Source organism: Myxocyprinus asiaticus, chromosome 6 (assembly GCF_019703515.2).
Source record: "Myxocyprinus asiaticus isolate MX2 ecotype Aquarium Trade chromosome 6, UBuf_Myxa_2, whole genome shotgun sequence".
NCBI lineage: Eukaryota > Metazoa > Chordata > Actinopteri > Cypriniformes > Catostomidae > Myxocyprinus > Myxocyprinus asiaticus.
In genome coordinates, this window is record NC_059349.1 from 44363460 (window position 1) to 44479916 (window position 116457).

The 116457-nt window shown below is 38.2% G+C and overlaps 2 protein-coding genes, 1 long non-coding RNA gene and 1 pseudogene across 4 annotated transcripts; 3 read left to right on the forward strand and 1 right to left on the reverse strand.

Moving 5' to 3' along the window:
* The first annotated feature begins 2122 nt into the window (after positions 1–2122).
* Positions 2123–42858, forward strand: LOC127443127 (integrin beta-1-like). Its single transcript, XM_051701655.1, has 16 exons — positions 2123–2443; positions 17173–17239; positions 18608–18693; positions 21346–21565; positions 21986–22156; positions 22572–22810; positions 24055–24210; positions 24313–24408; positions 25264–25353; positions 25493–25633; positions 28284–28486; positions 28580–28818; positions 29916–30138; positions 38628–38860; positions 38951–39117; positions 41306–42858. The coding sequence occupies exons 2-16, from the start codon at positions 17173–17175 to the stop codon at positions 41369–41371; spliced, it is 2397 nt and encodes a 798-aa protein (XP_051557615.1). The 5' UTR covers positions 2123–2443; the 3' UTR covers positions 41372–42858.
* Positions 41680–47357, forward strand: LOC127442741 (integrin beta-1-like; annotated as a pseudogene).
* A 1376-nt stretch (positions 47358–48733) lies between these two features.
* Positions 48734–105117, forward strand: LOC127442642 (enhancer of polycomb homolog 1-like). Of its 2 annotated transcripts, XM_051700819.1 has the most exons (15): positions 48734–48989; positions 49863–49960; positions 84269–84428; positions 87456–87601; positions 95157–95363; positions 95473–95621; positions 96518–96662; positions 98140–98295; positions 98538–98627; positions 98740–98888; positions 99221–99570; positions 100724–100845; positions 102370–102502; positions 102643–102967; positions 103789–105117. In XM_051700819.1, exons 2-15 carry the CDS (start codon positions 49892–49894, stop codon positions 103859–103861), a joined length of 2274 nt encoding a protein of 757 aa, XP_051556779.1. In that variant the 5' UTR covers positions 48734–48989; positions 49863–49891; the 3' UTR covers positions 103862–105117. The 2 variants fall into 2 exon arrangements, with proteins under 2 accessions (XP_051556779.1, XP_051556778.1); XM_051700818.1 differs by lacking the exons at positions 48734–48989; positions 49863–49960 and adding an exon at positions 67556–67979.
* Positions 105118–108097: 2980 nt separating this feature from the next.
* Positions 108098–110648, reverse strand: LOC127442417 (uncharacterized). Its single transcript, XR_007897481.1, has 4 exons — positions 110327–110648; positions 110059–110167; positions 109315–109660; positions 108098–108222 (listed from the first exon to the last, which is right to left on the reverse strand). It is a non-coding gene; the product is annotated as an uncharacterized LOC127442417 (long non-coding RNA).
* Positions 110649–116457: the final 5809 nt, after the last annotated feature.

Sequence of the window (116457 nt, forward strand, 5' to 3'; positions counted from 1 at the left end):
GGACATTGTCTGTTACAGTCGTGACTATAATAAGATACAGATTAAACAGAAAAATATAAATGTAACTTGTGAGTTTTAATTTTATTGAGAGAGAAATGTAGTGTTTTGCGATTGTTTGCATCTATGTACTATGATACATACTTTATTTTCTTTTGTAATTGTATTTTTTATTTTTTTTTGTGCTTGATGTATTTTTATGTATGTATGTTTGTTTGCAACGTTTGAGGATCTCTTATCACATAGTAGCCTATAAATACTGGCTCGCTCGTTAGGGAACAGGTAAAAATTGAGATTTTTCTGCAAGGCAAAAAAGAAAAATCAGTTAATCTGGTCTGAAACAAAGTAAGCCCAAGCTGACTGGGTTATGATAACACAGAACTGTACACCACATGACACTTATGGTTTAAAAAGAGAGGTGATGCGTCTGTGCTGTTTTTCAACTGTTTTTCTTTTAAACAGTCACTAGTCATATGGATTTGAAATTTCCCTTTTTTTCAGCCTCTCTTGCAGAAATGCTATGTTTTTAAAACACAGTGTGAAAAAATCTTAAGAAACCATTTGTTGTGCCACATCTTGCTGTTTTTCAGCCTCCTGCACGGGAACACTGCATTTTTAAGATGCTGTCATGTAAAGAAAAGTTCAGTTTTAAAAAAAATGTGTCTCTAGAAACCAGCGTTCTTTGCCATTTGTTGTGCTACGTCTAGCCTTTTTAACGGAATAGTTCGACCAAAAATGAAGATTCTCTCATCATTTACTCATTCTCATACCATCAGGGATGTGTATTACTTTGTATTACTAAGAATATCTCAGTTCTGTAGGTTCATGCAATGCAGGTCCATAGGGTCCAAAACTTTGAAGCTCAAAAAGCACGTAAAGGCAGCATAAAAGTAATCCATACGACTCTAGTGGTTTTACCCTTTCGCATGTATGGTCAAACTGGTGAAATTAGGATCCTAGGCTGGGCCCAGAGGCATACAATCCAGCTGGTGCGATCTGCATTTGTGCTGCTGTTTACCAGCAAAGAGGGACTAAAGCAATTTTCATAATGAATCAGCTGCTCAAATAGTCTTTTCAACATCACAGTATCTTTCTTTTTTATGTTAAAAACATTCAGTCACTAAATAAAAGTTAGATAAAAATCACTGTCAGAGCTGACAGTTTTGATGCAATGATGCAGCACTATTTTCTGATGTCAAACAAAGAATGTATAAACTAGTTAGTCCACACGAGCCTTCTCCCAGTTCTCACGTCACTCGTTCTCACCACTTTCAGTGCAACAAAATGGAAGGGCTAGTTTTTTTTTTAGAACCATCTGTGCTTCCATTTTGCATTTGCAATGGAAACAATATGGCGGCAGGCATATCCTGCCATCGCGTTAGCGATCGCCTCTTATCTATCATAATCAATCATTATAAACATCTAAAAATCACATTAAATGTTTGATAATATATAATCTGTCCTCCAGTGCATCTGTTAAGGTGACATTTTTTTTTATTTATTACAGAGCGCATTAAATAACTCGCACTGGAGTATAAGTCAGTACAGGAAAAACTCGCATGTGAAAGGGTTAATCCATGTCTTCAGAATGATATGATAGGTGTGGGTGAGAAACAGATCAACATTTAAGTCCTTTTTTTTATACATTTTCCTTACTGCCCAGTAGCTATGTATGCACAAAGAATGTGAATCACCCAAAACAAAAGAAGAGCATTTAGGAGGGCTGTTTGAAAGGAAAGATTCGTAATAAAAAATAAAATAAAAAAAAGGACTTAAAAATGTATCTGTTTCTCACCCACTCCTATCATATCGCTTCTGAAGATATGGATTTAACAACTGAGTCGTATGGATTACTTTTATGATGCTTTTATATGCTTTATAAGTTTTGGAGATATTCTTCTAAAAATCTTAGTTTGTGTTCAGCAGAAGAAAGAAAGTCATACACATCTGGGATGGCATGAGGGTGAGTAAATAATGAGAGAATTTTCATTTTTGTGTGAACTATTCCGCAAGAACGCGTTTGGTGTGAACAGCCCCTGTTAGTCGCGTCGCACAATTGCAGTTTGGATGGGGTGTAAACATTACTTCCTGTGGGCGGAGGAAGGGAGAGGCTGGCACTGCAATCTCATCTCAAAGTACATTTAACACACATTTCCCAATCCGGACCGAGGATACACTTCGAAGGGCGAGCTGGACTCTGCCGTTATTTCGTTTCGTCATTCATCTGCATTTATAACCTAAGATCTGTTTGATGTAGACGGGGAGCTCCGTGTACACTGCAACCAGCTGTTGATTCAAAATAGCCCACGGCGCTGTTAAGGAGACGGGCAACAAAGACTCCACATACACGGGGGACCAGCTGGACTTCTGGACCAAGCGCTGTCGAAGATTTATTTTCGCAGCAAATGTGGTTTTAAAAGAGCCTCTGATAGTTACACATGTTAAGGTAGGTTAAAGATTATTTAAATAGTCTCTTAAACAAACTTCCATTTTTTTTAAATGGGTGAATCTCAAACTGTCTTCAAGGTAATCCCAAAATCAGTTGGTAAGAAATAATCGGTTCGCGTTTGATTAGGAAAATTCTTTGGTTGAGAACTTTGGGTGGGGGTGTCCCATCCATCGCTTTTCAAAGGAGAGACGGGGTAAATCGTCCGTAATCTATGACTGTTATCTAAAGTCTTTCTGTAACGTTTATGTGTCCCGAACATCTGCTGTAAGTCCTCTACCCACGGCCTTTGAAAGTCTCGGAGGGGGGACGTGGGGGCGAAGTGGCCCCTGAACAATGCTTTATTTGGTAGTTCCTTTTGTAAAGGTGTCTGTGTCTCAAAATTAAACAGCCGTTTATCCCTGTTTATGGTACACTGAACATGTTAGACTACCTAAAATCTGACGTAAATGAACACATTAGGCGCCATTTTCAATAGTGTTCAATGTCAACACGCGCTGGATGGACGTATTTAACGGTTGCGCCGCGTTTTTTATACGCCGTGTCAAGTTAAACTTCAACTGTTAAAATCGCGTATCGGGACACATGCGTTCCGTTTCTTTTGTTGCTATTTTGCGCAAGTACGCGTTCGATTTGAACGGCCCCCCAGCGCATCAGCTGGGAGAAGTTTTGCTTCCTTCAGACTTGAAGTTAGATTTGACCTCATTTTAAGTGTGAAAGCGTTTAAAGGAATAGTTCACCCAAAAATGAAAATTTGCTGATAATTTACTCAGGAAGCATTGTTTACATTGTTTTTGTAAAATTATTATTATTATTATTATTTGGAAATTATTTTTTTACGTTTTTAAATTGTTTTGGTTTGTGAACGGCACAAGTTTCTCATGTAAAAATGACGCACTTCCTGACTCCTCCTCCACGTGACGCGTGACCTTACAACGAGTTTATGTCACCCTCGCATGAGGGCAGGTCACAGAGATGTACCTAAGTGAACATTTGTAGTTAAGTATATAAGTATTCTTTTGTTTCTAAAAATAATCAACCGTTTGGGTTCAGAAGACCTTTATTTGTCGACTGGAGTCGTGTGGATTATTTTGATGCACCCTAAATATGCATTTTGGACGGTCAAAAAATGGAGGACATTCACTTGCATTGTTTAGAGGAGGAGGCCTGAAATGAAATCCTAAAAGTCTTAAATTCTGTTTTGATGAAGAAAGAAACTCGGATACATTTTGGATGGTCTGAGGGTGAGTAAATTATCAGCAAATTTTCATTTTTGGATGAACTATTCCTTTAATGGGTGCAGGAGGGCTCTGTAGCGCCCCCTTGAAAATGAGCATGTAAGGGGGGCTCTCAAGCACCCCCATTTTCACCTACAGTCACCAAAATTGGTACAATATATAGTTCTCATCAAGCCGAACAACTTTCATTCTCACAGTCATTAGCTCTGCCCAACAGGAAGTCGAACACTTTGGATTTTCTGAAAATCGCAGGCTCTGAACTTTTAAATACTCCTCCTAGGGGATTCATGAGACTGTCATTACATTATGCCAAGACATTGAAGATGCTAAATTGTGAACAGATTTTGATTTGGTGTTGCCATGGCAAGGCATTAAAATAATGGCAAAAAATGGGAAACAGGAAGTGTCTTATATCTTCTGTGTGCAGTGTGTGATTTAGATCAAAATTGAGATGTATGTTTAGTCTTCGGGGCTAATCACATGGATGTGACTATTTTGGGTCACGGTCATAGCGCCATCACCTGGCAGCAGGAAGTGTGGCTCTTACAACAGACTTTAAAATAGTCCTCTTATATTTACCCAAATTGCTTCTGAATTGTTTAGAATAATGTCAATTGTCAAATGCATGTGTCCACCTTGCATTGTTTTCCGAAAAGGTGGAAATGGACCCATGGAACTTGGGCCTGTCATCACTGCTTGCAGTTATATTTAGGTTTGTTGTTTGTCTGTTGTATTAAAATGTGTCAAAGGGCACTGAGAGTTCAACACTCTTAAAAGGATAGTTCACCCAAAAATGAAAATTTTCTCATTTATTCACCCTCATGCCATCCCAGATGTGTATGACTTTCTTTTGCAGAACACAAACATTTTTTTTTAGATGAATATCTCAGCTCTGTAGGTCTATACAATGCATTTGAATGGGGTCCAACACTTTCAAGCACCAAAAAGCAGATAAAGGCAGCATAAAACTAATCCATAAAACTACAGTGGTTTAATCCAAGTCTTCTGAAGTGATCCAGATGGTTTTAGGTGAGAACAGACCAAAATGTAACTCATTTTTTACTGTACAACTTGCCATTGCAGTCTCTAGGCACGATCATGATTTCAAGCTTGATTACACTTCCTAGTGCTTGTCGCATGCGCAGAGCAGTAGGTAGCACTAGGAAATGTAAGTGAGCTTGAAAAATTTAGTTACAATTTGGTCTGTTTTCATCCAAAACCAATTGGATTGTTTCAGAAGACATGGATTAAACCATGGAGTTGGATTACTTTTATGCTTCCTTTATGTGCTTTTTAGAGCATTAAAGTTTTGGACCCCATTCACTTGCATTGTATGGATGTACAGTGCTGGAATGCCAGAATGGTCTGAAATGGTACTGCTCCTCTCCCATGTGTTTGTTCATGCTCATGTGCATGTGTGCACACGTTTGTGTCTTTCAAATGGTCTAGTATTAACAGTGAACCTTTAAGTCTGTAATAAGCACTCTCATCCATGAGCTTGGTAAGACAGGAGTTGGATCTGAACATATTAGGGCAACAGGATAAATGGCCTGTGTTTCAAATAAGATAACTTCAGTGTCTCCGATTCCGAAGAATAGTATGTGATGCAGACTGAAATAGATTCGTTAAAATTATATCAGTTGAAATAAGATGTTGAAAGTGACATGTTCCATTATTATGATTATTATAAATTATAATTTCAATGTTGTTCTTGCCATCGGTCTTGTGAAGACTGCAGAGAATGTCTCATGTAACCTGTTAATGTGGGTGTTCTGGGTCAACTGTTATGCTGGGCGTCTATACAAGCAGGGTGGTATTTAACCTGCTTTTGTGGATTTGAGAAAGACATAGGGAAGCATGGGTCGTAAAGGTGCATCTGGGGTTGTGGAGACCGATTGAGTCAGAATGTGTCTGTTTCATTCTGATATGGATTTTGTTCTCCAGACTGGCCCTCTGAATCACTTCCTGTCATCCACTCTGTTATGACACATTCACATTGAGAAAGGATGTGGCGGTGCTGCTGCAAGGCATTGAAAACAGTCTGGTCATCATAATTTGGTGGACCCAGAGCTAAAAAAAAAAAAAAAAAAGATTTCTGAAAGTTTGATGCTTATTAAAGGTTGCCACAAGTTTACAATTATTCAGGCAACTCAAACTATGAATGGTGTGTCTTTGCATAGGAACAGGATAGTAGAGAGTATTTAAGCATAAATGACACACTTTATCTTTAATGTATGAGGAAGGCCTTCACGGCAGTGTGTACCTGTGTCTCGTGGGGGTGGAGTTTTCCCGGTCTCTGTCAGCCTGGTAAATAATTGGCGATCACTCAGCAGTGTGTGTGTGTGAAGAGAGGGGGGTGGGCAGGGAGAGGCAGTTTCATTAAGGAAATGGCTGCCCTGCTGTGGAAGGGTTAATGGCCACTCTGTGCATGTTTGTCCTATGACAGTGCCTTAAATCAGCAGGTAACGGATAACTGTGAACATCAGTTTAAAAAGCCCTCATGTGCCCTAAAGCCACGAGACAAAGTTCACGATTAGACTGAGAGAGATAACATGTACAGCTTTTTGACTTCTGTATTTGTTTTTATATACTGTACCAGTTAAAAGTTTGGACATGCCTACTCGTTTCTATATTGCTGTCTTCCACATTTTAGAACAATGAAGCGCAAATGTGCCTGTATTTTTCCCATTAATTGTTTCCACCGTTATTTCATGAAGTACTTCATAAAAGAGTTCTAAGCCATGAACCAAACCAGCCAGCTCCTAGGTGAATTATATCATTATAAAATTTGATTTGAAGCAAAAAAGTATTTGAAAATCAGACTAACAGACAAAGGCACATGACTGTGTACTTATCGTCTTTAGTGATGGAATGAACTACAATCCCATGAAGCAATACAAACGGGGTCAGAAACAAATTTTTTAGCCTACCAGCTACTAGCGCCACCAAACTGAATTGCAAAAATAAAGTTTGTTTTCAAACAAGTTTCTGAATTCAACCTTCCATTGAATGGAGCCACTGCTGTTTCAGCGCTTAAATGCTGATTTCCATTTTGATTCGCGGTGCATGCAGAAAAATGTCCTTACGCACTAGAAAAGTATAAAGGGGGATCACTTTGGTGGTGGCGCGGGAAGCGAATATCCCAAAAGTTGCTTTGCAAGTTGCTACTGTATCAGTATGAGTGTTTTTTACACTCGAGTCCTCTTTAAATCTGTGCATGCATGCAACTTCTGTTCCAGCTGAGCAGGCTTTTTCAGGTGCTGGAATTAATTGCCTCAGGTGAGTCATGTCCTGTCTTTTATCGGACCACATTCGTTTCGCTCAACAAAAATGTATGCAGATGGATATTGTAAGTCATGTACAGTATGCCTATTTTTTTTCCCAAATTTTGTTTTACTCTATTCTTCAAGTAGGCTACTTTTCAAAGAAGTGCAGATTGTTAAATTGGTTAAATCTCTTTTATTCTGTGAGTGGATGCCATATTTTAGGATAATATATTAGGGTTACATTTCTCATAGGCCTGTTTTTCTATCCTATATTTTTTTTTTTTTTTTTTTTTACTTCGTAACTGTTCTAAATTTCTTAACCGAACAGCTGTCATTTTTTGTAGTAGATCATAAGGTGCGTCTCAAAATAACGCAACTTTTCAGCGCATTATTTAGACTTCGCTTATCTGTAATTATTTTCAACAATGTGATGACTTATAATATGTTGGGTAACTTGGTGAATTTCGTTCACCAAACTATTAGGTTTTCTCTTCTTAGTCAAGCATTGCTATTTATTCAGCTGTTTTCAACAATTATGCCTATATCGGCTAACGTTGATTTCATGAACGCCTCTCGTTGCTGTCGCTGTCTTTGCTCTGTACTGTTCCTGCTTTTTGGTCATTTGCTGATCACATGCCTGACAGTTGTCGCGTTTGTCTCACGCTGTAGATTCAGTAGCAGTGTTGCAGCGCTGAAAAACACTGTTCATTTTTGTCCGGTTTTCTGTCTGCATTGCCATAAGGATACACATTTAAGAACCGTTAATGGAACCGAACGTTATGAAAAACACTCTGTTCTGGTAATTTAATGCTATTATTACCAGAGAATTTGTGTGTGTGGTGGTGGGCAATTAAAATTTACTTGCACATCTATTCAAAATCCAAGAGTGGTCTTCCCTTTACAATGGCATGAACGGTTCTGAACTTTGCCTTCATCTTGCTTCTAGATAGCCTCAGTTAGCAGTCTATCGATGAGCAACGAAACTATCTAAGGCCCATTCTGTCTAAACGCCTGCGGGCTTGCTTACTGTAGGCCAACAGAGCCCCCTTGAGGGCAAAACTTGAACGTTACTTTTAGAAGCTGAGACAGACATTAATAGAAAGGATAAAGCACCCGCCAGAGTGGCAGAAGACACTGCAAAATTCACCAGCCAAATAGAACATTTACCCGCATTTGGCGCTTGCCAGTTGTTAATTTTGGACCCTGATTACAAACGATGTAACTACGTCATGAAAGCAATTCTCTGATTAGTGGATTTTTTCCCCCTCATTGTCATGGTAGTGTAGTTCTTCATCAAGAATTCTGCTACTAAACACAGTATTATTAAGGTTGAAATAATGCGGACTGATGTAAACTTGTAGTTTTAGCCGATCAATAGGTCACTGTCAAAAGACTATGCTGCCCGAAGACAGAGAACTGGAAAAGCTGTGATCTGATTGGTTTTGTGTTCACTGTGGGCGTGGCTTAGAAATATTAAACAAAGACGCTCCAGGCAGCTTGATTTGAAAGAGTGCTCACATACACACACTAGAATTTACATGTCGGAACACACCCAGACCTCAGGGCTGCATTTTCAAGGCCTTAACACACAGCAGCCTTAGGGAAGGCAGACAAGGCTGAAGTGAAAAGCCCTCTGTCTCTCTCCCACACACACACACACACACATACACACACACACACTGTCTGAAGACTGTTACACAAAGTCCAGTTTAGAATGAAACGCTTTGCTGAAGAAGCAACTGTCACACACACACACACACACAGACTCTTAATCAGTCTCAGTAGCAGTGAGCAGTATAGCTGTGTGAACGTGATTTTGACCTCTGCTTTTAAGAGCTGTGAAGTAAATGACCAGTGAGGACACCTGGTATCTGTGTGCACATTGAGAAGCTTAATTTTTTTAATTTAGTCTTGCATAGAACACTAAGACTTTAACTCTGACTGCGTTTGACTCTAGTTGAGAGAAGCTGAAGCACACTGACTGAATCTGTTATTTAGATGGAAGCACCCAGAAAACATGCACTGACACACCAGTGATGTGTTCATATAGGAAACTCCCATGTATGAGTCAGCAGCCTAGACTAAAATATTTTCTATGTGCATGTGGAAGCTTTAAAGTTATACACATTGGTATACATTATTTCCCTATTTCTGTCTCTCTCTCTCTCTCCCTGTCTCTCAATTTTAATTTAGCGTGCTTTATAGGAATGACTAAAACGTGACATTTGTATTGCCAAATCAATGGAAAATGGGCAGCACAGAGAAGCGTTTGCTTCAGGTATAGGTTCAAGATCCGGTGGCCACTGTAGCCTATAGGCTTTCTCCAGCGGCTCGGTGCACACTCAAGGTGGGCCGCGCTCGGCATTTAACAGCAGCAATGACGAGACCATTAAATTTTGATACGTTTCTTGTCTGCTTCTTTTGCGTGAGTTTCATAGAGCACAAACGGCTCGTACTTCTATAAATAACTGTGCAATAACAGGCCGTCTTACATCTCCTTCGAGTGGGAGAGGGGGTGTGTCTTAAAACTGAGTTGAAAGTTAATTGGTTGCTCCCACGTGTCAACTGTCCAATGATATTTTTAAACTCGATTGTCAAATGGATAAAGAAAAGCAATTGGCAAATGATGAAAGAAAAGCCAAAGTAAAATGAAAAAAAGCCATTGGCAGATGAATGAAGCAATTGCCAAATGCTTTTTTAAAAAACGTAATATAAAAGGGACTTAATGTGCTGTTTTATTGGTACATTTAATTGCATTTTAAACATGCTTTAAATACATGACTGATTCATGCAAAATTTTATTGTTAAATATAATTACATTTTAAAACTTGAATTAAACACAAATATATTTATTTGTCCGTTTATAAATCGGTTTATTAATTCATGTTTTTATTTTCAAATTAATAGATCAATCATTTAGTTCTTCATTCTTTTTTAAACGACAATCAGTGGCTTCCATACCAGCCAACTCACAAAACGATATGTATTGTGGATACGTATTGCGGTACACATGTCACAATATGATATATCGAGAAACATCACGATACATGTCACGATTCGATATTTCATATTCGATATCGATTCAGAAGCTTCCAATTCCAATTCATTTGAGTATATTTCACTTATGTCCACTTTGCTTACATACAATATGAAAGAAATTCTCTATCAGCTAGGTATGGGCATGAGTACTTGAGTAATTTTAATAACATTAAGCTCTTCATTATGCTTAATAACGTTCTTTTTAAAATGACAGTGCTCTGTGCTAAGGGTGGGTGATATACCAGTTGCAGTGTTGCCAGATCTCGCAAGAGAAATAAGTGACCTGGTCTGAAAAAACAAGCTAATAAGTTACTCGCCTCACCCAAAATAAGCGAAAATGTAAGCAATTTTGTTCCCCCCCATGTGGGGGAATTAACAGCAAAGAAATCATAGCAAGCATAGTATACAGTAGCCTGTATAAAATAATGTCTTTTCAATAAATGTATTCTTAATATTAAATATATCCCTGGTCATCTAAAATCACTTAATAGCCTAAATCAATCTCTCTCTCTCCTGCATGCATGCACACACTGCATCGGCATCTTTGGACTAAACATCATCGTATGCAAATTATTATTTTTTTAATTACAGATCTGCTTCTCTGTCAAAAGCCGGCAGCATCAAATCTGTATTAATGTATCATACGTAACAATAGTTCAGTGAAGACTTGGAAACAACTGAGAAATTTACTTTTTACCTCAATATTTTGCCATGCACAATAATTAATCATGCATGTACATGTAGTAATTATATGTAGTTGTCTAAAAGGTCTTTTGCATGTCACAGTTCAGGATCAAAGCACATGCTTATGTTCTACTAAAAAGAAAGAACAGTTGCATTTTTTGGGCAACAGTAAGTGGTGTAATTCCACAAGTTACTGTGATAAACCCTTTGGTCTTTAGTTTCATGAGAAAAATTGGAACAAAATTAACTGGTTACCAGCATTTAAAAATAAAGTTTTCACTCCGGAAAAACTGAAAGAGACTTTGTTCCAGTTTTCAGTTATGTTCTGCAAAAATTTTTGCTTGTTTCCGGTTTTCATTCCTTGAACCATTTTTACTCCCTGGTTCTCCATTTAACAATGATTATCTTCAAGTATTTGGCTCTTGCTCACAATATTTGCAGCACTAATTTTTCCCTCAATAAATGGGAGGATATAAAAGAGAAAAGAGGAATAGTCATTCTCTCTCTCTCTCTCTTTTTCTTCAAAAAGAAAATTATATTAATATATAATAATCTAATTTATATTAGATGACCATTATTTTCTTATGTGGGTTGAAATTGTCTTAAACATATGGGCTGTTAAAATGATCATTTTGCTTTTATTTTCAAAGTAAAGTTCAAAACCTATTTGTCATTTGCGGGTGTGAGGTCTTGTTTGTTCTTCAGCTAGATCTTTAGAAGAAACTTATTTACCTTAATTATTTTTAAATGAATTTACCCCATTACTATTTTAATGTAAATAATTGCTTATTTAGATTTAGTTGTAAATATACTGTGGTCCATTGTAGCAGACAAATAGATTTTTTTTTTGCAATTTTAGCAGGTTGGCAAACCTGGCATAAAACGAGATTGGAGGTGTGGGTTAGAGGTACTTTGACTTATAAAAAGTACTCAAACATTTTGAGTTTGCTATTCACAAGAAGCTAGGGATGTGCAGAACGACTAATTTCACTGACGTTTAAATGAAAATTTTGAAGTCAACTAGACTTCAGGAAACATAAAAAAATAAAATAAAATGTGTTTATGCGAACCATTTAAAATACTTGATCTATTCCAAATCCGACGCTAAATTCCACTGAAAAGGGGCATTTATCTGCGACGTGCTCGCCTTACATTATGATAATTAAATATAGAACAATGACACGCATTCACTGAATCAACGTTAGTGAATATTTAACGGGCATATTTATTGAAAACATATAGTATAGATAACATATAGAAATGAATAGTGCAGGACCAATACAGCAACCCAGCCTGTTCTAAACAGAAATCACCAAGTAAAAGTTATTTAACATATTAAAACAGTCAGGATATTGTTGAAAATAATTAACAGGTAGACTAAGCCAAATCTACTAGAGAGACAAAATGCACTGAAAAGTTGCACGTATTTCACGCCGTGCATTAGCCATTGATCTAATATGACAGCTGTTCGGTAAAGAACGTTAACCAATAACAGTTACGGTGTAAAAAAAAAAAAAAGTAGCTATAGGATAGAAAAAATAGGCCTGTGATGTAGCCTACAATAAACCTAATGTATTCTTAACATGACGTGCACACAGAATAAAAGATAGTTTAACCTGTTAAGCAGTCGGCACTTCATTGAAAATAGCCTTCTTAATCAGCAGATTAAAAAAATGGCATACCTAGCCATTTTCTAGGCTACTTACTCAAAAGCATAAATTTTTTGATGAGCAAAATTAATGTCGACATGGTCCGGCGAAAGACGGGACTTGACTCACTTGAGGCGGCTATCCTGCACTTGAAAAAGCCTGCACAGCAGAAAAATAACATATAAGCATGCACAGATTTAAAGAAGACTCAAATGTAAAAACATCCATAGGGACTTTCAAACGTTTGGAAATCCGATTCCCGCACCACCACCGAAGTGATATAACTACTTTGCTGAGTTTGCTTGTCTAGCGAGAGGACATTTTCCTGCGCGTGCCGCGAGTGAGAGGGGGAAGAAGCACGCGCAACCTGAGATGAAATGAAACTTTGTATCTGCTCCAGATATCCTTTTTTTTTATTTTTTTTTATATTTGTATTATTAATTCTATTTTAAAAAAATTACATTAATATGACAGTAATTTAAGTGCAGCCTCTGTAAAAAATATAAAGCCAAACTTAAATGTGTAAAAATGTTGATCAGTTTAATGGGGGGAAATATTAACCTACTAGTAATTCCAGTGTCGACTAGCAGCATCAGAACCATTTAGTTGACTAGTCTCGCACATCCCTAAAAGAAGCATCTGCTGACGTGAACCATGCCTCGTAAAAAAGAGATCTCTGAAGACCTACGATCAAGAATTATTGCTTTGCATAAAGCAGGAAAGGGTTACAAAAAGCTTAGATATTCACAGGCATGATGTCCATGGCAGGACACCACGAAGGAAGCCACTGCTTTCCAACCAAAATTTAGCTGCTGCCTGAAGTTTGCCAAAGACCACCTTGACACTCCACAATGCTACTGGGAAAATGTTTTGTGGGCTGGTGAAACTAAGGTTGAATTGTTTGGAAAGAACACGTAGCACTACATATGGCATAAAAAGGGCACCGCATACCAACATGAAAACATCATCTCAGTGGTGAAGTACGATAGAGGGAGCATCATGATTTGGGGCTGCTTTGCTTCTTCGGGGCCTTGACCTCTTGCCATCATCGAGGGAAAAATTAATTTCCAAGTTTATCAAGATATCCTACATTATAATGTCATGGTGGCTGTGCACCAGCTGAAGCTCTGTAGAAGTTGGGTGATGCAGCAGGACAATGACCTTAAACATCGAAGTAAATCCACTACAGAATGGATTCAAAAAAAGTAAATTCACCTTTTGAAGTGGCCCAGTCAGAGCCCAGACCTTAACACAATAGAGATGCTGTGGAATGACCTCAAGACAGCCGTTCACACCAGACATCCAGAGAATATGGCTGAGCTGAAGCAGTTCTGTAAGGAAGAATGGTCCAAAATTCCTTCTCAACATTGTGCAGGACTAATCCGCAGTAATGCCAAAGGAGGATCAACCAGTTATTAAATCCAAGGGTTCACTTACTTTTTCCACAGCACTGTGAATGTTTAGGGATGTGCTCAATAAAGACATATATTTGTTTGTGTTGTTGGCTAAAGTACATTGTGTTTGTCTATACTTGTGACTCTGATGAGGATGAGATCACATTTTATGACCAATTAATGCAGAAAACCAAAGGGTTCACATACTTTTTCTTGCCACTGTATGTACATGCGTGTAAAGATGGAGACATGGAACAAGGCAAATTACTCAATGTCCCTCATGTTGGGTGTGTTGGTGTATATCCCTCACTTATATACACACACACTTGTCTTTCAAAATTAACATCCACAGTGTATTGAAAGAAGCTCTGTTCACTTATCTTCAAACGTTCACAGGTCAATGTTTGTGTGTTTATGCAGATAGAGTAACGGTTGAGTCTACTGCAGTTGACGCACACTCCAGTCCTGCCGTGACGGTAGTAATGCTTATGGTTTAAACAAAGATTTCTCTCTCCAATAGAAATAGTCTGTGTGTGTTTGTATGATTCCCGTCACATGGAGTTTCTGCTAAAGTTTTGCTCTATTTGCCCCTGCTGTGTGTATGTATTTCTCATTTCTGTCAAAATGATCTCACATGCGTCTGAAGTGTTTTTGTTTAGAAAACTTTGTGTTTTTGTACAGGTTTGTGCTCACTGTCATGCCTAAAAAGGTCAAATCAGCACTCTTTGGCACTGGAGACCAAACACTCGATAGATTACTGAAGCAATAGAACCTCCTCTTCTTTGTGTTCCAGCAGTGATGTGTTTCATGGGAAGGGCAAATCCATCGTCTTACCAAATATGGGGGTAGATCCCTCTCTCTCTCGCTCTCGCTCACTCTCTCTGTGTGTAGACGTTGTGCGTACTTGTCTAGATCATACAAACTGGAATGTTGGCCAGTGTATGTCTCATTGCTGGCTGAAGTAACAGAAGTGTCATTTACATCAAGATTCTAACTAGCCTAATGTGTGTGATTGTGGGATTTGGGCCTTCACAAGCTCTCAGACCAAAGGGATAATTCACCCAAAAATGTGTTCCACAGAATAAAAAAAAGTAATGTGTGTTTTAACAACAAGAGTGTGGGTGAATGAGGACAAAATGTTCTTTTTAAGTGAACTAACCCTTAAATCTGTAACTTTTGAGTAAATTTACAAATAAAATAAACTATTATATCAAAGCAAAGCCTCTTAAAATTATTAAAATAGGCTTCTGTTTTAAGCAATTTCATTTCCTTTTTTGAGGGGAAATATGGCCCAGGCATGAACATTTTTGTAAGATTTACCCCTTTAGATAAGTGTATGTGGTTAAAAGAATATTTGAAAGGCAACACTGTTTACTGGGCCTTTACTGTGCAAAGCGTGTGTGTGTGCACTAAGCTATATTTTGGGTACAAATTTATACCCAAAAGTGAGCAAAATCAGACAAAACCTCCCTATTAAGTCTGTCCTGTGTACATCTATAACTGTCTGGTATGGTTCATCTACCAATTAGACTAAAGGAAACTACAATGGACAGTCAGGACTGCTGAGAGGATTATTGGTGCCCCCCGCCCACCCTCCAATACCTGTAGGTCTCCAGAGTGAGGAAACGTGCATGTAGAATCATTTTGGACCTCACACACCCTGCCCACTCACTCTTTGATCTGTTGCCCTCTGGCCGGCGCTACAGAGCACTGGGCACCAGGACATCCAGGCACAAGAACACTTTCTACTCTCAGGCCATTTACCACATGAACAATTAAACTGCCTTCAGGACTCCCCCATAGTGCAATAATGTAAATAAATATCTCATGTACAGGGCCGTTTCAGACCATACTGGTGCCCTAGGCGAGATCCCTATTGGCGCCCCTGTTCTGGGGGGGTGAGGGGGTGTTTAGGGAGCATAGCAGTGGCCCTCCTAGGTGACCGCCTAGTTCACCTATGCCTAGAAATGGCCCTGCTCATGTACATATGTAAATGAACTACTATTTAATTCAATAACTGTACATACCCTTACCTTGCACATATATTACCATTTGCACATGTACATACGCCATTCTGTGGTCAGGGTTCCCGCGGATACTTAAAGTCTTAAAATGTCTTAAATTTAGTTTTCCAAAATTTAAGGTCACAAGTCTTAAATATCTTAAATGATACAACAAAAGTCGTAATTTTTAAAGAGGTCTTAAATTTGTGGGCGGATGACAGGAATCGTGATATGACCTAATGTGATTATCAAACTTCAAAACAATACGATTTAATTAAATAAATGCATGCACTGCATCCTTCAAAGTGAGAACACAACACTGTTGTATTTTCTCCAAGCATGCGGGGGCTTGTGGGCGTTTTCAGCTGTTGCAGAGCAGGTCACAATCATTAAGCCATATCGGAAATGTATGACAAGCGATCATTAAAGATCAGCTGTTGATGATGATGATATAGTGTTGATGAAATATGACAATGTTTACTTTTAATTGCTCATATTGTAATATGTTGTAGATTATTGAAGGAGTGCATATTTGATATCCCTTATTTGTTTGAGCAGCTGGAAGTAGTGAAGTGCAAACATTTTAAAATAAGAGTCCCCGGTGTATTTCAAAGTGCCTTTAAAGTGAAAAGTTCCACACTATGAATCAAATCCCCCCATAAAGTGCATCTGGAATTTAATTCAATTTATACTCTTGTGGCCTCTGTCTGGCCCTCCCCATCACAGGAAGGAAATACTAAGAACATGTATACTAAGAACATTATCAACACATTATCGAATCAGCACAATCCAGTATTGGTCGACCTCTAATTTGTATTTATTTTTGTAATGGTACATAAACCAATGTGATATAAATGTGGAAAACATGTCTTGAGGATTTTAAACTTGCATATAGTCTACCGTGTTTTATTGATAAACAATGTTAAGGCCATGTTGAATGTGTACCACTGTCTGTCTAAGTGTCTGTGATACATTATTCATTTTGAGATTGTGTTTGTTTGTTTTGGTATGGGGTTACGGTATTCATTTTATTTGTTTAGGTCTTGAAAAAGGTCTTAAATTTAATTTTTAAAACTCAGCAGCAATCCTGATATTATATGTCCTATTTTTTTTTTTTGTATGTCTATTTATAGTCTTACCTTGTTTTATATGTGTGCACTTGTTTCTGCTATCACCATAAAAAAAATAAAAAAAAGAAATCCTGCATTTCTTTGAAAACACTGAACACACCCTTACAAAAAACTTAAAGGAAAACCGTGGAGTTACCATGTTACATTTCCATAAAACTGTGGTAATACCATAATACTTTTTTGCTCTTTAAACTATTACTCTAAATAATAATGTAAAAAAAGAATAACTTAAAATATAGATTGCTAGTAAGAAAAATTCAATATTCTTTTTTTTGTCAAGGGTAGTTTCTAGATGATTTTTGACTCCTGTTTTGTGCTGTTTTTAGATGGACCTGAGGTTGCTCCTGATCTTAGTTCTGCTTGGACTGTTCTCACACAGCAGGGCACAACTAGGTAAGAACTTCAGCTTGTACACTCATTAGTCATATACAGTGGGGTTAGAGATCACTTGTGAAAATGCTTCTAAATTGCATTTAGCAAATACATCAATTCTAATAAAACAATTATAATCAGCACAACAATTTGGGTTTACATTTAAGGCATTTAGCAGATGCTTTTATATCCAGAGCGACTTACAAACGTGATTTAGCATCCAGTAGGAGGACTTTGATTCATGTCATCATAACTTTGTTTTAAATTATTCAAATTCCTAAAACTTTGTATATTTCCAGGTTTAAATAGGGGAAAAAATAATAGACATTTGGACCCCGCTATTTGCATTTGTATATATAATACATATACAAATTGTATACTGTATATAAAACAAGTCTAATCCTCTAAATAGTAATGAGAATTCATTATTATATTATAATAATAAACTTGACTGGGTCCCACAGTAATATTATATTATATAATAAGTAGTTTTTGCACACCTTGTTCATTCACACACACAAACAAATTATGATAAGGTAAATAATGCTTTATCAAGCTGCTATGCATCATTGTATATAAAATATAAATATAAAAGAAAATGATTAAACCTCATTCTCCCTTGTGTTCATTTAGTGAAAAACTGTTGGGAAACGTTACTTCATTATTTTTAAATAGATTTTTGTTCAGTGCCTTTAAAATATTTCTGTTTAAAATGGCTGTTTGGATAAAATGATGCTTCCTTTGAGAGAGAGAGAGATATATAAATAATATAAACTTTTAAACAATTTCAAAGCTAATACATCATTATCTAGATATACTGTATATCAAATTTCATCAGTAGGCTGAAAAATATTGAGATATAATTTTTGTAGCCACATGTGTGTGTGTTGGTGCAGCTTGGAGGAGTCTGATAAAATCCTTAAGATACTTTCCAGATCATCTGTTAGACATTCACAATGATTCTTATTCCAAAAATACCTAAGTGATATACTGCACCGCATAATCCAAGAAACTCTTTCATGGACTGATTGCCCAGAATAGTTGTTAGAAAGCAGAATGGTCTTAACGTCTTTATCTAGCAATCTGCTACAGTTCTGCACAGTCTATTCTAGGTGCATTAACCTCACGGATCACATTATGTCTTTAGGGAAATCTTTAAGAATGCCATCATTAAAAACAATTCACATGACCATATGCATATGGCTGCTCTAGAACATTCTGGAGAAGCGACTATTTTAGAATGAAAGTCCCATGAGAGAGAATCATATTGCACATGGCTGCCCACAGTGTTAGATATTAAATGTACTTTGCTTTAGATTTCCTGTGTCATTAGTGGGAGGGCATTTGGAATGATGATGATGATGATGGATGTTTTTGTTGTGTGTACAGATGGAAATGAATGCACCAAAGCCTCGGCCCAGTCCTGTGGAGAATGTATTCAGGCCGGAGAGAATTGTGGCTGGTGTACAGATGTGGTAAGTGCAGACAAAACCATTAAAGAAGGAAATTGCTGCTTTTGCAATAATTTGCATTTAGGGAAAAATGTTATAGAGGAGGGAACCATTTCCGGTGGCCTGGTCATTTGTTTATACAAGTCTGTAACAATTGCAGAGGACATCCTGTGATTCTCAAGGTAATTATGGTTAGCAAAAACTAGAGGTGAAGAAATATTTTCATTAAAGTGATAGTTCACCCTAAAATCATTTACTCATCCAAACACATTTAACTTCTTATGCTTCCGTGGAACATAAAAAGGAGATGTTATGCAGAATGTTAGGGACTGACAGTCTCTGTCACCATTTATACCATTTAGCTTCAACATTCTTTAATGTCTCCTGCTGTATTGGAACGACATGAGGGTGAGTAAATGATGACAGAATGAACCCTAAATGGTAGTTTGCGAAACAACGAACACTAAGCTAAAACTATAAATGTGCACTAATTCATTAAAAATAAATTAACTTTAGTTTTTGTATTGAATTAATCTCCCAAGCCTGACTATCGGTGTATTCTTAATTAGACAAGAAGTGGCCGTCTGATTGACATCATGATTCAGTTGTTGCATTTTTTGATAGTGTACGATACATAATAACAAAATAAAAGCTATTTATGAACAACTAACACTAGGGATGTGTAAAAATATAGACATTTCATATAGACACACATTTCCAATTCATTGTGATCTTCATTTGAACGATCTTGATATTGATTCTTAAATCCCAAGAACGATCTTTTACTCTATGCGCAACCTTTTACTACACTGAGAGGAAATCGCTCGCATTAGCAACCAAATTTCGTGCTATGCGACTAAAATTTATATTTTTGACAACTGGCTGGTAAATGTTTACATTTCACTCACCAGTAATTGTGTTGTATAACGGTGGATTATTCAGCAGTGAGATCCTTTCACTGCGTGTTGAGAGTAAAAAATTGGTTTGACTCGTTCTGTGTGTCCAAAGACGAGATCCACGTGACCCATTTGTCGCTGAATAATGTCTTTTTTTTTTTTTCTTTTTTTTTTAATACCCTTTCTGTTGTTTAAAGTCAGTAGTTGATCAAAAACAACAAAAAAGAAACATTTAATTCTAATTACACATAGGACAGATGAGATAAATCCATTCGAATCTCTCTTTAACATGCGCTCATTTACAGATGCTCTTTACAGAAATGACGGCTTTCTTAAAGAGATGGTACCGGTTTTTAAAACATGTTCAACAAATCAATGTAAGTACCTTTAAATATTACAAATTATGTTATTAAACAATAAACATGTAACAAAAACTAAAATATACAATATATTATCAAATTTATTGATTGAATACATGGATTTGTTCATTTTTTAAGAGCTCAAATGTTTTCATAATGTACCAAATTAGAAGGTCTCCTGAGTAATTTACAGCATTAGCTGGAAGAGAATTTCTTTCATATCTAAGCAAAAGGGATATTATAACTTTAATAATATACCCATATGAATCAATATAGAATTGGAATCAAACCGAGAACTTGTGAATTGGAATCGAATCAGAAATCTGTATTAATACCCAGCTCTTACTAAAACTAAACTGAAATTTAAATTCAAAGTACAAAACAAAATATAAATTAGTGAAATTTTTAAAATTATAATGATGCTGATTGTTCTACAAACAACTCTGTGGTGAATTCAGAATTTGTTTTTGAGATAACAGCCCATCCTAAGGAACTGGGTGCCTGTAATTTCTTAAGTGACATCACCTCCCAGCCCATCTTTATTCGGCCTTAGCTGATTATCACCCAAGTAATTTGAGTCATTCCAGTGGAAGAATATGAGAAAATATTCCTCCTGTGTTAGTGAGTCAGTGTCCTGAATGTCTGTTCCTGCCATGTGGCTCAGATTAATGCAGGACAGGAAGGACCAATCATTTCTTTTACACAGACCACATTAAAGAAACCAGGAAGTGTAAGATCACTAAACTGAAATTAAAGGGATAGTTCACCCAGAAATTTTTATTCTCTCAACACTTTGCTCACCCTCATGCCATCCCAGATGTGTATGATTTTCTTTTTCTGCTTAACACAAAGATTTTTAGAAGAATATCTCAGCTCTGTAGGTCCATACAATGCAAGTTAATGGTGACCAGACCTTTCAAGCTCCAAAAATCACATAAAGGCAGCATAAAAGTAATCCACATGACTCCAGTAGTTTAATCCATATCTTCAGAAGTGATATAATAGGTGTGAGTGAGAAACAGATCGATATTTAAGTCCTTTTTACGATAGATCATTTTCACTTTCTTTCACATTCTGAAAGTGGAGATTTATAGTATAAAAGGATTGAAATTTTGATCTGTTTCTCACCCAAAGTGATTGCATCGCTTCAGAAGACATATATTAAACCACTGGAGTTGTATGGATTACTTTTATGCTGCCTTTATGTGATTTTTGGAGCTTCAAAGTTCTGGCCTCCATTCACTTTCATTGAAAGAAATTTTAAACTTTCTCATCTAGAAAGTTCCTAAGGGGAAAATACCAATACTGAATCTGAGAAAGGGGCTAATGTCTCTATCCCTCTTTCTCTTTCTCCCTTGTCACCTGTTTTTCTTTTGTCTTTTTTTTTTTTTCTATTTTCCTCCCCCCCCCCCCATTTGCAGAACTTTCTGAAACAGGGAGAGCAGAAATCCACTCGTTGTGATGAGTTTGAGTCTCTGATCAAGAAAGGCTGTTCTCTGACCAACATAGAAAATCCCCGTGGAAATGTTACCATCAACAAGAACCGACCTGTAACTAACCGCAAAAAAGAAGGTGAAAAACTAAATGCAGACCAGATCACCCAGATTCAGCCACAGAAACTCACCCTAGACCTGCGATCAGGTACTGTCTTCCCCCACCTCAACTCTTTTAACAATACCTAGTATTGCACAGCTCTCTGGAATACTTGATTTTGATAGGTCAAACTTTGGCTCAGCTATACTCGTATTCGAAGAAAACGGGAGTGAGAAAATTACAGATTGCAGCAAATAAAAAATCCAAACTTTAACCAAGGTCATTTTTCTCAGTTTCATTGTTGGTGTAGTAACTGTGTTTTGCCTTTGTTGGGCAGTATACATTATCCTTTACTTATTTTTTGCATGGTGTCATCATCTAAAAAATACTGATGTCATGTGGAGCCTGTCTTGAGAACTTCGGTTCACTCCCCTTTAGAGCTCCAGAGAAAAAGATTACACTGCCAGTTAAAAATGTATACTGGTTCTAAATGCAGTCTAATCCCAAACTCTTATCATTCCAATCCAGGGGAAGCTCAGAAGTTTACTCTGAATTTCAAGAGGGCTGAAGATTATCCCATAGATCTATACTACCTGATGGACCTCAGCTACTCTATGAAGGATGATTTAGAAAATGTTAAAAACCTTGGGACTGACCTGATGAAGGAAATGCAAGAAATCACATCTGACTTCAGGATTGGTAAGGAACCTCGAAACATTTTTTGTCGTAATTTAAGAACATTGGAATTATTCTTAATTGGACTACTGGCCTTCAAAATACTGTGACAATACAGATGGTTGTACCATTGTACTGAATGCTTACCATATTCGTGTAGCATGAAATGTGCATGGCACTTCAGTGGTACTTCAAAGAATATCATGGTACTACTATTGGACATGTCCCAAAAAATAAAAAAGCAAAAAAACCTGGTATTACCATGACACCATGTCCAAAACCTTGGTACCACCATAGTTCCTTTTTTGTCAGTAGGACAGCACTATTGGTGTTAACTCGTAGGCAGACTTGCTGCTAGATTTCACTTTAGATTTATTATTAAATGTTTAGTTTTAGGTATTAAATGTTAATTGTCTTTTTCTGTAATGTCCGTTTCTAGGCTTTGGCTCCTTTGTTGAGAAAACCGTTATGCCGTACATCAGCACTACACCGGCCAAGCTTTTAAACCCCTGCACATCAGACCAGAACTGCACCAGCCCATTCAGCTATAAAAACGTGCTGAGTCTTACCTCTGAGGGATACAAGTTTAATAACCTCGTTAGCATGCAGCAGATTTCCGGAAACCTGGACTCTCCAGAGGGAGGGTTCGACGCCATCATGCAAGTTGCTGTCTGTGGGGTTAGTTTTTGTTTTTTAACACACTAGGCCTAAATATTCATATTGTACCAGAAGTGTCAGCTGTTCAAACTGTTTTCAAATTAGCTTGTCAAGCTATGAGATACTCATCATACTAATAAAGTAGTTCAGCTACAGTCAAATAAAATGTGCATGGCACTTTGCTATTTTGGCAAAGTAGTTAACTACACTACTAACTACTAACAAAAAGTAACTTAATACATTGAAGCTACTTAAGAGGGCAATATATTTTAAATGTAAAACTATCTGATTATATAATTAATCATTTCTGTCACAAATACAATTAGTTTTTTTTAATGGATGGACTATTTCAGTTAGAGGGACAGCATTAAACTTGAATCGAAAAAACAAAACAAAATGACAAAACACCCTTACACCCAATTTTATAGTTTTTTTATAGTCAAGACTCATTACTGAGACGGGGGCCTGGGTAGTTTAGTGGTAAAGACGCTGGCTACCACCCCTGGAGTCGCTAGTTCGAATCCCAGGGCATGCTGAGTGACTCCAGCCAGGTTTCCTAAGCAACCAAATTGGCCCGGTTGCTAGGGAGGTTAGAGTCACATGGGTAACCTCCTCGTGGTCATAATATGGTTCGTTCTCAGTGAGGCGCATGGGAAGTTGAGTGTGGTTGCCGCGGAGGATGGTGTAAAACTTCCACACATGCTATGTGTCCGTGGCAACACGCTTAACAAGCAACGTGATAAGATGCATGGGTTGACAGTCTCAGACGCGGAGGTAACTGGGATTCATCCTCCACCACCCGGACTGAGGCGAATCACTACCTGACCACAAGGACTTAAAAAGCACATTGGGAATTGGGCATTCCAAACTGGGAGAAAAAGGCTCATTACTGAATCAAGAACAGAGTAATGAACTGCAGCATTTAACTAAATATTTTTCAGTAAAAAGCAGACCTAAAAATGCAGCGCAGAGATTCATATCTGACTTTTTTTTCTTCTTCTTGAATCTGTTCATTTAAATGAACCGGTTCACTAGAATGAATCAGACTGAACTACTGTGATGCTACTGAAAAATAGTTACGTTTGTGGCATCGCTACTTTAAATTAGTTACTCCCCAACACTGCCAGTTAGTCACAGGATATGAGGCATAATACATATCTTGGTATGTGTCCAAGGAAGAGCTTCAGACATGCTGAAGTGAAGTGAGCTTGTTCTAACCCTGCTGAATTGGCAAGTTCACTAAAGAATATGTTTTCTTATATCAGAATCAGATCGGCTGGAGGAATGTAACGCGCCTGCTTGTATTTTCCACGGATGCTGGATTCCACTTTGCTGGAGATGGAAAACTGGGTGGCATCGTACTTCCTAATGATGGGAAATGCCATCTGGAGAATAACATGTACACTATGAGCCACTACTATGTAAGTGTGTAATACTTAGTGAGTTTTCTCTTATTTCTGTATAAGACTTCTGAATTACTGTCCATGAATCTGTGACATCTCATTTCTTTCCCTTCTTTCTAGGACTATCCATCCATCGCTCATCTGGTTCAGAAACTAAGTGAAAATAACATTCAGACTATTTTTGCAGTAACTGAAGAGTTCCAGCCTGTTTACCAGGTAATAAAACACAAAGATTCTGAGTCCGATTCTGTAACACCATGTCCTAACCAGACGCAATGCGATAAAGCGACGAGCGACAGGGCATTTTTTTGGATCGCTTGCTTTCTCTCTTTGTGGCGTCGCACTAGGTAGCCTCGCCCACAGTGAAATCTCATTGGTCCAAAATCCTGCTCGACATAACTGTATACCAAACATAAAAATGTATTGTGCTGTCAGTGTTGGGTGGATTACTTCTGAAATGTAATCTGGTACTGATTTACAAATTCAATGTAATAATTTTAGTTTAGTTAATAATTTTAAATTTAGTAATCAGTAAAATAATGTTTTAGATGACATTTTTAGGTTATGTAATTTGATTACTTTTGGATTACTTATTGCGTGTTTTGTAAAATCTAATTTTAACCAATAATTTTATTTTACCTATTTACACTCCTTTCATAAACATTATTAGGCAACAATTTGCTTTTTGTCAGTCCCTCAGCCTAACCCCTTCGGCACCTCAAGACTGATAATGTAATCTATATGTAATCATGCATCAAATAAAAAGTAACTGTAATCTGATTACACACATTTACAAATTTTATGTAATATAAATACAAGTACTTTTTAGCCATTTAAGTAAATCCGAGTCATTCTGTAATTATGATTACGTAATCCAGATTACATGTAGTCTATTACTGTCCAACACTGTGTGCCACATCACAAAGCTTTTTCGCTTTCTGTGTGGACAAAAAAATGACTTGTCCCTGGAAACTTACTGCATCGCGTCTGGTTTTGACACGGTGTTCTGCTTTTGAAAATAAAATATTAAATGAAAAAAAGATGGACACAAACTATTTTTTTAATCTGCAGGAACTAAAAAACCTAATTCCAAAATCTGCTGTGGGAACACTATCCTCAAACTCCAGCAATGTGATAAGACTCATTATTGATGCATATAATGTGAGTAGTTCTCAAGATCTGAGAAATTAGAAAAACAGAGTGCTTGACTTGCTTGAAATACTTTATTCATTTCTCCACAGTGTTTTTATACAGGCTACCCTGTATATATTTCGGTTTATAACTTAAATCTTTCTCGCAGTCTCTGTCCTCTGAGGTCATTCTGGAGAATAGTAGGTTGCCTGAGGGTGTGTCCATCTACTACATCTCACACTGCAAGAATGGGGTGAGCGAAAAAGGAGAAAATGGGAGAAAGTGCTCCAACATCTCCATTGGGGATGAGGTGAGAATGATTTTGGCCTTTTGAAATCTTGACGATCCTTTATGCAGTTGTGTTTTTGACGGTTTAGCTTCAATGTATTCAGTTGAGTACATTTACTATCCATTGGGTACAATTTCCTAAATAGAATTATCTACCATCTGGAGTGGTGTGGCATGAATAAAGCTCAGGTTGTTAACTGGAAGGTACGATTCCCACTAAAGTTGAGCCTTGACCTATCAGTATTGTGCCCTTGAGCAAGGCTGTTAGAAGAATAGTTTTTCAGCCAAAAATGAAAACTTTGTCATTTACTCACTCATGTCGGTCAAAATACATATGACATTTTGTTCTGTGGAACACAGAGTTTAGAGTGATCTTTTTCATAATGAACACGTTTACGTGCACTTGAGAAAACCGTTTATTCCAGGGTTTTTGCAGAAAGCGCCGTTCTGAAACATCATGTATATGAGAATGTGGATTTCCTTACGCCATTTAAAGGGGACCTATTATGCAAAATTCACTTTTACATGGTGTTTGAACATAAATGTGAGTCAGCAGTGTGTGTACACAACCACCCTACAATGTTAAAAGTCCACCCACTCCTCTTTCTTATATTTCTATTAATCAAAAACTGTGTCTCAAAATTATCGGTTTTCATTTCTGCTCTAAAGTGACGTCACTTTAGAGCAGGCCTCGCCCACGACTGGTGATGGACTCCACCCTATTATCATAGATCCTCCCCCAAGTGTTCTACGCACAATCCGCCGTTTTTTTTCCACGCTGGAGCAGCTACGGTGGGAAGAATAATGTCTCAGCTTCATAAGCATCATAACTGTTCTGTGGTTGGCTGTAAAAGTGAACATAAGAGTCTTCATGTACTCCCAGCATCAGAGCCACTGAAGACACAGTGGATAAGTTTTGTTTTTGAAGCAAATGTGCCCCAAAACATACAAAAATTTGTTTGTTTGTTTAAATCATTTTACGCCGGACTGCTTTGTGAATGAGGATTGAGATTGTGAAGGTTGCACGGGAAAGGACGAGTCGGGAAGCTCAGACACCGTCAAAGGCTTTTATTTTCTGCCCTCTGCACAGCCTGTACACACTCTCAGATAGCTTCACCAATAACAAAAACTCTCCATAAACTTCTTAAAAGACATGCAGCTTTTTGACATTCAGGACACACGCCAACACTGGACTGACGTGTCGTTCTCTCTCTACTTCTGATGGTGTCATGGCTGTTTATATGCCGCTCTACCCAGCTCACTGGAATTAGAGACAGGTGTTAGACACAATTTAGCTCCGATGTAAGCGCCCTTACCGCTTTCTCTCTCTCCGGACGGGCGCTCGACCACTCCCCCTCTGCCACAAACATAAAGCAGGATTTTGTAAATATTTGATTCTCAAGCATGGATCAGTACCAACTGTTCGTGTTCCAGCTTTAGTACTTTATATTTTGTTTATGTTTGCAAATCGCCTTTCCGAATGTGCTTGTTAGCTGATTCCACGGCTAATGTAGCTAAAGTTACCATTGTCTCTGATTGTATTCACGGAGACCAGAGCTATGTTGTTATTTTTACGCTTACTGTCTGTATAATAATAGGGTGCGGGGAGCAGCAGCTCATTTGCATTTAAAGAGACACACACGAAAACAGCATGTTTTTAATTCCACCTAAAAAGAGGCATTTACAACATGGTATAATAAATGATCCGTGGGGTATTTTGAGCTGAAACTTCACAGACACATTCTGGGGACACCTGAGACTTATATTACATCTTGTAAAAAGGGCAAAATCTCCTTTAAGGGATTAAGAGAAAGTGGTTTAAAACACCTGGGTTTCTCCCGGAGAACGTAGCTAATGTGGTCATGTAAATGCATAAGCAGCATTCTTACAGGTTTTTAAAGAGTGTGCATGTGCGTGAACAGACTGGATAACAAACATCAAAGAATGAAGCTCAACAAAAAGTCATCAAAGTGGAAAGAATTCAACATTTCTGAGAGTACAGTGGGAAAAGCACATACACTATAAACTATATCCATTTATACACACCATTGTAAAAGCTCATACACTGAGGGAAAACCAGAGTTTTACGTAAGAGGGAAACCCCACTATTGCAGCACAACTCTGCTGCAGGTTGTGATAGAAAGTTAAGGAAACGAACATAGCAACAATTTTGTAAATAAAGCAAAGCAACAGAGAATTAAATACCAAAGACTTCCTCGGATGCCATGTTTGTTATTTACACAAGCGTTGTGGAAAATTACGTTGCTTTGGAGAAAGTCGCTTACTGACCGAGCTTCATGTGTTCGGGAATAAAGAGAAAGCCGCGAACACAGTGCATTTAAATAGGAATGCCACTTTCTTGCAATAAGCCGCTTTCTGGTGTCCATGTAAATGTAGTCAATGTCGATAAGCTTATGAAGCCATACAATAGCTTTATGTGAGAAACAGACTGAAATTTGAAATTTAAATTTTTCACTGATAATTTTGCCCTCCACCATAGCCTTTAAGTCTTATTTTCTCTTGGGTTTAATTTCAGTATGGTATGGCAAGACATGTCATGGCAGTTTTGACATCAATGATGTCAAACATCATTGATTCTCGCATGCCTCATCACTGATATCAAACCATTTGCTGTTTGCCTACTTGTAGTTTTTTTTATTTTTGTGTCATAGGTGACATTTGAGGTAGCGATCACCGCTAAAGGTTGCCCATCCAATGGTAAATCAGAGACTATAAAGATCAAACCACTGGGCTTCACCGAGGAGGTAGAGATCGTCCTCAACTTCATTTGTGAATGTGAATGTCACAAAGAGGGAATCCCGAACAGTCCAGCATGTCACTTCGGCAATGGAACCCTGGAGTGTGGAGCATGCAGGTGAGATGTTTTCTCAAACTGATAGTATCTCCATACATGCTTGCATACATTCCATATACCAATCTAGACTTATGTTTATGTGCTTGTATACAGGTGCAATGAGGGACGAATTGGTGGGATTTGTGAATGTAGCAAAGACGAAGTGAGAACAGAAGATCTGGACGCAAACTGCCGTATGGATAACGGTACAGACATCTGCAGCAATAATGGAGACTGTGTCTGTGGAACATGCGAGTGTAAGAAAAGAGACAACCCCGAGGAGAGGTACAGCGGCAAGTTCTGTGAGTGTGACAACTTCAACTGCGACCGCTCCAACAACAAGCTCTGTGGAGGTACAACTGTATTTTTTACATTTTGTCTTCAGCCTGTATTCTGTACAACCTTTGCTGTCCTGTACGTTTGTTGTTAGGTTTTATGATTATAGTTCCAATGAGATCTTGGGAAAAGCCCACAGACTGTGCAACATCAGTTGTCTGTGTGACCGATATACATTTTCGATAAAGGCGTCACGTTCTGATATCTTAATTGACCCTTTGCCAAGCCCCTCCTTAAAAGCGTTTTTATCCAATCCTATCTAAGCAACTGTTCCCATGGTTTTTTTTCGTACTTAAAAAAAAATCTTTAAATAAATCTTGAGAACTGTGTTAGCCCTCATTACCAAATGAACTTGTATAACATCAGCAAGGATACCTACATTTGCTCCAAAGTAAATTAAAGCTTATAACTTTTTATTCATTTATGTATTGATTCATCAGTAGTAATTAAAGAGTTCACAACATCATAATGAGTGTTATGAGACTTTATAAGCAGTTCTGTTAACTTACATTAAAGTTATCAGGAGCTTAGCAAAGGGACACTGGACACTCATAATTGAAATTTTGGCAACATTGTATCTGAAAAGTTCGAAAAAACAACCTGGAGTGGCCAAGCAAAAGAGGATGTCATAGTAACAGCAACTTCTCTGATTGGTGGATATCCCTTCAGAATTGTGGGTAGTGTAGTTCAGCATTTTTGTTTGATAGTGGCTGGCATGTTGATAACATCTTCAGTCACTGTGCTTATTAGCACCATATTAGTTCCTTCATTAGATCATTATAGGAGCAGTCATACTGCAGGAAGATGGCCTGTTATTTCAGACACTAAAAGAACCGGCAGAAGTTAAGATTGATCACAAAGGCAAACGGTCGTCAAAACAGAGGCCAGTTTATGTGGTCAAAACCTGAAGACTTTGCCTTAAACACAAAAAAAAAATACAGTGTACGATCATCTGCAAATTTTGAAACGGATGAAAAAATCTCCATACTTCAAAATCCTGTGCTTTGGAACCGAACTTCTGAAAATCTGATTTTCAGATATTTAGGGTATTGGCATATACTTTAAAAGAGAAGTTAACTTTAAGTGCTTTTTGTATCCGTTTCTGTCTTTTCAGGTCACGGTCAATGTGAGTGCAGAAAGTGTATCTGTGATGCCAACTACACAGGCAGTGCGTGTGACTGCTCACTGGACACCTCAACCTGTCTGGCTAGTAACAAACAAATCTGTAATGGTCGAGGCACCTGTGAGTGTGGCATGTGTAAATGTACTGACTCAAAGTTCCAGGGCCCGACATGTGAAATCTGCCCAACCTGCCCCGGAGTTTGTACTGAACACAAGTGAGTATTAGCTGAACACCCACTAAAAAATCTAAGCCAATAAAGCTAACCAGGTGTGAAATTGTGTGAGGCAATTATGCCACTAAATAATTTTACTTCTCATTTCATTGGTGTTCTTAAACAGTGTTTACGAACTAATTTATTAACCTGGGCTCTGTTCCAAACCTTAGTTAGTGGTCTGCCTAGACAGCATTATAAGGCCCTTTCCCACTGGTAATACTAAGGCCCGTTTTAGGTACTTCCCCCAGGACTAGTACTTTTCGTCGCTTTCGCACCTAAGGAACTATAGTTCCTCTGAGCCATTTTTTGGGGGATTTTTAGCTCCTACTCTGGAATTGGTACTTCGGGGGCGTATAGGTACTGTTGGAGACTGTGGGAGGTACTGCAGCCTGTGACTGGTCAAAAACCTATGACACACAAAGCATTGAGAAAGGAGTCCACAGCCTCCATTGTAAACAACTAGCTGCTAGCATGCTACTCGGAGGATTGCGCTAATTTTACAATTCCCTTAACAGAAATAAAAAAGCGTTAGTTTACATATCTGTAGAAAGATCTACCGCTTTTTTTGATGAACATCCCCCTACTTCATTCCCTTACTCCAACCGCCATTTATGTTCGATGCATTGCATAATTTTAAAGTTTAAAGTCAAATTCAGCAGGCTTGCACATCATGAATGTGAGACCAAACCTTGCGTTTCTTAAATTTAAGCAGATGGAGGGATATATCTGGGGCTTATTAAATGAAAATGCGAAGACCGAAACTAATAATAAAAGTGATATTGTTAATATATTTTATGTTGCCTTTTTGAACATTTTAATTTATTAATTATTTATACTTACAGTTTTAACAGTGATATTTGTAACAAGACTATAGTAAACACATGGACACATGGATCTTCTTCACTACCATGGTTAGATGAAACATGATTTCTATAAAACAAACTATGACATTTTTGTAATTATAAACAGTAGACCTGCTCTAAACGTATGTAAAAACAATAAATACAAAATATAAATATTTATAAGTTGTAAAAAAAATTAATTATATTCCCTCACTCCCCTAATGTAACCTATGACAAATTTAATAGAGCTGAAGTAGTGATGATAATATTTATTATCAAACTATTTCTGCCTAGAGTACAGATGTTACTATAGTAAATTCAAGGGTGGTGATGTAGAAATCTGTGCAGAATTAAAATGGTTTCCGCTTCTTGCACCTTGCTTCTCACTGATTCTCGCAAAGCTGCAAGTTTAAGAGCTCAAGCTTTAAGAGCTTTGCACTCGCGCTGCTCTTTCCATTGAGCCATATCCATCAACAGATCCATACAGGTGCATTAGCTGAGGTTGTGCCTCCGCCTGTGTATTTGATGCTGCTAAACCAGATACTTCAGATGCATCGCTAGACTTCAAAATCAGATGAACTGCGGTACAAATGCGTACCAAACTGTATAATTGAGAACCAACTGGTATAGTCCAAGTCTAGATAAATATTTTAATGCAAAGAGGAACTTGACAATAGATTTGATTATTATGACTGATAAATGCCCCCCATTTGTAACCTAACACCCCCCTCTCCACTAATTTGCTCTCGGCTCCCCCTGGCATCCTTTGAACGCCCAGCCCCCTAGCATCCTTTGAGCACCCCCTGGGGGGGCGGGTCCACCCCCGTTGAGAACCCCTGACCTATGGGAAGGGACGTTCATTCTGACCTCTGCAGAGGCATCCAATTGTACAAAGTCTGGCTTGACAGACAGGAGCGTGCATCCAATACTGCTGAAAGTCCCCACCCTTACCTGAAGGCATAAAGGACCCATGCGCGCTACATTTCTTCAGTGAATATATTCACTTCCCAGGTAGCAAGTGGGGCAAGCTTGGTGGATCTCTCCACTCGATGTTTCAGAGAACCGGGGTTACAGATACGTAACCTAAAGTTCTCTATCATCTCGTGTTCGAGATCCACCAATATGAGGTCCACCTATGTGAGGTATGGACAACTCCCCGATTGAAAAAGATGCTGAAAGCCAGAAAGGATGGTCTCTTTAAAAAGGCGATGCATGACACATCCTATATAATGAATTTAGGCCTGACAGCCCGGGCACACGGCCATAGAGCATGTGAAATATCAACAAGTGCAATAACTTAATACAATATGAGGGCCCAGAAGGAAAAAAAAGGGGAATTGTGGCAGTATTAGCAGCCCGAGTGTGCTACCGGGGTCCTGGTGACGTCAAGCCAGTAGTACCTGACAAACGTGTGGAAAGAAGACCAACTTTCAGCTGAACAGATGTCCTGCAGTGAGACTCCCCGAAACAGGGCCCACGAAGCAGCCAAACCTCTTGTGGAATGGGCTCTGATTCCTGAGGGAGGCTGCAACACTTTAAGGCTATAAGCCAGGCTGTTTGCTTCAACCAGTCAGTGAGAGAGGCATTGTTTCTAAATGGGTTTGCCTGTATGAGGTGGGGCCCAAGAAACAAAGAGTTCATCACTCTGCCTGATAGCTGAAGTCTTGTTAATGTACATGTGTACTGCACGCACTGGACACAAAGCATTCAGCATCTGCTCCTCCGCAGAGGAGAATGGAGGTGGATGAAAAGCAGTGAGCTCTAACACTTCACATATAAAAGCTGTGAAGTACTTAGGCATAAAAGCAGGACTGGGCTTAAGAGAGACCCTATCCATGCTGGGGGTAAATTTGATGCACGAGGGATGCACAGAAAGTGCATTCAAATCACTGACACATTTAGTTGAAGCCAGTGCTAGGAGCATTGCTGTCTCATAAAACAAAAGTTTTAAAGAAATACTCTCCAAGGGCACAAAAGGCTGTTGAGGCAGGACTTCCAGCACCATGGAGAATAAGCTTTCTGGTGACTGGCAGTAAGCGGCGTGCGCCCTTCATAAATCTGAGAATGAGAGGGTGCTGCCCTACAGCTGCACTGTCAAATCCAACGTGGCAAGCAGAAATGGCTGCCACATAGACCTTAATAGTGGAAAAAGATTTTCCCTTATCCATACGGTCCTGCAGAAAGCATAATATATCAGAGACTGTATACAGATATGACTATAGCTGATGCCTGTCACACCATCTCTCAAAAACCTGCCACTTACAATCATACAGTGCCCTAGTGGATGAGGCCCTGGCATTCTGAATAGTGGCAACCACTCTGGGGGGCAACCCTAGAGCGTTCAGGTTCAACCTCTCACGGGCCAAGCCCAGAGCGCAACCCTGTCCAGGTGAGGATGGTATATTTCTCAGTTCGCCTGAGACAGAAGGTCCGTGCGTAACGGGAGGGGCCACGGCTGGGCATGGGGAGGGGAATTATCTCTACCAGCTATGCCACCAGCCATCTGGGTGCTATTAGAACCAGTGTCAGGCCCTGATCCCTCACTCTGGCCAGAGTTGGGGAGATAAGGCAGAGTGGGGTAAAAGCATAGAGCAGCACGTTGGGCCACGGTTGAGCTAGTGCATCTATGCCCAAGGGAGTGTCCTTGTCCTTTAGCGAGAAGAACATAGGACACTGGGCCTTTTCATGTGAGGCAAAGAGATGTACAGTTGCCTAACCGAATCTCACCCATAACATGCACATGATTTGAGGATGAAGACACCATTCTCTATAGAGAGGGTTCCCCCTTGAAAGGAGGGAGAAATCAGCTGTAGTCCTAGAAACTTAACTTTTTGGGATGGAGTGAAATTGCTCTTGTTCAGATTTATTCTGAAGCCGAGAGATGCAAGATGTGAGAGCACTAGCTGTGTGTCTCGCACTGCTTTCTCCCTGGAATTGGCTATGATTAGCCAATTGTCTATATACGTAAGGATTTTGATACCGGTTAGCTGTAACGGGATTTGACCTATTTCCACACACAGACAGAACACCCATTGGCTGAGTGAAAGGCTGAAGATTGGCAAAACAAATACATTTTCTGTGTGGGAGAAAAATGCCTAAATGGAAAAAGGCATCCATCAGATCGATTGATGTGAACCAGTCGATCTGATGAATTAACCGAGATGAAACTTGAAATTGTATTTTCTTTCTTTCTTTATTTCTTAACACTCTGAGATCCAAAATACAGAGCAGAGAACTAGGAAATAACAGGAATAAAACCCCTGTTGACATTGGTCTGGGGAAACCACTTGAATTGCCCCTTTCTCTAAAAGAGAGGAAATTTCCTTCTCCAAAAAATGAACAGAGATTTCCTCTGTTTGGGAGTAAATTATTCCGCTGAAATGTGGGGATTTCAGGGCAAACTGGAGCTTGTAACCATTGGCTATTGTGCGAATTACCCATTTTGGAGCCAACAGGCTTTGCCAAGCTCGTAAATGAGATGAGAGCATCCCCGTCTGAGCTGGGGTATTGCATTGGGTTGCAATAGAGGGCAGTGTGCTCATTTGTGGTACAATGGTACCCTCCAGTGGACAATTTGGGGGCGACATGTGGGGCTGCTGAGAATCATTGGCTCTCTGCAGTGGATTTTTTTTATTTATTATTATTTTGTATTTTTGAAACACATATGGGCCACAGCCTTTATTGGAAGTGTGTGTGGTGTTTTGTGCAAACTGTGAGATGACAGTGTTTGTGCTACTTTCAACATTGCATCTCCTACCAACTTTGGAACTGGGTGCTGGGAGGGGAGATTTTTTTTCTGAATAGCATTGAACTGGTGGTGCTGTTCCAGCGAGGTGGGCACCCATGAGTGAGTGGGGTGGGGGGCTGACACCACCTGTTGAGAGCTTTCTCTTCTAGGATAAGGGGGGAGAACAACTCAAACATATGTCCAATGGGCTGGCAGCCCAATAACCTGGACTGAAACCCCCCTGAGACCATACATCATGTAGGTCTATTTCTTTTGCCGTCAGAGGATGTAGGGTTTTTTGGCCGCAGCAGCAGCAAAAGATATCTTTCCCCAGGGCTTGGGGGGGCTGGTAGGCTGCTGGCTATGTGGCCTGCTGCAGGCCTTGGGTCTACCAATAATCTGATATGGCTGCCCCATGACGGGGGCTTGTGGGGGCTTGGTGTAGTGTGACCTTCCTAGGCAGGCAATTTAAAAGCCTCGTCCTCCTTTTTGTCATCACATCACTGTTGCTTGAGGGCGACAGCAGGGCCGAAAAGTGCCTGACCTAGTTCCACTGGGGCTCCCGCTATGTGTCTCTTCTCACTGTCAGGTAGACCAGAGAGGTTGAGCCACAAAGCAAGTTCACCCATGACAGACAAAGCCACTGGCTCACAAACCTTGAGAAGGATTGCTTGTGGTAAAACAGCCGAGACACTGACTGGGGGAGCTTGGGCAGTCAGGATGGCCTCCTCGTCATCCGAGCCCTCGAGTATAGCGGGGTCATCATCCTCGTCATCAAACAAGGAAACACCGGGAAGGATATCCTCGAGTGAACCCATGTCAGGCTGGTCAGCCCAACTAAGAGAAGGCATTTTCTGGGAGGTCCCCAGAGGTGTAGCGCTTCCACCGAGTCCTCCATCCGAGTCATACTGCTCGAGATCGGTGCTCTGAGTAGAAGCAGTCAACGTAGAAACTTCTTGGGGAGTGCAAGGCAATGGCTGCAGTATTCTGGGAGGGAAAGAGCCTCCTCTGCATGCTTCAAACCCATGCACACCACACAGAAGGAATGGGAATCCCTTGCAGCGATGAGAGAACCGCAGGCAGCAGGACATGCACGCGACTGCGGGTCCCCGACATTAGCAGGTGTCGTGAGTGTAGACTGAGCCATAGCTCTGAGAACACAGGAAAAATGGTGAAAAGCATTGAAAACAGGTAGGCAGCCCGAGTAAAGTTTTGGCTAGCGAGCGTGGGTGGCTTGTAGGCCAAAGAAACAGCAAACTGACCGTAATTTCCTGAGAGTCACGGCTTGCGGAGGCTGATCGAAAAGATATTTATTCCTGTAGACAGCTTAGTGAAGCCAGGCAAAAAACAGCAGACCTGCGAAACAATGTATGAGGTCACGAGAAGCGAATATCAAACTGAAGAAAGGTAGCACGCACGGGTCCTTTATGCTTTCAGGTAAGGGTGGGGCCTTACTGTGGTATTGGACACACTTCTGTCTATCAAGCCAGACTTGGTGAAATTGGATGCTTCTGCAGAGGTCGGAACAAATGTCCCTTCCCATAGGTGGATCTCGAACACGAGATGATGATAGAGAACCAACAAAGTATACAAAGAAGATCACCCGTTTCACGTGTGTGTGTAACTTCATCGGGAGACCTGCTTTGAGTTGATCATACTGTTTGTACTGTGTGACTATACAGAAAATAAAGTGATTTCTGGATTACTACATCAAATATTTCCTGGGATGACAGATATAAATAATCAGATGTTTGTCAAGAGAGGGTAATTGAACTCTATTATACACAAAACCGTCATGAAATCTAGTTTACATGAGGGAAGTATTGCGAGCCTGTTACTGTGTGGTAACTTGCATCAAGATGTATTTTTTAAGTCAAAGAGTGAGTATTTTAGTACAGTAATTTATGTTGAGTCGTAAAAGCTTTTATTGTAAAAGATTGTGTTGATAAATAGGTTTATAGTGCTTTCAACATGTTGTCCACTAAATTCAGCTCGTGCTACGTGGTAGTCTGACCGCTCAACTCATCTCTCACTCTGGCTGCAGCAGCACGGAGCTCTGCACACACGGCTCTCATGCCCAGTCTAAAACCATAACATGAAGACACAGACTGCATCCGAAAATGGGAAAATGCTGCCTTCAGGGGCTGAGGTAGGATGAAATTAGGTGCTTTTTAAACTGTTCAGAGACCAGTTTCCTTTAGCGTTCCATTCATCCAAAAACACTGTCGTTTAAACCATTAACTGATTAGGCAGCTGCCTACCTTTTCGGATGCAACCAAAGCTCATGTAAAACAGCCCTAACAAAAGTGTAACTCCGATCCTGGCGTCCTCCTTCGGTGTTGTTGATTTCGGTGTTGTTTATATTGAATTGCACATTCTAACCTTGGCAGAAGAAAAATGGTCAATACTAGATTGTCACTACGGCGGTAACTTTTGGCAATGCGAATGCAATGGGGAAAAGTGTCGTCTGGTGTTCCATTCCTCGTAAGAGTTCTCATCTAGAAAATTACTAAAGGAAAAGTACAGGATTGTAGGTGGGAAAGGGCCTATAGGCACACTTCTGATGTGAAAGCTGTTCCAAATGGTAGGCAGCAAAATTATGCTGCTGTATAAACCACGTTGCCTGTGCCATAGTCTAGCACATGTCACTCATGGAAAAGGTAATCCAAGAATGCATTTCGATGAGTTCACTGAACATGTTCATTCAAGATAGTCAAGGGAAATGTCTATTATAAATATATTTTATTCAGTGTTGATAAAAGTATTGACAGTAAATAGTTCCATGTAATTAAAAATGGAATTTACCAATATTTCTGTGCTATGTATATTGTTGTACATATTACAGTATTGCGTGTTAGCTTAGCAACATGCTAATATCAGACTATTAGAATCAAATGTCAGGGTTAGGCCACTTTCACAATCTCCAATGCATTGAATTCTGTTGAGGTACAGCATTCCCAAAGACTTTCTAGCAAGTCAGTCCACTCGGCGGCCATCTTTGTAACACTCTCACCCTTACAAAAAATCTAAATTAGCCGCAGACTTGCCACAAATTTGTCGCTTGTTATTTTCACATGCAAATTAGTTTTTGATTTGCCGCAAATATTTGTCAGAAGTTTGCTGCTCTTTTCCCGTAGTGGTGGATCTCCGGCAAACCTTTGGCAACAATGGACAAGTTTGCAGCAAATTTGCCATGAACTCTTGATTTTCGTGAGGGCAGGCAGCTATTTTTCTATGTAAAAAAATGGCATACAAGAGCAGCTCCTATCTACTTGAATGGGGAAAGACTGAAATCTTCAAAACAGTTGGTCAAGATTATGATCGAAGATCATATTTCAAATCAACAGTAAAATCTGACAACAATGGAATCATAAACTGTGCTTCTTTACCTCCAATTTCTTCCATTTATTTTAAAAGAAGTGGCCTGTCTCTGCTAAATAGTCTCTGGTGTTACCCTCAATGCCACATTGTGCACAGGAGCATTGTAATATAATTTTTTTATTTTTTTATTCTTTGCTGCTGACCTTTCAAAGCATAGTCATTGACTGGACAATTAGTATGCCGTACCATGTGTACACGCCAGTACAAAAATGAAAACAAGATGCAAGAGAGACTGTTCCTGTTGCAGATCTAGATACTTTACCTTTTCATGATATGCAACGATATTCATGTGAAGGTCAAAACGGCACATGACGCTTGTATTGTGAGGTACCTTGAAGCCCTGACGCAAGTTGCTGCCCATGAAGAGAGCCTTAAATCAGCCACTTATGAAGCTACATTTCTGTTAGGATGCTGGATTTAAAGGTGTCTGTCTATATAAATAATTGATGGCTAGGCAACTTACTAAGGTGTAGAGCAGAGCCCTAATCTTATAACGCATGACTAAATAGCCAGCTTTCCCCTGTATTTTTCCCTTGCAGGGAGTGTGTTCAGTGCCGAGCATTTAATACGGGTGAAAAGAAAGATACATGTAAGAAAGACTGTGGCTACTTTACTCTAAAGAATGTGAAGAAGAAGGAAGATCTTCCTCAGCCAAATGACCAGCCCTATATCAACCACTGCAAAGAGCGTGACGCTAACGACTGCTGGTTCTTCTTCACATATGCTACCAAAAACGACAGCACTGTTGAGGTCCATGTGGCAGAGGAACTTGGTAAGTGAGGGATGGAATATGTTTACTAGTTTTATTTGTTAGTTTGATCTAATTATTAAAAATGCTTTCCTAACTCCTTTTTGTTCATAGAGTGTCCTTCAGGCCCTGACATCATCCCAATTGTAGCAGGTGTGGTTGCAGGAATTGTTCTAATTGGTTTAGCTCTGCTGCTCATCTGGAAGCTGCTCATGATTATTCACGACCGTAGAGAGTTCGCCAAATTCGAGAAGGAGAAGATGAATGCCAAGTGGGACACGGTATGTATCTGTTTGAAGATAAAGTTATAACCAATCAAATGCTATGAACTCATATCAGTCATATCAAGGGCCTAGTAAAAAATTTATTCATTTTACATAAAGGTGGTCCCCTCTCATGGTGGCTGCCATGTAGATATAGCCGGAAAACTATATCTTAATATATTCGAGCATTACTCAAATATATTATCTCAATATATATGCACTTCCTCTAAAATGTCTTAAAGTGATGATGCAAACAAATTGTTGAATCAGAGGTTTGAATCGATTCATTGAAATGGAGTTTGAACTAATTCATGGAAATTAATCAAAACTTATCTAGTGCTTGTAGTGTTTCAGGAGGGGGGTAGTCCACAATCGACTGCAAACTCGCATTCAGGTCGAGCTCTATTCTGGTAACGAAACGGCCAATTAAGGCCATGTCCACATTAAAATGTTTTAGGTCGAAAATGTTTTGATTTTGCTACATTTACGCTTCTTATTCACTCTGGAAATGCATTTGCCTCCACTGAAACCTTTTGAAAATGCTCTCTAGCACTGCAAAATGATGACGTAAGGAAACGTTTTATACTGAATGTATAAGTGTGGACGTGGCCTCAATGGGTTGCGAAATTACTTTGTTGTTGTTGTTGTTTTTTTTTTGGCCTTTAAAGGTGCAGTGAGGGCATAAATTTAAAAAAAAAAATATCGCTAATGCAGTGTACTGGAAGGACTCCAGCAATGTATATGTTCATGTCAAGGGAGTTTAATCTCTACATTACCATGAGAGCAGCTAGTTGTTTTAAGATCTCTTACCTCATTCTGTGGGGTGTGGCCTCTTTTGCATCAGAGGAGGTCACTACTGTAATCTGCTGGTAACTGGTAGTATTGCAGTTCTTTAATGCTAAAGGATGTTGAGTTTCAGTTTTAGGGTGTTACAAAGTTCTTGTGTTGTCATTCATGTCACACTACAGTTACAAGCGGTCAGGTTTTTACACTGATCTGGCTGAAGAATTGTGCTTGTTCTCTCTATACCCGCTTTTGTTTCATCTTTGCTTTACTTCTGTTCTATTTTTCTTTTTCATTTGTCTTTGTTTTCTTTTTCTTTTAATTTCTCTTTGCTTCTTTTCCTATGTAGCAAGAGAACCCCATATACAAGAGCCCCATTAATGAATTCCACAATCCAAGTTATGGACATAAAGATGTCACACTCTGAGAAAGAGTTTGTACTTTACTGAATGCATGTGTTTTCTCTCTCTCTTTCTCTCTATATGTCTTTCTCTTTTCCTCTGTCACTTTAACGACACATCAGACCTGTGTATAAAATGGATAGCTTATGAATGATAATTTACTCACATTTCACTAATTATAGCTTATGACTTTCCCACAATTATAAGTGAATGTTTAAAGGAACAGTTACCCAAAAATGAAAATTCCATCATCATTTACTCACCTTAATGTCATTCCAAACCTGTATGATATTCTTTCTTCCACGGGACACAAAAGTGAAAACTTAGTAGAATGTTGATGATGCCCTTTTCCATATGAGAGCATACCCTATCATATCACTTCTGATGACATGGATTTAACAACTGAAATCGTGTGGATTACTTTTATGCTGCATTTATGTGATTTTTGGACCTTCAAAGTTCTAGCTACCATTCACTTGCATTGTATGGACAGAGCTGAGATATTATTTTAAAAGTCTTCATTTTGTTCAGCAGAAGAAAGTAAGTCATACACATTTGGGATGGCATGCGGGTGAGAATATGATGAGAGAAATATTTGGGTGAACTGTCACTTCAAGTCGTTATTGGCTGAAAATTTTGCCACTACTGTAGCTCTCAATTGTCAACATTCTGTTCATCGTTTCCTTTTGTGTTCCATGGAGGAAAGAATGTCAAACAGGTTTGAGAGAATTTTAAGTTGTTGGAGAACTATCTCAGAGTGGAACCAGAATGGTCAACATATTTGTGATTTTCTAATACTAAAGGAACTTAACAAGAATGTATACAAGATAACAGCAAGAAAGTTTGACCTATAGTGCATTATTTGTGTGATTTATAAGCCTTTTTGATGCTTGCTGGTTAATTTATGCACACGTTTTTTTATGTTCAAGGTCTACCATATTTGCTGTGCAGTGATCTAACATGATGACTCCATAGTTATATGAAGTTTATTCTAATTATGCTCTTTTCATGTTGATCTCCAGGGTGAGAATCCCATTTACAAGAGTGCTGTGACCACAGTGGTGAACCCCAAATATGAGGGCAAGTAATGGGCGAATCTGTCCATCTCCAACCAACACTGTATGCAAAACAATTCAAGAGGAAAAGAAGAGTTTGAAGTTCACTTTTTGTATTTTCTTTTTTGTTTTTAAATCACCTTTTGGCTGTGCATTTGCCACTGTTCAGTATAATCTATTAACCTGTGTTTCTATGCATCATTTTGGAACTGTACAGTATGTATAAACTTTTTTTTTTTTTTTTACGCAATTTTAGACAATGATTTCAATGTTCAATTTAATTTTGGGTGTATTAGCCATAGGTCTGTTGTGCCTTGTTTTTCTGAATGTTAAAACCGAACATGGTGGGCAAAATGTGGTCAGGTAGAGATTAAGAATGCCATCCACAAAGAAAAGAAACAATCTCATGTTATAATCCGGAATTATTGGACACACCTGCTTCATTATACACATGACATTTGACAGTAGTCACTCGATCAATCAAGTCGAATGAATCACTTTTTTGTCTCCTTGATGGAACAGGAAGCTTTTAAACCTGTGGATGGAGTGTCCTGTTACTGGTATAGTACGTAACTATAGCTGACCACTGCTGTTTGAAAACATGGCGCTCTTCATATAGGCACACAGATGATCCTCTGTGCCATCTGCATAACTCTGGGTAATTTGACTCCAGTCTATGATGTTTAGATCTTTGTGACTATGGATCTGTGTGCTGAGATGCACTCGCATTGCCTTTCTTGGGTCTTCAAGTAGGATGGTTTCATGACCTATCTATAGTGTTATCACGCACATTGATCATTTTAATGAATCTGAAATGGTCAGACCAGTTTTAGGTTTTTTTTATATTGTTAATTACATCATGCAAAAAAGTCTTTATCACAAGCTTTTTTATTCACAACCAGTCAGTAGCGTTTGGTGTAGTGTTATCAAATCAAGTGTTTGATTTTAAATATCTTTGACTTGGCATGTGACCATTGGAAAGATTTTGAAAGACATAAGAGGGACATTTTCAGCATTGTGAATGGAACAATCAACTGTTGCTTTTTTATTATTAAAGACATAAGTGTACAGGCATATGAAAAGAATTTCAGGTTTTAGATTCGTTTTAAGAACGAAAGCTCAGGTCCCTAATTTCTCTCGATCACTGATGCCAAATATTTACCATACTGTGCAAGAACTATATTTTCATATGATACGTCTGTTACTCTCTGTAACTGGACTTGCTTCATATTTTATTTGTTTTTTTCCTTTGTCCAAAAGAGACAGAGTGGTGACTAAATGTTCAGATTATTGTTGGTGAAGATCAGTGTTATGAGAAGGATTATTTGTGTTTTGTCTTTTTTTTTTTTTGTTTGTTTGTTTTTTGTTTTTTTATATAAAGCTTTTAAAGGCTTAATCACATTACAAACACGTTGCAATTTTTTTAATGTGCCTTTTTTTCATTTGTGTATCATGCCCACTGTCGCAACCCTTTTATTTCTAGGAGTTATTTATTAAAATAAAGAAGCAAAAACACTGGATTGCATTGCTATCTGTGTGCGTTTGTGGGTCGATATTGTTTAGAAAAGAAATATTTGAGGTCAATTCTTTATATTTTTGAATTTAGAGATTTAATATGTTACACAATTGATTACTCGGGTTGAGAAGAAACTGCAGATATCACTGTTCTGTGATTTTGAACACTAAAACCCTTATTTGTGCCCTATGGATTCCTTTGAATATTTCATCAAGTTGGGGTGTTGAGTAACTTTAAAGAAATCATGTTTCCCACCACACTAAATACTAATAGTTATCTGAAATTGTAAAAAAAGATACTATAAAAAAAAATAAAAAATAGTTTAATCAACTTAAGTTTTTACAATTCTTGCTAGTTTTAATTACGTCACTGTTACTCTCTAAATTCTAAAGTTGTCATTAATAAAAACATTTAAGTGGTCCTAATCAAACAGTATATTTATAATGTCACATTTTGAAATCACAACTCAAATATATACGTTCTTTGAACATTGGCTTCGAGTACTACTAACTCAAAATTATCAAGTACACAATTGCGGCTGTGTGGAATAACCACAAGCCCTTACGCTTGAATAAATTATGTATGTTTGGTCAAAACAAGGGAACTTATGTAGAAAAATATTAATTGTTATTGTATTGTATGGATATAGTTTTAATTCTTATGACTATTGTTATTTTGTTGTAGCTGGGTGATAGTTGTGATTTGTGTGAAGTCACCATGAGGGTGATGATTAGTGTTGCCTCTGGTGAACTTGGGGCCATTCTTCTTTACTCAATTGTACTTTACAAAAGTACATATTTATGTGCACTAAGAAGTACTGAAGAGAATCCAATATGCCATATTGCTAACCGAGATTCCAGTCATAATTTCCCTTATACTGTATAAGACATGCTATATCTCAATTTAAATAATTGAATTAAAACAATTATATTTTAATTACAGATGAGTTAAAGGGATAGTTCACCCTAAAATGAAAATCATCTCATAATTTACTCACCCTCATGCTATCCCAGATGTGTATGACTTACTTTCTTCTGCTGAATACAAATTAAGATTTTTAGAAGAATATTCCAGCTTTTTTGGTCCTTGCAGTGCAAGTGAATGGTGACCAGACCTTTCAAGCTCCAAAAATCACATAAAGGCAGAATAAAAGTAATCCATAAGACATGTTTGCAATTAGTCCACAGTAAGAGTGAATGATGAATGAATTTGAGTGTGAAAAATTGCGGGCACCAAACCAAAAATGCTTCAGAGTTTGAGGGGTGTAAGGGAGAAAAAAAAAAACTACTTTGATATTGAAAGCAAGATTTTGAATTTCAATAAATTTAGGTAAAGTTTGATTTTACAAAATCTGTTTAACCCATTAAAATGTAATGGTGATGAATGAGGACTCGCAAATGGGCTAAAATTTATATTCAGATCGAAAACAAACATTTAAGATAAAATTAATGTTTTATTTTAAAAGCTATTTTGTATCACACACTAATCAGAGCTATATCAATCAAATACTCTGCCTAAGTTTTATGTTAACCATTTATCCTGTAGTCAGTATTACATCATGGGGGCACACATACCTATCATAATGCTTCTGAAGATATAGATTTAACCACTGGAGTCTTATGGATTGCCTTTATGCTGCATTTATGTGCTTTTTGCAGCTTCAAAGTTCTGGTCACCATTCACTTGCATTGTGAGGACATACAGAGCTGAGATATTCTTCTAAAAATCTTTATTTGTGTTCAAATGTATCTGTTTCAAATTGATCTGTTTCTCACCCAAACCTATTATATTGCTTCTGAAGATATAGATTTAACCACTGGAGTCTTATGGGTTACTTTTATCTGCTTCAGATTTCTGGCCACCACTAGACCTACAGAGCTGAGATATTCTTCTAAAAATCTTTATTTGTGTTCAATTGTATCTGTTTCAAATTGATCTGTTTCTCACCCAAACCTATTATATTGCTTCTGAAGATATGGATTTAACCAACAGAAGAAAGTCATACACATCTGGGATGGCATGAGGGTGAGTAAATGAGAGAATTTTCAAACTCTTGCTTCCAGGGTTTGGCTCATTCCTGGAGAAATGTGTTATGCCGTTCATTCTGATGACACCGTAGTATCTGCAGAACCCATGTTATCCAGGTGATTGCTCGGCGCCTTTCAGCTACAAAAACGTCTTGAGCCTGACCAGCAATGGTGAAGAGTTCACCCGAAAGGTCTGCCAGCAGAAGAACTCTGGAAACCTGGACTCTCCGGAGGCAGGATTTAATGCAATCATGCAAGCTACCGTCTGCACGGTGGGTCGTACAAGCTGAGCATTCCTTAAATGCCAGAGCACTTTGGGCAAAGTCTCCACTACTTGCACATGCAGTGCTGTATGTGCTGAGTAAGATATGGAAGAAAGTTGTTCCAATAAAACAGTTTACACATGACAAATGCTTCAAATTTAGAAATACAGAAGCTGAACACAAATTCTCTAATAATGTTTTTAGGAAATAACCTTATCACCACCTTTGTTTGGTAACTTAATTCTGCTTAGCAAATTTACAGAAGATTTTACCCTTTCAGTTTCTAAAACAAATTTCATGTTCAAACAGCACCCTGTTGAAAAGACCAGCATCGGTGCTCACCAGCATATGTTGTGTATGTCGACATAGGATACTGCTGTGCTTCCATTAGGATTTGTAAACAAATAGTTCACCCAAAAATGATAATTCTCTCATCATGTACGCACTTTTATGGCGTCTCAAACTCGTATAACTTTCCTTTTTCTGCTAAACACAAATGGAGATATTTTGTCTTCCTCATGCTTGACGCTGGTGCGTATACTCGAGCATGCCTCAAGTGCAAGGAAGTGTAATCGAGCTTCCAATCATGATCACTTCAAAGTGACTGCAGATATCAAGATTTATAGTGAAAAATAAGATTCTCACTCAAAACAGATTTCTTCAGAAGACATGGATTAAACCACTCGTGTCATATGGATTACATTTATGATGCCTTTATTTCCTTTTTGGACCTCAGAAGTTTTGGACCCCATTGACTTGTATTGCATGGACAAACAAACATCATGTATCCATCAAAAAATATTTGTTTGTGTTCTGCACAAAAAAGAAAGTCATATGAGTTTGAGACGGCAAAAGGGTGAGTAAATTATGAGAGAATGGTCATTTTTGGGGTAACTATTCCTTTAACTAGCTTAACCAGCAAGAGTTCCTTGGTCAACCAGCTTCACCAGAAATACCATGCTGGTTCACCAGCTAGTACTAACAGTACTAACTAGCATGTACTAACTAACATGCTGGTTCACCAGCTAGTACAACAGTACTAACTAGCATAAACCAGCCATAACCTGTACTGAAGTTCAAGCTGGACTAAGCTGGTCTTTTCAGCAGGGTAACCACATAGTCTTATTGTGCTTCACTGATTCCCTTGAGCCCTCATAAAACCAGAAAGACTCTCATTATCTTACTCAGGATACAGTTCCTAAGAAGCAGCATTTCATACTAAACAAGTCTGGACATAACCTGACAATATAAAGTGTTCCTGTGTTTTGATTGTATCTTAGGAAGAGATTAGCTGGAGGAATGTGACTTGTTTCCTTGTGTTTTCCACTGATGCTGGATTCCACTTTGCTGGAGATGGAAAACTGGGTGGCATCATTCATCCTAATGATGGGAAATGCCATCTGGTGAATAATACATACACCATGAGCCACTACTTCGTAAGTGTGTGTTCAAGACCCAGATCTATCTATCGATCTATCTATCCATCCATCCATCCATCTATAAGCACATGCTTATCATGTTCTACTTAAAAGGTTGAAGCACAATTTTTTGGGAAACAGGAAATGAGTAATTCCGAAATTTAAGTGATAAACCCTTTGGTCTTTGGTTTCATGAAACAAAAGGATCGGAACCCAATTAACGGGTTATTATTAATCAGTTACCAGCATTTAAAAATAACGTTTTAACTCAGAAACAACTGAAAGGTTCTTTGATCCCATTTTTGGTTACGTTGGATGTTCATTTTTGGTTTTCAATTTCGTTCCTTGAACCGTTTTTAGTCTCTGGTAATGATAATGTAAAAATGGATGGACGGATGGATGGATGTCTCAGTGTGTCTCTCATTTCTGCTGTTTTTTTTTTTATAGGACAACTACCCTACAATCTCTCAGCTGGCAGACACCCTCAGAGATAATAACATTCAGACCATCTTTGCTGTGACAGAGCCTTTCCGGGCTGTTTACGAGGTGTGTGCCTGCATGTGTTACATTCTCTTCGCATTGCAACAACATCATGTTATATTGTGTCACAATTTAAGCATCAGGTTTGTAGTCTGTGTTAACTCATTGTGTGTTCACAATAGGAACTCTCTGCTCTAATCCCTAAATCAGCAGTGGAGACTCTGTCTAAAAAATGCCAATGTCATCCAGCACATCACTGATTCTTATAATGTGAGTTACAGTTATGCATCTCTTAAGTGTTTCTGTGTGAAGTAATGGTTTGGTTGTGGTCAGCTGTAGTTCCGTTTACAGTTTTTACAATAATTTTCATATTTATAAATACAGAGAACACACGTTCAAAACTCTTCATACAGTTAGCACAACATCAGTGTCTGTGGACTGAACTGTGAATCATTCAATCAGTTTAAATCTAATTCCATATTGAAATATTCAAGCTAAAAAATAACAAATAAACAGTTAGACCTTCCAAAGCTGATTGCTTTACTGTATTCGTTTTTTTTTTTAACATCTGTTTACAAGAGGCCATCTTTGTATTGTTATATAATGTGAACATGGCTTACAGAGATGGATTCTTGACAGAAATGGATGTCAAGTGGTTCTTCTCCAGGTTTATCACCTGTAAGTTTGCAGAAAAGTATGTTGCATGGATATGTGTAGACACTTTTTGGCATTTGTTTTACAATACTAGTGTTATTGAGGTATGAATGTACAGAACGTGTGTGTGTGTGTGTGTGTGTATGTATACAGTATATACATATATATATATTTCAGTTTACATAGTTTTGTTCATGGTTTTCAAGGATGAGGGCAACCTGCCCCTGTCTAGCTTCTGCCAAGTGATAGATGTTATTGTTCCAAATATTATAGGGTTTGATTGGATGCACAGCCTTTGACGTTAACGACAAAAGATATAGAAAGCATTTGATAATTTGTATTAGCATTGTTTTACCCTCTTGAAATTTTTGGGTCACAACCTGTGGCGTAACTTGGATCTTATGGGCCCCAATGCAAAGAACCTGTCGGGCCCCCTCCTTGGGGGGCCTCAGTCGTTTTTCATCGCTCGTCGGGCCCGTGTCCGATTTTATGGTTCCTTTTGGTCGACCCCCTCTTACCCCGGGCCCCAGAGTGGCTGCCCTCCCTGTAGTTACGCCCCTGGTCACATCCCACCAGTTGATAACTCCGTCACTGAGCTGGCTTTCTATTGTTTTTAGGTTTTATGTTATATTTTTCTATTTGTAAATGCTTTAAATGCATCTATGTGTAAATATTAAACCCCTCTATTTTCCTGTGCTCTAACCCTGAAACACCATAACATCAGAGATGTCATAAAATCCATTAAAAATTTTTTTTTATTTTTCAATGCTTTCTATCCAGCCAAAATAAACATCAGTGTTGTGTTTTCTAAATGTATTCATTACTGTCTCCTTGTGTGGTTAAGTGTGTTTTGCAGTAATTAGTTCTGCCACAGCATCTCTTCATGCTGCCATTTAGATCATATGTCTGAAGCTTCCCCCAGGTGATTGGTGCCACTCACTGACCAATGAGGCGGCGTCTCGCTGCCATTGCAAAGTTATTAACCCCTGTGGCAGTGTTGGACTCTCCCCGGGGTCTGCTTAGTGCTTAGAGCCTTAATCTGCTGCAAATAACGCTTTCATTTCCCTGCCGGATCTTTTAACTGGGTTGCGTTGTCTTCATTTAGCGGAAGAGATCCCTAATCGCCGTGAGAGAGAGAGAGAGAGAGAGAGAGAGAGAGAGACAGCATGCCTGACGACTGTGCCGTTTGTTTGCCAAACACCACCTTGATGCGTTGCACAGTTACGCCGCCGTCTGTTTTCGGGCAAAACATCGAAATGTCGCAAAGTCAGTACAGCCTCGTGGAGATATCTGGTAAGTCTCGACTATATGTCTGCCTCCCTAATGTAGATTGATCGATTAATGTAATTTTACAACAAAAAAAGGGGGTTGCTGAATGAGCGAGTCCAACAGTGAACTTGGCAGACGAGCGTCAGCATATTCCCAGCATCATGATGTCACATCAGCCTGGAAAATACCTGAGAAAATAGCTTCAAAAATTAGGTCTGGCTTAGGATAAAATTACACACTTGGATAAAATGTCGATTTTTATTTATTTATTTATTTATTTGATCAGACAAAGCTGAGGGTGTACTTTAGCGCGCAGGTTAAATATCTGCGGGTTTGACTGCGGATGGCCGCTTGAACTGAGCTAATATGAACGCGGGACTACGTGTCATCCGCTAAAAAAAAATGCCACGACTCCGGTTTTGTCTTCAGTTTCATTTTTTGTATTTACTTATTGCTGGGTTTGCCATGAAAGTAGCTGGATATTGACTTTTATATTCCCTCGCGCTGTGCGAGGTTTATAGCGCGCAGTTTAAAGCGCCCGTTATTCGTTTTCGAAGAATCCGGATTCTAGTTACGTCATTGTGAACAGACAAATAGGTTTGCGCCAACACTTATTTCCCGCGCTTGAGAAGCTACCAAAAATGCGTTCTTGTTCAGTAGTTAAGCATGGTGGCGCTATACGCGCCCTCCCCCTTCTATAATCCAATGTGACAAAGCCATGGCAGAACAACAGACTGCAATATGCTACTTTATTGTGGGTACAAGAAAGGTTTGTGTATTATATCATAATTTGGCTTTTGCCATAGTATGGGTGGAGAGGTGGTGCCCATAGATATGGCAACATCTTCACCCTTGATACTTGAGGTCAAGAGTTAATGTTGTTTACCTGTGTTAAAGGGGATTAACAGACAGCTGGACAATGCCGAATGGATTGTTACCCCTCTGGAGGGACAAGGTGGTGCCCAGTGGGCGGTGTGTGTCTCCTGGGAGTGGAGGTAAGATATCTGTTGTTACACACAGACCACACTTGCTTGGTTTTTGATAAGATTTGCAATATGCAAAAAACTGAATGGTCTTTAACTACAGGTTTTTGGTTGCTTAATCTTAGATATTGATGTCTCTGCTAAATCTGAACTCAAAATTAATCTCTACATAAGCAGATGTGGTTATAAAATATATTCCTGATACATGGCAATGTCTTTTAATAATTACATACAATTTCACTGCTACATAGTTATAATTGTTAGCTAATTAGTTCTAGTCATATAATTATTTAAGTTCATTAATATAGGAAGGACAAAGAAAATACAGCTGCATAAGCAGGCAGCATTTTTGCAGTGAAACATGATCTTGTGGGAGTCTTCTTTCCGATGAGAGGCGGTTCTATCTTTGCTTTCTATGGGAATAGCATTTGAGGTTGTGCTGCAACATCACTAGAATGAAACTGTAAAGAAATCTGATAAAGCTAGGGAGAAATCTCCTTTTCAAGAGAATTCCAGTATCTTCTCTTGAATCGCATTTACAAAAAATGGGGATTAACATGTCTGTATTTCAGATGGATAAAGAATAGAAGTCAAGGAATAAATTATGCTGTTATTTTTATTCAAGAAGACTTAATATAGCCTAACTCTTAAATCACCACTTGAACAGGCTCTTCTGCTAAGGGTGTTTTCACACCTACTGTAGTTCGTTTAAGGACTACAAATGGTCTCTCAGAGCAATATTGCATGTATTATGTGACCAGCCCAAATTATATTTTTGTAGTTCGTTTGATTCACTCAAAAAAAATAAAAAAACGTTCAAAGAAATTAATAAAATTATTTTTACAACAAAACCGAATTATTTGAATTAATTTGATCAAGTCTTGTTGTTCAAACTTTTTTTTTTTTGTAATTAACATTTTTATATTGATTCAAAGAGAAAACACAGAGAAAAACGCAACCATATACACACTGAATCAACATTTAACTTTTAACACTCATTAACATCCCTCCCCAAACACCAACCCTACCCTACCCCAAAGAACACCCCTGTGGTCACATAAAATAATACATGCACACAAACAATAAAATAAAAAAAAAATAAATAAAAAATAAAATATATAATAAACATACATAAACTAAACATCTCCCTCCTCATCCCTTCCCCTAGAGTCCTCCAAAACTGCCAAATACCTACCCCAATTCCTGACAAAATAAGTCCCCCAGCCTTCCATCTATCATCTTCTCATAAGCCGCCACCCTCCCCATCTCCGCACACCACTCCGGAAATGGTGGCGCTCCGTCTGACTTCCATCCCCTTAAAATAATTTGTCTACCGATCATCACACCAGTCAGAACCCAATTTTTTATATATTTGTCGCCCAAATTTATAACTTCCCCATCGCCCAAAATGCAAAGTCTGGGGCAAAGTAAAATTTGAGTGCCCAGAATGTCATGCAAATAATTCTGAATCTTTAACCAAAAATCGCATCCCCAAAAAACATGGGCTGTGTCTCCAACTTCTGATTGGCATCGCCAGCAGGTGGGTGTGTCTTTAAGACCAAGCCTATATAATCTAGAGGGGGTCCAATAAAATATTTGTAAAATCTTAAATTGCATAAGGCGAACCCTTGCACCTCTAGATGCAGACTTGACATTTTTCAGAATCTTAGTCCACACTCCATCCTCCAATACCAAATTAAAATCTTTCTCCCATAATTTCTTAATAGAAGTTAAAGCTCCATCCCCCATACTCTGAATTTACAGGGAATAGTACACTGATGCCTCATGACCTTTTCCAAAAGCCACAATCACCTCTCCCAAAGCATCTGCCTCCTTAGGGGGGTGTGTGCTACTCCCAAAAATAGTACAAAGCAGGTGGCGCAATTGTAAATACCTATAAAGCTGAGGTCTGGGGATCCCAAAATGTTGGACCAAGTTTTCAAACGATCTCAACACTCCACTTTCATATACGTCACCGAGTGTAGCAACCCCCCTCACAATCCACTCTGGCCAGCAGAAAGGGGACTTACCAATACATAATCTTGGGTTCTGCCATATGCTTTAGTTCATACCAAGTGTAAATGCGAAATAACAGGGTGTAACTTAACTTTTCCAATTACTTTGATAGAGATGCTTTGTAATGGCGAAATAGGGGCAAGAACTGCCTGTTCAATAAACCGGGGAGGGGCGCTCTCAGGTGGAAGTGACCAATGAGCCAAATGTCTGAAACTGAACGCATAGTAATAAAACAAAATCTTGGGTAGGCCTACCCCACCTTTGTCAATCGGCCTTTGTAACTTATTAAAATGCAATCTGGGACGTTTACCATTCCAAATGAAGGACTTCGCTATGCTATCGAATTGCTTGAAATAAGAGAGGGGGACATCTACAGGTAGGGACTGTAGCAGGTAGTTAAATTTTGGAATACAATTCATTTTAATAACATTAACCTTTCCAATCATCGATAAATGTAATGAAGCCCACCTGCCCACATCGCTCAAATCTTTTTATTAAAGGGTCAAAATTGACATTAACTAAATCAGACAAATTTGCTAGGAATAAAATCCCCAAATACTTAATGCCCTGTTTGGGCAATTGGAAGGCACCCGGCTGAAAAGCCGTTACTGGACAGTACGCTGTCAGAGCCAAAGCTTCGGATTTAGACCAATTAACTTTGTAACCTGAGAACTTGGAAAAGGAATTAGTAATTCTGTGGAGGCAAGGCATAGATCTAGTAGGTTCAGAGACAAATAATAAAATATCAACTGCGAAAAGCAGAAGCTTATGCGCCACACCTCCCGCCACCACCCCTGGAAAATTATCTTCCTTTCTTATCGCGGCTGCTAATGGTTCCAGGGCAAGACAGAACAATAAAGGGGAAAGAGGGCAACCCTGCCGAGTGCCCCTATCCAGAGTAAAATAATCTGAAATTAATCCATTTGTTTGTACCGCTGCTACAGGGTGTCTATAAAGTAACTTAATCCAACCAATAAATGTACTCCCGAACCCATACATATCCAAAACCTTAAAAAGATAATCCCATTCTACCATATCAAACGCCTTTTCGGCGTCATGTGAGATGGCAGCAACCGGAGTCTGATCATTCACCACTGACCACATAATGTTGATGAGATGCCTGATGTTATCAGAAGAGCTGCGGCCCCAAATAAACCCCACCTGATCTATATGTATAAGAGATGTCATAACCTTACTTAATCGGTTAGCCAAAATTTTTGACAACATTTTTACATCTAGTTGGATCAGGGAGATTGGACGGTAACTTTTACACTTGCTTGGATCTTTGTCCTTTTTAAGAATCAGACTGATCTGGGCTTGTGCCATGGTTGGAGGAAGATTTCTATTCTTTAATGATTCAGTATAAACTTCTAACAAAAGTGGAGCCAGTTCTGTAGCATAGGATCTAAAACATTCAGCGGCAAAACCATCTGGCCCCGGAGCCTTGACAGTAGGTAGGGAATTAATTACCTCGTCAAGCTACTCCAAGGTTATCTCAGAATCAAGAGTTTTTTTGCTCAATCGTCAGTTTAGTTCTAATGGTTTCACAAAATTTCTACTATCTTCATCAGTAGATGAAGAGGTGGAACTATAAAGATCAATATAGAACTCTTTAAAGGCATTATTAATATCAATGGCTGAGGTAAAGATTTCACCACCAGCAGATTTCACTGAGGGAATGATAGAAAGAGACTCTCTCTGCTTTATATATCTAGCCAAAAGCTTCCCTGCTTTGTCACCTGACTCAAAGTATGACTGTCTTGCCCTGAATAACCAAAACAGTACAAAATAGTGTTATATCTATATTTCAATCGGGTCAATTCTCTGAGGCCATCAGCTGACATACAGTGCTTCAGCTCTGCCTCTGCACTTTTAATATTTCCTTCCAACTCCACAAGTTCTTGTGCTTTGGATTTTTTGGTGAATGAGGCATACTGTATGATCCGACCCCTAAGAACCGCCTTAAGTGCCTCCCAAGCCACGCCCACAGAGGATATTGAGGACCAGTTGGTCTCTATATAAACATTGATTTCAGTCTTTAACATTTGTTGGAAATCAGGATTTTGCAAAAGGGACACATTAAGGCACCAACTATGATTTCTTTTTCTCTGTATATGGCAACACCTCTAAACTCACCAGGGCATGATCCGAGACTAAGATATTTCCAATTGAGCAATCAACAACGGATGAAATGAGGGATTTGGATATAAAAAAAAAAAAATCTATTCTAGAATAAATCTTATGGACTGATGAAAAAAAATTTATAGTCCCTACCAGATGGGTTCAAAAGTATCCAAATATCCATAAGACCAAGATTTTTACACATCCTGTGAAGCGTCAATGTTGCTCTAGGGGGTTTACACACTTTTGCTTCACTGTGATCAAGGACAGAGTACATCAAAAGATTAAAGTCTCCTCCCAATATAATATCATGAGGGGTGCCAGTGGTTTGTAACATCCCTTCAAGATCTATAAAAAAGCCCTGATCATCAGCATTAGGTGTGTAAATATTAGCCAAAATCAACCTTTGCCCTTGAATTTCAGCTAACACAATAATGACTCTTCCTAATTTATCTTTAGTCTGTTCGAGACATTTGAATTGTAGATGTTTATTAATCAATATAATGACTCCCTTGCTCTTACTTGAGCCAGCACTAAAAAAAAACATATCCACCCCATATCTTCCCAAATTTTTCAGCTTCCTGCGGGGAAAGATGCGTTTCTTGAAGAAACACTATATCATATTACTTTTCTTAAACGTAAGAAATAACCTTCCTTCTTTTTATGGGGTGCCCCAACCCATTTACATTCCATGTGGAGAGAGATAGTACACTCATATTAACATTTGACATTTTGATATAGTAGAAATAGTATGTGTCAAAAACAAAATTATAAAGACCACATTCCCCATTAGTGAAACAATCAAACCCGAACTTCCCCCCCGAACAAAACAAACAGAAAAAAGAAAAACGTGCGCATTAACCCCGCGCACGAAAGCGCCAACCGGCTCAAAGACTCAAAAGGTCTATGAAGGCACACGAGCCCCCATGACAACTTTGCCATCGGATTGCTCAATTTTGCCTCACAAATTTACATATACCATCGATGAACAACCTTGTCTTTATAGTTTTGTAAGTTATCATTGACAATCAATTCGTCTATGGGATAAATTAATGGGATTTTTATTTCCGGAACTAGACTGTTGCACTCTAGCAATAGAGGATGACATCTTTTCAGTGAGTTTTAACTCAAGCTTTCCAACCAGGCATGGCATGGCAGGGTCCTTAACATACACAATTTCGGTGACACTAAACAATCATAGTTTTGGAAATAGATGCACTCACATGACACAAAACCCAAAGGGACAACAAGCACAACACCACCAGTGCAAATACTGCAAAAAGAAAAGAAGCAAATATTAAGAGATTATGCTGCCTTCACGTGCTATTGGAATTATTGTAAATATGAGTTTCCCACTTGGAAGTTGCACGTGAAGTTGTAATTATGACTGGGAAACTCTGAGATAATTTTGATACCTGAGTTTCGGAGATGGGAGGAGTTGTAAACTTCCAACATGGCGGAGGAGAGTACGGTTTCTGTAGTGAATGACAGGTGTTAATTTTTCTAAATACAGCTAATTGTTAGTGCTTGCCATTTTGGTCATAATTATGCATATTGGCAACCATTTGATGCATGTTCTACCTTTTTACACTGTAAAAATAGCTTGTATTTGATCCAAATTCCATTACATCAGCAAGCTAACTGACTATGTATTATGGTGTCAAAATAAAAGTTCCTTAAGAAATATGAATGAACCTGGCGTCGTCCATGTTTCCTGTTCTATCCAACGACAAAGCACTTGAACGTGACATACTCGTAATTACCACTTCACAAGTGGGAAGTTGGATAATTCCGATTGCACAAAGGCTTCATTAATCCACAATTTTTACTAATGCTGCGGTGCGTTCTGGGAATCTGACATCACATGTAGGTACATCTGGTTATGGCCAATAAAAATTATGTTTAACGCAAATGGATTAAGTGACCTTCCATTTTACAAATTTAAATGGATTTAACACAAATTAAGTTGTGACAAAAAAAATAAAATCCAATAATTGTGTTACATAAGCTAATTTTAAGTAGCTAAATTCAACAAGGAAAGTGTTGTGAAAGTGTTTTTGAGTGTTGGTGCAATTTGTAGGCGAAGAGGTACCAGTCCGCTTTGCATTTCATTATGACCGTACCTTGAGGCTTGAGGCTTGCCATACATGGCTTCATTACATAATTGCCTGGGCCCATATTTACAAAAAATCTTAAGGCTAAAAGAGCGTGCTCATAAAATGTAATGTCAACCATAGCAACGAAGTCAACTCTGCCTTACTCTTACATTATAATTTCCTTTGTAAAAGTTGTTCTTAGCAGTTTTGTGAATAGGTTTTAAGCAAAAACTGTTAACTAGGAGCTCTTTGGAGAATTCCTTTTGGTAAAATAAAAATCTTTGTGAATATGGTCCCAGATCGAGATTATTTTATCTAACGCAGTTGTTGTGTACTTCAAATTCCAGTCACATTTTACTGTCCAAATAAGGGAAGTTTAACTAATATAGAAATAACATGATTACCAAGACTGTGTCTCATTTTCCGGTCCTGTCATATTATCTGAGCACTCCAAATTAACTGCATACCGCACTCAGAGCAGCTTCTGAACAGCGCATGATGCGCGAGATGTATGCGGGGGTTCGCGGCAACTCCCACGAAAATAAAAATTATGATTTTTAGTGAACACAATGCGCTCCGTTGCACTTTAATTTAACGATCGTGTAATGGCAAATGTTCTTGGTCGTTTCTGGTTCATACATGCTGTGTTAATGATACGCAGGAGGAGACGCTAGAACGAGTTGAGATGATAGAATGAAGAAACATATTTTCAAATACACATAGAATCTCAAATGTCTTCATGTGGAATAAAGCGGTTGTGGGTTTAATCGGAGAGCCTTAACATAATGTGAAAGTGAAGAATTTAGGACAGAAACATATTACTATTGCATAATATTGCATAATATAATAGAATATGGCTGGGTTGTCTGGGTTTCAAAAGGGTGTAAATATATATATATATATATATATATATTGGCATTTGGAAATATTTTAATATGGGGCTGTCAGGATAATGAAATTTGGCTGATGATTAATTGTCAAACAAATAATAGCGATTATGATGATTAATTGTCTCTTAGGACTAATTGTCATATTTCTTAAGGTGCCAAGTGTGCTTCATACACCTTGTCTTTTTTACATTTTGAACTTCAAATATGTAAATCAAATAATAAAATAGGGATATATGATTTCCTTTTAAGGCTTTAAAACTATATGAATGACATGAAGCATTTTAAATATCAAAATATTTCGAAATACTTAAAATATGTCTCTCTTTTTGGTCAACTTTGGTCAGTTTTACATTTACACTTGTTTTTGGAACTCACTAAAAAAGTTATATTTTGATATTTATATTATATTATGCAGAACTAAAATATTTCTGTCCTAATTTCTTCACTTCACATGTTATTTTAATGCTCTGATTAAACCCCCAAGCCCTTATTTCTCATGAAGAAAAACCTTTTGAGATTTGTTTCATCATTTTATCACTCCACAGAAATCGAGTAAGTGTGTTTACTCCCCTGTGCCACTCTGTGTCATTAACACTATATGAACCCGTTATGACCAGGAAAAGTGAAGCTGGAGCACTTTGCGTTCACTATCAAAGTTTATATTTGTTCTTTTATATTTTCGTGTGAGTTTGGCGTGAGCCTCTGCTGACAGCACATGCATCAAAGCAATTGAGAAGTGCTTCACACACACTTCTGGACAGTAGCTGATCTGGTTTATGTTCACGGTGTGGCTCAGGTCAATTGAATGACCCAACGTGCTGTTAATGGCATTTATATATTCGCTTAAAATTCCCCTTTTTGGGCATTAAAATATAATTGGAATTTGAAGTGCACAATAGGGCTGAAACGATTAGTCGATGTTATCGACAACGTCGACAAAAAATTGACAAATTTCTGTTGTCGAATAGTCATTTGATCTCATTTAACGCACCATGAGATCATTTGAAACGCTAACGACCTCATCAGAGCAGCACTTCAGCTCGGGCTTGATTGAGGAGAGGAAAAAAGAACAGCTCACAGCCCAGACGCACTCTAGACTTTCCAGACAGATTAAGGTGATGTAGATTGCAAAGCATGAGGGAATTATAATACAAAAATACAAAGTAAATATAGAAGCAGTGCCGTCTTGACGTAATATAAAGCGGAGCCGGAGTGTACCTTGCGTTCCGCTTGAGCAAAATTCACCTGCCAGAGCATCTAAAAAGGAAACACCCTTTATTAAAGTTCAAGTAATAAGGAAGCGGGTTGTATAAATAAGCACACACTCTGAAACTGGCATTACTCTGTGCGGTCAGAGCTGCTTATGAGTTGCGTGAAAAACAGAGTTTCAAACTTTTTGTTGATACCCTGTCTCACGCAGAGACGCTCATGCCAGACGGGCTGTTTTGAGTATTTCTGTAACTGCTGATCTCCGGGATTTTCACACACAACAGTCTCTCTTCACTTTTTTCATCCAATTTGGAATGCCCAATTCCCAGTGCGCTTTTAAGTCCTCGTGGTCGCGTAGTGATTCGCCTCAATCCGGGTGGTGGAGGATGAATCCCAGTTGCCTCCGCATCTGAGACCATCAACCCGCGCATCTTATCACGTGGCTTGTTGAGCGCGTTGCCATGGAGACATAGCGCGTGTGGAGGCTTCACGCCATCCACCGCAGCATCTGCGCTCAACTCGCCACGCGCCCCACCGAGAACGAACCACATTATAGCGACCACGAGGAGGTTACCCCATGTGACTCTACCCTCCCTAGCAACCGGGCCAATTTGGTTGCTTAGGAGACCTGGCTGGAGACACAACAGTCTCTTGAATTTAGTCCGAATGGTGCCAAAAACAAAAAAACATCCAGTGAGCGGCAGTTCTGTGGACGGAAATGCCTTGTTGATGAGAGAGGTCAACAGAGCTCGACAATAAGGACTTCCCGATGGCCCGGGGCCAGTGTGAGAGAGATTTGGGCCAGTTGCTAGAACTGTCACTTGCCCGATCGGGCCAGTGCTGCATTTATAACATTAGTGCAAGCAAACAACAAGCGAGAGAGCACAAAAATTACACAGAGCGAACAAAATATTCTAACCGAGGAGCGAGCGTGAGTATATTTATCTCGCAAAGATGCGCGAGCGCATAATATACTGGACGCGCCAAGGCACAGTCCTGTGCACGCACAAGATCGTGCAGACACCGAGCGCACTCTCCTAGCACTGTCCTCGCTCTTTTCCAAGTGTCTTAGCAGCAGCTATTACCAATGTGTAGAAAATAGAAGGAAAAAAAAACCCACTTCATGAATTTCATAGTGGGATTTAACGTCTTATGCAACATTTTAAGTATCCCTGCACATTCCACAGTCACAGTGTGTGAAATCCCCACATTTTTCGTTTTTACATGTTGGTGAAAAGCAGTAATCCACACACTGGAACACAAAAAAATCAACAGTTTCATTCTATAGGACTGGAAATCCATGTCTCTCCGTGCATATGTCTCATCATCATCTCTCTCCGTGCAGCGTAGACTGTTTAACATGCATGCGCTCTCGTAAAGGGACAGAGCGCTAATTTTATTCCCACTGTAAAAAAAAAAAAAAAAAAGAGCACATTTTCTCTCATTAATTTGCCTTTAGAGATGAAGCGCCGAATGAGACGTAATAACCTTTGATAAACCCCAGTTATACACGTGTCTGGAAATCACGATCTGCTCAATATCCAAAATTTAAGTATAGATTGTATTAGGTTAGTTTCAAAATGTAATCATTAATTCGACGTTATAATGGCGTTTGATATGAAAAGAAACAATCACTATGGGTATTATTATCAGAGCTGTTCAGCTGCAGGGTGAAGATGAATATTTGAAACAGTCTACTTTATATCATCCTCATAAAACACCTGTTACATGTCTCATATCTGGACCGTACAGGTATTTTTGTTTTTGTGCTTTGTGCATCAGTAAGTGTTGGTCTTTAGGTTGTCTGATTTCATGTTATATACACATTCTTAATTCACAGATTAGGCCTAATATCTCCCTAATGTATATTACATGTCACAACTGATTTGGTAGCAGGTCTCTTCTCAGGGATTCATATGTTTATTACATTCAGCCAATAATCACATCTTTAACTCAGTGATTAAATCTTTGATCCTGTGTGTGAATACACTACATATGGCCAAAAGTTGCATGACAGCATGACTAAACGGGTGACTGAAAACACATCATCTCCTCCACAGAACTCTTCACTTAACTCATGTGTAAATGGCAGTATGGCTGAGGTTAATATGATGTATTTATGAATTTATATCTGTAAAGTGCTTATATGGGATTACATAAGGCATAAATCATATCTTGCAAATTATAAATGTGATTCAGTTTGGGGGGACATTGTCTTAAAAACATAATATATGTAAAAAATTATCTTTGGACACATTTTTAAAACCATGATGGTAAAAACAGCTATTTATCATTTTTGTGTTGGGGCCAGTAGAAAAAAAATCCCTAGCGTTGAGCCCTGGAATGGCCAGAATGTTTTGAACTGGCAAAGTCTACGGTAACTCAGATAACTGCTCTGTACAATTATGTTGAGAAGAATATTATCTCAGAATGCTATTCTGAGATGCGGGTTGGTGCTGTTTTGGCAGCATGAGAGGGACCTACACAATATTAGGCTGGTGGTTTTAATGGTGTGTGTGTGTGTGTGTGTGTGTGTGTGTATATATATATATATATATATATATATATATATATATATATATATATATATATAAAATCAATTTAATATATGCACTCCCATTTATATAATATATATATGGAATAAGTTTGGAATAATGTACAGATTTTGCTGTTTCGGAAGGAAATTGGTACTTTAATTCACCAAAGTGGCATTCAACTGATCACAAAGTATAGTCAGGACATTACCGATGTAAAAAAACAGCACCATCACTATTTGAAAAGTCATTTTTGATCAAATCTAGACAGGCCCCATTTCCAGCAGCCATCACTCCAACACCTTATCCTTGAGTAATCATGCTAAATTGCTCATTTGGTACTAGAAAATCACTTGCCATTATATCAAACACTGCTGAAGCTAGGAATGAACGCTATACAATGCTTGAAATTGGCCAAAACTTCATACAAAGTTTGTATTTCATACAAAGGTGTACACTACAGTCTTCAAAGACAAAGGACAACTGGCTCTAATAAGGAACAGAAAGAGATGTGGAAGACCAGATGTACAACTAAACAAGAGGATAAGTACATCAGAGTCTCTAGTTTGAGAAATAGATGCCTCACATGTCCTCAGCTGACAGCTTCATTAAATTCTACCCACTAAACACCAGTTTCATGTACAACAGTAAAGAGAAGACTCAGGGGTGTAAGCCTTAAGGGAAGAATTGCAAAGAAAAAGCCACTTTTGAAACAGAACAACAAAAAGAAAATGTTAGAGTGGGCAAAGAAACACAGACATTGGACAACAGATAATTGGAAAAGAGTGTTATGGATCTTAACCCCATTGAGCTTTTGTGGGATCAGCTAGACTGTTAGGTGTGTGAGAAGTGCCCAAGACAGCCACATCTATGGCAAGTGCTACAGGAAGCGTGGGATGAAATGTCACCTGAGTATCTGGACAAACTGACAGCTAGAATGCCAAGGATCTGCAAAGCTGTCATTGCTGCATTTGGAGGATTTTTTGATGAGAACACTTTGAAGTAGTTAAAGAAATTCTGAAATTTTTTTTTTTTTTTTTCAAATTGTATAGTAATTTTTCATGTTTTTAATGTCCTGACTATACATTGTGATCAGTTGAATGTCACTTTGGTGAATAAAAGTACCAACTTTTTTCCATAAGAGCAAAATCTGTACATTATTCTAAACTTGTGTGTGTGTGTGTGTGTGTGTGTGTGTGTGTGTGTGTAACGACTAATTTGACCTTCAGAAAACCCATTTAAAATACTTCATCTATTCCAAATCCGACGCTAAATTCCACTGAAAAGGGGCATTTATCTGCAACGTGCTCGCCTTACATTATGATCATTGTACATTAAATATAGAACATGATACGCATTCACTAAATCAACGTTTGTGAATATTTAACAGGCATATTTATTGAAAACAATTGAATGAATAGTGCAGGATTAATGGAACAACCCTAAAAGCCTGTTCTAAATGGAAATCACCAAGTAAAAGTTACTTAACCTATTAAAACAGTCAGGACATTGTTGAAAATAATTAACAGGTAGACTAAGCCAAATCTATGAGAGAGGAAAAAAATGCACTGAAAAGTTGCGTGTATTTCACGCCGTGCAGTCGAGCATTAACCATTGATCTAATATGACAGCTGTTCGGTAAAGAACGTTAACCAATAACAGTTATGATGTAAAAAAAAAAAAAAAAGTAGCTATAGGATAGAAAAAATAGGCCTGTGATGTAACCTGCAATAAACCTAATGTATTCTTAACATGACGTGCACACAGAATAAAAGATAGTTTAACCCGTTAAGCAGTCGGCACCTTGTTGAAAATAGCCTTCTTAATCAGCAGATTAAAAAATTGCTAAAACAGTTATTTTCCAGGCTACTTACTCAAAAGCATACATTTTTTGATGAGTAAAATTAACCCGTCGACATGGTCTGGTGAAAGATGTGACTTGACTCACCTGAGGCGTCTATCCTGCGCTTGGAAAAAGCCCGCTCAGCGGACAAATAACATACAAGCATGCACAGATGTAAAGAAGACTCAAATGTGAAAACATCCTTAAGGACTTTAAACCATTTGGAAAGCCGATTCCCGCACCACCGAAGTGATTTCATAACTACTTTGCTGAGTTTGCTTGTGTAGCGAGAGGACATTCTCCTGCGTGCTCCGCCAGTGAGAGAGGGAAGAAGCACACGCAGCCTGAGGTGAAATTAAACTCTGTATCTGCTCCAGATATCATCTTTTTTTAAATAATATTTGTATTATTCTATTTCAAATATGAAACATTAATATGACCGTAATTTAAGTGCAGCCTCTGTAAAAAAATATTAAGCCAAACGTAAATTATTATCAATTTAATGGGGGGAAATATTAACCGACCAGTAATTCCAGTGTCGACTAGCAGCATCAGAACCATTTAGTAGACTAGTCTCGCACATCCCTAGTTGAAACACTGGTATCATTACATCTTTTTTAATTTTAGTACGACTTGGTACCGAAGTACCGGTACTTTTGACAACACTAATATGTAGCAATATAATTAGAGATGGTCCGATACCACGCTCATGTAATTGTACTCGTAAAAATGCTCCGATACCAAAGACCGATACCATCTGACGTACAAATGTCATTATGTAAACATTCAGCATACATATAAAAATCACGTCATGTCACAGTGAGATTATTAAACAGCAAAAGCTGCAATTTAATGTGATTTAAATATATCGTTTGTAATAAATGTGCAGCGCTTCAAATGTGAGTCCTTGTGAATGTGTGGAGCTGGTGTTGTGCTGACATAAAGACACAAAGTGCTCATACTATTTAGAGCTCATTGGCTCATACAGAAAAACACCATCATGTGCATCGCACACTGTTTATAGCAGATGACAGCAGGCAGATTGCTAATTCACTTTTTAGCACGAGTCATATACAGACTACATGTTTATTTAATTAAATAGCAGCTTTTTGCAGTTTAATAACCACTTTTGAGTCACGTAATGACTGGCTTTTCTGGAATGGGAAGCTGCTGTCATTACGTCAGCGCTCCTTGGTCAAAACAACACAGAAACACTTCAAAATAAAAGCTCAGCCAAAATAAAACCTCAATTTTAAGGCAAAGGTACTAGAGCCCGACCAATACTGATTTTTAGAGAGGGAAAATTCACAGATTACCGATATGGTAATTAAGTATAGTTAATTTTTGGGCTGGAATGAAAACAGACCTTTTCTATGTGGATTTTTCACTGATTTTGCACTAATATGACTATGCAAAGGTACTCAGAAGGCTGCTTTCTTAAATATTTTTATCAAAGAATATTTGACATTATTATTATTATACATTGCCAACAAATTCTAGGAATGAACACTGAGAAAATAAATAAAAATACAATAAATAGCTAAATAAACATCAGTATTATTGTTTAGTATCAGTCAAATGCTGACTATATTAATACTGCTGAGTCAAGATAAACAGCGGCAGTGAAAGGGGATTCAAACTGTGAATCCTAAACAAAACAGTTTGGTGAATACATGTTTACACATTAGCTTCCACTCAGCTGACAACAATGAAAGTAGCTATGTGATTAGCTAGTTAGCTATAAGCTCATTGTCATGGAGAGTAAAAGATGGATGTTGTTTATTTTACTTTCCAGCATTGTGTCTCACCAACTACAGTAGGTAACAACATAGCGTGAAATCAACAGACACAATCCACCACCGCACCGTTGTCTGCTGAGCTGCAAATAGATGCTCTGTTTACCTTTTCAATCTGCTACATTACTGACTGCACTGACAAACTTTAGCTGGCTAACACAGCAAACAGATGTGATAAACATGAGTGACATGGTTGTCAAGGACAGGGTTAACGTTATATTAGTTATACTGAAAAGGGAAAATGATGGGGTCATTGTTTACTAACTTTCCAGCATGTATTTCACAAACTAGTTAACTTACTGAGAAGACACCGCTTAACTCTGCACCGCTTAACTCTGCCCTGTCTGCAGAGCCACCGTCAGTTCAGAGACAGCTCTGTAAACAATGGCGTCAGAGCGCACTCTGCTGGACAAACTACGTAATGACACCAATTCTAAAGCATTGTGTGATAATATCGGCCGACTGATATATCGGTCGGGCACTAAAAGGTACTACAGAAATAGATCACTACTGTATAGTTATGCAATAATCATTGTAATACTACTATTACTACTACTACTACTACTAATAATAATAAATCAGTAGTAATTGTATTATATTCAAGCAATATCTCACATCTGTGCTGTTATGCAGCACTTTATTTGACAAAAATATCTGTTGCATTTAGGATTGAGCTGTGAGGTTCTGTATAAAAGCACTTCATTTGATCAAAAATTATACAATATCATGTTGAAAATTAATTGTTATACTTTAGTTTGATTTAAAGTTTTAATTTATTTATTTATTTAAACACCATTTTGATGATCAAATTTAAATAAACTGTTAAAAAAAAAAAAAACAGGTATCAGACTGTATTGGCAAGTAATGTAGTGTCACTCACACAAACACTAAACACCATCAGGGTAACACATGTGAAATTAAAATAATCCAATAAACATTAACTAAACTACATCACATATAACATGGAACTGCCCAATGTAGATAAGTGATATTCAAAATAAGAAGAAACATAACTATTTCCATAAAATGAAATGTAATGGGTTACGCAGGGAGTTCTGGGAACGCCTGATTATTTTTATTTTTTTATTTTATTTTTTTTTTCTTAATATTAACAATTTACAGTAAAAAAAAAAAGTTTATGTACTCTTGTTAAACATAATATAAATTTTTACCTATAAATGGTAAAATCATACTTTTTACTTCTGAAAAAGGTCATTTTTACAACAATGAATTGTATTGTCTTTTTAAATATATTATGTTTTTTACAGTATATTTTAAGGTAACTACCCATTAAACAGTCTTTTACCGTTAAAATTACTCTGATATTTTTTTACAGTGCACATAGGTTTCATGTTAATTGCAATGGGCATTAAATCTCTTAAACCACAATATTAATCACCCGGAAGACTGTGGCTATTTGCTTTGTTACAGCAATCTTGAAGTTGCGTTCTTGATTCGCGTCAGAGCGTTAACGCCAGGGTCGAGCGCCGCTTTGAACTCGCCTTGAAAAGTGCTTGCGTCTCTTTCTGCGTTTTGGTGATAGTTAGGATTTGACGTGCTTCAGTGGTTATTAAAATGTGCCTTACATTGGCTGAAAAATATTTGATTTCTGTTACAAGTCCCAACTGGGCTTGTTTTGTACATCAAATAGCACTAAGAACTCCTTTCTCCATTTTATCACTGACAGGGAAGCTCTGTCAGAGATACTTTTATTTAGTGAGATAACAACCTCTACATCTCTATCATAGGAGAGAGCGTAATGGTCAACTAGTGTGTTACGACAGTACCGCCCATAGAATATATATATATATATATATATATATATATATATATATATATATATATATATATATATATGGGGCTGTCACCTTATGCTATTTTATGCTAAGCTCTAATTGGTAGAAGGGTTCTGGCGCTCTTGTGTGTCTGTTTGTGGCGTGTGCGTCAATGTAATGACTCCAGGCGGACATATTACAAAGGTTCCACCCTTCACACCAGTGTTTATGCTATATTAACGGTAAATGCATTAATCGTGATTAAGAAAAATTAACACGTTAAACTTTAATTAATCGCATGCATTAACGCGTTAATTTTGACATCCCTAATTATTTCCCATTTAGTCCTTTTTATTCCACTGTCGTAAAACTTTAAAACGAGTACTTAAATCATCCTTTTGAGGTGGGATTATTTGTTTTTAATTGTGAATAATCCTCTACTTCAACAACTTAAATGCAAATATAATTTTTTTTTACTGAAGAATGCATGTACATGCTTTAACAAAAATACTGGCTTTACATTTCCGCTTTTAAACCCTCCAGTCAACATGGCCCATAGGCTTCCATTGTAAGTGCATTACTTGACACGCTTTACCTGTTGTTGTTTTTATTGTTGTTTTTTACATATTTAGTCAAATATCTTATTTCAGCATGCCACAGATGCTGTCGATAGAGCTTAAGTTGCATTTAACGCAGAATATTTTGAAAGCAGTCATTCGAACAATTTTAATAGGAAGATATAAAACTATACTGACTATTAAACATATTTTATTGGATTGCTCCATTTTTAATACTATTAGACAAAGGTTTTATTCAGAAACAAGCTTAACATTTTTTAAAACGTATCACCTAAAAATATTTGAGTTTCTGTCTAATATAAATCTAAAATTCCTTATTTAATTTTTTTATATATATATATTTAATCTGTTCTCGCCATGTGGATAGCCTTGTTGCTGACATGGCGCTCTAAATAAATAAATAAATACATAATATGAAGATATAAAGAGCTATTTAGGTGCGAATAGAAACATTCTTCACCAACGGCCACTAACCGCTTAGGAACCACTGTCTACAAGTTTATATATGCCACATGGTTACATGATTAGTTAGTCTGTTGTCCTATGAATTTGCTCTTTAGCAAAATGTTAAATGCTTGCTTGTGCACACCGGCGAGAACGAGCTCTGTTTTGGTGTTTTTGAAGAGAGGCGCGCTGGATGGGCGTGGTTTTCACGCCCTCCCCTCTCTCTCTCCGCTACGAGCGCATGCGCTGTAACCCCATGTGGGAATGGCTGATCTGGGATCGGGGGGTTGGGCCGCTGAGCACGAGCGGACCGTCAAAGAGTGTTTTTAATGTCCGCCATGTTGGCCATGGCGCACTGAGCCTGGAATCTGGGACCGGAGCGCGCTGGAAGCATACACCGAGAGAGAGCGACCGCCACCCGGCCTCGCGCCTCTGCTCGCACCGCCACCTCCACCGACCGACCCGTGCACTGCTGGACACCGAACCGGCATTATCCATGAGAACTTTAATCGGACCAGTTGGGAACATTAGGGGATCGGATAGATTTATGCTGCATCTCGAATTATAAAGAATAAAATGAGTAAACTGTCGTTTAGGGCGCGGGCGCTGGACGCTTCCAAGCCTCTACCCGTCTTCCGCTGCGAGGACCTGCCCGACCTGCACGAATATGCGTCTATTAACCGGGCAGTGCCACAGATGCCCACGGGGATGGAGAAGGAGGAGGAATCGGTACGTTTTATTCCTCAGAACCATGTATATTTACCATGTTTTTGGTTTTATTGTGAGAGGCGCGTCCTTTGCTTCTCTGCGCCAGTGAACACAAAATGGCCGCCATTTCTTATAAGGAAAAGCGTCAAATGTGCCGCTACCACCCTAGACAGTCGAGGTTTAGTGTCTTGTAGCCAAACTCTATAGTTTTTATACTGCAAGTGTAGTCTCGGAGGTGATTCTTATGCCGTATTTTCCCCAATAGACTGCTTACTGAGTACAAAGGAGTCACGTGACCACGGGCGAACCCGCCATTTTGTTGATATGGCTTCAGTGCAGGTGTAGTACCGCAAACTGACACAGAGGGCGCCGGTCTATGCTCACTTACTGCAACCAATAGCTAATTAACACCCAGCAAAACAATCAAGGGCCTCCAACACACCATGGTGGTGCAGTATTCCCTAATGCCTGAACAATCAAGTGTCCATGCAAGAAATGGCTTTTCTTTTGGACGAAGGAGGCATCAGCTCTAGGTCAGAATAGTTGTCATGTCAAAACCCATTAGCTGATTTCTTTTTTTAAATTGCATATGTTGATAAAGATACTTATTGAGATATATTTACATTGTGAATGCATTGGTGAATTGCCTAAGGTATGTTTAGTGTATGCAGTGATACATTTGACAAGTGGTGCACATGAGGCCTTGTTTTTACCATCACCAGCAGCTGAAGCTCTCAGCTGTTATACTCCATCTGTACATCAGCCCCATCCTCAGCATCGTAAGCAAACATAGGCTACATTATGCACATCTCTCATTAAAATTAATTTCTCTGAGCAAGCTCCTCTTAATGCTGAAGCATTTAGATCAGACCCATGAAAGTTGCTAGTTTAAGCCATTAGTCAACTAGTTGTCGCACGTTTATGGTGTTAATTTAATTATTTAGATAAATATTTTGGGGGGCATCAGAAAACGTTTTTAGTTCCAGGGCTGTATATATAAGTAACATTGCTAACACTGTTCTACATTACAGAGAAATATTAAACTGTAATAATGAGCCTTTAAAATATACATTTTACAAGCGCACGCACGAAGCGAGCCGCAGTGACGTCGGCAAAAGCGGTAATGATTCTGAATGTGTTGGAAAAACCAGAAAAGGAGTCTGTCTGAACATTTTGTTGATTTATAGAGAGAAATGCACATTAAGTTAAACAGGCAGTAACTTGGATAAGCCTAATAGCACGTATTTATTAGTGCCCGACCGATATATTGGCCGGCCGATATTAGCCTTTCACCAATATATCGGTATCGGCGTATATGTTTACCGATATGTGCCGCTATGAAAATTTTTCAGAACATATAATGCAGAAAACAATGTGTAGAATTGGTGTCATTGCGTAGTTTGTCCAGCAGAGTGTGCTCTGTCTCTATTGTTTACAGAGCTGACTCGGAGTTAAGCGGTGTCTTGGTAAGTTAACTAGTTTGTGAAATACATACTGGAAAGTTAATAAATAATGACCCCATCATTTTCCCTTTTCAATATAACTAATATAATGTTAACCCTGTCCCTGACAACCATGTCACTCATGTCTGTTTGCTGTTAGCCAGCTATAGTTTGTCAGTGCAGTCAGTAATGTAGCAGATTGAAAGGTAAACATCAGAGCATTTTTTTGCAGCAATTATATTAAATTATTGTTTAGCTTTTGAAAAATACCGGCAAAATTACCTGTATTAAATTAATTACCAAACGAAAAACGCATTAAATAAAAAAAAATAACTATTATTTTTATATTTTTAGACCTATATATGCCTTTTCTTTACACAAACTTAAATTAGCCGTACCCTGTTCTGTAGATGAATAAAGTCGGCTGAATGACATATTCTACACTTAGACTATAAACTATCAGAACTATTTGTCCAATGCGGAGTTCACTTTCAGAAAACCAGCTTTTGAACATTTTAAAACTTTTAAATATTTTAAATCTAACCCTCTTTACCTCAGATCGCATTTGAGCTACTTCAGAAAATGTAAATTGCATTATGATGCTAAAATTAATATTTAGATGATAATCAAGTTCAGTTGGTCGTTAAAAGTTGTTGGACAAATATACGGGACATAATGCAGTTGAGATGGCAATGCTTTAGATTTAGATGATTGTTCAAAAGAGCCTATTGAATATCAGGAATGTATCGTATTACAACGCATCAGTTTTTCTTCAATAGCTGTGCACACAGCATATACACATCAATGGATGGTCCTTAGACTGAAAGTTTCCTCCACTACTTGGTGCAGGTTGCCAGCTTGAACAGGGCCATGACGATTTGCTCTCGGGTCGGAACCGGTGGCAACCTGCTATAGGCGCAACATCAGGACCAATATTACAGTCCTATCAGAAGCGCAACTGCTCCCTTTTGATTGCAATTCCTCATCTTCTGATTGCATTTATTTGTGAAATTAAAATGACAGTAAGCTGGCTAATTTAAATGAATTGTCTCAATACTCTCCCCATTTTACCAAAACTTCGGAGGAAAACAATTAGGGACACCTGGCAGGCAAACTAGCGATAAACACATTTCTGTATGGAAACGGCGTCAGGGCAGATTTCTTTTGCGATAAATCAAAACGTATGCAACAAAGTTTTTTTTTTTTTTTTTTTTAAGGCATGACGTCATCACGCACACCATTTTTATCGATAAAAGGCCATTTGAATGGAAACAGGCAGAAGACGGCAAATTTAGCAATTTTTTTTTTTTTACACATTTTCACTTTGATACTGATGTTTATTTAGCTATTTATCTTATTTTTATTTATTCTTTATTTTAATGGTCAGTATTTGACTGATACTAAACAGTACTGATGTTTTTAAAGCTATTTATTGTATATTTATTTCTTTATTTTCTCAGTGTTCATTTCTAGAATTTGTTGACAATGTATAATAATGTCAAATATTCTTTGATAAAAAATATTTAAGAAATCAGCCTTCTGAGTACCTTTTGCATACATATCGGTGAAAAATCCACACAGAAAAGGTCTGTTTTCATTCCAGCTCAAAAATTAAATATATCGGCCACCATATCGGTAATCTGTGAATTTTCCTTCTCTAAAATCGGTATCTGTCTCAAAAAGCCCGTATCGGTCGGGCTCTAGTATTTATATATTTTATGTAACATTAGAGCGAGCGGCCATGCTAAGTGGCTAACGTTAGGCTACTTGCATGTTTCAAATGATAAGCCATGCTTGAGGTTGATGAATGATAGGTGAACGCTTGCCTGCAAAGTTTGCATGTCACCTTATTGGGATCATCCTTTACCCTCTTGAAATAATCCCACATTTTGTATTTCCTGCCCAACATAAATAATTACCGCATGGACCAGCCGTGTAAACGATCATGTCTGTCCGTCACTGACTGCGTGACTTCGCCACTTCCTGTGGAGTTGTTTTTTTTTGTTTTTTTTTTCTGCGACCAACCGACCAGTCAACTTGGTCAACCAAGACTCTTCTTTTCGACTAACGTTTGGTCAACTGTTAGGGGGCAGCCCTATTTTTCACTGACTGGTTGGAATAATTTAAAGAAGAAAGTCCAAGTAATGATGCACAGTATTTATTAAAAAAAAAAAGCATCAAATACAAAAATGCAAGTCTGTATAGATGTCGGTGTTTTCCATGACCTAGGCAGTAAGCAAACATTTTCATCATAGATTTGGTGACATGCTGTGTGACAAGGGGGAGCTAAAGCATGTATAATGTGCCTTATAGCCTTACAAGATCAGATCACCAAAAAGGAAAATTTCATCATTTACTTACCCTTGTGACGTTCCAAACCAGTATGACTTCTGTGAACACCAAAGTGGCAGACCTGGGTAGCTCAGTGGTAAAAGACGCTGGCTACCACCCCTGGAGTTCGCTGGTTCGAATCCCAGGGCGTGTTTGAATCCAGTCAGGTGTCCTAAGCAACCAAATTGGCCCGGTTGCTAGGGAGGGTAGAGTCACATGGGGTAACCTCCTCGTTGTCGCTATAATGTGGTTCGCTCTCGGTGGGGCGTGTGGTGAGTTGAGCATGGATGCCGCGATGGATGGCGTGAAGCCTCCACACGCGCTATGTCTCCGTGGCAACGTGCTCAACAAGCCACGTAATAAGATGCGCGGGTTGACTGTCTTAGACGCAGAGTCAGCTGGGATTCGTCCTCCGCCACCCGGATTGAGACTAATCACTATTTGACCACGAAAAAACGCATTGGGAATTGGGCATTCCAAATTGGGTGAAAAAGGGGAAAAATCCAAAAAGAAAAGAAAAAGGGGGCTGCTTGGCAATTCGTTTTTTGCTGGTTTCACACACGCTCAACATCCACCCTTGCTGCCTTCGTTTGTGGAATTTCGCTGTATAGTTTACCCAAAAATGAAAATGATCTCATTTAGCTACTCGTCCTCGTGCCATCCCAGATGACTCTCTTTCTGCAGAACACAAATGAAGATTTTTAGAAGAATATTTCAGCTCTGTAGGTCTAGTGGTGGCCAGAAATCTGAAGCAGATAAAAGTAACCCATAAGACTCCAGTGGTTAAATCCATATCTTCAGAAGCGATATGATGGGTGTGGGTGAGAAACAGATCAATATTGGCAGGTGCATGCATTATTTTTTTTTTTTCCTCATAAGTTTAACTCCTAAAGACATGAATTGTATTCATGTATTGACAAGGCTGTCAGACACATCAGCGTTATCAACTGATGCCTATAATCCCAAAATGGCCAAATATCAGCTTAGCACTAGTCAATGCGTGTGTGTGTGTCTCATTTCATTGAGAGAGCCTGCACTCCTACATGAAAAATAAGGTTGAGTGAAAGGCCAGTTGTTTGTGGTCTGCATTGTTGTTTTTAGAGCATGTGTGGTGGTTTGTGCTGGCACGCTAATGTTTTGGTTTGGTTCATGTCTGACAGATCCAGTGCTGCTGTATCAGGTTTGCTTACATGGTGGGAATATTTCCCAGCTACACCTGCATGTTTTTGTGTGCGGTAGATTTGAATGGTGAAACTGTAAATTTAAAATGTTGATCAGTGTCAAACAGTAGTAATGTTACTGTCGCAGTTATTTCTTTAGGTAAGTTTGAAGGCAGGTAAAAGTATAGAAGAAAGCTTATGCTGTAATGGTCATGGATTGTCTCTGTTGTTGAAAAGTGGATGCTTATATGAATGATTATTTAACATTTATACAGTAGAGCAAAGTTCTATAAAATCCCCAGTACCTTGTGAATTAAAATTTTTGGCTGATTTGATGCTTTCAGCTACAATTTAAGTGTGTAATAAATCTGTGTAACCTGGACCTCTCAGCCTAAAGCACACTGTACAATTTTGGCCACGATTCTGCCGTCTGAGGCACAGGGCAGATTCGGCAATCTTACAATGTTCAGTGTGACATGTTCACAAACGGCCGATTTGCAATGATCTTCAGCTCCTCTCTTGCACCCCAATTCACTTGGAAAGAAACCTGCTCCGCGTTTGCACCACCATAGCAATATTTGTACCCAGTTATCCATCTACTCAACCGCTTTGTGTTTTTTCTACTTTTCATTTTGTATAAAAAGTTTTAATAAATAAGCAGAAAATACTTGGAGAAAAGTGTAACACTTCAGCAATATGAAAGCATTATTCTCTGAAATAAATAGAGCATAGGCTACAAAACGAAATAAAATTGCATTTTCTGAACACGTTTTTCTTTACATTTATCATGCATTTTCTTTACAATGTTTTTTTAATTACTATTTTACTTATAATAAATTTACTTTAAACATCTGTAAACTTCTTTAGTTAAGATTCACACCACTCCAGTTTTATTTAAAAATAAATAAAATAAAAGGGAAAGATTGAACAATTTATACTGGTAATTATTTATGGGATGTTTTAATCCAAATCAGCAAATACAGTTGGATAAAATGATAGAAATTGATGTCATGTTTGTACATCATCCATAGGGAATTTGCAAGCGTGATATATTATCAGCCTTTATGATTTTTCGAATCATAGGTTACTTTAGGTTACTAATCTAAAAGAGGCGATAGACGTACTATAACCCACTTTTTTTGTTTTCTCCAATGTGAATGGAGAAGTTTGTAATTTTTCGGGCCACAAGTCTTTCTATTTCCACAATGAATATTTTCATATTCATTTTGTGGTAGCTCATTACTGTAGGCTACCTCCCGCACTCCCGTTCATTCTCAGCATCTATAATTTTCTGTATTTGTGATCAGGCTGTCTTATTATAGGCCTATTTGACAAAATCCATCTTTCATGTAAATGTTAGCCTATGCTCGTGATGGAGTGGTATTGGAGCAATGGAAATGCTGATGTCCTGCCTTTCAGAGAGAGAAAAAAATGCTCCTCCGTGGTGAGCAAATTTCGCCGTTTCACTTCTATTCCGCAACACTCCTGTAATGTGAGTCATGTTCACTGATCGGGACGATTGGGACCACAGTCGGCTATATTGTGCAGTCTGACAATGTCACACAGTGTGCCATGGTGATATCAGTGCGTTTATATCATACAGTCTGACAAGCAACAATTGTAAAGGACTATTATAAATCATACAGTGTGCACCCACCTTAAGTTTCTGCTGGTCCAGGTGTGTCATCAAAATATCAGGTCAGACTGCTATGAAGTCCGAGTTTGGTGTGGAATGGCATACTACCATACCATTCATACTATTTTTGTGGCATACTGTCAACAGTCTGCAAATTTTCTGAATGCATGCAGGGCTCGACATTAAGCATTGTGATGTGCTTGTCCTTTGGACAAGTAAATTGGTTATTCACTTGTCCAAGTAAAAAAGTTGCTTTTCTGGAAAGAAATGGCTTCCTTTTTTTTTTTTTTGTATTTTCTAAAATTAGCAGTAAAAATGTTAATGTTTAATGTTAACAAAATGCATTACATTCTAATGAATCTTGAAAAAGTACCAATATGGGTTGTTGACAAGTAACATACATAACATAGGAAAATTAATCAACAACCCAATACCTTTACACTTAACATGTCCTCTCTAGAAACTAGGGATGTGTGGAATGACTAATTTCACTGACGTTTAAACGAAAATGAAGTCAACTAGTCTAAAAAGAAACCAACCTTCAGAAAACAGTAAAAAAAAAAAAGTGTTTATGCAACCCATGTAAAATACTTGATCTATTCCAAATCCGACGCTAAATTCCACCGGAAAGGGGCATTTATCTGCAACGTGCTCGCCTTACATTATGATCATTGTACATTAAATATAGAACATGACACGCATTCACTGAATCAACGTTAGTGAATAATTAACAGGCATATTTATTGAAAACAATTGAATGAATAGTGCAGCACCAACAGAGCAACCCAGCCTGTTCTAAACGGAAATCACCATGTAAAATATATTTAACATACTAAAACAGTCAGAACATTGTTGAAAATAATTAACAGGTAGGTTAAGCCAACCTGAAAAGTTGCACGTATTTCAAGATGTTGTCTTCTTGAGCATCAGTGTATGTTTGCGCCTTGTGTAATAGTTGTCCCTCAGTTGTCCTAAGTGTCAAAAGCTTGATTTATTTTATTTTATATATATATATATATATATATATATATATATATATATATATATATATATATATATATATATATATATATATATATATATAAATCCTTAAATAAGACAGTTTTTTTGCATGATCAGTCATATTTTCAAAATCAATGCCAAAATTTCACAATTTCTGCAAGGGTATGCAAACTTCTGAGCACAACTAATATATATATATATATATATATATATATTTTTGCATACCCTTGCAGAAATTGTGAAATTTTGGCATTGATTTTGAAAATATGACTGATCATGCAAAAAAACTGTCTTATTTAAGGATAGTGATCATATGAAGCCATTTATCACATAGTTGTTTGTCTCCTTTTTAAATCATAATGATAACAGAAATCACCCAAATGGCCCTGATCAAAAGTTTACATACCCTTGAATGTTTGGCTTTGTTACAGACACACAAGGTGACACACACAGGTTTAAATGGCAATTAAAGGTTAATTTCCCACACCTGTGACTTTTTAAATTGCAATTAGTGTCTGTGTATAAATAGTCAATGAGTTTGTTAGCTCTCACGTGGATGCACTGTGCAGGCTAGATACTGAGCCATGGGGAGCAGAAAAGAACTGTCAAAAGACCTGCGTAACAAGGTAATGGGACTATATAAAGATGGAAAAATGGATTGAAGGGAGTGAAGCTGAAAGTGCTCATGATCGCTCAAACAGTCTCTATCACTCAATACAACGTCTAATTGTCACGACTCGCATTACATCACGTATACTCTGATTTGTATATGCATGTTAATTTGTTGTTTAATTTGTTTTTATACCCATTTGCAGTTTCTCTATCCTCTCCGTGCTCACAGTCCAGTGAGTCAGAATTACTACCGTAATGACTCTAGAGAATGGGCAACTTGATATTCAGACACGTGTAGTTCTTACACATTTTTAAAAACAAACCTGCAGATTCCTCTGAATAACAGCATGTCTGAAAGTTTAAATTTGTGAATGCTTAGGCTTGCCAACAATTCACCCTCCAGAGGCCCCACTGTCATGCTTCAAGGGCTGAAAAAGCACTCATTCATTACAGTAGCAGTGTATTTGTGATTCCATGCATGCTTCAAAAAAGATCAGCCCTGATTCTAGGCGCGATCGGACTATCGCCAATAACAGACTGAAGGCGAAGATCGTCCGATTTAGATCGGTGGCCAATCGGTCAATGCATCCCTACAATTAAGCCCACCCAAATCTGAGTTTTAATTGTTTTCTTATAGAAATATTAACAGCCTTCGAATAAAGTGAGTATTAAATCAAAGATTAATCTCTCATCTAAACACTCATGTTATGTTTTTTCATAAACTGACAAAATTATGTTACTTTATTTTACTGCAAACATGAAAAGTCTGGAGTGGGCTTATAAGGAACATGTGTACCATTTAAGCCCACATGTGTTCTTAATAAGCCCACTATGATTTTAAAAATGTAAATAAGTCGCGTTTCACTAAAACACCTCGATTTTGATTTAGATATTTAGATTTAGACCTCACACATCATAACCAGTAAATTTAAATATTTAATTTCTGAATATGAAAGTCCTTATAATAATTTTCTTTGCCTATTCATTTTCTCCCTGCAATGAAAATAGATTCAGTATGTAGAGTTGACAAGGAATTCAGTTTAATATGAGGTTCAGTGGGTTATTTGCTTATTGGGCTTATTAGGAACAATAGGGGTCAGTGGAAAATAACCATAAATAATTTAGAATAGAGTCAAGGTATATAATGTTCCATGAATAAAAAAACACTGTGTAGAGCATGTTTGTAACTGACATTTAAACATAAAATAATTATTCTGCTTTTAAGCTATGAGCAAACAGGCTTTTCTAAGGCACTGTTCCTTATAAGCCCACATGAAAACAAAGTTATATTTCTGGATTATAATTACAAACAGGGCACTAAATCTTGTTTGAGCTCAAGAAGCTTCTTAAATAATTTCATTTAGTGTGGTTATCAGCTGTTTTTGTTCATTTTCTTTTACTACATCTATCTTTGTCCTGCACTAGCTCCATATCCTCATGAAATCCATCTTTTCAAATACAAATAAAGAATTGCTGTTAAATACAAAGAAAATACATATCAAGTTGCATTTGATTTATTAATCTCAATTCAAAATTTATCATTTCTCACCCGATTTGTGAATCTGACTCCAGATAAATGGCTTTTTTTGAGGACATCAAAAACAGTTACGTTTTGGATAGAGGTCGACCGATAGTGGATTTTACAGATACCGATAACTAAGCTGGGCAGTACCTGCTGATAACGGATTAATCAACCGATAGTTTTTAAAATTGATACTGAATGAAAAAATACCTTTTTAATGTGCTACATTACTGACTGCACTTACAAGATATAGCTGGCTAACACAGCAAACAGATGTGATAAATATGAGTGACATAATTGTCAGGGACAGGGTTAACATTATATTAGTTATATTGAAAAGGGGAAATGATGGGGTCATTGTATATTAACTTTCCAGTATGTATTTCGCTTATCGGTCTGGCACTAGTGCTGAAATTTATTACAAAAAAAAAAAAAAACAGTACTGACTGAACCATGAAAATGTATTGAACTTTTTTAAATGAAATAAATATTAATATATATGAACTAATTTTTGAATTTTAAAGTCAGCTGATCTTTAAATTGACGTTGTTTCCTTAGTCCAGAAAAGGGCGCAATAAATACAAACTATACAGCACCGTTATATTATTGCATAGAACATTCTTATCCTGGTTGTTAAAAAAAAAGAGCATTTTGGTTTTCAACTAATGTGCATAAAATAAATCAATAAGTTTAGTCTGTCCATATTTTCAAATGTTAAATCAAAAGTAAAACGAGGGGGGGAAAGTGCTTCAATAGGCAGTTCACGTGGTGTTACACTTGCACCGATTCCACAGTATACTACCCCAGACTCAAGCTATAATAACAGCACATTGTTTTTTATTCATTACAGTTGTATGTAGGGTTGCAGTATTCACAGATAGCAGTGGTATTCGGCTGAACACGGTGGTGAAGTGGCTCAGATTATGAGCCCAGGGTAGGGTCTGTTCAGACAGACAGAACACAACAGACTGGAACCGAATGCGAGGATCTCGAGACACACATTTCCCAGTTGAACATCTTTCCTGACAAAGCATTTAAACAACTCATTGATTAATCTGAGAAACGCTTATAAGAGAGCAAGACGCAATGGCCAAAGACCTCCACCAACTGTAAGGGGCTGTTCACACCAAACGCTTTTGCAACCATCCATTTGTTTTTCTATGTAAACGCTCGCTAGAAGAACGTCTTTGTTTCGCTTTGTTTTTGTTTATTCAGCGTCTCTTGCAGGAGCGCTGTTTTTAGATGATGTGTCTTATTAAAAAGAACTTTAAAAAGCATCTTGAGACACCTGCTTTCTGTTAAACTGTATTTGTTGCGCTGTCTAGCCTTTTTTTAGTGCAAGAATGTGATCGATCTGAAATCATATTACAGTGAGGATGAAATTGATTTGAAATCAGATGTGTTTCTGATTTATTTATATGTTTCTCTTGGCTGCATGAAGATATTAATTTGCTTTCTCACATCACTAGTTTTAAATATGCAGCTGACTAACGAATGCATAAACATGACCAGCTGGATATAAACTAATGCTAATAGATGGTAACAATCATGACATTTAAACATTTGGGTAGGACTTGCATGTATTTTTGTCACATTGTTCTAACCGCTTGAGGTTAGCTTTAATGGTAGCGTCTTCTCAGCGTTGTCAGCAAACATACTGCTGTTCTCTACTAATGCAGCATCTAGACAATAAATTAATTACTTTGATATGACAAAGTGTACTGTTTACATACCGTTTCGTTGTCTCACGTGTCAAAACAAACACCACAAGGCATTAGTGAAGTGATAATTTTGATTTCCTCTAGAGGCCGCTCTCATACTGTAATGACAGCGGACCCTTCCCAGATGCTCCAGCACTGGGCGCAACAGGGAAAAACTATCGGTGTGGATTTTTGCCGATAACCAATAGTTCCAATAATCTGTTATCGGTGCCTATTAATCGGCAAAACTGATATATTGGTTGACCTCTAGTTTTGGAGCAACTTCCAAAATGGTCGCCGAACAGTGGTAGCACATGTTCCAAAATAACTCTAATGAAACATTTGTTTGGCTCCAAATATAAAGTAAACCGATACCAACAAATATGTGCATTTCATCTGCAACAAAAAAAAAATGGTCTTTTATATTTCAAAATAAAACTGTAAGTGGGTTTATTTGGTATGTGGGCTTAATAGGGTCACTTCCCCTACATATGATTTGATATTGGGTGACTGTTTTAAATCAACCTTACCATAATGTTGATTTCACATTATGCCAATTTTCAGCCTATGTTGTCGACATGTATTATTTGAGAAGATTTTGAGTTTCTTCAGAAGAATTTATAATAAAAAAAAAAAATTAAAAAAAAACACTTGCAGAAAATATCAAATTATGTAAAGCCCTCTTGCAGAAAATTAAATGTAAAATAAATGTAAACACTTGCAAAAAATATTTGACTAATACGGATACACGTGTGTGTGTGTATATTAGGGGTGTAATGATTCAAATTTTTCACGGTTTGGTTTGTATCACGGTTTTAGGTTCATGGTTTCGGTACAGATCGGCATTTGCAGTGTACAGAAAAAAAAATATTACTGCCAAATCCAAAGTAAGAATACTCTATTTTGTAACAAGCACTTCAACAGGCTTGCCCTGAATAAAAATCATAGTTTTACAGTAACCATAGTTCAACTGTGGTATTTGTATCTATATGGAACCTACAGTATTACTGTTGTAAAACCATTGTTAATTGTATCAAAACCATGATTTCTTCAAAGAAAACCATGGTGACAGCAGTCATGGTTACAATATTACTATAGTAAAACATGGTTCATTTTAGCTGGGTCTTTAACTAAAACGTTTTCTCTAATAAATCAACATTTTAACTTAATACCTGCACTATTACGCTACATCGACATAAAATGCATTTCAACCTCTACTGCACATATTAAATATTCAGAAGCTGTACATCATTGTAGAAGGAACTTTGCTATTAAAATGGATACGAGGGATGTTGTGACACGGCTCGAGTGTTTTAATCATACGTGGAAATCCCACATCTTCACCAACAGAGTAGGGAAACGTATAGTTGGCAGTGAACACCCCAATCGCTTAAGTTATTGTTTTATGCCTATCCGAATCGGTATGGAGTGTTTGCTTAAAAACGAAAGGGAGTGTGTGCCGTTTCAGCTCATCTTTCCCCGGTGGTTTGGGCGTAATTTATCATATGTCGATGTATTACCAGTATACAGCACTCGCGTCGAGCGATGTCTGCAAACAGTGCCTGTTTTGTGAACTTTTTTGACCATCGCTGTTGTAGTAGAAAATGTTTCCAGACAGGAGACCTGAATAATGCAGGGTGCTTCTCTATCAGTGGCTTGTTTTCTCCACTTGCCATTTTCAAAATACACACCACACTTGCAGAACAGTGATGTCATCAAGTTGACCCACGTGAAACACAGGCTGAGCGTATACATCTACAGATCCATTCAGGTGCATTAGCGGAGGTTGTAACTGTGTGTGTCTATTTGATGCTTTATTTTCTTCACAAAATCTTGTGTTCCAGATGTGTCAATAAACTTAAGGTGAACTGCGGTGCCAATGCTTCTCGAATTGTGGGTGGCGAACCGTCGGTTCAATTTTTTTTTTTTTTTTTACCAAGAACTGTTACCACCCCTGAGAGAGAGAGAGAGAGAGAGAGATATATATTAGTGTCTAATATATATATATATATATATTAGACATGTCTATATATCAAGATGATTTTTGGCTCATTTTTCCATTAATATATTAAATTATTATTGTTATTAGGCTATTATTATAATCAAATTAATATTACAAATAATTTGCTCCGCAGAACACAGACATGCACTTGAAGAAACGCACTTTATTATATTATTAAATAAATATATATATATATATATATATATCATGAAGAAGGGAACAAAATGAATTTATTCACACACATGATGTATTTTCCTGGACAACAAATGAAGTAGGTTCTTTGCCAGAGAGATGTTGCCCTTCACAACTGTTGTAAAGCCATCTTTCAAAAAGTTGAACAACACACATTTTTTTTCCAGTTTCATTTGAATTTTTAGTTAAATAAAAAAGTTCAAAGTTTGAAATCAAGGTGACTTGCTTTATTGTGTAGGCTTAACCGTAACCCTGCTTAACAAAAATTACCCCATAATACCACCTAGTGTCGGTTTCCTGTGGAGTTTTTTGTTTTTTTTTCTCTGCGACCAATCAAAACTTGGTCGACCCAAGACTCTTCTCATTGACTAACGTTCGGTCGACCATCAGGGGGCAGCCCAAATATGTGAAAAATTTTAGGCCCTTGGGAAAAATGTTGCATAGTAAGGATGTCTTCATAAATTATTCAAAAATAAATGGTTTTCATTTATCAGTTAATGTCATATAAAGTCCAGTAAACATAAAAAAAGCTAAATCAATATTTGGTGTGACCACCTTTTGCCTTCAAAACAGCACCAATTCTCCTAGGTACTCCTGGATACAGTTTGTCTTGGCTGTTGGCAGATAGGATGTTCCAAGCTTTTTGGAGAATTTGCCACAATTCTTCTATCTGTTTAGGCTGTCTTAATTGCTTCTGTCTCTTCTTGTAATACCAGACTGACTCAATATTCAGTGGGGGGGGGGGTGTACTGTGGGGACCATGCCATCTGCTGCAGGGCTCTCTGTTCTTCTATTCTATTTGCAAAAGTAATGTTTTGGAGTCTAAAATGTATATTTCCTATTGACACACTAAAGCTGAAAATATAAATAACCATCTTAAGACAAATGTTTTTGTGAAGCATCTTATGTGCCTAAGACTTCTGCACAGTATGTGTGTGTGTGTGTGTGTGTATGTGTGTGTATATATATTATATATTTTGTCTTATTGTGTATTTCTATATATTGTATTTTCTATTCACTTTTTATTCTATTTTTGTTATTTTCTCTGTCTTGTTCTATTGTTTGTACTCTGGAAGCTTCTGTCATTAAGACAAATTCCTTGTATGTGTAAGCATACTTGGCAGTAAAGCTGATTCTGATAACCTCTTTTGGTTGCACACATGGATATTTACATAACGCAATGTACACAATATAGCAAAATCTCTATCGATTGACACTTTATATCATCACCACGATATAGGCTATATCGTCATATCGCCCAGCCTTACTGCCTACAACCTGTTCTCAACCCTAGACTTTTATACAAAATTGGTAAAATACAAAGTAATGATTTATTTGCAAGATAGCAATGTTTCTTGCTGAATAAGAACATTCAACATTGTGGTGTCGATTGTGGTTGTGCGATATGACCAAAATCATATATCAAAATATGATTAATTTTATATCATGATATAGTAAAAGTTTTCTGGAATATCAATAACAATTGTTTGTATTAAATAACCATATTGTAACACCTATTTTTGGAACTCCAGTCAGTGATTTTAATTTATAAAGTATTTAAACTACTTCCTCCTTATTCTGAACAAGACAATGTCAGTGTAAATAAACAAAAATCAACCTTTCCAAAATGCCAAATATAACAGTCTGCCACATTTCAGTTTAAAATGTTGACCAATGTTATTATTATTAAACTTTGCTCAAGAAACTTGATCTTTTCAAAGCAATGCAACAAAGAAAATAAAACATTAAGTTTAAAAATGTCCAATGAAAATAAACAGTTCTTGAAGAAAATTAATATATCTTCTTACGAGATAAATAAATGACCGAATTAATGTGCAGTTCATCTTTTGACTTTCATAATATTCTTTTGCTTGCTTCATTTTGAGGTGGTAAAACCAATCGCTTGTATTATGAGTGATTATCATCGTGTGAAACTGTTTGCAGATTATAATTTTCTGCTCTGTACACCATGTCACACCTGTTTTATTAACAAGCTCCTCTTCATTTTCTTGACCTGTTGAGATTTCTTTCTTCATTAGGGGTTTTCCTGGGTCAAAAATTGAGTAATGGTAGTTATCCCGCTCTGAGCTCTCCTGTCTCTGGAGCTCAATTATCAGAAAGCCTGCTGGATTCGCGAGCGCACTTCGTAGCTCCAGAGACAGCGCACGCCACAGTCACGTGAAACATTCATGTGTCCGTTGAGAAAAAAGTTGCACTTTTAAAGCGCCAAACGCGCAATGAAGGTCATTAAAATTTGCTTGGGCAGCTGCAGAAAAATGTTCAATGCTGGAAAAACCGTGTCCATGTTTCTTCAATTCTCTGTCTCACGTGAAGCCCTGCCCACTGATAGATAAACCCACATTGCGCACATGGATATTTGCATATTACGATATAGCAAAATCTGTTGACACTGTCAATCGCCACAGTGTATATCGTCTTATCACCCATGCCTAAGCATAGTATTTTAGTAAGATCTTAAATGTAGTAGGCAGTAGGTATATAAAACATATCGTGCATTTAGTAGTATGCTAATATTCCATTCTGAATGTCGCCAATGTTGGAAACAGATGCAGTGTGTTATGTTAGCTAATGTTACCAATTAGTCACATGCCATATGATGACTTGGCGGCTTATGCCAAGTTCGGACACAACTTTAAACAGTGTCTGAACACACTTCTATGGGACTAAGTCTTCTTTCTTTGTTTGTGTAGGAACACCATCTCCAGCGGGCGATCTCTGCTCAGCAAGTGTACGGGGAGAAGAGGGATAACATGGTGATTCCCGTCCCAGAGGCTGAGAGCAACATCGCCTACTATGAGTCCCTCTACCCGGGGGACTTCAAGATGCCCAAACAGCTCATTCACATACAACGTGAGTCAACCTGTATTCACTAAAGGCCAAACTGCTCATTCAGCTTCAAGTCTTAAGCCGTGCATGTGCGAAAGCGAGTAGCCTAAAGGCCCCAATATACTTCTGGAGAAGTTCTTCATTCAGGGGTAAAAAAGTTTGAAACGGAACATACAGACACCCACCACATCGCTGTGGGAGGCATTTAGAAATGCTTTTAAATATGAAGACGCTCAAGACTACATGTAAAACCTTAACTAATGTGACATTAAATGTGTTATCAATGACTTTATGCCTCATTCTATGAGTAGAATTCACATGACATCAATAAAAGAAGCTGTTTCAACTAGGGATGTGCGGAACGACTAATTTCACTGGCATTTAAATGAAAATTTTGAAGTCGACTAGTCTAAAAAGAAACCAGCCTTCAGAAAACAGTCAAAAAAGTGTTTATTTGACCCATTTAAAATACTTCATTCCAAATCCGACGCAAAATTCCACTGAAAAGGGGCATTTATCTGCAACGTGCTCGCCTTACATTATGATCATTGTACATTAAATATAGAATATGACACGCATTCACTGAATCAATGGTAGCGAATATTTAACAGGCATATTTATTGAATGAATAGTGCAGGACCAACAGAGCAACCCAGCCTGTTCACAAAAAACTGAGTTCACAAAAAATCTTCCTTTAACACATTAAAACAGTCAGGATATTGTTGAAAATAATTAACAGGTACACTAAGCAAAATCTGAGAGATAAAATGTGCTGAAAAGTTGTGCGTGTCGTGCATTAGCCATTGATCTAATTTGACAGCTGTTAACCAATAACAGTTATGATGTAAAAAAAAAGTGTGAGGTGCACACAGAATAAAAGAGTTTAACCCGTTAACAGTTGGCACCTCGTTGAAAATAGCCTTCTTAATCAGCAGATTTAAAACAGTCCTTTTCTAGGCTAGGAAGGTTTTCAAAAGCATAAATTTTTTTTTGATGAGCAAAATTAACGCATCGATATGGTCCGGTGAAAGACGGGACTTGACACACCTGAGGCTGCTATCCTACGCTTGAGAAATAGTCTCGCACATAGACTCCCCTAGTTTCAACCACTCAATGATGATTTAAAGAAGTATACAGCTCTGGGAAAAACTTAAGAGACCACTGCAAAATTATCAGTTTCTCTAGATTTACTATTTAAAGGTATGTGTTTGAGTAAAATGAACATTTGTGTTTTATTCTATGAAATACTGACAACATTTCTCCCAAATTCCAAATAAAAATATTGTCATTTAGAGCATTTACTTGCAGAAAATGACAACTGGTCAAAATAACAAAAAAGATGCAGTGTTTTCTGACCTCGAATAATGCAAAGAAAACAAGTTCATATTAATTTTTAAACAACACAATGCTAATGTTTTAACTTAGGAAGAGTTCAGGAATCAATATTTGGTGGAATAACCATGATTTTCAATCACCGCTTTCATGCATCTTGGCATGCTCTCTACCAGTCTTTCACACTGCTGTTGGATGACTTTATGCCACCGATCCTCCACCTGGTCATCTAATGGTTAGACGGAGACCTGGAGAGACCTTCAAGCCACATTGTCTCACACCCACTGTGAAATTTGGTGGAGGATCGATGATGATCTGGGGGTACTTAAGCAAGGCTGGAATTGGGCGAATTCGTCTTTGTGAAGGACGCATGAATCAAGCTACGTACAAGGTTATTCTGGAAGAAAACTTGCTTCCTTCTGTTCTGACAATGTTCTCCAACTCTGAGGAGATTGGTTTTTCCAGCAGGACAATGCTCCTTGCCACACAGCAAGGTCAATCAAGGTGTGGATGGTATACCACCGGATCGAGACCCTGTCATGGCCAGCCCAATCTCCAGACCTGAACCCCATTGAAAACCTCTGGAATATGATCAAGAAGATGATGGATGGCCACAAGCCATCAAACAAAGCCAAGCTGCTTGAATATTTACATCAGGAGTGGCATAAAGTCACCCAACAGCAATGTGAAAGACTGGTAGAGAGCATGCCAAGACATTTTAACAGACATTTAGTAGACTGTTAATAGGGATGGGCTTCTAGTTTATATAAAACAGCAGCAATAGCGATATGATAAGACACTAACTTAATATTTGTATCAATACTTTTATTAAACAGCAGAGTAAACCATTCTTCAGCCTATTAAAAGTTATTTACACCATGTCCTAACCAGACGCGACAGCGACAAGCAATCTGTCTGTCCACACTACATGCAACGCAACACTGTGATTATTCATACACTCAAATGATAATTAATTGCAGTAAAATCAGAAATCATAACAGTCAGGTGGAACAGTCCGTTTATTGAACGTAAATAATTTTGGCACTGTAGCCATGTATGGACGTACGCTTTTTCTACGGCAAGCCCCAAGGGGATAAATATACAATCACACACATCCACTGGACAAAGTTACATTTATGAATCGAATCCTAATTCATTGTGTTACAGTTGTTTGTTCGCATGGTTCTCCTGTTGTTATTTTGCCGATCTCAGCGTGACAGGGAAAAGGAGAGAAACCGGTATGTCTGTGACGGAACTCCGGCTGAAGAAAGCGAGACCTCAAGCACAACTGTATTTAGGTGTTACACCCTCGGCCAAAATGACATTGTTCTTAACTGGCTAGTGAGATGACGGCTTTTAATGTACTGTTATGAGGGGGATTTCAGAATTGTATATTTGTGGATGGGACAGCCCAGGATGACGTCAGTGAAATCAAAAACAGGTCAAATGTGGAATGGCGTGTCGCATTCGTGGTTGGTTAGTACAAAAACTTTGATTAACATGGATTTTTTTTTATTTGATTTTTTTTACGGGTGTCGCTGCGTCGCATCTGGTTAGGACATGGTGTTTGTTAGCCTAACTTTTGGCCAAGGAATGTGGCAGTTTTTAATTTTCATAGTGTGCCTATATCACTTTTACAGTTGTGGCAAATGCTTGCAGTTGAGTGACTCTACTTCTCGCTCTGTTTCTCCAATAAATTCTCTCTCTTACTGTCTGTAGCATTCAGTCTGGACACGGAACAGCCAGATTTTGATCTGGACTCTGATGATGACACATTTGTTAATAAGCTGAAGAAAAAGATGGACGTGGGAGCCCTGCAGTTTGAAGAAATGATTGACCGACTGGAGAAAGGCAGTGGAAAGCAGGTACCGGAGGCGGGAAAGAGCTGGGAATAGTCAGGATTGTTTATATTCTTGAAGGGACAAATGTACAAAATGTGTGACATTTGGTTTTTGAGGTATGATGATTAGTGGTTGACCAATATGTTTTTTTTTTTATAATGGCCGATGCCGATATCCAGAGAGCAAGGTGATAGGCCGATTACAAAGCTGATATATCATACAGTTTTAATATAGTAAATAACATAAATATAATATTGCTATAAAAAAAAACTCTTATTTAGCACTATATTTACTCACAAAAAAAAAAAAATATTGTATTTTAAATGGTAGATAGCAGTTTCTTCAGATTACTGTTTAGTAGTCAAGTAATTTATTTGTATAGTGCCTTTCACAACACACATTGTTTCAAAGCAGCTTTACAGAAAATCATGCATCAACAGAAAATTAAACCGTAATATCTATAGAGTCATCATTGTGTAGTTTGATTAAATATGGTTATGAAGTGTGTATAAAAACAAGTAATTAAATAATTGTGTTTAGAAACCCAGTGATCAAGCCGAAGGCGAATGTGGCAAGGAACACAAAACTCCATAAAATGTTGGTTAATGAAGAAAAATAACCTTGGGAGAAACCAGGCTCACTGTGGGGGCTAGTTCCCCTCTGGATAACAGCATTCATATAATGCCAGTGTTACTTGTTTATGTGCAGTGCAAGTCATGGTTTAAAATTATTAAACTTAAGTGTTTAAACACTGGCCCTTAACAGATTTTGTAAGAACTGTAAGATTAATGACTAATGTCTTTGAAGTTCATCCTGGATTAACTGCAGAAATTCGTATAGATGCATTTTCCTTTGTTAGTTGGCTGATGAAGGCTTTTGTTGGCAGTTAATTGATAGTCTATGTATTCCATTTTAAGAGTGTAGTCCATCATTAGACCAAGGTGATGCAGGCCGAGATCAGTGAGGTGCATCGCAGTTCAACCGGCCGGTAATTTCGGTGAGGTTTATCCTAAGTCCAAGGTTCAGGCAATGTCATGTGAAGTATCCCATGTCTTATGGTTGGAGTTGGCATCAGTTCATTCTCTGAGGTCCATCGTAATAGACTTAAGTGATGTCTGGCTGGCACTAGCTGCATTTAGTCGTCATCACTCAGTGACACATAGCATTGGAGTCTGATACCAAGCAGGAATGGAGCCGTATCTGGCCGGTTCTGGTGACCTCGAGATAGGAGTCCCGAGGTTGAGACATGTAAACAAATAGAATAATATTAGCATAGATGCCATTTAATTTTTTATTTTTTTTTGCAAAGTTATATACTGTAGCAAGGGCAAAAGATGACAGATGATTTATTTATATCTGACTGTGTTACATTAAGCATTATTAGTTCAAAAGATTTACATTTATATGCTGTCCTCCTGAGTAACACCAAAAACATCACTGTAAATTGTAGCAAAACCACCTCCTCGACCCTTCAGATGAGGCTCATTTTTATAAGAATAACCTGGGGGAGTAGATTCATTTAAACTAATATATTCATCTGGTTTAAGACAGGTTTCAGTCAAACAGAGCACATCCAAAATATGATCTGTAATAATTTAATTTACAATTAGTGCTTTGGTTGAAATAGATCTAATGTAGCCCTATCTCTATATGATGTTTATCTTAAATATATATAAAAAAAAATTTTCCCCCTAAGTTTGACCTTAAACATTTTTCAATATGATTTAGTGAGGTGTTTGTGTTTGGTAGTTTGGGGAACAGACATGGTCTCTATATGATATTTAGGTAATACAGTCTCTGTTTTGTAGTTTATGTGACATGTGATGTCTCAAAGCAGCTAGCAGACGTTCGGATTAGCCAGTTTGTCTGCTTCCTGACCTGGGCCCCAGTTTCAAATACTATCACTATTAAGACTATGAGCCAAATTACTAGAGAGGAGAGTGGCACCTTCTCTGGCGGGATGGAGTCCGTCTCTCTTTAGCTGGTCAGGTCTACCCCAAATATGAATATGTGAATATGCCACCGAGACGTCACCCAAACGGGGGCCACCCTGTGGAGGCTCTTCAGCCTGAACCAAACTGTATGTGTTGCTCACTGTACTACCCGCATCCGAAACAGTATCTACCAGCTTCTCTTTCTCACTGGCCTACAGGAGCATTCGAATGAGGGTCTCTTACTCATTAATCGTCTCCATCAGCCTGACTAATTCCTTACATTTATCACATGTGAATCCCTCAGTGCTGACAGAATAAGCTATAGTAAACACGTGGCATGGAATGCAGCAAGCAATAATATGAGCGGATGCCATGACTGACCACAATTGTTTGTTGTTGTTGGTTGTTCCTGAGCAGCGAGGGTTTGAGATCAACGTGAATCCCTCACGCAGTTGTGTGTTATGGTTGTTCTGGATAAGCGGTGCTTTGAGATCGATGCAATAATCCGTGTAACACAAAGAAAACGGGTGCGCGCTGTAAAATGCACTGTTTAATTCCGATAAAAATAGAAAGCGGATACACGTGGAAAAATGCACGTAGTTGAATCGCGATGAGAATAATGCGGGGGAAACCTGATGCATGCTAAAAAATGGCAGATATTAAAGATTAAAATCTGAAAACTGATAGAAAAGCATGCTTAAAAAAAACAACAACAAAAAACTAGCAGGCTACAAACACAGACTCGAGCTAGGCAACAGGAAGTGACGTCAACCCAAGTGTGCGTGTATACACGTTGTATACAATTGCTGTTTTTGTAATGCACATTCATCAAATTTTAGTAATTTATTTGCACACAAAGAAATTTATATTTTAGGAAGAAGGAAATAACAGTACGCTGAACAGTAAGGAAACTGGTCTTCGAACAGTTTGAAAAGCACCTTATATTAAAGGTGCATCCTACCCCCGTATAAGGCCTCCGGAGACAGCTTTTTCCTGGTTTCGGACGCAGACTTGAAGTTGCGCTCATGCGGATCCAGCAATCTCCTGACAGTTTAAACGGCCTGGATCGCCTGCTTGGATTGTCGTCATGATTTGGGAATCAGAGGAACTTTTGATCCTGTTACTGAAGTTATTGATACTGGCTGATGGAATACGGAAGATAGTAGATGAGCGCTCGATGGGAAGAAACCGCTGGATTTTCGTGAGGTTCGTGAATGACATCTGTTTAAATGAGATATCTGCATATTTGCAAACAGTAAATAATACAAGTTTTATTGATATTTGCCTTATCATTAGAAAAGTTACAGGGAACTGTTGAGGAGAGACTGTTAGAATACGTGCTTTAAAGGTAAATAAATGAGCGCTCCACAGGATGCTGGATCTGCTAAAGTTGTGTGAGGTTGGTTTATTACATCTGTTTAAATGAGATGTGCATATTTGCAGAGGGTATATGATATTAGTTTTATTAATATTTGCCTTTTTATCATTAGACAAGACAATTGAATGTTACAGGAAACTGTTGAGGAGAGAGAGGTAGAATGAAACAGGCGAGCACTTTAACACTGAGCTCAAATGCGTCTGCCGCGACTCTGATATGTGGATTGCTTAAATGACACTGTGTTGCACACCGGCCTATTATTGTATTAACATGACACGTAACAACAAAATGAACCATGACTGGTAGTTTACATGTCTCATTCACTTCACATGCAAGTAGGCGATTTTTGGTCCCCTCAAGAAAAAAAAAACAGCCAAATGGGAAAATTTATTGGCCGATGCCAATAATTAAAGTTAGAATATCGGCGAGATATGAGTTGACCACTGATGATGGTGGTGGGCGCCATCATTCTCTTGATGGTCTTCAGGGTCAATGGTGTAAAGTGTTTCTCTTTAACTGAGGAGGTGCTGCATAGGGGTGTAACGGTTCAAATTTGTCACGGTTCGGCATTTACCATGTTCAGAAAAAAAATTACTACTTCCAAATTCAAATTAAAAATACTGTATTTGGTAACAAACATTTCAACAGGTTGGTCCTTAAAAAAAAAAAAATCATGGTTTTAATGGGCTACAGTAACCATAGTTTGATCATGGTATTTGTAGTAAAAACATAGTAACCACAAAATCAGGATGGTTACTTTCATAGTACAATATATAGTAAAACCATGGTTACTATGGCTTTACAGTATTACTGTTATAAAACCATGGTTAATTGTATCAAAACCATGATTTCTGCTAAAGTCTTAGTTACTTTAGTCATGATTACTACAATATTATTATAGTAAAACCCTGGTTAATTTTCTTTAGGGACCTTAACTAAAAAAAACATCTCTAATTGTTAAATCAACAAAGTGCATTTTAAACTCAACAAATATTCAATGTTCGGAAGCTGTACATCACTATAGAAGGAACCTTGCTGTTAAAATGGATATGAGAAGGGTGTCGTGGCTTTATGCTGAAATCCCACATCTTCATCAGTGGAGTATGGCAACTAGGGCTGCAACTAACGATTATTTTGATAATCGACTAATCTAACGATTATTAGAACGATTATTCGACTATTCAGCTTGTGCCCCGACTTAAAAGGTTGTATTAAACGTGTTTGCTAACAATAAAGAGGACAAAATCATCTTTTAAAAATACCTCTAAATGACATTAAATTAAAGGGAAAAAATACTTTTTATGTTTAATTCAGTAAAAAGTTCACTACAAAAAAATCCTATTGTTATCAAGTGTTTTTTTTGTTTTTTTTTTGTCAAAATCCTTAAAACAAGACACATTTACTTGAAGTAACATAAGATATTTAGACTTGCTTTAAGAGAATGTGTCTTATATATAAAATACACTTATATTTATGTGTTTTTTCACTTGGTTATACTTCTGCGAGTGCAGTAAAGACAAAATACACTTGTATTCAAGATATATTCCCTAAAAGCAAGTCTAAATATCTTATATGCTGCTTCTCAGGTGAAATGTATTTTATTTATTTATTTTATTTGTTTTTTTGTTTTTTTTAAAGGATTTTTAGATATTTAAAATATTTGTATTTTTAATATTATATTCAACATTCTCCGATTAAAAAAAAATAAATTCTTCAGCAGTATAGCTGCTAAAGTAAATGTACGTTGTTTTAAAGGAGTTTTAGATATTTATATTGGAAAACAAGCCAAAACAAAAACAAAAAAAAATGTTTTTTTTTTTTTGCAGTGTATAATGGGCAAAGACTACCCTCTCTCTCACCTTTTTGTTCACTTCAATCCGTCTTTAACTCACAAAAAACTCTCTCTTATTAATAAAGCTGCGTTTTGCCAGTTTTCTTCACGATAAGAAATGCAGTGACACATATATTATGATTCAATAAGTTGCCATCGCGTTATAATCTAGCTGAATTTAGCGCGCGCACTCGAGGGATGAGCGTCCCCGCAACAGAGTGTACCTCATCCGGGTGCAGTTTTAATCTCTCCCCTTTAGATTGGGACACTTCGCGCAACTCATAGAAGAGGCGCTGACCGCACAGAGAAATGCCAGTTTCCTTATTTTAACTTTAATAAAGCTATAACGCATTAAATAGAATTGCATTAAAGATGTAATGCCGGGGTGTTTCCTTTAAAGACGCTCGACACGCAAGTTTTGCTTAAGCTGAGCGTCAGCTCCGGCTCTGCTTATTCCACAACGAGAGTGCTTCTATATTTACTTATTTTGTATTTTTGCATTATAATTCCCTCATACTTTGCAATCTACATCACCTGAAGCTGTTTGGAAAGTTTAGAGTGCGTCTGGACTGTGAGATGTATTTTCTTCCTCTCCTCAGTCAGGCGCGAGCTGCAGTACTGCTCTTGTGTGCAATCATTAGAGTTTCATATGATTTTGTTACGTTAAGATGAAACAACTATTCGACACGAAAATTTGATAAAATTGTCTAATGTTGACTAATCGTTTCAGCCCTAATGGCAACATAACTTCATGGCAATGAACACCAAGCGTTTTAGTTATTGTTTCATGCATGTCTGAATTGGCATTTTGTGCCTGCTTAAAAACGGGAGTATGTGCCGTTTCGTCTCACCTGCGGCTCTCTCCGGGTGATATCGGTGTAAATGATTATCGATGTATTGAGCAAATGATATGTTCATTTTGCAAGACTCTGGGAAAGCAAGATTGTGTTACTACTCTCACTCACTTGTGTTCATTAAAGGGTTGTTTAAAGGAGTTACATTGTCTAGCACTGGTGCTGGTGGAGTTTACCCTTTTCAACTCTGGGAACTGAGTCCGAAATTGACCCTTGCTAAGCCCCACTTTAAAAGCATTTCTGACCAATCCTATCTTAGCAGCTGTTGCTGTCTGCCATTTTGCTTTTTTCCAACAAGAGTCTACGGGAGTAATGTGTGTTTGAGCAGTTTTAAGCACAATTTTATAGAAATTATCAAAAAAAAAAAAAAAAAAAAAATTGTTTCTGGTTAACATAAAAAAATTCTAAATGTAAATCTTGAGGAGGGCATGCTATGGAATCAACGGAGTTAGCCCTCATTCACAAATGAACTTGTAAAACATCAGCAAAGACACCTACATTTGCTCCAAGGTATATTAAAGCATACAACTTGGCGTTAATTAACTTATGATCCAGGTCTTAGCAAAGGCGATAGTAAATTAAGTTCACAGAATTATAGTGTGTTATGAGTAGTTTTGTTCACTTACATCTAATGTTATCAGGTGTGTGATCGCTATCAAATGACACATTTCTATTTTCAAGTGACCGTGATAATCATTTGCCTCAGTTCTGATTCAGTCTCCACAGTTTTCAGTCAAATTACTGTATAATTTAGCAGTTTCTTTTACAAAAAGCATCAGATAAATATGCTTTAAAATGTCACTCTTCATTCCAGCCCACATAAGAATATTATCAATTCCCTTTGAGAATATTTAGCCAAGTATCGTGCCGTTCAAGGCAATCTCCTATTCATTCCTATAGGAAGTTCTGCAAAGATTGTCCGTGATCAACGGTAACCAAGAAGGGTGGAGCTTAACGAAGGATCTATTTTCAATGAGGAAACATTTTATATATAACCTTGCATTGTTAAAGGAATATTCTGGGTTATTTCCAAATTGATGTCTGATATTCATTTCTATATCAGTAATGCTGTCTATTATTTGGAACCTTAAATTTTTTTTTTAAACCATTTTTGGACACAGTACAGGCTGTAGCAAGCATTGTAACATGGACCTTAATTTTCACATTGTTTGAATGAGAACGTTGGCCAAGACTGAATATTAGATACATTTTTAAAACAGTTGCAGCCCTAAAAACAACTTTTAAATCAAATAACTGTTTCTAAGCTTCCCTAACATTTTTCTGTAAGGACATGGAGGAGGTTGATATGTAATAGATCGATTATATGGGTCATCCTGTTATTATGCTGGCAACATTGACTTGTTGTTAGCTCCATTGTGTTAGGTGCAAAATCTACTGCCAGCCTAATTAATGTATAATACACATTTTCTCTCTTCAAATGTGTTTGGGTAATTTTGACTATCATTTTTTGATGCTTGTAAAAGACTGAAGTATTCCTTTCTGGTTGTATGTTGCTGTTTTTTGTCTTTCCAGCAATTGCTAACATTCAAAATTTCTCTCTCACTCTCTTTCTGTCTGTCAGCCGGTGTCTCTGCAGGAGGCCAAGCTCTTGTTGAAGGAGGATGATGAATTGATAAAGGAGGTGTTTGAGTACTGGAGCAGGAAAAGGAAAGCCTGTCAGAGTGGCTCTTTCATCCCTGTTGTCAAACAGGAGAAGCGTGACAACTCCAGCACCAGTGACCCCTACATTGCCTTCAGACGCAGGACTGAGAAGATGCAGACCAGAAAGGTAAGAAGGCAATGCTCAACAGGAAGTGCCGCACATCTGTGTATTGGCCCTACTTGCGGAGTAACAGAAGAAAATGTTTATAGACAAGTTATCTTCCTCTCACCTGCAGAATCGTAAGAATGATGAAGCTTCTTACGAGAAGATGCTGAAGCTGCGTAGGGACCTGAGCCGAGCTGTTACAATCCTGGAGATGATCAAGAGGCGAGAGAAGAGCAAAAGAGAGTTGTTGCACCTCACGCTTGAGATCGTAGAGAAGAGGTACACCCACATAATGTGCCTTCTCGATTTGCTCCCACAGTTATGATAAACCTGAAATATCTATTTTAAAGACCACATGAAGTGCAGAGGATTTCCCAATATATTGAAGGTCTCCTCTCCCTTTTTTTTTTAAATATCCAGTTACCTTTAGTTTATGTCCTAGCCATGAACTATGATTTGTTATTTGCTAGTTTGGTGCAGGTGATAGAGCTCATTTTTGAGTGCGTACGATTGGACATATCTGTTTAGTACAGGATGAGTCATCTGTATTTTTGGTCAGTCTTTACTGAGAGACTGTTCATTTTATCTATCATTATCTACTAAAGTTGATGACTTTAAAGCTAAAAGACATGTCCTAAAAGCCACAAAGCTTCAAGTTTTTTAAAGCTCACAAAGTTCTGTCTTTTAAATTCCAGTTCTAGAAACAGTAATTAAATAAAATATAAAATCTTGAAGTCATGGAAATATACATTTTATGTTAAAATTAAAAACATTTCTTAACTTGCTCTGAGTAAAAACTCTATAAAAGGCTTTTTAAAAATCCTTATCCACTAATCACAAGTTTAACCCCGTAAACTCTATGGAGCCGATTTGTCATTTGTCTTTGAGCTTGCTTGGCTGAATAATCCAATGTTATATCTTTGATGCCTAGAACAAAATATGCCATCCAGCTGGAAAAGCTTGCTTAACAAATTCTGAAAAATAAGAATTTTTGGCAGTTAGTCCACAGTATGTGTGAATGGTGAGCTTTTAAATTTGAGTGTTAAAAATTACAGGTGGCAGCCCAGAAATGCACCAAAGTACAAGGGGTTAAAATTCTTGTGGTGTGGGAATCCTGTTATTCTGTATTAGGTTGATTCACACAGAAGTCTGAGACCATGATTTGTATGTTTCAGGAACAGCATGGCTGATTTTGGAGGGGAGGTGATGGCAGAGGTTCTGGCTCAGAGAGCTCTGGAGAAGCCCGTCATCCCGCTGATACCAATCACCAACAGCACCCAGTACAGACACACAGAGCACGACCGGGACTACAAGAGCAAGGTACACATGTACTTAGAGCTGTGTATGTCTGGGGGGAGTGGCTTCTTTTTAGCCATCAGAATTGGGGCTGCAACAACTAATCAATAACTATCGATCATGAAAATCATCGACAACGAATTTCATTATCGATTAGTTGGACATGCTCTGCCAGTGACCTCACTTTACAGCCCAGTGAAAATGTGTTGCATGATGAAACTTTTTTGAAAAATAATTGAAGCGGAAAAAACACGACCCAAGATGTCCAGCACACAAGAGCACTTTATAAACAATTCAAAGATGATCATAGTAAGCATACAGTGTAATGTGGAGCGGTTGCTGCATCAGGTGCGTTGAAAGAGGGCGTGTGCTGTTTGATGCGCTTAAGAGTGGTTTCTCTCTAGTGCATAACTTATATTTTACTGCTATTTTCTAGGTTTTATAATGTATACATGTTATGAATTCAAAATCAGGCATGTATTTCTGGGTATTTCACAAAACTGTTTGTTTTTACCACATGCAAGTCATTTTGATTAAACTCGTGCAAAATCATACCGCCATGCATTGTTTAAATGTAATCAGTCAAGCAGCTTTAATGGATGTCATGTGTGCTGGTTTTTGAAGTGTTTTAGATCATTTCTCATCATGGAACCCCATGTAATACAATGAGCACCAGATTGAGACTTTTCAGCACAAGATTGAATCTGTACTGCGTTTACAGATGATAGTTCTATGTTAAACTGTATATAATGCTGAATATAATGTATAATAATGCAAAGGGTCCTCATATTTGATAGTTCTGATAGTGCCAAATGTAATGTCTGATTTCACCTGTGAATTTATGCTATGACAACTATTATTTTACTGGATAAGCATGCACTAACCTTTATTTTTTGAAAAGAATACTTCAGAAACATGTAATCAGTGACAATATAGTTTTAAAACTTACAATATTAATTTAATATACTTAAAATGTTTGTAATTTGTGACCGTGTACAAGCATATGTATCTAACATAATTATGTATTTTTCAGCTGGGCAGAATTATTAATATTTCTATTCTGGTGTCACAATTGCCCCCTGCTGGGCTTTTTTATTTTTTTATTTTATTTTGTCCCACTCCATCCCTGATGGATCATTTTACTCTTTAATAAACAATACTTTTAAGTTTTACAAGTAAAGGAAATGAACTGTTTTGCATATGTCCTGAAAGTAATAATAAAAAAATCAAACATAAATATTCAGGCTTTATTCAAAGTTTTGTGAGGTATAGAATCGTTCAGTACAGTAAACCAAACCCAATCCTTACGCGCTTTATCATTTCTGTTGCTTATAAAATAACATTTTACTAAAATACAGAATTTTGTTATTCGTCCGATTAATCGAATAAATATTTGAAGATTAATTGGTTATCAAAATAATCGTTAGTTGCAGCCCATATCATAATATTTCTCTGTACTGCAATTTTCAAATGTGTTTTTGAATCTGTTGTGTGGCTGTAGGTGGATAAGCCAGAGGTTGTACGGCAGAAGAGGAAGTATGAGAAGAAGGCAAAGCCGTTGCCCTTGGCAGGCTCCGCCCACTCAGGCCTAGCTGTTTTTAACGCTAAAGACCTCAATCAGTATGACTTTCCCAGCTCAGATGACGAACCCTCCCAGGTACACACAACATGAAATGTAAACTGTTATTTCAAAGAAAATACTTTTATCCCCCACAATTAATTCTCTATGTGAAGTAAGTCCTCTCCTAACTTTCTTTTTCCACTTTGAAATGGATCACATTATGGAGGAAAAATTGGTTTCTAATGCAGTTTCATGTTAACACAAAATCACTAAGCAGAAATTGAGGATTCACATGAATTGCTTAACTCCATATGTCTTGCTCTTTCTCACACCTCCAGATGTTCTCTGGTTCTTCAGAGGTTGAGGAGGAGAATGATCCAGATGGTGTGTTTGCCTTCCGGAGGAGAACAGGCTGTCAATATCATGCTGTAAGTTCTGCACCATCGTCATTCACATCAAATAGAGTAGAGATGTTGTCTCATCCAATGTATTTCTGCATCTAGTATGTGATTAGTAAATTACTGTCTCTTTCTCTCACAGGTGCGTTCAGGACCCACAGGGGATTGGCCCTGGACAGACCCAACTGAGGGCGGGATAGGAGATGTGCGGTATCGCTATTCTCTCACCATGCTCACGGTGCCACGGCGATGCCTGGGATTGGCACGGCGGCGAGTAGGCAGAGGGGGCAGGTGAGTTAAGCCCCTTGCCCTTTTAGATCCAGTAATTATAATACTTACCCATTCATGGTTAAGGGTATAATGCACTATAACACAACACTTGAAGTTTGGTGTTGATATCTGTTCATGGTAACTTGAAAGAATATGTTAAGTATTATATTGTTGCATGTTTTCATAATAAACCTTATTATACAATATGGTATTTGTGGTAATTTTTTATGAGGCTTTATGAATGCATTATAAATAATTTAAGAGTATATAAAGGTTAGAAAGTGTTAAAATATTAAAACTGATACTCAGAGCTGAATTGATTATATCTTCCCCTCTCTCATGTCTGTGTAAAGGGTGTTATTGGACCGAGCCCACTCTGATTGGGATTCTGTGTATCATGGGCTGGACCCGGATTCCCCCGTGTTCCCCTCACTATCTCCCAGCCCGCTGCCCAGCACGGATACCTCACACATCAGCACAGATACCTCTGCCCCCTCCTCATCTCCACTTGACCTCACACAACTCCTGCTCAACATCAAAGCCTGTCGCTGGAGGCATTTCAAGCCTCGGACAGCACCGCCAGACGATCCCGACAATCCTGAGCACTGGTCCACAAGGAGACCCCGTCGAGGCTTCCTCATCCGCCCAATCAGCACGCTTCGAACACGGGGAGGCCCCGCCTTCAGCCGACCACCTGCACCGGGTGAGTTCTCCTGATCCCATACTATTACTGCTACTTGTTTCCATCTGTGTTAGTAAGATATCTTTATTAGTGGTGCATGCGAAGGCAAGCATTGCAATTACAAATACTCATACTTTGAGTTGGGGGTTTGTTTAAATCCCTGTTGCCAAGTATTATTAATCCTTAGAGCGTAGCTTTTTTTTTTTTATGTTGTGGACATAAATGATACCTCAAATGGTGCGGCTGGTTGAGGAAAGCTCAAAAGGAAGTGGGAGCCCTGATTATTTCTAAATGATTCAACGTGAGTATAGTCCAAATGCTAATGACTTTCTTTTGCGGAAGGGAAAAAAGGAAAAATTCAATACAATGGCCACTTAAGAAAAAGCGGTGTCATGTAAACAAAATATTTGTCATGTAAGAGAAAGCTGTTTAACACGCATATGCATGAACAGACCGGATTATAAACGTCATAGGATAGAGCCCAACAAGTAAACACAGCGGAAAGAATTCAACATTTCTGGGACTATAGTAGGGAAGAGCACATACACTATAAACTATACCCATTTTTTACACACCAATGTAAAATATCAACTGTCCCTCATGTTTGTTTATATGCGTTTGTGCATTGGGTGAATCTCAGATTTTGACGTGAAAGGGAAGCACCAGTATTGCAGCGCAATTCCGCTGCAGGTCACGAAAGTTAAGGAAAAAAACCTGGCAACAACTCAGCAATGGCGAATAAAATGGCGAAAGTCTTCTTTTGATGCCACATTTGTTATTTACACAAGCTTCGCAGGGAAATGACATGGCTGTGGAGAAAGCTGCTTACTGACCGAGCCGCATGTATACAGGAGTAAGGAGCACAGTACATTTAAAGGGGATCACTGCTTTCTCGCAATAACCCGCTTTCTGGTGTCCATGTAAACTAAAATGTAGTCAGTGTCAGTGTATAGTGATTCCTCTTTCATGTAGCAAAAAAGGACACCAAAGAATTTCAAAATTTTTGCATACGACTCGTGCATCATATACTCTTCTAAAAGTGGATATTTGTTTTTGTAGACAATCACATTATAAGTTAAGTAATCAAGTAGAAGTGTTCAGTACAGTTCAAGTAACTGCTGTGAACCTGTGAAGTTAATATTCTGACCTTTTCCCTATCTGTGTGCTCCTGCAGCTTTCAACGCTGAGCAGTACCAGCAACACCAGGAGCAGCTCGCACTGATGCAGAAACAACAACTTGAACAGGTCCAACTACAGCAGCAGACCGGCAGCACAGCAGTCACAAACAACCCACAAGTGAGCGTTCTGTACAGAAACATTACCCATGTCCTTTCAGTGGGAAAGATACTGTGCTTGGCTGCATCAACCTTAAAAAAAAAAAAAAAAACCTGTCACAGCTCACCTTGTGATGGGCGCTTTCGAAGCATGCTTCATGAAGCTTCAAAACCTTTACGAATCATTTGTTTCTAACCAATGCTTCGGAGTATGTATCAAACTGGCAAAATCACATGAGTTCACCAAACAAGGTTTAGTTACGTCATGCTGTTGATCCCAGAGTGAAATCCTGAATATGTATAAAATGCAGGCTGTACTGATCTCGAGTCAGTTTAGAAATTACTAAGGTCTATAAAATCAGGCTGATACAAACAAGAGTTGCTGATTTGAATTCAGTCATTTTAATTTCCCTGTCTATCACCTTTAGTTGTGTTCCCAAAAGGAAAAAAAATCTAAATGTTGTGCTTAGAAGATAAATTTGAAAGAGACAGATATTTTGTGATATTTAAAGCAATTTATTTGTTTTACAAAAACTCTATTATTTGACTGTAATGCACCTTAACTTTTTCAAATGTTTATTGCACATCTGTCAAAGCATAAATATTTTTCACATTTGTTTATACAAAAAAATGTATTTTTTTTTAAATAGATAAAAAATATTGTTTGGTATTAAAATAATTTTAAATAGTGATCATAAAGGCAGGCAAACTTGCATATGAAGGTCAACATATTTAGCAAAGATTGATCTGTTTATTCCAGGGTATTGTAGATAACCATGACATACAGGGCAGTAAAACATTTCCAATACTTTGTGTCAGTGTAGCTGAATTTAACTCGAGTCTTTCCATTGCATTTACATGTATGTGACCAGCAGATGTCCTCAGCATGCAGTATTTCAAAGAGCTTCAAAACAGTGACTCATTTTCTGAAGCAATTGGTTCAGTTGACTCAAAGTTTTGGAAAGCTTAGTTTCTGCCATCACTACACTCACCATTGCAGATGCCATTCACATTCTAATTCCTATGAAAGGATAAAGTGTGTCTCATTTTATTTGGATATTTAAATGGGGCAGGGCTGTTGTCAGGGGGTAACAATGGGGAATATTTCTCAGGCAATTTAAAGAGGTGGTATAGCCTGTTCACTGTGGCTAGAGAAGAGGGAGCCCACCCATAAAAAAAATAAAAAAAACACTTACTATTTTGTAGTGTGGTATTTCTAGTCATGGAAAATGAGAATTGCCTAAATGCGTGTGAAGACATTTGGTTTTCCTGAAAAATAGTGTAACAATGTCATAAAACTGTATGACCATGTCTTATAAGTTGAGTTGGCAATGGAGAACTGGTTTTTTTTTTTTTTTTTTTTTTTTTAAATACCACAACTAAATTATTTTAAATACTTTCAGTTCCATTAGTGGTTCCACAATATTGAAAGACTCTTACCATGTTTCCTGCAGCGCTACTCAGCTTTGGGTGAACTTACTAAATTTACACCACAAAGCATACAGAGCAGTCGGATTGGAATTCATATTTTCTTTTCTTTCTCCAGAGTATAGTGTCAAAGACGATAGACGCTGCCAGTGCTCAGTTTGCTGCCTCTGCGCTGGTGACCCCTGACCAGCTGATGGCACTAAAAAGTAAAGAGGAGGGAGTTGGTGTCAATGGAGTCGTCTCTGCTTCTGGTTAGTCTCCCAGGAAACTGTACACTTCATAGTATTTGTTTTCATTTTTATCTCATTCAGCACACACAAAATGTATATTATACATGAATTATAAGAGCTCCTAAAGGTTTATTTTATTTTATTTTTTTATTACTTTGCAGGTGTCTATAAGGGTTTACATTACACAAGCTCTGCAGGGTCCATCCATCCGTCTGCTGGCCCTATCTCCACCTCATCCCCCTCCCCTTCTGCCACCACTAACAACGGAACCTCCTCGACCAATCATCACGTCAGTACGACCGGCCCTGCCCCTGCTCAAGCACTGATGGGCGGGGCTGTGAGAGTGAGCGTTTCCTCACCAGCAGGCACCTTGAGTGTGCAACAGCTGCTCACTGTTCCCACCTCTGCCCTAAAACTTGCTGCCAATGCTAACAGACCCATCCCTAAGGTCACCACAGGGTCAACTACCCTCGACATGGGGCTTAGGTGAGACGGAGTATTTGTGTGGTGTAAAAAGAATATTCCAGGTTAAATCGTAGTCAACATGAAATTTAAAATGTGCTTTCTTAATATACATTCTTGGTCTTTTTAGCAATGATTCATTGGTGCATTCAGGGCTCTAAAGTGTGAGCGTTTTACTTGCATGTAGGAGTGAATATAACCGTGTGAATGTGGAAAATTATTTGTGAGTGACAGCTGATCAGACACCCTAATTTATGAAATTAGATTGTGTTGTACCATCAGATTATAAACTCTCCAATGCATTTTAACCTCATAAGCAACTTACTTAGTGGTGGGATAGTTATTTTTGCATTAAAAGCGCAGTTTGCTTTTATTATTTACTAGGTTTTTATTTAATGTATTAATGTTGAATTTAGGATACAATGGATATTTGGTTTAAATGATGGTTCCTCTGACAAAAAAAAACAATGCAGTTTCAGAGCAAATGCATAATTCTCAATACATATTTCAAATATTACTAACAGACTGAGAAATATTAGATATAATTTTACCCTACCTCATCGGCTGCTTTTCATGATCCAAGTCCTACCCTACTTTTTTCCCTTTAAATATCCTGTTTCAATAGAAAATGTCTTGTAGAAGTAAATGGTTGTAAATATTTTTTCAAAGCCTCTTTCGACGACATCTGTGGCATGCTGCTGTTGATTACTACGCAAAAAAGTGTTGTAGTGTGATTGTTTTATTTGCCTTTTTTGTGTAATTTACCAGTTTATCAAATTAATAGATTGAATTTGAAGTCACCTGATTTGTTTGGAAAATGTTCATTAATCCAGTTTGTCTTGCAGGGAAAATCACGATCAAGAAAAACCTCCCTTAAACAGTCTTGCAGACAACACAGTCGCCATGGAGGTTACGTAGCCCCGCCCCTTGAACTCTCACACCACCCCTCAATCGAGGCGTCTCCTTTAGGTGCTATGCATCGTAGCGACGCTGTTTCTCCATGGCAGCCGTTGGGACTTAATTGCAATGCTCATCTTTTTTTTTTTTTTTTTTATGTTTTTGTTACTGTTAATAAGATATCAACATCTGTAAATTATGAAATACAGAAATTATTCTATGTACATACATATTTGTAATACACCCCTTGTATATAACATTACTTGAATACAGAAATTGTTCATTTGTGATGTTTTGCACTTGGGGAAAAAAATCAGAATTTTTCATAGTTTGTGTGTGTGTGTAAGAGATTGTGAATGTTAGCTGTTTGTGTGACTGTCAGACTGTATCTGAATGTGGGTGTATGTGTCACATGCATGGTGCAAAACCTGCTGTTTTATCTATTTATTGTGAGGTGTTTACAATTTAGTTTTTTCATCAATTCTTATTTTTAATACACTGTAACCTCCTGGGTTTCTGAGCAGTGTGTGTGTGTCTGCGAGTGTAGCTAAAACCGTTTTATGTGAACATCTCTTGTTGGAAAAAGCAGCAGGGGTTTCTCTCTCACTCACTGTCTTTCTCATGTGGCTGCTCCCACTCCACTCAAGCACTATTTTTTTTTTTTGTATTTTTTTTTGTATTTTTTTAAATCAGTGCTGCTTTTGTATGTTCTAAGATTTTTTTTTTTTTTTTTCTTTTTTTTTAGCAGAATCTGATAGCCCCCTTTTTTTTTTTATTATTTTTTTTTTTTTTTTTTTTTTTTATAGGAGTTTATAAAACTTAAAATGGGTTTATTTTCATTACCTCTTATGATGACTGATTGTATGTCCCCTGTGCTGAGCAGTGAGTTTATCTGTGTGTAACACATTAATAAGGGAGAGGACTACAGTGATATCTCAGTATGTTTTTTTTTTTTTTTCATCAGCATTCCACTTTATATGAAAATAAGGAAAATGAACAAAAAATTAACTTTGTTTCCTGTAAGACTTTATGGTGGTGCCCTTCCAGTAGCGCCAGCATGAGCTCTCTTCTGTGAAGAGGACGGTACCTCACAAGGCTACTCGTAGTTGTTTGTATGTACCACAATCTGAATGCCCGTTCCAATGGCATCATCCATCTATTTTTTTTTTTTTTTTGTCCCACCTGGAAGAATGAATAATAAAAAAAAAAAATAAAAAAAAATTTATATGAAAAAAAAAAAGTTTAATAAACCCAGGGCATTAAGTGTTTGACCAGCACAGCGAGTCATTTATTTATGATGTGTGTGAATTTCTACAGCTTTTTATTTTTAAGCAAATTTCTGCACAGGCAACTGTGGACCAAAACTTATTTGCTAACTTTAGAGTGGATGTTAGTTTTTTTCCGATGGTAAAATAATTATTTCCTATCCCTGCTGAAAATAGTGTTTATTGTTGTAGTCTTTTTGAAAAATCAAATTCCTCAGCTCTGTGTTTTAGGTACATAAATAATATAGTTTGATCTATCTCTATTACTGGATTTCAGATTCACCTCTGATGCCTTATAGGTAGGAAAGACTAGCTTGAATAATTGTCACACTCTGGTGTAGTTTGTTCCAGACCCTCAGAAATATCTTTAAAGTATAACTAATATCTAGAGACTCTAATATTTTCGAAAATTATCCGTAATTTACAGATGTTTTTTTTTTTTTTAAACATTGTCGGATAATTGAAAATGCTATGCGTAATTTTAACGGATAAAAAAATATCGTTTTAACCTAGAGCTTAGGTTTTGACTTCATTATCTCACGCACAATCCCGCTGTGTGTGTACCCCATTTATTGCCTGATGTTCAGATGTGTATTTAGAGGCGTCATCACCATTAACACCTGCAATGTGCGTCTCTTGACCAATTGTGTTCTGATTTCGAGGAGAGCGACTCTGAATTAATGTCTGCATACGTCAATCATCATTAGTTAGTGTGTTAGTATTTTATTATAATAAAGAGCAAAGTATGATATGAAAATGAAAGCACAAAAAGGCGGCACATTGTTTCTGCTAACATTTTTAATCAAAGCGCAAACATGACTTGGAGCAAAGTTGTCAGTTATTTTAGTCAAGTACCTACATCAGAGCCTTAGAGATGTGTGTGTGGTTCTCATCTGTGACATTTTATGTATTTATATGCATTTTCAAATTTTCCAATACGGGGAACACTAACCAGGGGAATATAAGAGCTGTGTCCGAAACCGCCCCCTATCCACTAAATAGTACACTATTTCGGGTGTCGGCCATTTTATAGTGGTGTCCGAATTAATTCCCTACATTTGTTCACTCATTCTTACCCACATTGTAATCTGATTTCGAGAGTACACTAACCTTAAGGGGAAACATGGGGGGAACAGACTTCGACCCTAACCTTAAGGGGAAACATGTGGGGAACAGACTTCGACCCTAACCTTAAGGGGAAACGTGGGGAACAGACTTCAACACTAACCTAAGGCGAAACATAGGGAGAACAGACTTCGACAATTACCTTAAGGGGAAACATGGGGGGAACAGACTTCGACCCTAACCTTAAGGCGAAACATAGGGGAGACAGACTTTAACACTAACCTAAGGCGAAACATGGGGAGAACAGACTTCGACAATTACCTTAAGGGGAAACATGGGGAGAACAGACTTCGACAATTACCTTAAGGGGAAACATGGGGGGAACAGACTTCGACCCTAACCTTAAGGGGAAACATGGGGGGAACAGACTTCAACACTAACCTAAGGTGAAACATAGGGGAGACAGACTTTAACACTAACCTAAGGCAAAACATAGGGGGGACAGACTTTGACAATTACCTTAAGGGGAAACAGGGGGAACAGACTTCGACCCTAACCTTAAGGGGAAACGTGGGGAACAGACTTCAACACTAACCTAAGGCGAAACATAGGGAGAACAGACTTCGACAATTACCTTAAGGGGAAACATGGGGGGAACAGACTTCGACCCTAACCTTAAGGCGAAACATAGGGGAGACAGACTTTAACACTAACCTAAGGCGAAACATAGGGAGAACAGACTTCGACAATTACCTTAAGGGGAAACATGGGGGGAACAGACTTCGACCCTAACCTTAAGGGGAAACATGGGGGGAACAGACTTCAACACTAACCTAAGGCGAAACATAGGGGAGACAGACTTTAACACTAACCTAAGGCGAAACATAGGGGGGACAGACTTTGACAATTACCTTAAGGGGAAACATAGGGGGAACAGACTTCGACCCTAACCTTAAGGGGAAACATGGGGGGAACAGACTTCAACACTAACCTAAGGCGAAACATAGGGGAGACAGACTTTAACACTAACCTAAGGCGAAACATAGGGGGGACAGACTTTGACAATTACCTTAAGGGGAAACATGGGGGGAACAGACTTCGACCCTAACCTTAAGGGGAAACATAGGGGGAACAGACTTCGACCCTAACCTTAAGGGGAAACATGGGGGGAACAGACTTCAACACTAACCTAAGGTGAAACATAGGGAGAACAGACTTCGACAATTACCTCAAGGGGAAACATGGGGGGAACAGACTTCGACCCTAACCTTAAGGGGAAACATAGGGGGAACAGACTTCGACACTAACCTTAAGGGGAAACATGGGGGGAACAGACTTCAACACTAACCTAAGGCGAAACATAGGGGAGACAGACTTTAACACTAACCTAAGGCGAAACATAGGGAGAATAGACTTCGACAATTACCTTAAGGGGAAACATGGGGGGAACAGACTTCGACCCTAACCTTAAGGGGAAACATAGGGGGAACAGACTTCGACCCTAACCTTAAGGGGAAACATGGGGGGAACAGACTTCAACACTAACCTAAAGCGAAACATAGGGGGGACAGACTTCGACAATTACCTTAAGGGGAAACATGGGGGGGAACAGACTTCGACCCTAACCTTAAGGGGAAACAGACTTCGACCCTAACCTTAAGGGGAAACATGGGGGGAACAGACTTCGACCCTAACCTTAAGGGGAAACATGGGGGGAACAGACTTCGACCCTAACCTTAAGGGGAAACATGGGGGGAACAGACTTTAACACTAACCTAAGGCGAAACATAGGGAGAACAGACTTCGACAATTACCTTAAGGGGAAACATGGGGGGAACAGACTTCGACCCTAACCTTAAGGGGAAACATAGTGGGAACAGACTTCGACCCTAACCTTAAGGGGAAACATGGGGGGAACAGACTTCAACACTAACCTAAGGCGAAACATAGGGGAGACAGACTTTAACACTAACCTAAGGCGAAACATAGGGGGGACAGACTTCGACAATTACCTTAAGGGGAAACATGGGGGGAACAGACTTCGACCCTAACCTTAAGGGGAAACATGGGGGGAACAGACTTCGACCCTAACCTTAAGGGGAAACATAGGGGGAACAGACTTCGACAATTACCTTAAGGGGAAACATGGGGGGGAACAGACTTCGACCCTAACCTTAAGGGGAAACAGACTTCGACCCTAACCTTAAGGGGAAACATGGGGGGAACAGACTTCGACCCTAACCTTAAGGGGAAACATGGGGGGAACAGACTTTAACACTAACCTAAGGCGAAACATAGGGAGAACAGACTTCGACAATTACCTTAAGGGGAAACATGGGGGGAACAGACTTCGACCCTAACCTTAAGGGGAAACATAGTGGGAACAGACTTCGACCCTAACCTTAAGGGGAAACATGGGGGGAACAGACTTCAACACTAACCTAAGGCGAAACATAGGGGAGACAGACTTTAACACTAACCTAAGGCGAAACATAGGGGGGACAGACTTCGACAATTACCTTAAGGGGAAACATGGGGGGAACAGACTTCGACCCTAACCTTAAGGGGAAACATGGGGGGAACAGACTTCGACCCTAACCTTAAGGGGAAACATAGGGGGAACAGACTTCGACCCTAACCTTAAGGGGAAACATGGGGGGAACAGAATTCAACACTAACCTAAAGCGAAATATAGGGGGGACAGACTTCGACAATTACCTTAAGGGGAAACATGGGGGGAACAGACTTCGACCCTAACCTTAAGGGGAAACAGACTTCGACCCTAACCTTAAGGGGAAACATGGGGGGAACAGACTTCGACCCTAACCTTAAGGGGAAACATGGGGGGAACAGACTTTAACACTAACCTAAGGCGAAACATAGGGAGAACAGACTTCGACAATTACCTTAAGGGGAAACATGGGGGGAACAGACTTCAACCCTAACCTTAAGGGGAAACATAGGGGGAACAGACTTCGACCCTTACCTTAAGGGGAAACATGGGGGGAACAGACTTCAACACTAACCTAAGGCGAAACATAGGGGAGACAGACTTTAACACTAACCTAAGGCGAAACATAGGGGGGACAGACTTCGACAATTACCCTAAGGGGAAACATGGGGGGAACAGACTTCGACCCTAACCTTAAGGGGAAACAGACTTCGACCCTAACCTTAAGGGGAAACATGGGGGGAACAGACTTCGACCCTAACCTTCAGGGGAAACATGGGGGGAACAGACTTTAACACTAACCTAAGGCGAAACATAGGGAGAACAGACTTCGACAATTACCTTAAGGGGAAACATGGGGGGAACAGACTTCGACCCTAACCTTAAGGGGAAACATAGGGGGAACAGACTTCGACCCTAACCTTAAGGGGAAACATGGGGGGAACAGACTTCAACACTAACCTAAGGCGAAACATAGGGGAGACAGACTTTAACACTAACCTAAGGCGAAACATAGGGGGGACAGACTTCGACAATTACCTTAAGGGGAAACATGGGGGGAACAGACTTCGACCCTAACCTTAAGGGGAAACATAGGGGGAACAGACTTCGACCCTAACCTTAAGGGGAAACATAGGGAGAACAGACTTCGACACTAACCTTAAAGGGAAACATGGGGGGAACAGACTTCGACACTAACCTTAAGGGGAAACATGGGGGGAACAGACTTCGACACTAACCTAAGGCGAAACATAGGGAGAACAGACTTCGACACTAACCTTAAGGGGAAACATGGGGGGGAACAGACTTCAACACTAACCTAAGGCGAAACATAGGGGGGACAGACTTCGACACTAACCTTAAGGGGAAACATGGGGGGAACAGAATTCAACACTAACCTAAAGCGAAACATAGGGGGGACAGACTTCGACAATTACCTTAAGGGGAAACATGGGGGGAACAGACTTCGACCCTAACCTTAAGGGGAAACAGACTTCGACCCTAACCTTAAGGGGAAACATGGGGGGAACAGACTTCGACCCTAACCTTAAGGGGAAACATGGGGGGAACAGACTTTAACACTAACCTAAGGCGAAACATAGGGAGAACAGACTTCGACAATTACCTTAAGGGGAAACATGGGGGGAACAGACTTCGACCCTAACCTTAAGGGGAAACATAGGGGGAACAGACTTCGACCCTTACCTTAAGGGGAAACATGGGGGGAACAGACTTCAACACTAACCTAAGGCGAAACATAGGGGAGACAGACTTTAACACTAACCTAAGGCGAAACATAGGGGGGACAGACTTCGACAATTACCTTAAGGGGAAACATGGGGGGAACAGACTTCGACCCTAACCTTAAGGGGAAACAGACTTCGACCCTAACCTTAAGGGGAAACATGGGGGGAACAGACTTCGACCCTAACCTTCAGGGGAAACATGGGGGGAACAGACTTTAACACTAACCTAAGGCGAAACATAGGGAGAACAGACTTCGACAATTACCTTAAGGGGAAACATGGGGGGAACAGACTTCGACCCTAACCTTAAGGGGAAACATAGGGGGAACAGACTTCGACCCTAACCTTAAGGGGAAACATGGGGGGAACAGACTTCAACACTAACCTAAGGCGAAACATAGGGGAGACAGACTTCGACACTAACCTTAAGGGGAAACATGGGGGGAACAGACTTCGACACTAACCTTAAGGGGAAACATGGGGGGAACAGACTTCGACACTAATCTAAGGCGAAACATAGGGAGAACAGACTTCAACACTAACCTTAAGGGGAAACATGGGGGGAACAGACTTCGACACTTACCTTAAGGGGAAACATGGGGGAAACAGACTTCGACCCTAACCTTAAGGGGAAACATAGGGGGAACAGACTTCGACCTTAACCTTAAGGGGAAATATGGGGGGAACAGACTTCAACACTAACCTTAAGGGGAAACATGGGGGGAACAGACTTCGACACTAACCTTAAGGGGAAACATGGGGGGAACATACTTCGACACTAACCTAAGGCGAAACATAGGGAGAACAGACTTCGACACTAACCTTAAGGGGAAACATGGGGGGAACAGACTTCAACACTAACCTAAGGCGAAACATAGGGGGGACAGACTTCAACACTAACCTAAGGCGAAACATAGGGGGGAACAGACTTCGACACTTACCTTAAGGGGAAACATGGGGGGAACAGACTTCGACACTAAGGGGAAACATGGGGGGAACAGACTTCGACACTAACCTTAAGGGGAAACATGGGGGGAACAGACTTCAACATTAACCTAAGGGGAAACATGGGGGGAACAGATTTTGGCACTAACCTAAGTGGAAACATAGGGGGAACAGACTTCGACTTTCCACTGATTACATGGGGGGAGTGGAGGTACAGTGTATTTTTATTGTATACAGTCTTCTTATTTTGTGTATATTGTATATTTTTAAGTCTATATTGTGTTGTGTAACAAGATGTGTAAATTGTGTTATGTGTAAATCAGATGTTTATTGTAACATACTGCTATGTTGCTTGGAACTGCACCCAAGAATTTCTCCCACTGCTGCATATGGTTGAGTGACAATAAAGGGATTTGATTTGATACTAACCTAAGGGGAAACATAGGGGGAACAGACTTTGACACAACACCGGCCAATCTCAGCAGTACCGTAAACATCTCTCATACAGAAGTTTCAAATATTTTTGTATTGTTTTGTGGTCTAATTAATTACAAAACGTCTGTGATGATCATATCTGAATGAGTGTAAGAGCTACTTTTAACTCATGAAGAACACACAAAAAGTGAAAGCAACCAAGGCAGTGTTTATGACTATTGTTTACATTGTAGTCTGGCAGTGTGAATAAAGTCTGTGCTTCATAATCTTATGTGTTATTTATTGACAAACATTAGTATATACACATAAAAGATATACTGTAAATTGACATTATAGTGCTTTTATTATTATTATAATATGTTACAATCATGACATACCATAGTCTGGGTGTTATGAACTTATATACATGAATGAATATATATACTGTATTTGATATGTGCACAGATAACTGAAATGTCTAAATGAAGCAGAAACATACAAGTGTTATATCTCTGTTCTCCCCCTTCATCACTGCTTGACTTGGGTGAAATTAATCCATGTCACCTGAAAGATAAAACTTTAATGAAAGAAAAATAATATGTTGGCTCTGGTAAGTAAACAGCAGTATCACTTTTTCAAGATTTATAAATAGAAACAAAAATGTTGCTGGCTTTTGTCGCATCCCACGCAGCACACTGCTGAAAAGTGAATGGAATTTTGTTCACAAAGGCAGCGTGGTCATAAAGTGATGTCACATGTAACAGGTGAATATGCTCATACATTTTTATTTATTTTTTGGTATATGCACGAATTGAGAGTATAGGAAATTAATATAATAATACCTGATTATTAATAGCTACAGGAAATGACAAAGAATACTTTATAGGCCTCTGTATTATTATTATTATTATTATTATTATTATGTTTTTTTTTTTTTGTGTGTGTGTGTGTGTGTGATTGTTAATACTTAAATGAAATGACTCATGTAATGATCACTTTTGATATTTCACGCATGCATTACATGCAAATCAATAGAAACTGTAATGGAATACTGCTGATTTTAGTTAGGGGTACAATGCAAATGCACATATTACAGAAGACTCCTCTAAAGTATATAGATGGAGCCCAGATTTGTATTATCATGAAGATAATGTGGTCTACCTGAAAATAAACATAATAAATAAGACACTGACAAATCATCAGTAGTCTACAAATGTAGTACATATGAGGTTAGACTATCCAGAATTTTGATACAATTTTTAAAAAGCACAATGGCATGCTAACTCAAGCAGTCCAGACTGGTAATTTAAACAATTAGGAACAGAATGTGTGTTGTACATTCAAAGTTCACTATATTTTCATTCAGCACAATATATATATATATATATATATTGTTATTTCAATGTTCAACCATTTTTTATCTCACAACCGTTTAACAGATGTATCGAAATAAATATTTTTATTTTTAGGTGTATTTAATACTTCTCGACTACAATTTCTGTCTTTTTTTTTTTTTTTTTTTTGTAGACTTGGAGTTAAAATGAGGTAGTTTGATTATTCGTTTCCACTGGTAAATGTCCTTTGCCCATATCATAATGAAATAAGTTTCTTGATGAAACTTGCTTTTAGGTGAAGGATCCAATATACTGATTAAGTTGATCTTTTCTTCAAAACACATTAATGAAACATTATAATAAGTATTCCTAAAGTATACTTTTTTTGTGTTTTAACAATGCTGTTGTTAACAGTTGTTTAAAATTACTTTTGAGCAGTTTCCATCACTTTGCGATTGTCCAAGAAAATGATGGATTACATCAACGTTTCCTTGCATTGTTGGATGTTATCCTCAAATTTTGCCACCTGAATTTCTCAACCTGTATTCAACAACCTGAATACTGAGACCTGAATTTCACGACCTGAAATCTACCACTTGAATAATAAAAACTTGAATTTCACAACCTGACATTGATTTTTTTAGGTGAATTCACACAAAATATTTTCAAATATTTAAAATTAACAGCAAATAATTTCGATAACATCAAATTACACCCAGTCTTTTTTCAAGATCATGAATTTGGAGGCTTTTTAAAATTCAAGTTTTGGTGATATAGAAATGACACCATATAGGACCCACAGTGGTAGGGTGAGTATGAAGGGAAAGGAATGGAGAATCACACAGAACGGGTTGAGATAAATTATTATTATTAAGAATAATTATTGGCAATCATTAAAGGAAATATTCACCCAAAATTTAAATTCTCTCATCACTTTGCTCACCCTCATGCCATCTCAGATGTGAATGACTCTCTTTTCTTCTGCAGAACACAAAGATTTGTAGAAGAATATTTCAGCTCGGTCCATAAAATGGTGAATGTGACCAAAACTTTGAAGCTCCAAAATGCACATATATGCAGCAGAAAAGAAATCCATACAACTCCAGTGGTTTAATCCATGTCTTCTGAGGTTGTCCTATCGCTTTTCGGTGAGATCAGACCAAAATATAACTCCTTTTTCGCAATAAATTTCCTTGGCCATCATGATTTCAAACTTGATTACACTTTCTTGCACCATCTAGCACACTGCGCAAGCGTCAAGCACTAGAAAGTGTGATCGAGCATGAAATCATGATTGTGCCTAGAGACTGCAATGGCAAGATGTACAGTGAAAAATTTGTTACATTTTGGTATATTCTTACCCAAAACCGATTGAATCACTTTAGAAGACATGGATTAAACCAGTGGAGTCATACAGATTACTTTTATGCTGTTTTATGTGCTTTTTGTAACTTAAAAAATTTGGTCCCCATTCACTTGCATTGTGTGGACCAACAGAGCTGAGATATTCTCCTAACAATCTTCGTTTGTGCTCTGCAGACGAAACAAAGACATACGTATCTATAATGGCATGAGGGTGAGTAAATGATGGGTGAACTATTCCTTTAATATATTCAAAATTTGATAAGGATGATCCATGTAAATAATGCAGAATAATCCTGCATCATCCAGTGATGTTTGTGGCAAATCTGAAGACATCAAAAGTTGTAATCTTTTTTTTAATAATGACAATATTAAATTATGCACATTTAAATCAAGGTTGAAGTATTTCTTATAAAGCTTGTTTGATTTAATTTATTCCCTAATGTTAATTAATGCATTAACTATAAAACATGTACTAACATATAATTAAGGTTGCTGTTATTTATGCATGAATTCATATGACTTACGTTGTAGTTAATGTTAGCTGTTCATTAGTTCCTGATTAGTCCATTCTTTAACTCATCATTAATTTATGCGGTAGTAACTATTAATTCAGGTATTAATTCATGATTATTCATGTACTATTATTATGTGTTACCACATTTCCTTTAGATATAACTTTTTCAGTATTTTTATTATCATGAATTTCTTGAACACAAAGAGAACATTTGTACGTAGGACATGTTTTGTCCCTTATCTCAAGAATCAGTGTTATGAGTCATGTGACACCATACGAGGATCGGATGTGTGAACGGCGAGCTCTGCGCACTTTGCTAGTTTTAACACTTTTAATGACATTAACCAGTGAGATTCGATACACTCTGTTCCATAACTGCTCTAGGAGGACAATATATCAAGGAATTCAAAATCCTTGGGCTCTGGAGACATTAAAAGACACTTACATGCTCAAGTTGTCCCCCCCGAGCAGGCCGCGAGCCTGGGAGTCGATTTAGTTGGAGAGGTGCGGGAAATGCGGCGAGAGATGCTGAATATGTCGGCAATGCTGACAAAGGTCGTTGCTGACTTGGAGGATTTTGCTGTAATATGTCAATTGATCACTGCCATGGAGGCAAAGTTCTCTGATGTGGTTACAAGAGTGGGGGATGTCAAGAAATGGATCAATTATCTGGAGTCATCGGAGAAGGAATTATCTGCTAATCCACTAGCAACCAAGGTGGATTTGGAGCGTGTCTGGGAGAAGTTGGAGGACATGGAGAACCGTAGCCAGCAGAATAATGTCCGTTTCGTCAGAATTCCTGAGAGCGATGAAGGACAGGATATTGTGAAATTCCTAGATGGGCTCCTTCCGAATCTGCTCGACATAGCAGGTGATAAGCTGGAAATCGAGTGAGCTCACAGGGTTCCTGCTTGGCGAGCCGTGGAGTGAGGCAGGCCTCAATCAATTCTGGCCAAATTTCTGAGATCATCCGATAAAGATCTTGTGTTATGCGAGGATTAAAGGAAGGCTTTCTTGGAAAAATCACAGCATTTTCTTGTTCCCAGACCAAATTGGAAAAGAGAGAAACGAGATCGATTCAAGGAATGCAAGAAACATTTACATTAATGGAAGGTCGCTTTTGCACTGATATTCTCGGCCAAATTGAGAATAGATGCTAAGGAGGGCCGTAAAGCATTCACATGCCCACAGTAAAGCGATGTTCTTCATAAAGTCAATGGAGTGGGATGTTGAAAGCAACTGGCACCTCTCATGATATAATATTGGGAGGAGACTTTAATCTTTTGATGGACTCAGTCCTTGATCATAGTGAAGCAAAAGTGTGCAAGCCCCCTAGAGCAACACTGACGCTTCACAGGATGTGTAAAAATCTTGGTCTTACAGATATTTGGAGACTTTTGAACCCATCTGGATGGGACTATAAATTTTTTTCCATCAGTCCAGAAGATTTACTCTAGAATAGATTCTTTTTTAATCTAAGTCTCTCATTTCATCTGTTGTTGATTGCTCAATTGGAAA

Excerpts from the sequence above, each read along its gene's own strand:
- LOC127442642 (XM_051700818.1), top strand. The coding sequence starts at position 67,827 with ATGAGTAAACTGTCGTTTAGGGCGCGGGCGCTGGACGCTTCCAAGCCT. Across the intron at positions 96,663-98,139 it reads ACCGGGACTACAAGAGCAAG|GTGGATAAGCCAGAGGTTGT; the intron begins GTACACATGTAC and ends GTGTGGCTGTAG. Across the intron at positions 102,968-103,788 it reads ACCCTCGACATGGGGCTTAG|GGAAAATCACGATCAAGAAA; the intron begins GTGAGACGGAGT and ends TTTGTCTTGCAG.
- LOC127443127 (XM_051701655.1), top strand. The coding sequence starts at position 17,173 with ATGGACCTGAGGTTGCTCCTGATCTTAGTTCTGCTTGGACTGTTCTCA. Across the intron at positions 24,409-25,263 it reads AGTTCCAGCCTGTTTACCAG|GAACTAAAAAACCTAATTCC; the intron begins GTAATAAAACAC and ends TTTAATCTGCAG. Across the intron at positions 38,861-38,950 it reads CCATGTGGCAGAGGAACTTG|AGTGTCCTTCAGGCCCTGAC; the intron begins GTAAGTGAGGGA and ends TTTTGTTCATAG.